A 144179-nucleotide genomic window follows, 5' to 3' on the forward strand; every position below is an offset into this window, starting at 1 on the left:
ACGTCAGTTGCAGCTTACTAAGACCAGGAGGCAACTTTTCAGGTCCAACGGTGGTGAGATTTTTGAAAGTAAAACGTTTGTCGTGAATGGACAAAACGGTAGTGTTAGCAAGGAAAAACCGGAATGGACTCGCCGACATACAAAAACACAAACCGGGAACAAGAAACGCAATAAATCAAAAACGAATAATCTAAGTAAGATTAGTCTTCGAATATAACATTAAAAAATAAAATATTAAAATATTTCGCACCTTTCTTAACATTATTATGTACCCCTAATTCAATAACGATCTTGTAAATGTAATAAAATTTTTCTTTGTACGTTTTCTTGTTTTACCAAAAATAATTATTACATTCGTTACTACTACTTCTATGACTTATTGCTGGTTTTACGCTGCATTAAATCTTATTTCCATTGTGATTTAAATTTTTCTCTATTCTACGCATTGACATTGAAGACAATTTTCCGCATTCTCGAATGATTCTGCTTATATGTTTAACCGCTTTAGAATTCTGCTCGAATAAAAATGATTATGTATTATTGGCAAACTTTCGATAACTTTGCTTTATTTTTCAAAAAAAATTATTTTTAACGTAATATTTTCCGCAATGTACTTAAAAACTTATATTTTATTTCAGAAAATTTCTAGTATCCTATCTCGAATGAAAAGGTACGTTGTGCAAAATAAATTTCTACCACGTGTAGTTTACTTACACAAAACAAACTTTGGCATATTAATTAAATTGATTGCGTCATTTAGAAGAAGTGTATATCACAGAAAATAATTAATCTTAGTAACAAGTGTTAAATTATATGCGCTTCAAACATGTTAAAATATATGCGCTTCAAACAATAATTATAAGTTTAACTTTAAATAAGATCGAATCAATTTACAAATAAATAATTCTTAGTAGACCGGATACACTACGTGACTTTGTGTCAATTAGATATGAAAGGGAATAAACCTCATAAGACAAAGGTCCGGGAAGCCCTTTTACTGTTCCAAAGATAAAACTAATATCGGGACTACCTCACTTGAAAAAAGTCGTCGTCGGGTACAGACGTGTCACATATTGAAACCTCCTTAAATACCGTTCTATATTTTTTTATGTTATTTTATTAAGTGTGTGTAAAAACCTAAATCAAATATAAACCAGTGTTTGTGAATTAAAGAGTTTTTATTACAAAAATTATTCACGCGCCCAAAATAATTTTTCATTGTAGCAGAGCGTGGTTTATAAATCAAAAGGGGTTTACCACAGTAAAAGTGAATGTAACTTGGCTTCGAAGTTGACTGGAACGATATTAAAAAAAATAACCAAAGGAACTATTACAAAAATAGTTAAAATTAAAAAGAACATTCAACAAAAATCAAACACTGAGTTCGGAATAAAAGAAGACGCAGAAATGGCTGAAGAGATTAAAATTCAACAGTTCAATGGACAAGATTACAATTTATGGAAGAAGCGGATACTACTTTATTTAAAATTGAAAAAATGTGATGAGGTGGCAATCAGACCAATGCTATCGTCTGACAATTCAACAACTTGGGCTGAAAGTAATCTTAAAGCCATGAATTACATTTATTGCGGCATATCCAATGAACAGCTCGAATTTGTGAGCAATGAAGAAACGGCTTACAATATTCTAAAAAAATTTGATGAAATGTATTCCAGAGAATCCACTGCGATACAAATATGTGTGCGAAATAGACTAGAAAAAATAAAGTTAATGGATTATGATGACTCAAGTGCATATTTTACAGACTTTGAAAAATTAATAAATGAGCTAAAATCATCAGGTGCCACAGTGACGGAAAAGGAAAAACTGAATTACATGCTACGTACGTTACCCGAGTCATTAAGTTATGTCGGAGACTTAATTGATGCTGTAAGAGAGCAAGACCAGACATGCGAATTCGTCAAAAACAAAATCAAGATGTGGGAAATACGTGATAGAACTGAACAAGGAAGGAATGTGACAAAATCAAGTGCCTTTAAAGGAGAAAGAAAGAATATAGAAAAAAGAACGTGTTATAAGTGTGGTAAACCCGGACATTTAAAAGCAAACTGTCGTGCAAATGGATCAAAAGGAAACTTTAAAACTCAAAATTCAACAGAACAAGTGTATCCACAAGAAGGGGACAGCTTTAACTATAGAGGAAATAATTTCAACACTCAAGGATATGTTCCGAGAGGAAGAAGAGGATATTCTAATACACGTCAAATAAACAACCCCAGAGGAAGAAGAATCATGCAAGCCATCAGAAGATATAATCAAAATAGAAACTTTAATAGAGACAGTAATTGCGAAACAAACACCAGCGAATCAAGCGTTTTCGAAACCGAAATTAACAAAGGTAAGAAAAATATAGAAATTATGAATACGGAAGTAAATTTTTGCAACAAAAAAGAAATTAATTGGGTGATAGATAGCGGCTGTACCGATCACATTATAAATAATGATGCATTTTTTGATAAATTTGTAACTTTGCAAAAACCGGTAGACGTTAAAATAGGCGACGGAAGATGTATTCAGGCAACAAAAATAGGAAATATTAAAACAATCTTTATAAATCATGAATCAAAAGTACCAATATTAATTACTAATGTATATTATGTAAAAGAAATGGACAAAAATTTATTAAGTGTAGCAAAGATAACAAATAATTTTACAGTAATAGCAGCTGGAAATACAACAAAAATTTATAATAAAAAAAACTAATTAATTGCCGTAGCATATAAAAACAATGGATTGTATAAATTGAAAAGTTTTTTAATAAATAATGAATCAAACATAACATCAAGAGTAAATAATGTTATTACACAAAAAGAAAGACTACATAGAATACTAGGACATGTCAATTTTAAATATTTAGAGGAAATGTGTAAAAATAAATATGTAAATGGAATACCGGAAAAATTAGAATCTGATCAATTTAAATGCGCTACCTGTATTAAAAATAAAATGCATAACCTTCCCTTTGAAAATCAACGAACAAACGCCAAAAATTTATTAGAAATCATACATTCTGATTTAAATGGTCCTCACCAGACAATAGGTATAAATGGAGAAAGATATTTTCTCACTTTTATCGATGACTTTAGTAAAGCAGCAAGAATATATACAATTAAATCTAAATCTCAAGTATATGATTGTTTTGTTGATTACGTAAATAATATTGAAAATTTAACTGGTAAAAAAATCAAAAAATTAAGATGTGATAATGGAAGAGAATACATTAATAAAGACATATAATTTTGCAAGAAATAAAGGATTCATAATAGAACCGTGTCTACCATATGTTCATCAATTAAATGGTACAGCTGAGCGTTATAATAGAACCATAATGGATATGGCAAGATGTTTGTTAACCGAATCAAATTTAAGTAAAAAATTTTGGCCTGAAATAGTTAGAACTGCATCATATTTGAAAAATAGAATCTTATCAAATACAGAAATTAAAAAGACACCTTATGAAATTTTAACGGGAATAAAACCAGACATTAAAAATTTACGTTTATATGGAAGTAAAGTCTTTGTAAGGGTACCGGAAGAAAAGCGTAGCTCAAAATGGGACCGTAAAGCCGATCTTGGTCTATTATTAGGATATGAAAATGTAGGATACAGAGTCTTAATAAATAATAAAATAACAATTGCTAGACACGTAGATATAATAGAAGATGAAAATTTAATTGGATTTAGTAATGATGAGAATAACGTTGCTTGCGAAGAAGAAGATAATAATTTTGGTAATGACACAATTATAATTAGTTCCGATAAAGAAATGGATTTAAATCAAAGCTTTAGAAGACAGAGTGAAGTTAGGAAATCATCAAGAAATAGGAAAAGACCAGATAGATATGGTGACAATATTGCGACAGATTTTGTATATGTAAATTATGTAAGTGCGGACAGTCTTCTTATAATTATAATGATGCAATAAACTCAAAGGAAGCAGACGGCTGGAAACAAGCCATGGATAAAGAAATAGAGTGTTTAAAGAAAAATAAAACATGGGATTTAGTTCCGTCACCAGCAAATAAAAAAATTTTAAGTGTAAAATGGATATATACAAAGAAACCAAATAATTTAAAAAAGGCTAGGCTAGTAGTTCGAGGATTTGAACAGGAAGAAAACTTAGAAGACATATATTCACCCGTTGCAAAGATACAAACATTAAAACTTCTATTAAGCTATTGTTGTCAAAATAAATTATCTATATTTCAGATGGATGTTGAAACAGCTTTCTTAAATGGTAATATCAAATCCGAAGTATATATTAAGTAGCCACAAGGTTATGAAGACGGAACAGAAAATGTATGCAAATTAAATAAGGCTTTGTATGGGTTAAAAGAAAGCCCAAGATTATGGTATGAGTGCTTGAATAATTACTTAAGTAAACTAGGATTTGAAAAAAGCAACAATGATTATTGTCTTTATATATTAAATTGTAATAGTGATAAGATATACTTAATAGCGTTTGTGGATGATTTACTAATTTGCGGAAAAAACTTAAATAAAATAAATCAAATTAAAGAAGAATTATCTAAAAAATTCATGTTAAAAGATCTTGGAAAAATAAAAATGTACTTAGGAATAAATATTATATATGATTTAAATAATAATAAAATGACTTTAGATCAATCTGATTATATAGAATCACTTGCAAAAAGATATAATATAGAAAACTCAAAAACATTCCAAACTCCAATGGAACAAAACTTAAAGTTAGAACCAGCATAATCAGTAAATACAAGTATTAAATATAGAAATATAATTGGAGCATTACTATATATAAGTACCGGAACAAGAGCTGATGTAAGCTATAGCGTTAATTATCTTAGTCGTTTTCAAAATTCATATACAGATACACACTTTAAATATGCTTTGAGAATTTTAAAATATTTATACCAAACAAAAAATCTGAAACTAACGTTTGAAAAGGGTATAACATATGAACCTCTTGAATGCTTTGTTGATGCTGATTGGGCTGGGGACATAGTGGATAGAAAATCCACAACAGAGTATGTGATTAAGTTTAATGGCAATACTATATATTGGAAATCCAGAAAACAGGGAAGTGTGACGAAATCATCCACAGCCGCCGAATATGTTGCGTTATCAGAAATTGTAAGCGAAATAAAAATTATAATAAACCTACTAAGAGATTTAGGAGAAATTATAGATAAACCAGTAAAAATATATGAAGATAACACAGGAGCAATTGCATTAGCAAAATATGGAAAATTAACTAAAAATTCTAAATATATAGAAGTACATTCACATTACATTTATGAAAATTATAGCCAAGGAATAATTGATATTATTAAAATAAATACGGATGATAACTTGGCAGATATATTCACTAAATCTCTTGGTAGAACTAAGTTTAAAAAATTCAGAAATTTGTTGAAAATTATATAATCATTTTTTTAAAGTATAAATTTAAGGAGGAGTGTTAAATTATATGCGCTTAAAATATGTTAAAATATATGCGCTTCAAACAATAATTATAAATTTAACTTTAAATAAGATCGAATCAATTTACAAATAAATAATTCTTAGTAGACCGGATACACTACGTGACTTTGTGTCAATTAGATAAGAAACAGAATAAACCTCCTAAAACAAAGGTCCGGGAAGCCCCTTTACTGTTCCAAAGATAAAACTAATATCGGGACTACCTCACTTAAAAAAAAGTCGTCGTCGGGTACAGACGTGTCATATTGAAACCTCCTTAAATACCGTTCTATATTCTTTTATGTTATTTTATTAAGTGTGTGTAAAAACCTAAATCAAATATAAACCAGTGTTTGTGAATTAAAAAGTTTTTATTACAAAAATTATCCACGCGCCCAAAATAATTTTTCAACAAGTATTCCAAAACTGGTTAACAGGAAGAAACAACCAATGAGAACACCAAAGAATTACAGATGCACTTATCGCGACCAATATGCAGTTATACAAGCAGCCAAAGGACACGACGAACAGTCGAACATACAGCCAATCGGAGCGCGTTATTTCTTAACCAATTACGGGAGGCTATTCCTATCGCACCACCTATATCAACCGAGGTCTGGAGTCTCTCTGGCATTCTTTCTCGACCAGTCACTCTGAGAGGTCAAACGCGATGGAAGCTTTCAGCTGGATTATGACATACGTCGACGGCATCGAAAATATGCTGGATATGATTAAACGTTTGCCCGTCGAAGTTGCTGGTATGATATTTGCATTGTTGGATAACAAAACTCTTGGGATTATTTCCAGGGTCAGCAAGACATGGAGGGCGAGATCCGAATACGAGCGAAAACGGAGACGTCAGTTGCAGCTTACTAAGACCAGGAGGCAACTTTTCAGGTCCAACGGTGGTGAGATTTTTGAAAGTAAAACGTTTGTCGTGAATGGACAAAACGGTAGTGTTAGCAAGGAAAAACCGGAATGGACTCGCCGACATACAAAAACACAAACCGGGAACAAGAAACGCAATAAATCAAAAACGAATAATCTAAGTAAGATTAGTCTTCGAATATAACATTAAAAAATAAAATATTAAAATATTTCGCACCTTTCTTAACATTATTATGTACCCCTAATTCAATAACGATCTTGTAAATGTAATAAAATTTTTCTTTGTACGTTTTCTTGTTTTACCAAAAATAATTATTACATTCGTTACTACTACTTCTATGACTTATTGCTGGTTTTACGCTGCATTAAATCTTATTTCCATTGTGATTTAAATTTTTCTCTATTCTACGCATTGACATTGAAGACAATTTTCCGCATTCTCGAATGATTCTGCTTATATGTTTAACCGCTTTAGAATTCTGCTCGAATAAAAATGATTATGTATTATTGGCAAACTTTCGATAACTTTGCTTTATTTTTCAAAAAAAATTATTTTTAACGTAATATTTTCCGCAATGTACTTAAAAACTTATATTTTATTTCAGAAAATTTCTAGTATCCTATCTCGAATGAAAAGGAACGTTGTGCAAAATAAATTTCTACCACGTGTAGTTAACTTACACAAAACAAACTTTGGCATATTAATTAAATTGATTGCGTCATTTAGAAGAAGTGTATATCACAGAAAATAATTAATCTTAGTAACAAGTGTTAAATTATATGCGCTTCAAACATGTTAAAATATATGCGCTTCAAACAATAATTATAAATTTAACTTTAAATAAGATCGAATCAATTTACAAATAAATAATTCTTAGTAGACCGGATACACTACGTGACTTTGTGTCAATTAGATATGAAAGGGAATAAACCTCTTAAGACAAAGGTCCGGGAAGCCCCTTTACTGTTCCAAAGATAAAACTAATATCGGGACTACCTCACTTGAAAAAAGTCGTCGTCGGGTACAGACGTGTCACATATTGAAACCTCCTTAAATACCGTTCTATATTTTTTTACGTTATTTTATTAAGTGTGTGTAAAAACCTAAATCAAATATAAACCAGTGTTTGTGAATTAAAGAGTTTTTATTACAAAAATTATCCACGCGCCCAAAATAATTTTTCATTGTAGCAGAGCGTGGTTTATAAATCAAAAGGGGTTTACCACAGTAAAAGTGAATGTAACTTGGCTTCGAAGTTGACTGGAACGATATTAAAAAAAATAACCAAAGGAACTATTACAAAAATAGTTAAAATTAAAAAGAACATTCAACAAAAATCAAACACTGAGTTCGGAATAAAAGAAGACGCAGAAATGGCTGAAGAGATTAAAATTCAACAGTTCAATGGACAAGATTACAATTTATGGAAGAAGCGGATACTACTTTATTTAAAATTGAAAAAATGTGATGAGGTGGCAATCAGACCAATGCTATCGTCTGACAATTCAACAACTTGGGCTGAAAGTAATCTTAAAGCCATGAATTACATTTATTGCGGCATATCCAATGAACAGCTCGAATTTGTGAGCAATGAAGAAACGGCTTACAATATTCTAAAAAAATTTGATGAAATGTATTCCAGAGAATCCACTGCGATACAAATATGTGTGCGAAATAGACTAGAAAAAATAAAGTTAATGGATTATGATGACTCAAGTGCATATTTTACAGACTTTGAAAAATTAATAAATGAGCTAAAATCATCAGGTGCCACAGTGACGGAAAAGGAAAAACTGAATTACATGCTACGTACGTTACCCGAGTCATTAAGTTATGTCGGAGACTTAATTGATGCTGTAAGAGAGCAAGACCAGACATGCGAATTCGTCAAAAACAAAATCAAGATGTGGGAAATACGTGATAGAACTGAACAAGGAAGGAATGTGACAAAATCAAGTGCCTTTAAAGGAAAAAGAAAGAATATAGAAAAAAGAACGTGTTATAAGTGTGGTAAACCCGGACATTTAAAAGCAAACTGTCGTGCAAATGGATCAAAAGGAAACTTTAAAACTCAAAATTCAACAGAACAAGTGTATCCACAAGAAGGGGACAGCTTTAACTATAGAGGAAATAATTTCAACACTCAAGGATATGTTCCGAGAGGAAGAAGAGGATATTCTAATACACGTCAAATAAACAACCCCAGAGGAAGAAGAATCATGCAAGCCATCAGAAGATATAATCAAAATAGAAACTTTAATAGAGACAGTAATTGCGAAACAAACACCAGCGAATCAAGCGTTTTCGAAACCGAAATTAACAAAGGTAAGAAAAATATAGAAATTATGAATACGGAAGTAAATTTTGCAACAAAAAAGAAATTAATTGGGTGATAGATAGCGGCTGTACCGATCACATTATAAATAATGATGCATTTTTTGATAAATTTGTAACTTTGCAAAAACCGGTAGACGTTAAAATAGGCGACGGAAGATGTATTCAGGCAACAAAAATAGGAAATATTAAAACAATCTTTATAAATCATGAATCAAAAGTACCAATATTAATTACTAATGTATATTATGTAAAAGAAATGGACAAAAATTTATTAAGTGTAGCAAAGATAACAAATAATTTTACAGTAATAGCAGCTGGAAATACAACAAAAATTTATAATAAAAAAAACTAATTAATTGCCGTAGCATATAAAGACAATGGATTGTATAAATTGAAAAGTTTTTTAATAAATAATGAATCAAACATAACATCAAGAGTAAATAATGTTATTACACAAAAAGAAAGACTACATAGAATACTAGGACATGTCAATTTTAAATATTTAGAGGAAATGTGTAAAAATAAATATGTAAATGGAATACCGGAAAAATTAGAATCTGATCAATTTAAATGCGCTACCTGTATTAAAAATAAAATGCATAACCTTCCCTTTGAAAATCAACGAACAAAAGCCAAAAATTTATTAGAAATCATACATTCTGATTTAAATGGTCCTCACCAGACAATAGGTATAAATGGAGAAAGATATTTTCTCACTTTTATCGATGACTTTAGTAAAGCAGCAAGAATATATACAATTAAATCTAAATCTCAAGTATATGATTGTTTTGTTGATTACGTAAATAATATTGAAAATTTAACTGGTAAAAAAATCAAAAAATTAAGATGTGATAATGGAAGAGAATATATTAATAAAGACATATAATTTTGCAAGAAATAAAGGATTCATAATAGAACCGTGTCTACCATATGTTCATCAATTAAATGGTACAGCTGAGCGTTATAATAGAACCATAATGGATATGGCAAGATGTTTGTTAACCGAATCAAATTTAAGTAAAAAATTTTGGCCTGAAATAGTTAGAACTGCATCATATTTGAAAAATAGAATCTTATCAAATACAGAAATTAAAAAGACACCTTATGAAATTTTAACGGGAATAAAACCAGACATTAAAAATTTACGTTTATATGGAAGTAAAGTCTTTGTAAGGGTACCGGAAGAAAAGCGTAGCTCAAAATGGGACCGTAAAGCCGATCTTGGTCTATTATTAGGATATGAAAATGTAGGATACAGAGTCTTAATAAATAATAAAATAACAATTGCTAGACACGTAGATATAATAGAAGATGAAAATTTAATTGGATTTAGTAATGATGAGAATAACGTTGCTTGCGAAGAAGAAGATAATAATTTTGGTAATGACACAATTATAATTAGTTCCGATAAAGAAATGGATTTAAATCAAAGCTTTAGAAGACAGAGTGAAGTTAGGAAATCATCAAGAAATAGGAAAAGACCAGATAGATATGGTGACAATATTGCGACAGATTTTGTATATGTAAATTATGTAAGTGCGGACAGTCTTCTTATAATTATAATGATGCAATAAACTCAAAGGAAGCAGACGGCTGGAAACAAGCCATGGATAAAGAAATAGAGTGTTTAAAGAAAAATAAAACATGGGATTTAGTTCCGTCACCAGCAAATAAAAAAATTTTAAGTGTAAAATGGATATATACAAAGAAACCAAATAATTTAAAAAAGGCTAGGCTAGTAGTTCGAGGATTTGAACAGGAAGAAAACTTAGAAGACATATATTCACCCGTTGCAAAGATACAAACATTAAAACTTCTATTAAGCTATTGTTGTCAAAATAAATTATCTATATTTCAGATGGATGTTGAAACAGCTTTCTTAAATGGTAATATCAAATCCGAAGTATATATTAAGTAGCCACAAGGTTATGAAGACGGAACAGAAAATGTATGCAAATTAAATAAGGCTTTGTATGGGTTAAAAGAAAGCCCAAGATTATGGTATGAGTGCTTGAATAATTACTTAAGTAAACTAGGATTTGAAAAAAGCAACAATGATTATTGTCTTTATATATTAAATTGTAATAGTGATAAGATATACTTAATAGCGTTTGTGGATGATTTACTAATTTGCGGAAAAAACTTAAATAAAATAAATCAAATTAAAGAAGAATTATCTAAAAAATTCATGTTAAAAGATCTTGGAAAAATAAAAATGTACTTAGGAATAAATATTATATATGATTTAAATAATAATAAAATGACTTTAGATCAATCTGATTATATAGAATCACTTGCAAAAAGATATAATATAGAAAACTCAAAAACATTCCAAACTCCAATGGAACAAAACTTAAAGTTAGAACCAGCATAATCAGTAAATACAAGTATTAAATATAGAAATATAATTGGAGCATTACTATATATAAGTACCGGAACAAGAGCTGATGTAAGCTATAGCGTTAATTATCTTAGTCGTTTTCAAAATTCATATACAGATACACACTTTAAATATGCTTTGAGAATTTTAAAATATTTATACCAAACAAAAAATCTGAAACTAACGTTTGAAAAGGGTATAACATATGAACCTCTTGAATGCTTTGTTGATGCTGATTGGGCTGGGGACATAGTGGATAGAAAATCCACAACAGAGTATGTGATTAAGTTTAATGGCAATACTATATATTGGAAATCCAGAAAACAGGGAAGTGTGACGAAATCATCCACAGCCGCCGAATATGTTGCGTTATCAGAAATTGTAAGCGAAATAAAAATTATAATAAACCTACTAAGAGATTTAGGAGAAATTATAGATAAACCAGTAAAAATATATGAAGATAACACAGGAGCAATTGCATTAGCAAAATATGGAAAATTAACTAAAAATTCTAAATATATAGAAGTACATTCACATTACATTTATGAAAATTATAGCCAAGGAATAATTGATATTATTAAAATAAATACGGATGATAACTTGGCAGATATATTCACTAAATCTCTTGGTAGAACTAAGTTTAAAAAATTCAGAAATTTGTTGAAAATTATATAATCATTTTTTTAAAGTATAAATTTAAGGAGGAGTGTTAAATTATATGCGCTTAAAATATGTTAAAATATATGCGCTTCAAACAATAATTATAAATTTAACTTTAAATAAGATCGAATCAATTTACAAATAAATAATTCTTAGTAGACCGGATACACTACGTGACTTTGTGTCAATTAGATAAGAAACAGAATAAACCTCCTAAAACAAAGGTCCGGGAAGCCCCTTTACTGTTCCAAAGATAAAACTAATATCGGGACTACCTCACTTAAAAAAAAGTCGTCGTCGGGTACAGACGTGTCATATTGAAACCTCCTTAAATACCGTTCTATATTCTTTTATGTTATTTTATTAAGTGTGTGTAAAAACCTAAATCAAATATAAACCAGTGTTTGTGAATTAAAAAGTTTTTATTACAAAAATTATCCACGCGCCCAAAATAATTTTTCAACAAGTATTCCAAAACTGGTTAACAGGAAGAAACAACCAATGAGAACACCAAAGAATTACAGATGCACTTATCGCGACCAATATGCAGTTATACAAGCAGCCAAAGGACACGACGAACAGTCGAACATACAGCCAATCGGAGCGCGTTATTTCTTAACCAATTACGGGAGGCTATTCCTATCGCACCACCTATATCAACCGAGGTCTGGAGTCTCTCTGGCATTCTTTCTCGACCAGTCACTCTGAGAGGTCAAACGCGATGGAAGCTTTCAGCTGGATTATGACATACGTCGACGGCATCGAAAATATGCTGGATATGATTAAACGTTTGCCCGTTGAAGTTGCTGGTATGATATTTGCATTGTTGGATAACAAAACTCTTGGGATTATTTCCAGGGTCAGCAAGACATGGAGGGCGAGATCCGAATACGAGCGAAAACGGAGACGTCAGTTGCAGCTTACTAAGACCAGGAGGCAACTTTACAGGTCCAACGGTGGTGAGGTTTTTGAAAGTAAAACGTTTGTCGTGAATGGAGAAAACGGTAGTATTAGCAGGGAAGAACCGAAATTGACTCGCCGACATACTAAAACACAAACCGCGAACAAGAAACGCAATAAATCAAAAACGAATAATCTAAGTAAGATTAGTCTTCGAATATAACATTAAAGAATAAAATATTAAAATATTTCGCACTTTTCTTAACATTATTATGTACTCCTAATTCAATAACGATTTTGTAAGTGTAATATAGTTTCTCTTTGTACGTTTTCTTGTTTTACCAAAAATAATTATTACATTCGTTACTACTACTTCTATGACTTATTGCTGTTTTTTACGCTGCATTAAATCTTATTTTTATTGTGATTTTCATTTTTCTTTATTTTACGCATTGACATTGAAGACAATTTTTCGCATTCTCGAATGATTCTGCTTATATGTTGTGACGTGGCGGCTTTAGCTGCTTCGGTGCAGCTCCCCGCGGCCGTCACAAAAGCGCAGTGGCGCTAAGGAAGTCGCGGGAGAAACAAGAGCGGGGAGGGGTCGCGGAAGCCTCCAGGGGTTTTCTTTTTGTTAGTGGCGAAACCGAGAGTAATTATCGCGATTTTTGGATCATGTTATTACCGTATGTTGCCGAGATTGCCGACTATCCTCGCCGGGAGGAGCGGGCCATAGGCGGGGGCGCCAACTTCCGGAAGAAGGGGTGACCGAATACGGGCCCAGGATGGGAGGCCACCTATTCCGAGAACCGTGGAGGAGGCTTGTCGCCTGCACATTTCCAAGCCAAAAACTACCTGCGGGAGAATTGTTGCGACAACGGACGATCCGAAACCCGCGCCAACCGGCTAGTGCCGATAAGGCTCTGTGAGGGCAGCGGCTTACGCGGGAAATCGGCAACGTAGCGCGGAAAAATCCGCGAAGCGCGAGAGTGGGGATACGCCGGGCCTCGTGCCGAAAATTCGCGCGGTCCTCGCTCTCTTCCGTGCGGACCGGCAACCAGGGCGGGCGATAGAAAAAGCGATAGTGAGGGCCATAGTGATAGGAGTGAGCGAGCGGAAGCGAGACCGAGATAGGGGAGACAAGAGGAGCGAGAGAGCGAGGACTACGCAAGAGCGTGGACGCACATTTCGGTGAGATCTTCCACCCGCACTGCGGAATTGTTATATTGTACGGCCCTCCGCCTCCCGGGGAGACCGACGCGGCTTTAGACGACACCCGGCCACATAGAACGGGCACGCGGGCCTGTTAATTTTCCTCGGTAGATCGTTGTCGTGAGGCTAGGACTTAACGTTAGAAAGTGGCAATCTACGGGCGTCTGAAGGCCGGTGGCGGGACCCCGCGGGAGACACCGACCCGATTTATTTGCGCTAACCATTGTAATAATTTGAGAGACTGTCGTATACCGCGTTCACACGGAGAGCCCTCGGCAGCGGCCGAAGTCGGGAACTGAAACCCAGCGAGCTCGCGGACGACAGGCGAGTTTTCGCGTAGAGTCTTTCGTGTCGCGGTGTCCCGTGGAGGCACGTCGCGTGCAGGGGAGACGCGTGGCCGGCACCACAACATCCAGGGCCGACGCGAGAAGATCTCACTCTCGTGCGCTTACTTTAATTTTTGTTAATTTTTTTTTTATATATTTGTTTGTTTCGTTGAACGCAATAAACGGATCTTCTGTTTATGGTCGTGTCCGCGTACGCCTTATTTTGTGTCGTCGTTCCCGTTTGTCCGAGAATTCCGCGCGCTATACCCCGCCCCTCTCCGTTCGAATGGGCTAGCCCCCGCGCGTGACGGCGATTCGAATTCGGTAGGAATTGTCGAGGACCGGATAACTAGTCCGAGATAAAAATCGGCACGGCGGAGCCCGTGTCTGGCGCCCAAAAATCGTGTTCATGCGAGATTCCGCCGTACCGCGCCGGAATACGGCCGAGGTACCGCGACCCCTCCTCCCTCCCTATCCTTCGTAGCACGTCGGTGCACGGATTTTTCGTCCGTGCACGGTCGTCCCTTTTTGCTCACGACTCTCTCCTCCGGGAGGAGAGAATAAAAATTATCGTGACAATGTATAACCGCTTTAGAATTCTGCTCGAATAAAAATGATTATGTATTATTGGCAAACTTTCGATAACTTTGCTTTATTTTTCAAAAAAAATTATTTTTAACGTAATATTTTCCGCAATGTACTTAAAAACTTATATTTTGTTTCAGAAAATTTCTAGTATTCTATCTCGAATGAAAAGGTACGTTGTGCAAAATAAATTTCTACCACGTGTAGTTAACTTACACAAAACAAACTTTGGCATATTAATTAAATTGATCGCGTCATTTAGAAGAAGGGTATATCACAGAAAATAATTAATCTTAGTAACAAGTATTCCAAAACTGGTCAACAGGAAGAAACAACCAATGAGAACACCAAAGAATTACAGATGCACTTATCGCGACCAATATGCAGTTATACAAGCAGCCAAAGGACACGACGAACAGTCGAACATACAGCCAATCGGAGCGCGTTATTTCTTAACCAATTACGGGAGGCTATTTCTATCGCACCACCTATATCAACCGAGGTCTGGAGTCTCTCTGGCATTCTTTCTCGACCAGTCACTCTGAGAGGTCAAACGCGATGGAAGCTTTCAGCTGGATTATGACATACGTCGACGGCATCGAAAATATGCTGGATATGATTAAACGTTTGCCCGTCGAAGTTGCTGGTGTGATATTTGCATTGTTGGATAATAAAACTCTTGGGATTATTTCCAGTGTCAGCAAGACATGGAGGGCGAGATCCGAATACGAGCGAAAACGGAGACGTCAGTTGCAGCTTACTAAGACCAGGAGGCAACTTTACAAGTCCATCGGTGGTGAGGTTTTTGAAAGTAAAACGTTTGTCGTGAATGGACAAAACGGTAGTGTTAGCAGGGAAAAACCGGAATGGACTCGCCGACATACAAAAACACAAACCGGGAACAAGAAACGCAATAAATCAAGAACAAATAATCTAAGTAAGATTAGTCTTCGAATATAACATTAAAGAATAAAATATTAAAATATTTCGCACTTTTTTTTATCATTATTATGTACACCTAATTCAATAACGATCGAGTTTGTGTTAAGATTTTGCACTTATATGGCAAACGCTCATTAGCTACTGATCGCGCTTTGTTCGTACGGATGACACCTTAAAACGCTTGAGTTTGCAATTTAACTTATCTTTCCTATCCTTATGCATTATCCTATTTCTGTATGTCCGTCTCATCCGTATGTTTTAACTTTATTAAAATAATTTGCTGTTGCTATCTCTCAGTTTGTATAATCATTTGTAACTAAAGCAGGAACTTTATTAAATTTATAATTTTCTTCATAATAAAAAATGGCAGACAGGAGGTCCGGCCTTTTTGCGGGGGGCCACACGATTGTTTAAACTAACCTAACCCACTCCATTGTAATTGATGTGTGAATCTTGATACGCTTGGACAGTTGTTAACCCATTCAAATTTAAAATGCAAATCTCAAATTATAATTTTGCTTTTTACGATGTGCTATGCATCAGATTTTTATAACCACACCGGATGTAATTAAAAATTTCAAATACATCTGACATTCCGCAGTCTGTAAAATTGGGACGGCAAAAAATTTGTTGCATTTCCCATTTTCAATATTTTTGTTATTATTATATTCTTATTTTTTTTCCATTTTTTTATTATGGACGTAAAAAATTTGTTGCATTTTTTAGTTTCAATATTTTTTATTAGAATTTTTTTTTAATTATTTTTTCTTTTACTTTTTTTATTCAATTTTTTTTTTTTACTTTTTTTTGATTTTAAAGATTTGGTTTCGTAACGCCAAGTTTTTTTTTTTTTTTTACATTACCATGTTATATCATATCATATCGGGGCAAACCTAGATCTACATTTGTACTGTTCCACATGGGTTTGCAATATTAACGTTTCATTATTGGGGCGATCCTAGGTCTACGTGTGTACGGTTCTACATAGGTTTGTAACGTTTAAAATTTTCTATCTTCTTTAGGTTCTTGGTGCTATTATTTGTTCTCATTAGTTTTATATAGAATATTTGATATTAAAGTACACATTTATGTTCAAGTTTGGGAGAGTATAAGTTTGGAGGAGTTTTTTTCCAGGCAGCTTTTTTGGTAGGGGGAGTTTTGGTTTTGCTTAAATATAATTTTCTAGTTTGTTTGGATTCGGATTTTTGGCGCAATTATTTGATCTCATTATTTTAATACAGAGTATTTGATATTGATTGATTTTGGGAAGTCTTTTTTTGGGGGAATTTTAGTTTTGCTTAAATATAATTTTCTAGTTTCTTTAGGTTCTTGGTGCAATTATTTGATCTCATTAGTTTTATAAAGAGTATTTTATATTAAAGTACACATTTTATGTTCTATTTTTGGAGAGTCTTTTTTCGGTGGAGTCTTGGTTTTGAGAGTCTTTTTTTGAGGAGTCTTGATTTTGCTTAAATATAATTTTCTATTTTCTTCAGGTTCTTGGCGCAATTATTTGATCTCATTATTTTTATAGAGAGTATTTGATATTAATGTACACATTTTATGTTCTATTTTAAAGGAGTCTTTTTTTTGTAGACTTTTTGTAGGAGTTTTTTTTGGGGATTATTTTTTTAGAGAAGTTTTTTTTTGGAGGAGTTTTGGTTTTAAGAGTTTGTTTAGGGGAGGGGGTTCTTTTTTTGGGGAATCTTTGTTTGAAGAAGTCTTGGTTTTGGAGGAGTCTTTTTATGGAAGAGTCTCGGTTTTGCTTAAAAAGTTTATCGAAAATGCTTTTTGCGCGCTTATACTTAGCGCTTTTTTATACTTTTTTTTTTTTAAATGTAATTTTGGGGAGATTTCATTCATTTTGTAGTTTATAATCAATCAATATTAATGTACATATTTTACGTTCTATTTTGGGGGAGTCTTTTTTTGCAGTCATTTTGTAGGAGTTTTTTTTGAGGATTTTTTTTGAGGGGAAATCTTTTTTTGGGGAAATCGTTTTTGGGGAGAGTTTTGTTTTTGGTTAAAATACACATTCTGTTATATTTTAGGGAGAGTAATGTTGGGAAGTTATATCAATCTAGAGACACGTTAGTACTTTGCGTTACATATAATATGCAGCAAAACTGACCATATTATTACACTTGTTAAAAGATTTCAATTTAGTAATTAATCATGTCACCGTCGCGGGGGCAGCACCTCGTGGCCGATCGCCGGCGACGAATCGATATCGATCTGTCGTTCGATAATTTGCCTCCGATTCTCGAAGGCGTTGCCAGCTCGAGACTTTTCATTGTTCGTTCAGCTGTGCCTAGTATCGCCTCGTGTGCAACGACGTGCAGTGTGCAACTTTCTTGGAAAATTACTCATCGTGCGACTCATCCGAAAACTCAAACTTTGTCTTCAGTGCAACTCAACCAGAGCATCCTCGCCGTGTGCAACACACAAAGGAACGTCTGGAAGACATCATCCTGCAGCACGAGACGTGTTGAACCTCGTGCTCAGTAACTCATCTGATCTTGCAGCGTGATCTCACGATTAATAGAATTGTGACTCTGTTAAACTCAGTGCGGGAATACAAAAACAATCAAAAGACTCTCGACTCAAGAAAGAACTCAGATAAACTCATTCTAGACTCAGAGCGCATTACTCAAGACGAACACGTGCTCACCGCGTGCTTCCGCGTGGCTCGCATACGAGGGACTTACACCCGTCTGTTCGCATAAATTCAAACCGGCCACGACCGCGTAACATCCCCACGGCGTTTTCGTAAATTCTCATTTGTAAAACTCAAAAATTTATACAGAACTACAAACGAAATAAAAGTTACTACAAACAACTACAAACAAAATGCTATCTATTTCTGTAAAAAAAAGTTAATTATATAAAAGTGGGGTGCTAAGTTTACACAGGTCGTTTTTTGGCCATATCTCGGCTTCTGGTGGGAATAAAAAACTCGGGATACGCTCAAATAAGTCCCCTTTAAACCTCGCACAATGCTACGTTGCCAAGTTTCCAAAATTTTTTTTTCGTTTTTTGGCTATATCTCGGCTTCTGGTAAGAGTAAAAAGCTCGGGAAAAGCTTAAATGAGTCCTCTTTGAGCCTCGCACAAGGCGACGTTGCTAAACTTCCAAATTTTTTTTTTGTTTTTTGGCCATATCTCGGCACCTGGTGGGAGTAGAAAGCTCGGGATAAACTCAAATAAATTTTTTTTGAGCCTCGCACAATGCGACATTGCTAAATATTCAAATTTCTTTTTCGTTTTTTGGCCATATCTCGGCTCCAAGTGAAAGTAGATGGCTCGCGAAAGCTCAAATAAATTTTCATTGAGCCCTGCAAAATGCTACATTGTCAAATTTCAAAAATTATTATTTTTTTGTTTTTCGTTAATATTTCAACTCCTGGTGAAAATAGAATGCTCGGGATAATCTTAAAAAAGTTCCTTTTGAGTTCTGCACAACGCGACGTTGCTAAATAAAAAAAATTTTTTTTTTGTTTTTCGGCCACATTTCGTCCTTTGGTGGGAATAAAAAGCTCAAGAAAAGCCCGTATGCATCTCCTGTAAGTTCCGCTCAAAACTACGTTGCCAAATACCAAAAACATTTTTCTTTGTTTTTTGGCCATATCTCGGCTTCTGGTAAAAGTAGAACGCTCGAAATAGGCCCATATGCATCTTCCTCAAGTTCCGCACAATACCACGTTGCCAGATTTCAAAAATATTTTTTTTTGTTTTTTGAAAATATTTCGGCTTCTGATGAAAATAGAAAGCTCGGAATTGGCACGTAGGCATCGTTTTTAAGTTCCGCACAATGCTACGTTAACAAATTTCAAAAATATTTGTTTTCGTTTTTTGGCCATATCTTAGCTACTGGTGACAGTAGAAAGCTCGGAATAGACCCGTATGCATTTTTTTCAAGTTCCGCACAATGCTACGTTGCCAATTGTCAAAAATATTTTTTTTCGTTTTTTGGCCATATCTCGGCTACTGGTGAAAGTAGAAAGCTGGAAATAGGCCCGTATGCATTTTCTTCAAGTTCCGCACAATGCTACGTTGCCTGATGTCAAAAATATTTTTTATCGTTTTTTGGTCATATCTCGGCTACTGGTGCAGGTAGAAAGCTCGGAATAGGCCCGTATGCATTTTTTTCAAGTTCCGCACAATGCTACGTTGCCAGATGTCAATAATATTTTTTTTCGTTTTTTGGCCATATCTCGGCTACTGGTGAAAGTAGAAAGCTCGGAATAGGCCCGTATGCATTTTCTGCAAGTTCCGCACAATGCTACGTTGCCAGATTTTAAAAATATTTTTTATTGTTTTTTGGCCATATTTCGGCTACCGATGAAAATAGAAAGCTTGAAATAGGCCCGTACAGTGCTCGCAGATTTGGTACGACGGCAACAGACGCACACAATTGTAGCTTCGTGTCCGTGTGTTCGCTCGAGCTCGAGCTGTAGAAGAGAGCAGAAATATATTCCCGACTCTCTCGTCTTTCAGCTATAATCGGTGTCGCACAGTCGCGCCCGTCGCGGTAGCTTTGGTTACTTCGATGCTCTCAATGTAAAATATTTGTCGCTAACTCGTATCGTTGTACTGGTAATAGACATGATGACGCGAGAAATTACCATGTCTGCTGGAAAACATTAATAAATAAATATTAACATATATATTACGTTGTTTTAATAAAAATACACTTATTTAATCCTTTCTTCATCCCTTCCAGCAATTAATGCAAATTTGATATTTTTTTTGCAACAATTAACGCATTTCGCGATGTTAAAATTTATAATGTTTAATACGAATAAATGCATGCACATGAAATTTAATTTTGTTGACTACTAATGTTAAATGTACATCGAAACGTAGTTTTTAAGATAACATTTTTTTATGTTTTAATAGTATTTGAACAATTTATGTTCAAATTTTTAACATTTCGCAGCTGTACTTACTTAACAAATTTATATTTTTAACGAAAACGTTTGTTGTCACGTAATTGTTGTTGCTATGGACTTTAAGTTTCCGATATTGCGTTTTAACATGGAAAAAAAGTCATTTTAATTGTTTAAACAATCTTTTTTGCAAAAAAGTCACTCATCGGAATTGGACGTAGAACAACCTTGCAATGTTAACAAATAAAAGATTTTTTTAATCGGACACTCGGTTTTCGAAATATCCATTTGTTAACTAAGGAAAATGACCATTTCGAGCTAAGAATTGTACGGTGTCACTCGCAGCACCGTCCGACAGCTGAATCCGATGAGTGACTTTTTTGCATAATTAACTGTTTGTATAAATTTTTAAATATTTATTTATATTATTTTTTTTTAATGCTACGTTAAAAACACTTCTAAAACCAATGTTTTTAAAAAAAAACTATTAAAATCGCTTACTTTCTTTTTAAACTATCCATTTGTTAACTAAGCGAAATGTTTACAGGAACGAAAAAATTGTACTGTTTAAATCCAGTTAATCACATCGTCGTTCGACGATCATTTTGCTATTATAAATTTTTTATGTTATACATTATTTATAAAATGCTAAGCAGAGTTTGAAAATTAATTATTAAATTTTATTAAGAAATTTAGTTGTATATTTGTTTTATATTTAGTTGTATATTAATTTTGTTGAATATTTGTAATTAATTTTTAATTAATGTATTTTATTTAAAATATACTAATTAAACATTATTATTTTAACGTAATATTAAGTGTTTGGGATTATTTTGGTTCCACACCTACATAACTGTTACAATTTACTCCGTTTTTTGCCTTGCTTATATTCAGCATGCGACCGTACGAAAGTAAACAAACATTACTTCACTTTACCCATCCCATTTTCCTGCAACGCGTGGGTCAAGTGGCTTCGGAGTCGTCTAAGTCTCCTACAAACACGGGAGTACGTACACATACAATGAAGCGTTACGTATGTGTGCACGTCACACAAATATGCACCTGTTTTTTAGCTGTCACTGAGCGTCTTGACGTCCCAGCGAATAACACGATTTTAGGAGCGCTTCGATTTCTTGTTTCTTCCGACGGTGCATGGTACTTTATTTCTTTTTCCTTATTTCCGTTTTCTATTATTAACTTCATATCTTATTATTTTATTTCTATTTTTATTACTATTATTTTATTCTTTACTGCTGTTCTATTTTTCGTATTTTTTCATTCTTTTCTCTACTGTCTTCATTACTTTTTTACTTTTATTTATTTATTTATTGTGTATTAAAATGGAGACATACAATGAACCTAAAGTCAAGCGAAAATTTTGCAAAACTTCGCTTACAAATGACAAATTTAAAGATTTCATTCGCGAGGTTTCATCGAATAATACTTTGTTTTTTTGCACTGTATGCAATAAGGAGTACTCTTGTTCATCGTATGTTTCCAAACATGTGGATTCTGCGTGTCACAAAAAAATGTTATAAAAATACTTCGGAAAATATAGATAATAAAAAGGACGTTAGATCTATTAGGCCTCAATGGTTAGATAATTCTGATTTTGCCTCGTGGTTGCGCAAAGTACCCAATAATCGTGATAAAAAATATTGCAATATTTGCAATGTCGAATTGAGTGGCGGATTTAATCACGTTGCAAGACACGCAGAATCCACAAAACATAAGACAAATTGTAGAAAAAGCGCTACAGAAAGAAACAATGCGAACAATGATATAAATACGCAAAACGAAGAATCTCTTTTGACGTTTGAAGAACGAAAGAAATCTGCAGAAATTAGATTTGCCGCATTAATAACAGAAAAAAACATAGCGCAAACAATGGCAAAAGAGATTTTTAATCTTTTTCAAGACATTGGGCAGGATCCTAATGTCTTGAAAAGCATGACAATGGGACCAACAAAATATAGAAATATTATTAATAACGTTTTATGTCCCGTTGAAACTGAAAATATTGTTGAAAATATTAAAAACACTTCATTTTCTATTTTTCTTGACGAAACTTCGGACATTACAAACAATAAATGGATGACATTTTTAGTTAGATACGTTGATAGAGAATCGTTAAATGTTAGAACTCAATTATTATAATTATTAAATATTGATGCAAGAGATTGTTGCGTTAAAAAAATTGTTTGATGCCTTTAAATTTGAGATATACAAGTTACAGATTCCTTTCAAAAAAATTATTGCTCTGTCGTGCGACAATGCGTTTGTCATGACAGGAAAAAATTTATCATTTAAAACCAAATTAGAATCTAAATGTAAAAACTTGATAACATTATCATGTCCCTGTCACTCCGCTGCACTTGTTGCAAACGCTGCATGCAGCCAAATTCCCGACATTTGTGAGGAATTTTTAAAGAAAATCGCGAGTTTTATTAACAGCAGTCTAAAATGCTGTGCTATTTTCAAAGAATTTAACGAATGTTTTCAAGAGAAAAATAAAAAAATTTTGAGACTGTGTGACACTCGATGGCTTTCGCATTATTATTGTATAGATAGAATCTTAGAATCTTGGGACACAATAAAATATTTTTTAAATAACATGGCAATAAATAAAAAATCAAATTCAGGGGAGTATTCATTATCAATTATGTCTCAAGTAAAGACTAAAGCTTATTTCTTGTTTTTAAAATATATATTAAATTTATTTAATTCTTTTAATGCATTTTTCCAAGCCATCGAGACTAGAATTCATTTGTTACAATCAAAAAACGTACATTTTTTGTTATAAAATTGTATAAACTTTCTAAAAAAAGAAGTATTAGGTCATATCGTAATAAACGATCCTTATAATAACCCAAGTAATTACAAACCTATTGAGAACATTACATTAGGAGATGATTGCGAAGAATATCTAAATAATTTAAAAGAAACAAGACATGCAGATGTTACCACGATTGTTCGACAGAACTGCTTAAAATTCTATGTGACCGCTGCAAACGAAATAAAATATAGATTACCAGTAAATGACGCATTTTTATATAGATTACAATAGATTTTCTGCTCTTTGGAGCAAAAAAAACTTTATTTAACGACAACAGAGAGACATTATTTAAAAATATTTTATTTATTGCAAAACGTTTAGGTCGTTATGACGAAAACGGTTTAAAAAATGAATGGTTAGCCTTGCATCCGGACTTCGTATTACTAAACTAACAATCTCTTGCGCAAATTAATTACGATAAAACATATGTACAAAAAATGAAGAACATTATGAAAGTCATAAAAAATAAAGTTAATAATATTTCAATTACTGCTACACGCGTGTCTTTTAATGTGTGTATGTAATAATATCAAGGAATGATATGTTTTATGGTCCACTGTTACAGCTTTTGTCATAGTTTAATTTTGAAAAACGTTACAAATAAAACATGACTTTCTCGATCTGTATAATTAACAAAAACAAAAATGCAACATAAATTAAGAACTCCTTAGGTTCTATGAAAGTAAATAAACTGTTAAAAATGAGCAAAAAATATTACAGTTATTTAATTACAAAATTGTAACAATTAATGGACCATAAAACTTAATATGCCTAAAAATTATTAAAATAATATATTATCATATTACGTGAATTGCAATGTTGACAGACTGTACATATGAAGAAGGAAAAGAGAAAAAAAAAGAACAGATAAGAGAAACGATAGTCGGAAATAAACCGCGATGGAGGGAGAGAGAGAGAGAGAGAGAGAGAGAGAGAGAGAGAGAGAGAGAGAGAGAGAGTTAAACATTACATTTACGTTATATGATAATAATAATAACGTATAATTAGAGAAATTTACACTATAATTAATTTACAACACATATAGAATAATAAAATATTAATACTAATAATAATGACATTTAATAACAAGAACAATACAAAAAATATAAAATAAAAATATAATTTGAAAAAAAAATTGTAGCAAATAAAGATTTTAACATAAACCATTAAAATATTAAAAAATAAAACCTACTTTAACATATTATCTGTTATACGTTAATTATTTTATTCTAATTATGTTATACGTTTATTATTTTTTTCTAACACAATACCTTGTTATATTGTTTTTCACTTTGTACGATATGTTTCAATTACTGTTTGTTGTGGTTGTATGATCGTGTATGCACGCAGCCAGGCTCTTTTTCAAAAACACACACGCGCTCAAAAACACACACAAAGACATACACGCACTCAGAGAGGGTTTGGAGTCGTTAAATACTGTGGGAGTGACGAACCACGGAGTCCTTATCTCTGGTGCAACACTTTTTGATTTTTGTATGCCTACATTATTATTAAAATATAAAATGTTCAATGTGTTTTCTTCGTCTACATTTCTTGGATTATTATTTCATTCCATAACTGAAATAACATGAATAAGTAATTGTAAAATGAAAAAATAATATATATGTATAACACAAACGTTGTTTAAATAAAAATTTAAATATTTCCATGATAAAATCATTAACATATAATTATAGTAATGTGTAATATTATTTTTAGTTAACGACAATATCATGAATATCACTTAAAATACAATTGTACTTGTTATCAGTGAAATAATATTCCAAGAAATGTAGATGTCATGTTAAATTTAATATAATATTTATGTATATATTTTATTACATGCATACACTTTATTGTTAACAATATACATATCGCAATACCGAAATAGAAAGTGTTTTGTTGCACCCGAGCGGTGCACGGGGTCCGTCCTCCGAATATTACACTTTTCAGTGTAGTCGGTGTACGGTGAAGTAAATAAATATATACTGAGTTGTACAAAGTATAGTAATGGATTTATTTCTCCTTAATGTTTCGGTGATGGAGTTACGAGTCGCTACCTCGAACTCCCGAACTGACTTGCACGAGCTTCGGAGCTCGTGCATTATATATTATTATTTTTGGTCTTGTCAGCGAAATGGCAGAAGGAAGTGGCCGCGTGCCCTACTGCCTTCTGCTGATAGCGCGTGATGTCGAAAGGCTGACAAGACGGATTTTTGAGCTCAGCAGATTCCAACAGTTTGGTAATCTGCTGAGTTGTGTTTAAAAATGTGTCGCGCTTGGTGGTCAATGACCAGCGTGCGCTGTCGGGTTACAACAGTTTGACTATTTTAATATTGTGTTACAAAGTTTAACATGTTGTAATGAAGTAAAGTAAATGAGTATAACATTCCAACTACATATAAAGAAAAGTTAAATTACTAACAATTTTTAATATTAAAAATTGCATTTTTTAATACATGCTATATATGTATTCTTACTTAAAAAATAAAAAGAAATTGTTTTGCTTTTTTTATCAGTAATTGTAAAACGCTTTAAAAATATTTCTTTATTACAAACAATAGAATTGTTGAACAATTTGTATGTACACTACCAAAATGTTATCTGTAAAAATTCGTATATTGTTATAATTAAAATTTGTACCAAATACAATTTTAAGTTAAGTAACACATGTTATAGAAGCAAAAAGTACAACTGTGTTTAACATTGTAATGTGCACAAGGAAAATTGATCTTGCAGAATTTTTTTTGTTCATTTTTATTAAGTAAAGATTACAAATTAAATAAAAAGCCAGAATGTTACAAAAGTTTTTTTTAAAGTTAATTATCCATACATCAATTATAAAGAGTATTTAGCGGGTAGAATGTTTTAACCCCAGGTTGATAAAGTTGAAGAAGCATTACAAAAAAATAATTCAAGACAACACTTGAAGAGGATCCAGAAGTGTCTACAGCGTTTGCTGCAACACAAGAAAAATTCAGACAACACTTGAAGAGGATCCAGAAGTGTCTACAGCGTTTGCTGCAACACAAGAAAAATTCAGACAACACTTGAAGAGGATCCAGAAGTGTCTACAGCGTTTGCTGCATTAAAAAGAAAATTCAAGACAACACTTGAAAAGAATTTAAAAATTTATATATATTTTTGAAAGAAATATGGATACTTAGTTCATTCTGACTCCAAAAAGTAGTAATTAATTTTTCATAGTGCACATTGCATGATATTAGGCACAGTAGTACTTGTTTCTCATGAAAGTGAAAAATATAGAAATAATAAAAAAAAATATAAGAAAAAATTGACATAAAAAAAGTAAAGAAAGAAATAAAATTTAAAAAAAAACAAAAAAATTGAGGAATCAACAAACCAAAAAAATATAAAAAAAAAGAAAACGATACAAAAAATGAAAACCAAATAGCCAAAAAAAAATAAAAAAAAAATAAAAAGGGATAAATAGAATAAAACAATAGTAACATAAAATATTAAGTTAACTTAAAAACAGTTTTTACAGTACATTACATTTTGCCAACAAAAATTGTATTTTATTACAACACATTTATTTTCATAATAAAAAAAATTTATTTTAATATCTTTGATAATAGAAAATAATACATACAACAACGACAATACAAAATAATAAGACAATAGAAAGAAAAGCAAAACAATTTCTTTTCAGACAACTATTAGTAAAATTATAAGAATATAAAAATAATATTTGTTGTAAATAAAAAATGTCTTAAAATATTAAAAAGTGTTAGTAATACTAATAATATTAAAAAATAAAATATTTCGCAAAATAACTTTTTTAACAATATAGACAAACATTTTCTATTTAAAACTTCCATTATGCTAGACATTTTAATGTTATTACAATTCTTAACGTATCATTTTATGCATATATTTTGTGTTCTCTCCATTACTAGTACATTTTAAAGATTACAGTTTTTTTGTCGGTAACTGTTACGTGCACGCGTGTGTGTATGTATGATAATGAAATATTACATTGTATTATACATATTTTTCGTGATTCTACTACATGGCAATTAGTTACGCAAAAATTTTGCATTCAATATTAATAAGAAATCAATTTTTTTTTATGTATACATTTGTTAGAGGACACTTCACGTCCAATTAAATTGTAAAATTGTCATTGCATGTTACACATGTTTCGTAAATAAAAAATATTTTTAAAATTTAATCTGTTAGGGTGTAAACAACATTAGCCTAATGAGAACGTGAAACGATCGTAATTCTTGGCCGCGAATGTCGGGCCGGCCGGAGTGCCCGGATGTGCTCACCGGGCGGACAGGATTTGCGAGAGAATAAGTAGGTCCGAAAATACACGAGACGTGGTTTAACGATTAATTGATGGTTTATTCAATTAATAAGAACACTTTACAATAGAGCCAATTGTGACGAACGCGTGGTTGAGACGTCGCCGGACAGAACACGAATATAATAAAACGCTTACGGTAACGCGGTAATTGGCGCGTGTATGCGCCGGATCGGTACGGCGGTGATCGATACGCGGATCTATGACGGGCGGGCCGTTACAAGTTTTCGGCAACCGCCTAGATAACGCCCTAACGGATCGCGGGGCTAGCGGCGCGAATATTCCCCAGTGTCGCGGGCCTGGGCGGGGCCTGATCGATGCACGCGACGCGGGACGCGGTGGTCGCACTAATTCGTATATCGCGACGCGAATGCGGGTTTTCGGATGTCGTGGAGGACGGAGCACCTGTTCGGTGTTGCAGTAGCCGAGAGTACTCGGCCGAGGCGGAGAGCTCTCCACCCCGGGTTTGTGCAACAGTGCGAAAGGATATTTCGCCTTGGCAAACCGACTGTAGATCCGGGATCGAGATCACTCAAAGAAGGCAAAGTGCGCTTCACCCCACGAGCCGGTCTTACGAATCGAGAATTGCTTTCGGCTGCTAGGAAGATTCCTATGCGGGCAAGCGTCAGGAGTGCCTGACCGAGGCGGAGTTCGCTCCACCCCGTTGTTCTGCTTGCTCCAGGAGTCGGTCGGTCCGGATGTTCGCTGTGAGGCGAACGAAACGAGAACGGTGCGCGACTTTTCCGAATTCGCCTTTTTATCTAGAAAAGGCGACGTCCGGGGGTATCCTGGTACGTGGCGCCGGCCGCGGTATTCCGCGGCAGTGATGTTAGATGGGACGGGTTTTTACGCGCATGCGCGGCCAATAAGGCCTCAGTTCTGTACACGTTACAATAAAACTTGGTTTTTTAAGTACCCATACACATTTTATTAAAAATAATTATTTTGTGTATAATATTAAATATATTATGTAAATAAGGAAAGGGAGACATTAATAATTAATAAAACAGAATATATGTTTAAAATAAAATATTTTATTTGGCGGAATCTTGTACAGAATACCAACATTTGTTGCTAGGGTAAGGAAAACCGCCGAAAACCTTACCAGTATTCATAAAAAAACGTCTATAATAATTATAACATAAAATAAATTTAATTTTAATCTTTTAAAACACAAAAAACAAAATAATAAACTATTATTAATAAATAAAAAATATACATTTTAATATATTATATAAATAATTTCTTTAAAATAAAGTTACTCTGAAACATACTAAAAAATATTATTGCACAAATAATTACAACGTGATGACTAAATTGACTAGAAAAATTGTGGCTAGGTATAGTATTTTACGCAAAAAATAGAAAAAAAATTGAAGTAAAATTATTCAGCCTCATCAGATGTGCTATCGAATAAATTATGTGAATTATGCAGGTCTAGATGTCTACGCTCAATTTCAAAATTAGTACAATTAATACCGTCCGCTTGAAAACTTGACCGAACTACACAAAGAGCAGAAACATTATCATTAGTTAACCGATTTCGTTTTTTACATTTAATATCCGTTACCATTGAAAAAATTCGTTCGGCCTCGGCATTTGAGTGAGGAAAAGAAAGAACGATTTCTACTAAGAATTTTAAATTTTGAAAAGTCTTTTCCTCGTTAAAATTTGTATGATTTAATATCTTGTTTCACATAATATCTATTTCTAAAATTTCTAATTCTTTTTTTTGTTCGTTATCAAAAATTGAAGGTAGAATTCGCCATTTATAAGCTAATTTACAAATATCTATATCTTTTACTAATATCGCGGCAATATTTGTTAAATCTTTAAATTTTGTTCTACCTTTATTATATAAAGCAATTTTTGGATCTAGAAACATTAACGATTGAAAAATAGAATTATTATACGGTAAACGTTTAAGCATTTCTAGAACTGCAATTTTATAAAAATTTAGACAAACTAATTTAAAATCTACTCTACATTCATGTGATAATAATTCTAAAAACTTTTCACATTCCGGTCCTACATATACATTTTCTAAATTTAAAATTTGTTTATCATTATTAATATTAATATTTTCAATATTATTTAATGCTTCTACGGTCATAAAATTCTGAGCCAATTGATGAATCAATTGTCGGCTACTTACATATAATTTATGTATTAAAATTTTTCGTGATTGAAACAATCCATTAAAATTATTAAAAAAATTTAACACGTATTTTAGAAATAAAAAATAGGCTTTAATTTTATTATTATTTAATGAACTTAAAATAACGTCTGCCGATTGTAATTTATCTTCTACTACTGCTAATATAAAATAATTTTTTAAAACGTCCCAATTTTCTAAAATTCTTAAAACGCATTGATGTAATACGAGCCATCTAGTTCCCGATAATTTTAATAACTTGTTTCTTTCCACTTCGAAGAAATCTTGGAAGTCTTGTAAAATTGCCGTTCTTTTGGCACTCCCGGAAATATAAGAATATATATTGCGAATTAAATTTTCACACAATGACGGGATCTGTTGACAAGCTTTACTAGCTACTAAAGCGGAAGAATGACAAATACAATTTAAAACAATTAAATTAGGAACTTCTAATTTTAGATTTTGCGCGAAAGAATTATTACATCCCGTCATTACCGATGCGTTATCACAAGCTAACCCGACAATATTTGAAATAGGAATTTTTTTTTTGCTTAAAAGATCTTTGAAAGTTTTAAAAAGTTTATTAGCCGAACAATCTCTTGCGTCTAAACTTACTAATTCTAATAATTGAGTAATAACTTGGCCATTGCCAGGCGAAACGTATTTTGCAAGAACACACATTAATTTTGAGTCGGATATATCGGTGCTTTCGTCAATTAAAATTGAAAATTTGCAAAACTGCAGATTGTTAATTAATTTTTCTACTTCGCGTTTGGCTATAATGTGTTTAACAATTTTATTACATTTATTCCGACCGAGTTTGAGATCTTGAATAACTTTCGATTCCAAGCAAATATCCTTCAAAAGTGGAATTAAGTGATCGGCAGTACTAAAAGCAGTATTATGTTCCGCAAAAAAAGCAGCTAATTTAATTTCGGCTCGTTTAACTTTATCTTTATGATTTAACTCTACTTTATCATTGGGACTTTCATTATAAATTTTGTTATTTAAATTAATATTAGTTACATGTTTGACCGTTTGTGAATGTTGTACTAAATCAGATTTATTACATCTGATGAGCTTGTTACATGCAGTACATAATGCTTTATTTTCTTGATGGTAAGGAGCCAACCATCCTTTAAAAATATTTTCATCTAGCCACGAATATTGAAATTCTCTAACTCTACGTTTCTTAATTGCTCCTTTTTCGTTCAAAGCCTAATTAAAAATAAATAATTTATTTATTCTTACCTTAACCAAAATTACGTTGTCTGTCACTCATTACTGCATTTACCGCCAACAGTGCTTAGCAAGCTCGACAATTGGCGAGCTAGCAGGCTCGGCGATTGGCGAGCTCGATATTTGTCTGCTCGTTGATTGGAAGAATCAGTGTTTGGCGGGATTACATTTAGTGACATGTGTAAGGACTTGAAGTTAATATAAATATTCATCTATTTTTGATATAATTTCAATGTAGAATTACGGAATTTTAATTTACATTGGCTCCTTATTATTAAAAAAATATAAAAATGTGCATTGCCTATAACATACTCATCAGATGTTGTAAGATCAAATATTAGATGGGTATATAATATTTATTATTATATTTTTTAAATAATTTGACTATTTTATTTATAAATAATATTGTTTTTATTTATATATTTATCAATTATGTATAATTAAATATATATACAAATATATACGCGTGCCCTTTTTTAAGGATCTTCTACATTTAGTAAGGTATACAGAACTGAGGCCTTATTGGCCGCGCATGCGCGTAAAAACCCGTCCCATCTAACATTACTGTTCCGCGGTACCGTGCGCGTCGCGCTCGTTCGGACGAGCTTGGGGCCGCTCGTGTAAGTCTGTTCCGCGGGACTTTGCGCGTTACTCGACACTTGTACAATTATCGCGCCGATGATCGGATTCTTCAGGAGCCCCCGCGCTCCCCTTCCTGTCCGAGAAGATGGTCGTCTCGGCCTCCGGTGGTTCTTCTCCGGGAACGATGCTTTTCCCGGGGGCATCGTTACAAACGTACTACAAAATCATAGAACATCACGAAGAATTAAATTAAGCATGTAAGCGCTTTTTGCAATTGTACATACACTATCTTCTTTAATAACTTTTTTATACTTTATCTGTTCTTTTTATCTATTGCTTTTATCTATTCTTTTTGTCTATTCTTTTGATCTATTCTTTAATTCTTTTGCTTTTATCTATTCTTTTTGTCTATTCTTTTAATCTATTCTTTAATTCTTTTGCTTTTATCTATTTCATTAATTTATTTTCTATTTTTAGGAAATGTAAAAAATTGTTTTTATTTTCTAATTTTTATTTTTTTTCTTATGTATTAATTTCATTTTCTCTGTAGTTATAAAAAACAAATTTTTATATTTCCTTCTGACGGAAGAGACCACCACCTTCTCGCGGTTTCCGTCGAGCAACAAGGTGTACGTATATCAAAACAGAAAAAAGTTGTTAATAGTACGTTTAATTATTCTTTTTAAAAATATTTTTGCACTTTTATTATGTATATTTTATTCTCCTGTTAATTATAAATTAACGTTTATATTATCTGTTTATAATTATTTATTAAAAAACAATACGTACACATTGGCCAAGAGTGGATTTTCTATTTTAAATTACTTTTATTAATTCTGTATATATTAAGTCAATATTTATTCCGTATTTATTCTTTATTGTATATTTTTCTGCGGTTTAAAATATATTGTTACTTAAGATGTATACATAAACATAAATACATATAAACACATGTATATTAAATGTGATTGATTGGATTTAAACAGTACAATTTTTTTGTCCCTGTAAACATTTCGCTTAGTTAACAAATGGATAGCTTAAAGAGGAAGTAAGCGATTTTAATAGTTTTTTTTTAAAAACATTGGTTTTAGAAGTGTTTTTAACGTAGCATTAAAGAAAAATAATATAAATAAATATTTAAAAATTTATGCAAACAGTTAATTATGCAAAAAAGTCACTTATCGGATTCAGCTGTCGGACGGTGCTGCGAGTGACACCGTACAATTTTTAGCTCGAAATGGTCATTTTCCTTAGTTAACAAATGGATATTTCGAAAACCGAGTGTCCGATTAAAAAAATCTTTTATTTGTTAACATTACAGGGTTGTTCTACGTCCAATTCCGATGAGTGACTTTTTTGCAAAAAAGATTGTTTAAACAATTAAAATGACTTTTTTTCCATGTTAAAACGCAATATCGGAAACTTAAAGTCCATAGCAACAACAATTACGTGACAACGAACGTTTTCGTTAAAAATATAAATTTGTTAAGTAAGTACAGCTGCGAAATGTTGTGGCCCTAGGCCACTAAAACGACATTCAGACCCCGCGCCGCGACTAACACCGATCGCCCGGAATTATCGCGCGGACACCGGCCATATTAATTATTAATTACGCGGGCCGACCAGCCGCCCGCGGCGTGTAGCGCGGATCACCGGACCGCGTGACATGGGCCGCCCAACCGCCCACACCGCGCACCGTCACCGACCGCTCGGGAGTGGGAGGTCCCCCACTCTCGGGCCCACAGGTATATAAACTGCCTCGTACGCAGACGAGGCACCTTTTCCTCGCTGGAGAGCACTCCAGCATCCGACCCTCCAGGTCTTGGGCGCTCCCAAGACTTCCCCGACCGGGCTCACCCGGCCTTCGACACCGCTACCTCCAGGACTCGGGCGCTCCCGAGCCTGTCCTCGACCGGGCTCACCCGGCCTTCGATACCTCTGCCTCCAGGACTCGGGCGCTCCCGAGCCTGTCCTCGACCGGGCTCACCCGGCCTTCGATACCACTGCCTCCAGGACTCGGGCGCTCCCGAGCCTGTCCTCGACCGGGCTCACCCGGCCTTCGATACCGTCACCTCCAGGACTCGGGCGCTCCCGAGCCTGTCCTCGACCGGGCTCACCCGGCCTTCGATACCGCTGCCTCCAGGACTCGGGCGCTCCCGAGCCTGTCCTCGACCGGGCTCACCCGGCCTTCATTACCGTTATCTTTCCCCAGGACATAGGCACCTTCGAGCCTTCTTCCGTCCGAACGCTCGCGGATCTCCCTCGCCACAGTCCGAACGGTCTCCCCGGATTTTGCGCTGCAAACTCACGCGCCGCGGAAATCGTACCACCGCCACGGCCCGAATGGCCTACTATGTGACCGGCGCCGCCGACTCGCGACCGCGAAACCTGTCCGACCGTCTTGGCCTGAACGGCCCATCTTGTACAACGTGCCGCCGACTCGCGACCGCGAGGCCTGTCCGACCGTCTTGGCCTGAACGGCCTATCTTGTACAGCGTGCCGCCGACTCGCGACCGCGGAACCTGTCCGACCGTCTCGGCCTGAACGGCCTAACTTGTACAGCGTGCCGTCGACTCGCGACCGCGGAACCTGTCCGACCGTCCCGGCCTGAACGGCCTATCTTGTACATCGCGCCGTCGACTCGCGACCGCGTGCCTCCGACCGAACGACACGACTCGGGGCGTTTGTTGCGCACCACGTCGCCGACCCGCAAGCACGTCGCTCCGTTCGAAACGATACCGCTCAGAGGGCTTGCATCACCCGTCGCGCCGCCGCCTCTCGACCGCGTGTTTCCCCCCTCCCCCCAGACGCGGGGCCCACCCTGGACCAGCGCCAAGACGGCTCGCGGCCGTATGCCACCACCCTCAAAGCGTAACACCGATCAATCCGGTAATATAAGGCTGGCCGTGGACCGTTCCACCGAGCAGCTAGGATATTTCTGTTTACTCTCTGCGTTACTCTAGCTTTAGTTTTCTCTGTATTATAGCTTTCTCTTTATGTTGCCATTAACCTTATAGTTTTATAATAAAGTATCATTTATGTTTTCCACGTTCTAATCACGTCTCACTTCTTACTCGTACCTTGGTTCCCGGCGAGCTTCCCGCCGATAAAGTTACCGCGTTACATGGCGCCCGAACAGGGACCTGACCGAACTGAGACGTGATTAAAACTAAATGAAGAGCTGGATCTATAAATTATCCAAAAGAGACTTGTCCGAGGAATTGACCCGCCTGCAAATCGATAACGACGGCCCCTGCGATCAATTACGATACCGCCTGCGAAGATTTGTGGAGTCTAACCCCAGTTACGAACCTCCGATGGCAGTAAATAGAACGGTGCCGCCAAAGCCGGAAAATCAGTCGCAATCCGGCGGCCTCCGAGAAGAAACCAGCGCCGAGCTAAATACCTCGGCCCAAATAGAGATCTTTGCGGCCGGCACTCCGCGGCATCATCCGCTCCCGGCATTTAGTCACTTGGAAGAGCTGCTGCCACTACAAGCACCCGCCCCCGGAATCGGCATGGAGGAAACCACCCCCGACCGGGCAGAACCACTGCCACTACGAAATGAGGAACTCCTCGGCACAATCGACCATGCAAAAACTGTCAACCAGATCCGGAAGTGGGGCGTGCATTTTGACGGACGGGATCCGTTTTCATTTCTTGAGCGGATCCAGGAACTCCAACGCGCCTACGGGTATCCCGGGGATCTCCTGCTACTTGGACTGCCGGAAATGTTGAAGGGCGACGCACTGCTGTGGTTTCGCAACAACCAGGCACGATGGAGGTGCTGGGCGGACTTTCAAGACAGTTTCCGCAATTTTTATCTGCCGCACCGATACCGTGCTCAGTTAACCCGGGAGATGCATGGCCGCACACAGCGGGCTGGCGAACCGTTTAAACAATACGCTACCGCTTTACTGACCATGGCACGCCGCGCTGAGAAACTGTCGGCCGACGAGATTCTCGACCAGGTCTACGAGAATATGAGGCCCGAATATAAGCTGTACATCAGAATCGGGGATATAAACAACCTAGAGGACCTCACCCGACGGGCCGCAGAGTTCGAAGACATCAAGCGCCGAGAGCAATCCGAGAAACAACAAGCCAGCCATCCCCCGGCCGTAGCAGCCGCCTCTTACAACCGAGAGGAGTGCTGCTGGCGCTGTAAACAGCGGGGCCACACTCGAGCCGAATGCCGCCGTCCCGCCGTCAAATTCTGTTCCCGTTGCGGCAAAGACGGCGTACTTACGCGGGAGTGTCATCCGTTTACGGGAAACGCCCAACGGGCCGGAGGTACCGACAGCACCGACCGGCCCACTGCCAGCCAGAATTAAGGTTCCGGCCCCGACCACATCTTCCGATCCGGCTCGGAAATACAGAGATAGAGGCTCTCTTGGATTCCGGCTCGGAGCTCTCGTGTGTAAATGCCGAGGTGGTAAACTTAGCCGAAAAACTAGGCTATCACCGCCAAACGGACCGACAGCAAATCAGGCTGGCGGACGGGGAGACAACAGAGACCGCCGGCAGCCTGCTATTACCCATTAGATACAAAGGAGATATCTTTCGGCATCAATTTACGATTATGCCGCACGCTCGGAGCCCCATGATCATAGGGGTAGATTTGTGGGAGCAGATTGGATTAACGCTGCGAATCCCACCGGGCAGCTCACACCAGAAGCAGCTAAACGGTCTCGACAAAATCGGACTCGCGGTCCAATCACCGGAAGAAGAGGAACGCCTGAAACACTTCCTCAAGCGTGAACTGGGAAAATTCCAGAACATCAGGGGACCTACCGACAAAATTACACACCGTTTACGACTAAAGACCGACCAGCCAATCAAGCAAAGATACCGTCTCCGTAATCCGGCCATGCAGGCTGTGATAAACCAGGAAATCGAGCGCATGGAGCAAGACGGGATCATTGAGCCTTCCCACGGGGCCTGGAGCTCTCCAATTGTACTTGTGAAGAAGAAGGACGGCCGCTATCGTTTTTGCATTGACTATCGAAAAGTCAATGAAGTCACTGAGAAGGATGCGTATCCGTTACCTCAGGTCAACGCTACGCTTGATAAATTGCGAGGGGCACGTTACCTCACGACACTAGACTTGAAAGACGGTTACTGGCAAGTGCCGTTGGATCCGGAGAGCCGGCCAATCACCGCCTTCACCGTTCCGGGACGGGGCCTGATGCAATTCAGAGTAATGCCGTTCGGACTTCATTCGGCCCCGGCCACGTTCCAGCGACTTCTGGACACGGTGCTCGGCCCGGAGCTCGAACCCTGCGCACTGGTCTACCTCGACGACATCATTATTCTAAGCCGTACCTTCGACGAGCACCTAACCCACCTAAGGATGGTGTTCCAACGCCTGCGGGACGCTAAATTACGCCTGAACCCCGAGAAATGCCACTTTTGCAGGCCACAACTAAGATATCTCGGTCATATTATCGACCGCGAGGGTATCCGTACAGATCCGGAGAAGACGTCGGCCGTAACCGCTTGGCCGCCACCAACGACTCTTCGCCAGGTACGACAATTCCTGGGAATGGCGTCGTGGTATCGAAGATTTGTCAACAACTTCTCCAGCTTAGCCGCCCCGCTTTCACGCCTAACCAGAAAGAACGCCCGGTGGAATTGGGGCTCCGACGAAGAAAAAGCTTTTACCGAGCTCAAAACCGCCCTGACTACCGCCCCAGTTCTGGCCTGCCCGGATTTCTCCCGTCGTTTCATCTTGCAGACCGACGCTAGCACGAACGGCCTAGGAGTGGTCCTGACGCAGCACCTAGCGGAAGGCGAGCGTGTCATCGCGTACGCAAGCCGTACGCTTACTAAAGCCGAGAAAAACTACAGCGCCACCGAGCTAGAGTGCCTGGCCGTTATCTGGGGCATACGGAAAATGAGAGGATATCTCGAGGGCTACTCATTTACGGTAATCACCGATCACCAAGCGTTAAAGTGGTTACAACGTTTGGACGAACCTACCGGACGGCTGGGCCGCTGGCTCTTTGAGCTGCAACAGTACCACTTCGAAGTCCGTTACCGCCGGGGGGCAGCCAATCAAGTGGCCGATGCGCTCTCCCGCCAACCGGCCATAGCCAGCACCGAGGCACCGCCCCCGGATAATTGGTACCACCGCATTCTCACCGGGGTCCGAACTCACCCTACCGACTTTCCAGATTACAAGGAACAACAAGGACGCTTATTCCGCCTCATACTGCACGAGGTAGATTTTAAAGAGATTGATCCAGCTATGCAGTGGAAGCAATGCGTACCGAAACCAGAACGACAGCAAACCATCGCCCGACATCATGCGGACGTTAGCGCCGGCCATTTTGGAACGGCCAAAACTATTGCCCGTATGGCTCGGCTCTTCTACTGGCCGGGCATGTTCCGCGACATCACCCGATTCGTGAGGAAATGCCGAACCTGCCTCGCCTATAAAGCATCGCCTACCAAACCAGCTGGGAAGTTACACACAGCACCAGTGGCGGCGCCCTGGCAACAAGTCACCATGGATTTGGTGGGGCCCCTACCGCGCTCTCGCAAAGGTCATACATGGCTCCTAGTCATGCAAGATCGCTTTTCAAAATGGTTGGAGCTGCACCCACTGCGAAAGGCCACAGCAACGGCGGTGGTAACTGCTATAGTCGAGAAAATTTTGTATCGACACGGTTGCCCGGACCAAGTTATTTCCGATAACGGCACTCAATTCAAGTCTCGCCTACTGAGAAACCTACTGCGCGCCTGGCACATTCAACACCGTACGACACCGATTTATACCCCACAGTGTAATCCGGTCGAGCGGACCAATCGAACAATAAAAACCATGATTGCGCAATTCACACAGAAGAATCACAGACGATGGGACGAACATCTCGGGCCGCTTCAGTTCGCATTTAATACAGCGCAACACGACGCCACCGGATTCACGCCGGCATTTCTCAACCACGGCCGAGAATTAGCCCTGTCACATCCCGAGGATCGCCGCCACGCCACGCCAACAACACCGCATAAAACACAGCGCTCGCTCCAAGAGGCCTTCCAGCTAGTACGAATAAACCTCGCCCGCGCCTTCCAGCGCCAAGAAACCACATACAATTTACGACGACGGGATTGGCAACCTCGGAACGGTGATTTAGTCTGGAAAAAGAAACATCCATTGTCACGGAAAACTGACGGATTCAATGCAAAACTGGCGCCAAAATATTCGGGCCCGTTTACAGTAATGAAGTTCCATTCGCCGGTCATCGTGGATCTTCGTGACGGCCGAGGGCGCTGGCATCGACATATTCACGTGCAAGACTTAAAGCCGGACCCCCCACCTGAAGAAAGCGACCAATCCACAACCGAGAAACCCCCGCAATCAGGATATATAAAGCGTGCCAAATCGACCCAGATATCAGTCAAGCAGTTATCGTCCGCGATGAGCAAGCGAGACAAATTAAGAGAACTCTTCGGGAGTCTTAGCGAAGACAGTGACTCGCCGGCCAGTCCACCGCCGGGAGCCTGGCCGCCGCCCATTGATCCAGGGCGTCGTTACCAAGTCCCAAAGATCGGGACGAGCATCCAGCGCGGAGACGGCGGCCGAGATCGGCATACCCGCTGGATGGAGGAACCGCCACCGGCCACACCGAGGACGACGCAGAAAAAGCGAGGCCAAAACGCCGCCACCGCCACACGAAGCGATCCGTCGGGAAAAAAGGCCGCAGGGACCACCGCCGCGACCAAGATGGCGGCGCCCGGCAGCTCAGACACCACGAGACCGGCCACACGTGACCCGGGGAAAATGGCGCGCAACCAAGCTACGCAGGACGAGCCTCTCGCGACCGCTAGCACCAGCGGCCAAAAACATCCGGTCGAAACAACCCGCCAGGCAACAACCACCGACGCAGGGAGATCGGCGCCCACCAGCCTGACGGAATCCGGCACCGGGACACGCGGCCGAGATCCGGCCAGGGGACAACGAACAAAGGCCCCCCCGCCAATGCCGCCAGGATTAAGACGCGGCTCGACAACACGCCGCGGGCCAACCATCCGTGCGGTGAAGATTGTGCAGCCGCCGGGCGCAGAAATTAAAACAGTGGCCAGCATCCTGGCGGCCAGAAAGCCTATCGTAGCAGCCACACCATCCGGGATCCGGCGGACCGATGCCCGGGCGATCGCGTCATCAGACGCAGACAAAACCACCGTCGTCACAACACCCGGAGGACGAGAGAACGTGACAGCCGGGCCATCCAGCACTCCAGCAGCAGCAGCACCGCCATCCCTGGCCACCGTCAGCCCACCAGGCACCGTACCGTTGATTCTGCCTGCACCAGCCCCTCCCGCCTACGTACGGAGAGAAGGTTGGATCTCGAGGCCTGGGATACCTTTAGCGGTACCAATTCAGTTACCGGATGGCACGTGCATCTCCGTGCCAATGTCGGCCATCCGGCACAATAGGAAGTGGCGAGCCCGGACCCCCACAGGGAGGTGGATCCTCCGGTTCGCCACGGACGGCCGCCTGACAATGTGCCGCAAGGTGACGGAGGTCACGCTGGAGTGAAAGGAGGGGGTGATGTGGCCCTAGGCCACTAAAACGACATTCAGACCCCGCGCCGCGACTAACACCGATCGCCCGGAATTATCGCGCGGACACCGGCCATATTAATTATTAATTACGCGGGCCGACCAGCCGCCCGCGGCGTGTAGCGCGGATCACCGGACCGCGTGACATGGGCCGCCCAACCGCCCACACCGCGCACCGCCACCGACCGCTCGGGAGTGGGAGGTCCCCCACTCTCGGGCCCACGGGTATATAAACTGCCTCGTACGCAGACGAGGCACCTTTTCCTCGCTGGAGAGCACTCCAGCATCCGACCCTCCAGGTCTTGGGCGCTCCCAAGACTTCCTCGACCGGGGTCACCCGGCCTCGATACCGCTGCCTTCAGGACTCGGGCGCTCCCGAGCCTGTCCCCGACCGGGCTCACCCGGCCTTCGACACCGCTACCTCCAGGACTCGGGCGCTCCCGAGCCTGTCCTCGACCGGGCTCACCCGGCCTTCGATACCTCTGCCTCCAGGACTCGGGCGCTCCCGAGCCTGTCCTCGACCGGGCTCACCCGGCCTTCGATACCACTGCCTCCAGGACTCGGGCGCTCCCGAGCCTGTCCTCGACCGGGCTCACCCGGCCTTCGATACCGTCACCTCCAGGACTCGGGCGCTCCCGAGCCTGTCCTCGACCGGGCTCACCCGGCCTTCGATACCGCTGCCTCCAGGACTCGGGCGCTCCCGAGCCTGTCCTCGACCGGGCTCACCCGGCCTTCATTACCGTTATCTTTCCCCAGGACATAGGCACCTTCGAGCCTTCTTCCGTCCGAACGCTCGCGGATCTCCCTCGCCACAGTCCGAACGGTCTCCCCGGATTTTGCGCCGCAAACTCACGCGCCGCGGAAATCGTACCACCGCCACGGCCCGAATGGCCTACTATGTGACCGGCGCCGCCGACTCGCGACCGCGAAACCTGTCCGACCGTCTTGGCCTGAACGGCCCATCTTGTACAACGTGCCGCCGACTCGCGACCGCGAGGCCTGTCCGACCGTCTTGGCCTGAACGGCCTATCTTGTACAGCGTGCCGCCGACTCGCGACCGCGGAACCTGTCCGACCGTCTCGGCCTGAACGGCCTAACTTGTACAGCGTGCCGTCGACTCGCGACCGCGGAACCTGTCCGACCGTCCCGGCCTGAACGGCCTATCTTGTACATCGCGCCGTCGACTCGCGACCGCGTGCCTCCGACCGAACGACACGACTCGGGGCGTTTGTTGCGCACCACGTCGCCGACCCGCAAGCACGTCGCTCCGTTCGAAACGATACCGCTCAGAGGGCTTGCATCACCCGTCGCGCCGCCGCCTCTCGACCGCGTGTTTCCCCCAGACGCGGGGCCCACCCTGGACCAGCGCCAAGACGGCTCGCGGCCGTATGCCACCACCCTCAAAGCGTAACACCGATCAATCCGGTAATATAAGGCTGGCCGTGGACCGTTCCACCGAGCAGCTAGGATATTTCTGTTTACTCTCTGCGTTACTCTAGCTTTAGTTTTCTCTGTATTATAGCTTTCTCTTTATGTTGCCATTAACCTTATAGTTTTATAATAAAGAATCATTTATGTTTTCCACGTTCTAATCACGTCTCACTTCTTACTCGTACCTTGGTTCCCGGCGAGCTTCCCGCCGATAAAGTTACCGCGTTACAATGTTAAAAATATAAACATAAATTGTTCAAATACTATTAAAACATAAAAAAATGTTATCTTAAAAACTACGTTTCGATGTACATTTAACATTAGTAGTCAACAAAATTAAATTTCATGTGCATGCATTTATTCGTATTAAACATTATAAATTTTAACATCGCGAAATGCGTTAATTGTTGCAAAAAAATATCAATTTTGCATTAATTGCTGGAAGGGATGAAGAAAGGATTAAATAAGTGTGTATTTTTATTAAAACAACGTAATATATAGGGTGTCCCAAAGTCATGTAGACAAACTTTGGAACTAGGTAGATCTCGTTATTTTAAGACGAAAAGTCCTTTACCATTTTTTATTCTGAGTAATATTAAGCGAGATAAAAATAATTGAAAATTAGGTTTTTTGGGCGGATCTTACTGCTTCTCACATTGCGCGGAGACGCTCTATCCGTCGGTAGTCCTCAATCCATGCTTTCTTGATCATCAATAATTTTCTTTGTATTGTTACGCGTCGTCGCTTTTCTTTGATTCTTGGTTTAGACCAGTTTATCTAGGCGGGCCGATCGTAACCGCCTGTCTTGCCCCGCGCGCCTTCATTTTTCTTATCAATGATCGAGAACGCAAGGATTGGGGACTACCGACGGATAGAGCGTCTCCGCGCAATGTGAGAAGCAGTAAGATCCGCCCAAAAAACCTAATTTTCAATCATTTTTATCTCGCTTAATATTACTCAGAATAAAGAATGGTAAAGGACTTTTCGTCTTAAAATAACGAGATCTATCTAGTTCCAAAGTTTGTCTACATGACTTTGGGACACCCTGTATATGTAAATATTTATTTATTAATGTTTTCCAGCAGACATGGTAATTTCTCGCGTCATCATGTCTATTACCAGTACAGAGATACGAGTTAGCGACAAATATTTTACATCGAGAGCATTAAAGTAACCGAGGCTACCGCGACGGGCGCGACTGTGCGACACCGATTATTGCTGAAAGATGAGAGAGTCGGGAATATATTTCTGCTCTCTTCTACAGCTCGAGCTCGAGCGAACACACGGACACGAAGCTACAGTTGTGTGCGTCTGTTGCCGTCGTACCAAATCTGCGAGCACTGGGCCCGTATGCAATTTTCTCAAGTTCCGCACAATGCTATGTTGCTAGATTACTAAAATATTTTTGTTTTTTGGCCATATCTCGGTTACTGGTGAATATAGAAAGCTCGGAATAGGCCCGAATGCATCTTCTTTAAGAGCCGCACAATGCTACGTTGCTAAATTTAAAAAATTATTTTTTTTGTTTTTTAGCTATATCTCGGCTACTGGTGCAAATAAAAGGCTCGAAATAGGCCCGTATGCATTTTTTTTTAATTCCGCACAATGTTATTTTGTCAAAATTAAAAAATATTCTATTTTGTTTTATGACTATATCTCGGTTACTGGTGAATATAGAAAGCTCGAAATAGGCCCGTATGCATCTTTTTTAAGTGTTGTACATTGCTTTGTTGCCAGATTTTAAAATAATTATTTTTTGTTTTTTGGCCATACCTCGGCTACTGGTGAAGGTAGAAGGCTCGGAATAGGCTCGTATGCATCTTCTTTAAGTGCCGCACAATGCTATGTTGCCAAAATTCAAAAACACTTTATTTCGTTTTATGAACATATCTCGGCTACTGGTGAATTCAGAATGCTCGAAATAGGCCCGTATGCATCATTTTTTAATTGCGCACAATGCTACGTTGCCAAACTTTAAAAATATTTCTTTTTGCATTTTGGTTATATTTCGGCTACTGGTGAAAATGAAAAGCTCGGAATATGCCCGTATGCATCCTTTTTAAATGCCGCACAATGCTGTTGCCAAATTTCAAAAATATTTTTTTTTGGTTTTTTGGCCATTTTTCGGCTACTGGTGAAAATTGAAGGTTCGGAATATGCCCGTATGCATCTTCTTTAAATGCCGCACAATGCTATGATGCCAAATTTAAAAAATATTTCTTTTCGTTTTTTGGCCATATCTCGGCTGTTGGTGAAAATAGAGAGCTCGGAATAAGCCCGCATGCATCTCCTTTAAATGCTGCACAATGCTATGTTGCCAAATTTCAAAAATATTTTTTTTTGTTTTTTGGCCATATCTCGGCTACTGGTGAATTCAAATAACTCGGAATAGGTCCGTATTCATTTTTTTCAAGTTGCGCACAATGCTACGTTGCAAAATTTCAAAAATATTTTTTTTCGTTTTTTGGCCAAATCTCGGCTGCTGGTGAAAATACAAGGCTCGGAATAAGCCCGTATGCATCTTCCTTAAATGCCGCACAATGCTATGTTGCCAAATTTCAAAAATATTTTTTTTTGTTTTTTGGCCATATCTCGGTTACTGGTAAATTTAGATAGCTCAAAATAAACCCGTATGCATCTTTTTTAATTTGCGCACAATGCTACGTTGCCAAATTTCAAAAATATTTTTTTTTGTTTTTTGGCCATATCTCAACTACTGGTGAATTCAGATAGTTCAGAATAGGCACGAATGTATCTTTTTTAATTTGCGCACGATGCTACGTTGCCAGATATTAAAAAATTTTTTTTTTGTTTTTTGTTAGTATCTCAGCCTCTCGTTAAATAAAACGTTGAAAATAATCACTTGTGCATCTGCTGACGTCACCGCACGATGCTACGTTGCCAGATTTTCAAAAATTTTCTTTTTGTTTTTTGTCAATATCTCTGTTTCTGGTGAAGGTAGAACGCTGAAAACAGTCACGTGGGCATCTGCTGACGTCACCGCACGATGATTCGTTGTCAAATTAAAAAAATTTTTTTTTCGTTTTTTGTCAATATCTCTGCTTCTGGTGAAGGTGGAACGCTGAAAATAGTCACGTGAGCATCTGCTGACGTCACCGCACGATGATTCGTTGCCAGATTTTCAAAAATTTTTTTTTTGTTTTTTGTCAATATCTCTGCCTCTGGTGGAGGTAGAACGCTGAAAATTGTTACGTGGGCATCTGCTGACGTCACCGCACAATGATTCGTTACCAGATTTTCAAAAATTTTTTTTTCGTTTTTTGTCAATATCTCTGCCTCTGGTGGAGGTAGAACGCTGAAAATTGTTACGTGGGTATCTGCTGACGTCACCGCACGATGATTTGTTGCCAGATTTTCAAAAATTTTTTTTTTTTTTTTTGTCAATATCTTTGTCTCTGCTGAAGATAAAACGCTGAAAATGGTCAAGTGGGCATCTGCTGACGTCACCGCACGATGATTTGTTACCAGATTTTCAAAAATTTTTTTTTTCGTTTTTTGTCAATATCTCTGCTTCTGGTGAAGGTGGAACGCTGAAAATAGTCACGTGAGCATATGCTGACGTCACCGCACGATGATTTGTTGCCAGATTTTCAAAAAATTTTTTTTTGTTTTTTGTCAATATCTCTGCCTCTGGTAGAGGTAGAACGCTGAAAATTGTTACGTGGGCATCTGTTGACGTCACCGCACGATGATTCGTTGCCAAATTTAAAAAAATTTTTTTTTTGTTTTTTGTCAATATCTTTGCTTCTGGCGAAGGTAGAACTCTGAAAATTGTCACGTGGGCGTTTGCTGACGTCACCGCACAATGATACGTTGCCAGATTTAAAAAAATTTTTATTATGTTTTTTGTCAATATCTCTGCTTCTGGTGGAGGCAGAACGCTGAAAATTGTTATGTGGGCATCTGCTGACGTCACCGCACGATGATTTGTTGCCAGATTTTCAATAATTTTTTTTTTGTTCTTTGTCAATATCTCTGTTTCTGGTGAGGGTAGAACGCTGAAAATGGTATCGTGGGCTTTTGCTGACGTCACAGCACGATGATTCGTTGCCAGATTTTCAAAAATTTTTTTTTGTTTTTTGTCAATATTTTTGCCTTTGGTGAAGGTAGAACGCTGAAAATAATTACGTGGGCATTTGCTGACGTCACCGCTCGATGCTACGTTGCCAGATAAAAAAAAATTTTTTTTTTGTTTTTTGTTAATATCTTCGCCTTTGGTGGAAGTTTAACGCTGAAAATTGTCACGTGAGCATTTGCTGACGTCACCGCTCGATGCTACGTTGCCAGATTTCTAATTTTTTTTTTTGTTTTTGTCAATATTTTTGTTTCTGGTGAAGGTAGAACGCTGAAAATTGTTACGTGGGCGTTTGCTGACGTCACCGCACGATGATTCGTTGCCAGATTTTCAAAACTTTTCTTTTCGTTTTTGTCAATATCTCTGCCTCTGGTAATGGTAGAACGCTGACAATGGTCACGTGGGCATCTGCTGACGTCACCGCACGATGATTTGTTGCCAGATTTTCAAAAATTTTTTTTTTGTTTTTTGTCAATATCTCTGCTTCTGGTGAAGGTGGAACGCTGAAAATGGTCACGTGGGCGTTTGCTGACGTCACCGCACAACGATACGTTGCCAGATTCTGAAAAATTTTTTTATCGTTTTCTGTTAATATCTCTGCTTCTGGTAAAGGTAGAACGCTGAAAATTGTTACGTGGGCATCTGCTGACGTCACCGCACGATGATTCGTTGCCAGATTTTAAAATATTTTTTTTTGTTTTTTGTCAATATCTCTGCTTGTGGCAAAAGTAAAACTCTGAAAATTGTCACGTGGGCGTTTGCTGACGTAACCGCAAGATGATACGTTGCCAGATTTTCAAAGAACTTTTTTTTGTTTTTTGTCAATATGTCTGCTTCTGGTGAAAGTAAAACGCTGAAAATGGTTACGTGGGCATTTGCTGACGTCACCTCACAATGATACGTTGCCAGATTTTGAAATATTTTTTTATTGTTTTTTGTCAATATCTCTGCCTCTGGTGAGGGTAGAACGCTGAAAATGGTCACGTGGGTTTCTGCTGACGTTACCGCACGATGATTCGTTGCCAGATTTTCAAAAATTTCTTTTTTGTTTTTTGTCAATATCTTTGTCTCTGGTGAAGGTAAAACGCTGAAAATGGTCAAGTGGGCATCTGCTGACGTCACTGCACGATGATTCGTTGTCAAATTTTCAAAAATTTTTTTTTTGTTTTTTTGTCAATATCTCTGCTTCTGGTGAAGGTGGAACGCTGAAAATAGTCACGTGAGCATCTGCTGACGTCACCGCACAATGATTCGTTGCCAGATTTTCAAAAAATTTTTTTTTGCTTTTTGTCAATATCTCTGCCTTTGGTGGAGGTAGAACACTGAAAATTGTTACGTGGGCATTTGCTGACGTCACCGCACAATGATACGTTGCCAGATTAAAAAAAATTTTTATTTTTTTTTTTGTCAATATCTCTGCTTTTGGTGGAAACAGAACGTTGAAAATTGTTATGTGGGCATCTGCTGACGTCACCGCACAAAGATTTGTTGTTAGATTTTCAAAAATTTTTTTTTTGTTTTTTGTCAATATCTTTGCTTCTGGTGAAGGTAAAACGCTGAAAATGGTCAAGTGGGCATCTGCTGACGTCACCGCACGATGATTTGTTGTCAGATTTTAAAATATTTTTTTTTGTTTTTTGTCAATATTTCTGCTTCTGGCCAAAGTAGAACTCTGAAAATTTTCACGTGGGCGTTTGCTGACGTCACCGCAAGATGATACGTTGCCAGATTTTCAAAAAACTTTTTTTGTTTTTTGTCAATATCTCTGCTTCTGGTGAAAGTAGAACGCTGAAAATGGTCACGTGGGCATTTGCTGACGTCACCGCACAATGATACGTTGCCAGAGTTTGAAATATTTTTTTATTGTTTTTTGTCAATATCTCTGCCTCTGGTGAGGGTAAAACGCTGAAAATGGTCACGTTGGCCTCTGCTGACGTCACCGCACGATGATTCGTTGCCAGATTTTCATATTATTTTTTTTTGTTTTTTGTCAATATCTCTGCTTTTGGCAAAAGTAGAACTCTGAAAATTGTCACGTGGGCGTTTGCTGACGTCACCGCAAGATGATACGTTGCCAGATTTTCAAAAAATTTTGTTTTGTTTTTTGTCAATATCTTTGCTTCTGGTGAAAGTAGAACGCTGAAAATGGTTACGTGGGCATTTGCTGACGTCACCGCACAATGATACGTTGCCAGATTTTGAAAAATTTTTTTATTTTTTTTTTTTCAATATCTCTGCCTCTGGTGAGAGTAGAACGCTGAAAATGGTCACGTGGGCCTCTGCTGACGTCACCGCACGATGATTCGTTGCCAGATTTTCAAAAATTTTTTTTTCGTTTTTTGTCAATATCTCTGTTTCTTGTAAAGGTAAAACGCTGAAAATGGTCGAGTGGGCATTTGCTGACGTCACCGCACAATGCTACTTTGCCAGATTTTCAATAATTTTTTTTTTGTTCTTTGTCAATATCTCTGTTTCTGGTGAGGGTAGAACGCTGAAAATGGTATCGTGGGCTTTTGCTGACGTCACAGCACGATGATTCGTTGCCAGATTTTCAAAAATTTTTTTTTGTTTTTTGTCAATATTTTTGCCTTTGGTGAAGGTAGAACGCTGAAAATAATCACGTGGGCATTTGCTGACGTCACCGCTCGATGCTACGTTGCCAGATAAAAAAAATTTTTTTGTTTTTTGTCAATATCTTCGCCTTTGGTGGAAGTTTAACGCTGAAAATTGTCACGTGAGCATTTGCTGACGTCACCGCTCGATGCTACGTTGCCAGATTTCTAATTTTTTTTTTTGTTTTTGTCAATATTTTTGTTTCTGGTGAAGGTAGAACGCTGAAAATTGTTACGTGGGCATTTGCTGACGTCACCGCACGATGATTCGTTGCCAGATTTTCAAAACTTTTTTTTCGTTTTTGTCAATATCTCTGCCTCTGGTAATGGTAGAACGCTGACAATGGTCACGTGGGCATCTGCTGACGTCACCGCACGATGATTTGTTGCCAGATTTTCAAAAATTTTTTTGTTTTTTGTCAATATCTCTGCTTCTGGTGAAGGTAGAACGCTGAAAATGGTCACGTGGGCATTTGCTGACGTCACCGCACAATGATACGTTGCCAGATTCTGAAAAATTTTTTATCGTTTTTTGTCAATATCTCTGCTTCTGGTAAAGGTAGAACGCTGAAAATTGTTACGTGGGCATCTGCTGACGTCACCGCACGATGATTCGTTGCCAGATTTTAAAATATTTTTTTGTTTTTTGTCAATATCTCTGCTTGTGGCAAAAACTCTGAAAATTGTCACGTGGGCGTTTGCTGACGTAACCGCAAGATGATACGTTGCCAGATTTTCAAGAACTTTTTTTTGTTTTTTGTCAATATGTCTGCTTCTGGTGAAAGTAAAACGCTGAAAATGGTTACGTGGGCATTTGCTGACGTCACCTCACAATGATACGTTGCCAGATTTTGAAATATTTTTTTATTGTTTTTTGTCAATATCTCTGCCTCTGGTGAGGGTAGAACGCTGAAAATGGTCACGTGGGTTTCTGCTGACGTCACCGCACGATGATTCGTTGCCAGATTTTCAAAAAATTTTTTTTTGTTTTTTGTCAATATCTCTGCCTCTGGTGGAGGTAGAACGCTAAAAATAGTCACGTGGGCATCTGCTGACGTCACCGCACGATGATTCGTTGTCAAATTTTGAAAAATTTTTTTATTGTTTTTTGTCAATATCTCTGCCTCTGATGAAGGTAGAACGCTGAAAATGATCACGAAGGCATTTGCTGACGTCACCGCACAATGCTACGTTGCCAGATTTTCAAATTTTATTGTTTTGTTTTTTGTCAATATTTTCGCTTTTGATGAAAGTAAACCGCTAAAAATAGTTACGTGAGCATCTACTGACGTCACCGCACGATGCTATGTTGCCAGATATTCATATTATTTTTTTTTGTTTTTTGTCAATATCTTTGCTTCTGGCAAAAGTAGAACTCTGAAAATTGTCACGTGGGCATTTGCTGACGTCACCGCACAATGATACGTTGCCAGATTTTGAAAAATTTTTTTTTTTTTTTTCAATATCTCTGCTTCTTGTGAAAGTAGAACGCTGAAAATGGTCACGTGAACCTCTGCTGACGTCACCGCACGATGATTCGTTGCCAGATTTTCAGAAATTTTTTTTTCGTTTTTTGTCAATATCTCTGTCTCTTGTAAAGGTAAAACGCTGAAAATGGTCAAGTGGGCATCTGCTGACGTCACCGCTCGATGCTACGTTGTCAGATTTTCAAATTTTATTGTTTTGTTTTTTGTCAATATTTTCGCTTTTGATGAAAGTAAAACGTCGAAAATAGTCACGTGAGCATCTACTGACGTCACCGCACGATGCTACGTTGCCAGATTTTCATTTTTTTTTTGTTTTTTGTCAATATCTCTGCTTCTGGCAAAAGTAGAACTCTGAAAATTGTCACGTGGGCGTTTGCTGACGTCACCGCACAATGATACGTTGCCAAATTTTGAAAAATTTTTTTATTGTTTTTTGTCAATATCTCTGCCTCTGGTGAGGGTAGAACGCTGAAAATGGTCACGAAGGCATTTGCTGACGTTACCGCACAATGCTACGTTGCCAGATTTTCAAAAATTATATTTTCGTTTTTGTCAATATTTTTGCTTCTGGTGGAAGTACAACGCTGAATATAGTCACGTGGGCATCTGCTGACGGCACCGCAGAATAATACGTTGTTAAACTACAAAAATTTTTGTTTTTTGTCAATATCTCTGCTTTTGGTAAAAGTAGAACGCTGAAAATTGTTACGTGGACATCTGCTGACGTCACCGCACGATGATTCGTTGCCAGATTTTCAAAAAATTTTTTTTTGTTTTTTGTCAATATCTCTGCCTCTGGTGGAGGTAGAACGCTGAAAATAGTCACGTGGGCATCTGCTGACGTCACCGCACGATGATTCGTTGTCAAATTTTCAAAATTTTTTTTTTGTTTTTTGTCAATATCTCTGCTTCTGGTGAAGGTGGAACGCTGAAAATAGTCACGTTAGCATCTGCTGACGTCACCGCTCGATGCTACGTTGTAAGATTTTCAAATTTTATTGTTTTGTTTTTTGTCAATATTTTCGCTTTTGATGAAAGTAAACCGCTAAAAATAGTTACGTGAGCATCTACTGACGTCACCGCACGATGCTACGTTGCCAGATATTCATATTATTTTTTTGTTTTTGTCAATATCTTTGCTTCTGGCAAAAGTAGAACTCTGAAAATTGTCACGTGGGCATTTGCTGACGTCACCGCACAATGATACGTTGCCAGATTTTGAAAAATTTTTTTTTTTTTTTTCAATATCTCTGCTTCTTGTGAAAGTAGAACGCTGAAAATGGTCACGTGAACCTCTGCTGACGTCACCGCACGATGATTCGTTGCCAGATTTTCAAAATTTTTTTTTCGTTTTTGTCAATATCTCTGTCTCTTGTAAAGGTAAAACGCTGAAAATGGTCAAGTGGGCATCTGCTGACGTCACCGCTCGATGCTACGTTGTCAGATTTTCAAATTTTATTGTTTTGTTTTTTGTCAATATTTTCGCTTTTGATGAAAGTAAAACGTCGAAAATAGTCACGTGAGCATCTACTGACGTCACCGCACGATGCTACGTTGCCAGATTTTCATATTATTTTTTTGTTTTTGTCAATATCTCTGCTTCTGGCAAAAGTAGAACTCTGAAAATTGTCACGTGGGCGTTTGCTGACGTCACCGCAAGATGATACGTTGCCAAATTTTCAAAATCTTTTTTTTGTTTTTTGTCAATATCTCTGCTTCTGGTGAAAGTCGAACGCTGAAAATGGTTACGTGGGCATTTGCTGACGTCACCGCACAATGATACGTTGCCAAATTTGAAAAATTTTTTATTGTTTTTTGTCAATATCTCTGCCTCTGGTGAGGGTAGAACGCTGAAAATGGTCACGAAGGCATTTGCTGACGTTACCGCACAATGCTACGTTGCCAGATTTTCAAAAATTATATTTTCGTTTTTTGTCAATATTTTTGCTTCTGGTAGAAGTACAATGCTGAATATAGTCACGTGGGCATCTGCTGACGGCACCGCAGAATAATACGTTGTTAAAACTACAAAAATTTTTTTTTGTTTTTTGTCAATATCTCTGCTTTTGGTAAAAGTAGAACGCTGAAAATTGTTACGTGGACATCTGCTGACGTCACCGCACGATGATTCGTTGCCAGATTTTCAAAAAATTTTTTTTTGTTTTTTGTCAATATCTCTGCCTCTGGTGGAGGTAGAACGCTGAAAATAGTCACGTGGGCATCTGCTGACGTCACCGCACGATGATTCGTTGTCAAATTTTGAAAAATTTTTTTATTGTTTTTTGTCAATATCTCTGCCTCTGATGAAGGTAGAACGCTGAAAATGATCACGAAGGCATTTGCTGACGTCACCGCACAATGCTACGTTGCCAGATTTTCAAATTTTATTGTTTTGTTTTTTGTCAATATTTTCGCTTTTGATGAAAGTAAACCGCTAAAAATAGTTACGTGAGCATCTACTGACGTCACCGCACGATGCTATGTTGCCAGATATTCATATTATTTTTTTTTGTTTTTTGTCAATATCTTTGCTTCTGGCAAAAGTAGAACTCTGAAAATTGTCACGTGGGCATTTGCTGACGTCACCGCACAATGATACGTTGCCAGATTTTGAAAATTTTTTTTTTTTTTTCAATATCTCTGCTTCTTGTGAAAGTAGAACGCTGAAAATGGTCACGTGAACCTCTGCTGACGTCACCGCACGATGATTCGTTGCCAGATTTTCAGAAATTTTTTTTTCGTTTTTTGTCAATATCTCTGTCTCTTGTAAAGGTAAAACGCTGAAAATGGTCAAGTGGGCATCTGCTGACGTCACCGCTCGATGCTACGTTGTCAGATTTTCAAATTTTATTGTTTTGTTTTTTGTCAATATTTTCGCTTTTGATGAAAGTAAAACGTCGAAAATAGTCACGTGAGCATCTACTGACGTCACCGCACGATGCTACGTTGCCAGATTTTCATATTATTTTTTTTTGTTTTTTGTCAATATCTCTGCTTCTGGCAAAAGTAGAACTCTGAAAATTGTCACGTGGGCGTTTGCTGACGTCACCGCAAGATGATACGTTGCCAAATTTTCAAAATCTTTTTTTTGTTTTTTGTCAATATCTCTGCTTCTGGTGAAAGTCGAACGCTGAAAATGGTTACGTGGGCATTTGCTGACGTCACCGCACAATGATACGTTGCCAAATTTTGAAAAATTTTTTTATTGTTTTTTGTCAATATCTCTGCCTCTGGTGAGGGTAGAACGCTGAAAATGGTCACGAAGGCATTTGCTGACGTTACCGCACAATGCTACGTTGCCAGATTTTCAAAAATTATATTTTCGTTTTTTGTCAATATTTTTGCTTCTGGTAGAAGTACAATGCTGAATATAGTCACGTGGGCATCTGCTGACGGCACCGCAGAATAATACGTTGTTAAAACTACAAAAATTTTTTTTTGTTTTTTGTCAATATCTCTGCTTTTGGTAAAAGTAGAACGCTGAAAATTGTTACGTGGACATCTGCTGACGTCACCGCACGATGATTCGTTGTCAAATTTTGAAAAATTTTTTTATTGTTTTTTGTCAATATCTCTGCCTCTGGTGGAGGTAGAACGCTGAAAATAGTCACGTGGGCATCTGCTGACGTCACCGCACGATGATTCGTTGTCAAATTTTGAAAAATTTTTTTATTGTTTTTTGTCAATATCTCTGCCTCTGATGAAGGTAGAACGCTGAAAATGATCACGAAGGCATTTGCTGACGTCACCGCACAATGCTACGTTGCCAGATTTTCAAATTTTATTGTTTTGTTTTTTGTCAATATTTTCGCTTTTGATGAAAGTAAACCGCTAAAAATAGTTACGTGAGCATCTACTGACGTCACCGCACGATGCTATGTTGCCAGATATTCATATTATTTTTTTTTGTTTTTTGTCAATATCTTTGCTTCTGGCAAAAGTAGAACTCTGAAAATTGTCACGTGGGCATTTGCTGACGTCACCGCACAATGATACGTTGCCAGATTTTGAAAAATTTTTTTATTTTTTTTTTTCAATATCTCTGCTTCTTGTGAAAGTAGAACGCTGAAAATGGTCACGTGAACCTCTGCTGACGTCACCGCACGATGATTCGTTGCCAGATTTTCAAAAATTTTTTTTTCGTTTTTTGTCAATATCTCTGTCTCTTGTAAAGGTAAAACGCTGAAAATGGTCAAGTGGGCATCTGCTGACGTCACCGCTCGATGCTACGTTGTCAGATTTTCAAATTTTATTGTTTTGTTTTTTGTCAATATTTTCGCTTTTGATGAAAGTAAAACGTCGAAAATAGTCACGTGAGCATCTACTGACGTCACCGCACGATGCTACGTTGCCAGATTTTCATATTATTTTTTTTTGTTTTTTGTCAATATCTCTGCTTCTGGCAAAAGTAGAACGCTGAAAATTGTTACGTGGACATCTGCTGACGTCACCGCACGATGCTACTTTGCCAGATTTTCAAAATCTTTTTTCTTGTTTTTTTTCAATATCTCTGCTTCTGGTGAAAGTGGAACGTTGAAAATGGTTACGTGGGCATCTGCTGACGTCACCGCACAATGCTACTTTGCCACATTTTCAAAATTTCTTTTTTGTTTTTTGTCAATATCTCTGCTTCTGGCCAAAGTAGAACTCTGAAAATTTTCACGTGGGCGTTTGCTGACGTCACCGCAAGATGATACGTTGCCAGATTTTCAAAAAACTTTTTTTGTTTTTTGTCAATATCTCTGCCTCTGGTGGAGGTAGAACGCTGAAAATTGTTACGTGGGCATCTGCTGACGGCACCGCAGAATAATACGTTGCCAAATTTTCAAAAATTTTTTTGTTTTTTGTCAATATCTCTGCTTTTGGTAAAAGTAGAACGCTGAAAATTGTTACGTGGACATCTGCAGACGTCACCGCACGATGATTCGTTGCCAGATTTTCAAAAAATTTTTTTTTGTTTTTTGTCAATATCTCTGCCTCTGGTGGAGGTAGAACGCTGAAAATAGTCACGTGGGCATCTGCTGACGTCACCGCACGATGATTCGTTGTCAAATTTTCAAAATTTTTTTTTTTGTTTTTTGTCAATATCTCTGCTTCTGGTGAAGGTGGAACGCTGAAAATAGTCACGTTAGCATCTGCTGACGTCACCGCACGATGATTCGTTGTCAGATTTTCAAAAATTTTTTTTTCGTTTTTTGTCAATATCTTTGCTTCTGGCAAAAGTAGAACTCTGAAAATTGTCACGTGGGCGTTTGCTGACGTCACCGCAAGATAATACGTTGCCAGATTTTCAAAAAACTTTGTTTTGTTTTTTGTCAATATCTCTGCTTCTGGTGAAAGTAGAACGCTGAAAATGGTTACGTGGGCATTTGCTGACGTCACCGCACAATGATACGTTGCCAATTTTGAAAAATTTTTTTTTTTTTTTTCAATATCTCTGCCTCTGGTGAGGGTAGAACGCTGAAAATGGTCACGTGGGCCTCTGCTGACGTCACCGCACGATGATTCGTTGCCAGATTTTCAAAAATTTTTTTTTCGTTTTTTGTCAATATCTCTGTCTTTTGTAAAGGTAAAACGCTAAAAATGGTCAAGTGGGCATCTGCTGACGTCACCGCTCGATGCTACGTTGTAAGATTTTCAAATTTTATTGTTTTGTTTTTTGTCAATATTTTCGCTTTTGATGAAAGTAAACCGCTAAAAATAGTTACGTGAGCATCTACTGACGTCACCGCACGATGCTACGTTGCCAGATATTCATATTAATTTTTTTTGTTTTTTGTCAATATCTTTGCTTCTGGCAAAAGTAGAACTCTGAAAATTGTCACGTGGGCATTTGCTGACGTCACCGCACAATAATACGTTGCCAGATTTTGAAAAATTTTTTTATTTTTTTTTTTCAATATCTTTGCTTCTGGTGAAAGTAGAACGCTGAAAATGGTCACGTGAACCTCTGCTGACGTCACCGCACGATGATTCGTTGCCAGATTTTCAAAAATTTTTTTTTCGTTTTTTGTCAATATCTCTGTCTCTTGTAAAGGTAAAACGCTGAAAATGGTCAAGTGGGCATCTGCTGACGTCACCGCTCGATGCTACGTTGTCAGATTTTCAAATTTTATTGTTTTGTTTTTTGTCAATATTTTCGCTTTTGATGAAAGTAAAACGTCGAAAATAGTCACGTGAGCATCTACTGACGTCACCGCACGATGCTACGTTGCCAGATTTTCATATTATTTTTTTTTGTTTTTTGTCAATATCTCTGCTTCTGGCAAAAGTAGAACTCTGAAAATTGTCACGGGGGCGTTTGCTGACGTCACCGCAAGATGATACGTTGCCAAATTTTGAAAAATTTTTTTATTGTTTTTTGTCAATATCTCTGCCTCTGGTGAGGGTAGAACGCTGAAAATGGTCACGAAGGCATTTGCTGACGTTACCGCACAATGCTACGTTGCCAGATTTTCAAAAATTATATTTTCGTTTTTTGTCAATATTTTTGCTTCTGGTGGAAGTACAATGCTGAATATAGTCACGTGGGCATCTGCTGACGGCACCGCAGAATAATACGTTGTTAAAACTACAAAAATTTTTTTTTGTTTTTTGTCAATATCTCTGCTTTTGGTAAAAGTAGAACGCTGAAAATTGTTACGTGGACATCTGCAGACGTCACCGCACGATGATTCGTTGCCAGATTTTCAAAAAATTTTTTTTTGTTTTTTGTCAATATCTCTGCCTCTGGTGGAGGTAGAACGCTGAAAATAGTCACGTGGGCATCTGCTGACGTCACCGCACGATGATTTGTTGTCAAATTTTCAAAATTTTTTTTTTGTTTTTTGTCAATATCTCTGCTTCTGGTGAAGGTGGAACGCTGAAAATAGTCACGTTAGCATCTGCTGACGTCACCGCTCGATGCTACGTTGTAAGATTTTCAAATTTTATTGTTTTGTTTTTTGTCAATATTTTCGCTTTTGATGAAAGTAAACCGCTAAAAATAGTTACGTGAGCATCTACTGACGTCACCGCACGATGCTACGTTGCCAGATATTCATATTATTTTTTTTTGTTTTTTGTCAATATCTTTGCTTCTGGCAAAAGTAGAACTCTGAAAATTGTCACGTGGGCATTTGCTGACGTCACCGCACAATGATACGTTGCCAGATTTTGAAAAATTTTTTTATTTTTTTTTTTCAATATCTCTGCTTCTTGTGAAAGTAGAACGCTGAAAATGGTCACGTGAACCTCTGCTGACGTCACCGCACGATGATTCGTTGCCAGATTTTCAGAAATTTTTTTTTCGTTTTTTGTCAATATCTCTGTCTCTTGTAAAGGTAAAACGCTGAAAATGGTCAAGTGGGCATCTGCTGACGTCACCGCTCGATGCTACGTTGTCAGATTTTCAAATTTTATTGTTTTGTTTTTTGTCAATATTTTCGCTTTTGATGAAAGTAAAACGTCGAAAATAGTCACGTGAGCATCTACTGACGTCACCGCACGATGCTACGTTGCCAGATTTTCATATTATTTTTTTTTGTTTTTTGTCAATATCTCTGCTTCTGGCAAAAGTAGAACTCTGAAAATTGTCACGTGGGCGTTTGCTGACGTCACCGCAAGATGATACGTTGCCAAATTTTCAAAATCTTTTTTTTGTTTTTTGTCAATATCTCTGCTTCTGGTGAAAGTCGAACGCTGAAAATGGTTACGTGGGCATTTGCTGACGTCACCGCACAATGATACGTTGCCAAATTTTGAAAAATTTTTTTATTGTTTTTTGTCAATATCTCTGCCTCTGGTGAGGGTAGAACGCTGAAAATGGTCACGAAGGCATTTGCTGACGTTACCGCACAATGCTACGTTGCCAGATTTTCAAAAATTATATTTTCGTTTTTTGTCAATATTTTTGCTTCTGGTAGAAGTACAATGCTGAATATAGTCACGTGGGCATCTGCTGACGGCACCGCAGAATAATACGTTGTTAAAACTACAAAAATTTTTTTTTGTTTTTTGTCAATATCTCTGCTTTTGGTAAAAGTAGAACGCTGAAAATTGTTACGTGGACATCTGCTGACGTCACCGCACGATGATTCGTTGCCAGATTTTCAAAAATTTTTTTTTTGTTTTTTGTCAATATCTCTGCTTCTGGTGGAGGTAGAACGCTAAAAATAGTCACGTGGGCATCTGCTGACGTCACCGCACGATGATTCGTTGTCAAATTTTGAAAAATTTTTTTATTGTTTTTTGTCAATATCTCTGCCTCTGATGAAGGTAGAACGCTGAAAATGATCACGAAGGCATTTGCTGACGTCACCGCACAATGCTACGTTGCCAGATTTTCAAATTTTATTGTTTTGTTTTTTGTCAATATTTTCGCTTTTGATGAAAGTAAACCGCTAAAAATAGTTACGTGAGCATCTACTGACGTCACCGCACGATGCTATGTTGCCAGATATTATATTTTTTTTTGTTTTTTGTCAATATCTTTGCTTCTGGCAAAAGTAGAACTCTGAAAATTGTCACGTGGGCATTTGCTGACGTCACCGCACAATGATACGTTGCCAGATTTTGAAAAATTTTTTTATTTTTTTTTTTCAATATCTCTGCTTCTTGTGAAAGTAGAACGCTGAAAATGGTCACGTGAACCTCTGCTGACGTCACCGCACGATGATTCGTTGCCAGATTTTCAGAAATTTTTTTTTCGTTTTTTGTCAATATCTCTGTCTCTTGTAAAGGTAAAACGCTGAAAATGGTCAAGTGGGCATCTGCTGACGTCACCGCTCGATGCTACGTTGTCAGATTTTCAAATTTTATTGTTTTGTTTTTTGTCAATATTTTCGCTTTTGATGAAAGTAAAACGTCGAAAATAGTCACGTGAGCATCTACTGACGTCACCGCACGATGCTACGTTGCCAGATTTTCATATTATTTTTTTTTGTTTTTTGTCAATATCTCTGCTTCTGGCAAAAGTAGAACTCTGAAAATTGTCACGTGGGCGTTTGCTGACGTCACCGCAAGATGATACGTTGCCAAATTTTCAAAATCTTTTTTTTGTTTTTTGTCAATATCTCTGCCTCTGGTGAGGGTAGAACGCTGAAAATGGTCACGAAGGCATTTGCTGACGTTACCGCACAATGCTACGTTGCCAGATTTTCAAAAATTATATTTTCGTTTTTTGTCAATATTTTTGCTTCTGGTGGAAGTACAATGCTGAATATAGTCACGTGGGCATCTGCTGACGGCACCGCAGAATAATACGTTGTTAAAACTACAAAATTTTTTTTTTTTTTGTCAATATCTCTGCTTTTGGTAAAAGTAGAACGCTGAAAATTGTTACGTGGACATCTGCAGACGTCACCGCACGATGATTCGTTGCCAGATTTTCAAAAAATTTTTTTTTGTTTTTTGTCAATATCTCTGCCTCTGGTGGAGGTAGAACGCTGAAAATAGTCACGTGGGCATCTGCTGACGTCACCGCACGATGATTTGTTGTCAAATTTTCAAAATTTTTTTTTTGTTTTTTGTCAATATCTCTGCTTCTGGTGAAGGTGGAACGCTGAAAATAGTCACGTTAGCATCTGCTGACGTCACCGCTCGATGCTACGTTGTAAGATTTTCAAATTTTATTGTTTTGTTTTTTGTCAATATTTTCGCTTTTGATGAAAGTAAACCGCTAAAAATAGTTACGTGAGCATCTACTGACGTCACCGCACGATGCTACGTTGCCAGATATTCATATTATTTTTTTTTGTTTTTTGTCAATATCTTTGCTTCTGGCAAAAGTAGAACTCTGAAAATTGTCACGTGGGCATTTGCTGACGTCACCGCACAATGATACGTTGCCAGATTTTGAAAAATTTTTTTATTTTTTTTTTTCAATATCTCTGCTTCTTGTGAAAGTAGAACGCTGAAAATGGTCACGTGAACCTCTGCTGACGTCACCGCACGATGATTCGTTGCCAGATTTTCAGAAATTTTTTTTTCGTTTTTTGTCAATATCTCTGTCTCTTGTAAAGGTAAAACGCTGAAAATGGTCAAGTGGGCATCTGCTGACGTCACCGCTCGATGCTACGTTGTCAGATTTTCAAATTTTATTGTTTTGTTTTTTGTCAATATTTTCGCTTTTGATGAAAGTAAAACGTCGAAAATAGTCACGTGAGCATCTACTGACGTCACCGCACGATGCTACGTTGCCAGATTTTCATATTATTTTTTTTTGTTTTTTGTCAATATCTCTGCTTCTGGCAAAAGTAGAACTCTGAAAATTGTCACGTGGGCGTTTGCTGACGTCACCGCAAGATGATACGTTGCCAAATTTTCAAAATCTTTTTTTTGTTTTTTGTCAATATCTCTGCTTCTGGTGAAAGTAGAACGCTGAAAATGGTGACGTGGGCATTTGCTGACGTCACCGCACAATGATACGTTGCAAAATTTTGAAAAATTTTTTATTGTTTTTTGTCAATATCTCTGCCTCTGGTGAGGTAGAACGCTGAAAATGGTCACGAAGGCATTTGCTGACGTTACCGCACAATGCTACGTTGCCAGATTTTCAAAAATTATATTTTCGTTTTTTGTCAATATTTTTGCTTCTGGTAGAAGTACAATGCTGAATATAGTCACGTGGGCATCTGCTGACGGCACCGCAGAATAATACGTTGTTAAAACTACAAAAATTTTTTTTTGTTTTTTGTCAATATCTCTGCTTTTGGTAAAAGTAGAACGCTGAAAATTGTTACGTGGACATCTGCTGACGTCACCGCACGATGATTCGTTGCCAGATTTTCAAAAAATTTTTTTTTGTTTTTTGTCAATATCTCTGCCTCTGGTGGAGGTAGAACGCTAAAAATAGTCACGTGGGCATCTGCTGACGTCACCGCACGATGATTCGTTGTCAAATTTTGAAAAATTTTTTTATTGTTTTTTGTCAATATCTCTGCCTCTGATGAAGGTAGAACGCTGAAAATGATCACGAAGGCATTTGCTGACGTCACCGCACAATGCTACGTTGCCAGATTTTCAAATTTTATTGTTTTGTTTTTTGTCAATATTTTCGCTTTTGATGAAAGTAAACCGCTAAAAATAGTTACGTGAGCATCTACTGACGTCACCGCACGATGCTATGTTGCCAGATATTCATATTATTTTTTTTTGTTTTTTGTCAATATCTTTGCTTCTGGCAAAAGTAGAACTCTGAAAATTGTCACGTGGGCATTTGCTGACGTCACCGCACAATGATACGTTGCCAGATTTTGAAAAATTTTTTTATTTTTTTTTTCAATATCTCTGCTTCTTGTGAAAGTAGAACGCTGAAAATGGTCACGTGAACCTCTGCTGACGTCACCGCACGATGATTCGTTGCCAGATTTTCAGAAATTTTTTTTTCGTTTTTTGTCAATATCTCTGTCTCTTGTAAAGGTAAAACGCTGAAAATGGTCAAGTGGGCATCTGCTGACGTCACCGCTCGATGCTACGTTGTCAGATTTTCAAATTTTATTGTTTTGTTTTTTGTCAATATTTTCGCTTTTGATGAAAGTAAAACGTCGAAAATAGTCACGTGAGCATCTACTGACGTCACCGCACGATGCTACGTTGCCAGATTTTCATATTATTTTTTTTTGTTTTTTGTCAATATCTTTGCTTCTGGCAAAAGTAGAACTCTGAAAATTGTCACGTGGGCATTTGCTGACGTCACCGCAAGATGATACGTTGCCAAATTTTCAAAATTTTGTTTTTTGTCAATATCTCTGCCTCTGGTGAGGGTAGAACGCTGAAAATGGTCACGAAGGCATTTGCTGACGTTACCGCACAATGCTACGTTGCCAGATTTTCAAAAATTATATTTTCGTTTTTTGTCAATATTTTTGCTTCTGGTGGAGAACGCTGAATATAGTCACGTGGGCATCTGCTGACGGCACCGCAGAATAATACGTTGTTAAAACTACAAAAATTTTTTTTTGTTTTTTGTCAATATCTCTGCTTTTGGTAAAAGTAGAACGCTGAAAATTGTTACGTGGACATCTGCTGACGTCACCGCACGATGATTCGTTGCCAGATTTTCAAAAATTTTTTTTTTGTTTTTTGTCAATATCTCTGCCTCTGGTGGAGGTAGAACGCTGAAAATAGTCACGTGGGCATCTGCTGACGTCACCGCACGATGATTTGTTGTCAAATTTTCAAAATTTTTTTTTTGTTTTTTGTCAATATCTCTGCTTCTGGTGAAGGTGGAACGCTGAAAATAGTCACGTTAGCATCTGCTGACGTCACCGCACGATGCTACGTTGTAAGATTTTCAAATTTTATTTTTTTGTTTTTTGTCAATATTTTCGCTTTTGATGAAAGTAAACGCTGAAAATAGTTACGTGAGCATCTACTGACGTCACCGCACGATGCTACGTTGCCAGATATTCAATTATTTTTTTTGTTTTTTGTCAATATCTTTGCTTCTGGCAAAAGTAGAACGCTGAAAATTGTCACGTGGGCATTTGCTGACGTCACCGCACAATGATACGTTGCCAGATTTTGAAAAATTTTTTTATTTTTTTTTTTCAATATCTCTGCTTCTTGTGAAAGTAGAACGCTGAAAATGGTCACGTGAACCTCTGCTGACGTCACCGCACGATGATTCGTTGCCAGATTTTCAGAAATTTTTTTTTCGTTTTTTGTCAATATCTCTGTCTCTTGTAAAGGTAAAACGCTGAAAATGGTCAAGTGGGCATCTGCTGACGTCACCGCTCGATGCTACGTTGTCAGATTTTCAAATTTTATTGTTTTGTTTTTTGTCAATATTTTCGCTTTTGATGAAAGTAAAACGTCGAAAATAGTCACGTGAGCATCTACTGACGTCACCGCAAGATGATACGTTGCCAAATTTTTAAAATCTTTTTTTTGTTTTTTGTCAATATCTCTGCTTCTGGTGAAAGTCGAACGCTGAAAATGGTTACGTGGGCATTTGCTGACGTCACCGCACAATGATACGTTGCCAAATTTTGAAAAATTTTTTTATTGTTTTTTGTCAATATCTCTGCCTCTGGTGAGGGTAGAACGCTGAAAATGGTCACGAAGGCATTTGCTGACGTCACCGCACAATGCTACGTTGCCAGATTTTCAAAAATTATATTTTCGTTTTTTGTCAATATTTTTGCTTCTGGTAGAAGTACAACGCTGATATAGTCACGTGGGCATCTGCTGACGTCACCGCAGAATAATACGTTGTTAAACTTCAAAAATTTTTTTGTTTTTTGTCAATATCTCTGCTTTTGGTAAAAGTAGAACGCTGAAAATTGTTACGTGGACATCTGCTGACGTCACCGCACGATGATTCGTTGCCAGATTTTCAAAAAATTTTTTTTTGTTTTTTGTCAATATCTCTGCCTCTGGTGGAGGTAGAACGCTGAAAATAGTCACGTGGGCATCTGCTGACGTCACCGCACGATGATTCGTTGTCAAATTTTGAAAAATTTTTTTATTGTTTTTTGTCAATATCTCTGCCTCTGATGAAGGTAGAACGCTGAAAATGATCACGAAGGCATTTGCTGACGTCACCGCACAATGCTACGTTGCCAGATTTTCAAATTTTATTGTTTTGTTTTTTGTCAATATTTTCGCTTTTGATGAAAGTAAAACGTCGAAAATAGTCACGTGAGCATCTACTGACGTCACCGCACGATGCTACGTTGCCAGATTTTCATATTATTTTTTTGTTTTTTGTCAATATCTCTGCTTCTGGCAAAAGTAGAACGCTGAAAATTGTCACGTGGGCATTTGCTGACGTCACCGCAAGATGATACGTTGCCAAATTTTCAAAATCTTTTTTTTGTTTTTTGTCAATATCTCTGCTTCTGGTGAAAGTAGAACGCTGAAAATGGTTACGTGGGCATTTGCTGACGTCACCGCACAATGATACGTTGCCAATTTTGAAAATTTTTATTGTTTTTTGTCAATATCTCTGCTTCTGGTGAAAGTCGAACGCTGAAAATGGTTACGTGGGCATTTGCTGACGTCACCGCACAATGCTACGTTGCCAGATTTTCAAAAATTATATTTTCGTTTTTTGTCAATATTTTTGCTTCTGGTGAAGTAGAACGCTGAAAATTGTTACGTGGGCATCTGCTGACGGCACCGCAGAATAATACGTTGTTAAAACTACAAAAATTCTTTTTTGTTTTTTGTCAATATCTCTGCTTTTGGTAAAAGTAGAACGCTGAAAATTGTTACGTGGACATCTGCTGACGTCACCGCACGATGATTCGTTGCCAGATTTTCAAAAAATTTTTTTTTGTTTTTTGTCAATATCTCTGCCTCTGGTGGAGGTAGAACGCTGAAAATAGTCACGTGGGCATCTGCTGACGTCACCGCACGATGATTCGTTGTCAAATTTTCATATTATTTTTTTTTGTTTTTTGTCAATATCTCTGCTTCTGGCAAAAGTAGAACTCTGAAAATTGTCACGGGGGCGTTTGCTGACGTCACCGCAAGATGATACGTTGCCAAATTTTGAAAAATTTTTTTATTGTTTTTTGTCAATATCTCTGCCTCTGGTGAGGGTAGAACGCTGAAAATGGTCACGAAGGCATTTGCTGACGTCACCGCACGATGATTCGTTGCCAGATTTTAAAAAATTTTTTTTTTGTTTTTTGTCAATATCTCTGTCTCTTGTAAAACGCTGAAAATGGTCACGTGGGCATCTGCTGACGTCACCGCTCGATGCTACGTTGTCAGATTTTCAAATTTTATTGTTTTGTTTTTTGTCAATATTTTCGCTTTTGATGAAAGTAAAACGTCGAAAATAGTCACGTGGGCATCTGCTGACGTCACCGCACGATGCTACGTTGCCAGATTTTCATTATTTTTTTGTTTTTTGTCAATATCTCTGCTTCTGGCAAAAGTAGAACGCTGAAAATTGTCACGTGGGCTTGCTGACGTCACCGCACGATGATACGTTGCCAAATTTTCAAAATTTTTTTTGTTTTTTGTCAATATCTCTGCTTTTGGTGAAAGTAGAACGCTGAAAATGGTCACGTGGGCATTTGCTGACGTCACCGCACAATGATACGATGCCAGATTTTGAAAAATTTTTTTATTGTTTTTTGTCAATATCTCTGCCTCTGGTGAGAGTAGAACGCTGAAAATGGTCACGTGGGCATTTGCTGACGTCACCGCACAATGCTACGTTGCCAGATTTTCAAAATTATTTTTTGTTTTTTGTCAATATTTTGCTTCTGGTGGAAGTAAACGCTGAATATAGTCACGTGGGCATCTGCTGACGGCACCGCAGAATAATACGTTGTTAAAACTACAGAAATTTTTTTTTGTTTTTTGTCAATATCTCTGCTTTTGGTAAAAGTAGAACGCTAAAAATTGTTACGTGGACATCTGCTGACGTCACCGCACGATGCTACTTTGCCAGATTTTCAAAATTTCTTTTTTGTTTTTTGTCAATATCTCTGCTTTTGGTAGACGTAAAACGCTGAAAATTGTTACGTGGGCATCTGCTGAATCCACCGCACAATGCTATGTTGCCAAAATTTCAAAAATTTTTTTTTTGTTTTTTGTCAATATTTTTGTTTCTGGTGAAAGTAAAACGATGAAAATGGTCAAGTGGTCGTGTGCTGACGTCACCGCACGATGATTTGTTGCCAAATTTTCAAAAATTTTTGTTTCGTTTTTTGTCAATATTTTTGTTTTTGGTGAAGGTAGAACGCTGAAAATGGTCAAATGGGCATCTGCTGACGTCACCGCACGATGATTCGTTGCCAGATTTTCAAAAAATTATTTTTTGTTTTTTTTCAATATCTCTGTCTCTGGTGAAGGTAAAACGCTGAAAATAGTCAAGTGGTCATCTGCTGACGTCACCGCACGATGATTCGTTACCAGATTTTCAAAAATTTTTTTTTCGTTTTTTGTCAATATCTCTGCCTCTGGTGGAGGTAGAACGCTGAAAATTGTTACGTGGGCATCTGCTGACGTCACCGCACGATGATTTGTTGCCAGATTTTCAAAAATTTTTTTTTCGTTTTTTGTCAATATTTCTGCTTCTGGTGAAGGTGGAACGCTGAAAATAGTCACGTGAGCATCTGCTGACGTCATCGCACGATGATTCGTTGCCAGATTTTCAAAAAATTTTTTTTTGTTTTTTGTCAATATCTCTGTTTCTGGTGGAGGTAGAACGCTGAAAATAGTCACGTGGGCATTTGCTGACGTCACCGCACGATGATTCGTTGTCAAATTTTCAAAAATTTTTTTTTCGTTTTTTGTCAATATCTCTGTTTCTGGTGAAAATGGAACGCTGAAAATAGTCACGTGGGCAATGCTGACGTCACCGCACGATGATTCGTTGCCAGATTTTCAAAAAATTTTTTTTTGTTTTTTGTCAATATCTTTGCCTCTGGTGAAGGTAGAACGCTGAAAATTGTTACGTGGGCATCTGCTGACGTCACCGCACGATGATTCGTTGCCAAATTTTCAAAAATTTTTTTTTTGTTTTTTGTCAATATCTTTGCTTCTGGCGAAGGTAGAACTCTGAAAATTGTCACGTGGGCATTTGCTGACGTCACCGCACAATGATACGTTGCCAGATTAAAAAAATTTTTATTTTGTTTTTTGTCAATATTTCTGTTTCTGGTGGAGGCAGAACGCTGAAAATTGTTATGTGGGCATCTGCTGTCGTCACCGCACAATGATTTGTTGCCAGATTTTCAAAAATTTTTTTTTTGTTTTTTGTCAATATCTCTGTTTCTGGTGGAGGCAGAACGCTGAAAATTGTTATGTGGGCATCTGCTGACGTCACCGCACAATGATTTGTTGCCAGATTTTCAAAAATTTTTTTTTTGTTTTTTGTCAATATCTTTGCTTCTGGTGAAGGTAGAACGCTGAAAATGGTCACGAAGGCATTTGCTGACGTTACCGCACAATGCTACGTTGCCAGATTTTCAAAAATTATATTTTTGTTTTTTGTCAATATTTTTGTTTCTGGTGGAAGTACAATGCTGAATATAGTCACGTGGGCATCTGCTGACGTCACCGCACGAATATACGTTGTTAAATTTTCAAAAATTTTTTTGTTTTTTGTCAATATCTCTGCTTTTGGTAAAAGTAGAACGCTGAAAATTGTTACGTGGACATCTGCTGACGTCACCGCACGATGCTACTTTGCCAGATTTTCAAAATTTCTTTTTTGTTTTTTGTCAATATCTCTGCTTTTGGTAGACGTAGAACGCTGAAAATTGTTACGTGGGCATCTGCTGAATCCACCGCACATTGCTATGTTGCCAAAATTTCAAAAATTTTTTTTTTGTTTTTTGTCAATATCTTTGTTTCTGGTGAAAGTAAAACGATGAAAATGGTCAAGTGGTCGTGTGCTGACGTCATTGCACGATGATTTGTTGCCAAATTTTCAAAATTTTTTTTCGTTTTTTGTCAATATTTTTGTTTTGGTGAAGGTAGAACGCTGAAAATGGTGGGCATCTGCTGACGTCACCGCACGATGATTCGTTGCCAGATTTTCAAAAAATTATTTTTTGTTTTTTTTTAATATCTCTGTCTCTGGTGAAGGTAAAACGCTGAAAATAGTCAAGTGGTCATCTGCTGACGTCACCGCACGATGATTCGTTACCAGATTTTCAAAAATTTTTTTTTCGTTTTTTGTCAATATCTCTGCCTCTGGTGGAGGTAGAACGCTGAAAATTGTTACGTGGGCATCTGCTGACGTCACCGCACGATGATTTGTTGCCAGATTTTCAAAAATTTTTTTTTCGTTTTTTGTCAATATCTCTGCTTCTGGTGAAGGTGGAACGCTGAAAATAGTCACGTGAGCATCTGCTGACGTCACCGCACGATGCTTTGTTGCCAGATTTTCAAAAAATTTTTTTTTGTTTTTTGTCAATATCTCTGTTTCTGGTGGAGGTAGAACGCTGAAAATAGTCACGTGGGCATTTGCTGACGTCACCGCACGATGATTCGTTGTCAAATTTTCAAAAATTTTTTTTTCGTTTTTTGTCAATATCTCTGTTTCTGGTGAAAATGGAACGCTGAAAATAGTCACGTGAGCAAATGCTGACGTCACCGCACGATGATTTGTTGCCAGATTTTCAAAAAATTTTTTTTTGTTTTTTGTCAATATCTTTGCCTCTGGTGAAGGTAGAACGCTGAAAATTGTTACGTGGGCATCTGCTGACGTCACCGCACGATGATTCGTTGCCAAATTTTCAAAAATTTTTTTTTTGTTTTTTGTCAATATCTTTGCTTCTGGCGAAGGTAGAACTCTGAAAATTGTCACGTGGGCGTTTGCTGACGTCACCGCACAATGATACGTTGCCAGATTAAAAAAATTTTTATTTTGTTTTTTGTCAATATTTCTGTTTCTGGTGAAAGTACAATGCTGAATATAGTCACGTGGGCATCTGCTGACGGCACCGCAGAATAATACGTTGTTAAAACTACAAAAATTTTTTTTTGTTTTTTGTCAATATCTCTGCTTTTGGTAAAAGTAGAACGCTGAAAATTGTTACGTGGACATCTGCTGACGTCATCGCACGATGCTACTTTGCCAGATTTTCAAAATTTTTTTTCTTGTTTTTTGTCAATATCTCTGTTTCTGATGAAGGTGGAACGTTGAAAATGGTTACGTGGGCATCTGCTGACGTCACCGCACAATGCTACTTTGCCAAATTTTCAAAATTTCTTTTTTGTTTTTTGTCAATATCTTTGCTTTTGGTAGACGTAGAACGCTGAAAATTGTTACGTGGGCATCTGCTGAATCCACCGCACAATGCTATGTTGCCAAAATTTCAAAAATTTTTTTTTTGTTTTTTGTCAATATCTTTGTTTCTGGTGAAAGTAAAACGATGAAAATGGTCAAGTGGGCGTGTGCTGACGTCACCGCACGATGATTTGTTGCCAGATTTTCAAAAATTTTTTTTTGTTTTTTGTCAATATCTTTGTCTTTGGTGAAGGTAGAACGCTGAAAATGGTCAAATGAGCATCTGCTGACGTCACCGCACGATGATTCGTTGCCAAATTTTCAAAAATTTTTATTTTGTTTTTTGTCAATATCTCTGCATTTGGTGGGGGCAGAACGCTGAAAATTGTTATGTGGGCATCTGCTGACGTCACTGCACAAACATTTGTTGCCAGATTTTCAAAAATTTTTTTTTTTGTTTTTTGTCAATATTTTTGCTTCTGGTGAAGGTAAAACGCTGAAAATGGTCAAGTGGGCATCTGCTGTCGTCACCGCACAATGCTACTTTGCCAAATTTTCAAAATTTCTTTTTTGTTTTTTGTCAATATCTCTGCTTCTGGCCAAAGTAGAACTCTGAAAATTTTCACGTGGGCGTTTGCTGACGTCACCGCATAATGATACGTTGCCAGATTTTCAAAATCTTTTCTTTGTTTTTTGTCAATATCTCTGCTTCTGGTGAAAGTAGAACGCTGAAAATAGTTACGTGGGCATTTGCTGACGTCACCGCACAATGATACGTTGCCAAATTTTGGAAATTTTTTTTATTGTTTTTTGTCAATATCTCTGCCTCTGGTGAAGGTGGAACGCTGAAAATAGTCACGTGAGCATCTGCTGACGTCACCGCACGATGATTCGTTGCCAGATTTTCAAAAAATTTTTTTTTGTCTTTTGTCAATATTTCTGCCTTTGGTGGAAATAGAACGCTGAAAATTGTTACGTGGGCATCTGCTGACGTCACCGCACGATGATTCGTTGCCAAATTTTCAAAAATTTTTTTTTTGTTTTTTGTCAATATCTTTGCTTCTGGCGAAGGTAGAACTCTGAAAATTGTCACGTGGGCGATTGCTGACGTCACCGCACAATGATACGTTGCCAGATTAAAAAAAATTTTTATTTTGTTTTTTGTCAATATCTCTGTTTCTGGTGGAGGCAGAACGCTGAAAATTGTTATGTGGGCATCTGCTGACGTCACCGCACAATGATTTGTTGCCAGATTTTCAAAAATTTTTTTTTTGTTGTTTGTCAATATCTTTGCTTCTGGTGAAAGTAAAACGCTGAAAATGGTCAAGTGGGCATCTGCTGACGTCACCGCACGATGATTCGTTGTCAGATTTTAAAATATTTTATTTTGTTTTTTGTCAGTATCTCTGCTTCTGGCCAAAGTAGAACTCTGAAAATTTTCACGTGGGCGTGTGCTGACGTCACCGCACGATGATTTGTTGCCAGATTTTCAAAAATTTTTTTTTTGTTTTTTGTCAATATCTTTGTCTCTGGTGAAAGTAGAACGCTGAAAATGGTCAAATTGGCATCTGCTGACGTCAACGCACGATGATTCGTTGCCAGATTTTCAAAAAATTTTTTTTTGTTTTTTTTCAATATCTCTGTCTCTGGTGAAGGTAAAACGCTGAAAATGGTCAAGTGGGCATCTGCTGACGTCACCGCACAATGCTACTTTGCAAAATTTTCAAAATTTCGTTTTCGTTTTTTGTCAATATCTCTGCTTTTGGTAGACGTAGAACGCTGAAAATTGTTACGTGGGCATCTGCTGAATCCACCGCACAATGCTATGTTGCCAAAATTTCAAAAATTTTTTTTTTGTTTTTTGTCAATATCTTTGTTTCTGGTGAAAGTAAAACGCTGAAAATTGTCACGTGGGCATCTGCTGACGTCACCGCACGATGATTTGTTGCCAGATTTTCAAAAATTTTTTTTCGTTTTTGTCAATATCTTTGTCTTTGGTGAAGGTAGAACGCTGAAAATGGTCAAATGAGCATCTGCTGACGTCACCGCACGATGATTCGTTGCCAAATTTTCAAAAATTTTTTTTTTGTTTTTTGTCAATATCTTTGCTTCTGGCGAAAGTAGAACTCTGAAAATTGTCACGTGGGCGTTTGCTGACGTCACCGCACAATGATACGTTGCCAGATTTAATAAAATTTTTATTTTGTTTTTTGTCAATATTTCTGCTTTTGGTAAAAGTAGAACGCTGAAAATTGTTACGTGGACATCTGCTGACGTCACCGCACGATGCTACTTTGCCAAATTTTCAAAATTTCGATTTTGTTTTTTGTCAATATCTCCGCTTTTGGTAGACGTAGAACGCTGAAAATTGTTACGTGGGCATCTGCTGAATCCACCGCACAATGCTATGTTGCCAAAATTTCAAAAATTTTTTTTTTGTTTTTTGTCAATATTTTTGTTTCTGGTGAAAGTAAAACGATGAAAATGGTCAAGTGGTCGTGTGCTGACGTCACCGCACGATGATTTGTTGCCAAATTTTCAAAAATTTTTTTTTCGTTTTTTGTCAATATCTCTGCTTCTGGTGAAGGTGGAACGCTGAAAATAATCACGTGAGCATCTGCTGACGTCACCGCACGATGATTCGTCGCCAGATTTTCAAAAAATTTTTTTTTGTTTTTTGTCAATATCTCTGCCTCTGGTGGAGGTAGAACGCTGAAAATAGTCACGTGGGCATCTGCTGACGTCATTGCACGATGATTCGTTGTCAAATTTTCAAAAATTTTTTTTTCGTTTTTTGTCAATATCTCTGCTTTAGGTGAAGGTGAAACGCTGAAAATAGTCACGTGAGCATTTGCTGACGTCACCGCACGATGATTCGTTGCCAGATTTTCAAAAAATTTTTATTTGTTTTTTGTCAATATCTCTGCCTTTTGTGGAAGTAGAACGCTGAAAATTGTTACGTGGGCATCTGCTGACGTCACCGCACGATGATTCGTTGCCAAATTTTCAAAAATTTTTTTTTTGTTTTTTGTCAATATCTTTGCTTCTGGTGAAGGTAGAACTATGAAAATTGTCACGTGGGCGTTTGCTGACGTCACCGCACAATGATTTTTTGCCAGATTTAAAAAAATTTTTTTTTGTTTTTTGTTAATATCTTTGCTTCTGGTGAAGGTAAAACGCTGAAAATGGTCAAGTGGGCATCTGCTGACGTCACCGCACGATGATTCGTTGTCAGATTTTAAAATATTATATTTTGTTTTTTGTCAATATCTCTGCTTCTGGCCAAAGTAGAACTCTGAAAATTTTCACGTGGGCGTTTGCTGACGTCACCGCACAATGCTATGTTGCCAAAATTTCAAAATCTTTTTTTTTGTTTCTTGTTAATATTTTTGTTTCTGGTGAAAGTAAAACGATGAAAATGGTTAAGTGGGCGTGTGCTGACGTCACCGCACGATGATTTGTTGCCAGATTTTCAAAAATTTTTTTTTGTTTTTTGTCAATATTTTTGTCTCTGGTGAAGGTAGAACGCTGAAAATGGTCAAATTGGCATTTGCTGACGTCACCGCACGATGATTCGTTACCAGATTTTCAAAAATTTTTTTTTCGTTTTTTGTCAATATCTCTGCCTCTGGTGGAGGTAGAACGCTGAAAATTGTTACGTGGGCATCTGCTGACGTCACCGCACGATGATTCGTTGCCAGATTTTTAAAAAATTTTTTTTTGTTTTTTGTCAATATCTCTGTTTCTGGTGAAGGTAAAACGCTGAAAATGGTCAAGTGGGCATCTGCTGACGTCACCGCACGATGATTCGTTGCCAAATTTTCAAAAATTTTTTTTTTGTTTTTTGTCAATATTTTTGCTTCTGGCGAAGGTAGAACTCTGAAAATTGTCACGTGGGCGTTTGCTGACGTCACCGCACAATGATACGTTGCCAGATTAAAAATTTTTTTTTGTTTTTTGTCAATATCTCTGTTTCTGGTGGAGGCAGAACGCTGAAAATTGTTATGTGGGCATCTGCTGACGTCACCGCACAATGATTTGTTGCCAGATTTTCAAAAATTTTTTTTTTGTTTTTTGTTAATATCTTTGCTTTTGGTGAAGGTAAAACGCTGAAAATGGTCAAGTGGGCATCTTCTGACGTCACCGCACGATGATTCGTTGTCAGATTTTAAAATATTTTATTTTTTTTTTTGTCAATATCTCTGCTTCTGGCCAAAGTAGAACTCTGAAAATTTTCACGTGGGCGTTTGCTGACGTCACCGCACAATGCTATGTTGCCAAAATTAAAAAAATTTTTTTTTTGTTTCTTGTCAATATCTTTGTTTCTGGTGAAAGTAAAACGATGAAAATGGTCAAGTGGGCGTGTGCTGACGTCACCGCACGATGATTTGTTGCCAGATTTTCAAAAATTTTTTTTTAGTTTTTTGTCAATATCTTTGTCTCTGGTGAAGGTAGAACGCTGAAAATTGTTACGTTGGCATCTGCTGACGTCACCGCACGATGATTCGTTGCCAGATTTTCAAAAATTTTTTTTTTGTTTTGTGTCAATATCTCTGCTTCTGGTGAAGATAGAACGCTGAAAATTGTTACATGGGCATCTGCTGACGTCACCGCACGATGATTCGTTGCCAGTATTTCAAAAATTTTTTTTTTGTTCTTTGTCAATATCTCTGCTTCTGGTGAAGATAGAACGCTGAAAATTGTTACATGGGCATCTGCTGACGTCACCGCACAATGATTCGTTGCCAGATTTTCAAAAATTTTTTTTTTGTTTTGTGTCAATATCTCTGCCTCTGGTGAGGGTAGAACGTTGAAAATTGTCACGAAGGCATTTGCTAACGTCACCGCACAATGCTACGTTGCCAGATTTTCAAAAACTTTTTTTTCGTTTTTTGTCAATATCTCTGTCTCTGGTGAAGGTAAAACGCTGAAAATGGTTATGTGGGCATCTGCTGACGTCACCGCACGATGATTCGTTACCAGATTTTCAAAAATTTTTTTTTCGTTTTTTGTCAATATCTTTGCTTTTGGTGAAGGTAGAACGCTGAAAATAGTCACGTGAGCGTGTGCTGACGTCACCGCACGATGATTTGTTGCCAGATTTTCAAAGAATTTTTTTTGGTTTTTTGTCAATATCTTTGTCTCTGGTGAAGGTAGAACGCTGAAAATTGTTACGTTGGCATCTGCTGACGTCACCGCACGATGATTCGTTGCCGAATTTTCAAAAATTTTTTTTTTGTATTTTGTGAATATCTCTGTTTCTGGTGAAAATAAAACGTTGAAAATTGTTTCGTGGGCATCTGCTGACGTCACCGCACGATGATTCGTTGCCAGATTTTCAAAAATTTTTTTTTTGTTCTTTGTCAATATCTCTGCTTCTGGTGAAGATAGAACGCTGAAAATTGTTACATGGGCATCTGCTGACGTCACCGCACAATGATTCGTTGCCAGAATTTCAAAAATTTTTTTTTTGTTTTGTGTCAATATCTCTGCTTCTGGCTAAAGTAGAACTCTGAAAATTGTCACGTGGGCGTTTGCTGACGTCACCGCAATATGATACGTTGCCAGATTTTCAAAAAACTTTGTTTTGTTTTTTGTCAATATCTCTGCCTCTGGTGAGGGTAGAACGTTGAAAATTGTCACGAAGGCATTTGCTAACGTCACCGCACAATGCTACGTTGCCAGATTTTCAAAAACTTTTTTCGTTTTTTGTCAATATCTCTGTCTCTGGTGAAGGTAGAACGCTGAAAATGGTTACGTGGGCATCTGCTGACGTCACCGCACGATGATTCGTTGCCAGATTTTCAAAAATTTTTTTCGTTTTTTGTCAATATCTCTGCTTCTGGTGAAGGTAGAACGCTGAAAATAGTCACGTGAGCCTCTGCTGACGTCACCGCACGATGCTACGTTGCCAGATTTTCAAATTTTATTTTTTTTTTTGTCAATATTTTCGCTTCTGATGAGGTTAAAACGCTGAAAATAATCACGTGAGCATCTACTGACGTCACCGCACGATGCTACGTTGCCAGATTTTCATATTATTTTTTTTTGTTTTTTGTCAATATCTCTGCTTCTGGCAAAAGTAGAACGCTGAAAATGGTTACGTGGGCATTTGCTGACGTTACCGCACAATGATACGTTGCAAGATTTTGAAAAATTTTTTTTTTTTTTCAATATCTCTGTTTCTGGTGAAAGTAGAACGCTGAAAATGGTCACGTGGGCCTCTGCTGACGTCACCGCACGATGATTCGTTGCCAGATTTTCAAAAAATTTTTTTTTGTTTTTTGTCAATATCTCTGTCTCTGGTGAAGGTAAAACGCTGAAAATGGTCACGTGGGCATCTGCTGACGTCACCGCACAATGATACGTTGCCAAATTTTCAAAAATTTTTTTTGTTTTTTGTCAATATCTTTTTTCTGGTGGAAGTAGAACGCTGAAAATGGTCACGTGGGCATCTGCTGACGTCACCGCACAATGATACGTTGCCAAATTTTCAAAATTTCTTTTTTGTTTTTTGTCAATATCTCTGCTTTTGGTAGACGTAGAACGCTGAAAATTGTTACGTGGGCATCTGCTGAATCCACCGCACAATGCTATGTTGCCAAAATTTCAAAAATAATTTTTTAGTTTTTTGTCAATATCTTTGTCTCTGGTGAAAGTAAAACGATGAAAATGGTCAAGTTGGCGTGTGCTGACGTCACCGCACGATGATTTGTTGCCAGATTTTCAAAAATTCTTTTTTCGTTTTTTGTTAATATCTTCGTCTCTGGTGAAGGTAGAACGCTGAAAATTGTTACGTTGGCATCTGCTGACGTCACCGCACGATGATTCGTTGCCGAATTTTCAAAAATTTTTTTTTTGTATTTTGTGAATATCTCTGTTTCTGGTGAAAATAAAACGTTGAAAATTGTTTCGTGGGCATCTGCTGACGTCACCGCACGATGATTCGTTGCCAGATTTTCAAAAATTTTTTTTTTGTTCTTTGTCAATATCTCTGCTTCTGGTGAAGATAGAACGCTGAAAATTGTTACATGGGCATCTGCTGACGTCACCGCACAATGATTCGTTGCCAGATTTTCAAAAATTTTTTTTTTGCTTTTTGTCAATATCTTTGCTTCTGGCAAAAGTAGAACTCTGAAAATTGTCACGTGGGCGTTTGCTTACGTAACCGCAAGATGATACGTTGCCAGATTTTCAAAAAACTTTGTTTTGTTTTTTGTCAATATCTCTGCCTCTGGTGAGGGTAGAACGTTGAAAATTGTCACGAAAGCATTTGCTGACGTCACCGCACGATGATTCGTTGCCAAATTTTCAAAAATTTTTTGTTTTTTGTCAATATCTGCTTCTGGTGAAAATAGAACGCTGAAAATTGTCACGTGGGCATTTGCTGACGTCACCGCACAATGATACGTTGCCAGATTAAATTTTTTTTTGTTTTTGTCAATATCTCTGCTTTTGGTGAAGGTAGAACGCTGAAAATTCACGTGGGCATCTGCTGACGTCACCGCACAAACATTTGTTGCCAGATTTTCAAAAATTTTTTTGTTTTTTGTCAATATTTTTGTTTGAAGATAAAACGCTGAAAATTGTCAGTGGGCATCTGCTGACGTCACCGCACGATGATTTGTTGTCAGATTTTAAAATATTTTTTTTTGTTTTTTGTCAATATTTCTGCTTCTGGCCAAAGTAGAACTCTGAAAATTTTCACGTGGGCGTTTGCTGACGTCACCGCAAGATGATACGTTGCCAGATTTTCAAAAAACTTTTTTTGTTTTTTGTCAATATCTTTGTTTCTGGTGGAGGTAGAACGCTGAAAATTGTTACGTGGGCATCTGCTGACGTCACCGCACGATGATTTGTTGCCAGATTTTCAAAAATTTTTTTTTCGTTTTTTGTCAATATCTCTGCTTCTGGTGAAGGTGGAACGCTGAAAATAGTCACGTAAGCATCTGCTGACGTCACCGCACGATGATTTGTTGCCAGATTTTCAAAAAATTTTTTTTTGTTTTTTGTCAATATCTCTGCCTCTGGTGGAGGTAGAACGCTGAAAATAGTCACGTGGGCATCTGCTGACGTCACCGCACGATGATTCGTTGCCAGATTTTGAAGAAATTTTTATTTGCTTTTTGTCAATATCTTTGCCTTTGGTGGAGGTAGAACGCTGAAAATTGTTACGTGGGCATTTGCTGACGTCACCGCACGATGATTCGTTGCCAAAGTTTCAAAAATTTTTTTTTTGTTTTTTGTCAATATCTTTGCTTCTGGCGAAGGTAGAACTCTGAAAATTGTCACGTGGGCGTTTGCTGACGTCACCGCACAATGATACGTTGCCAGATTAAAAAAATTTTTATTTTGTTTTTTGTCAATATCTCTGCTTTTGGTGAAAGTAGAACGCTGAAAATGGTCACGTGGGCATTTGCTGACGTCACCGCACAATGATACGATGCCAGATTTTGAAAAATTTTTTTATTGTTTTTTGTCAATATCTCTGCCTCTGGTGAGAGTAGAACGCTGAAAATGGTCACGTGGGCATTTGCTGACGTCACCGCACAATGATACAATGCCAGATTTTAAAAATTTTTTTATTGTTTTTTGTCAATATCTCTGCTTTTGGTGAAAGTAGAACGCTGAAAATGGTCACGTGGGCATTTGCTGACGTCACCGCACAATGATACGATGCCAGATTTTGAAAAATTTTTTTATTGTTTATTGTCAATATCTCTGCCTCTGGTGAGAGTAGAACGCTGAATATGGTTATGTGGGCATCTGCTGACGTCACCGCACGATGATTCGTTATTAGATTTTCAAAAATTTTTTTTTCGTTTTTTGTCAATATTTTTGCTTCTGGTGAAAGTAGAACGCTGAAAATAATCACGTGAGCTTCTGCTGACGTCACCGCTTGATGCTACGTTGTCAAATTTTCAAATTTTATTGTTTTTTTTTGTCAATATTTTCGCTTCTGATGAAGGTAAAACGCTGAAAATAATCACGTGAGCATCTACTGACGTCACCGCACGATGCTACGTTGCCAGATTTTCATATTATTTTTTTTTGTTTTTTGTCAATATCTCTGCTTCTGGCAAAAGTAGAACTCTGAAAATTGTCACGTGGGCGTTTGCTGACGTCACCGCAAGATGATACGTTGCCAGATTTTCAAAAAACTTTGTTTTGTTTTTTGTCAATATCTCTGCTTCTGGTGAAAGTAGAACGCTGAAAATGGTTACGTGGGCATTTGCTGACGTCACCGCACAATGATACGTTGCCAGATTAAGAAAAATTTTTTTATTGTTTTTTGTCAATATCTCTGCCTCTGGTGAAGGTAAAACGCTGAAAATGGTTATGTGGGCATCTGCTGACGTCACCGCACGATGATTCGTTACCAGATTTTCAAAAATTTTTTTTTCGTTTTTTGTCAATATCTTTGCTTCTGGTGAAGGTAGAACGCTGAAAATAGTCACGTGAGCCTCTGCTGACGTCACCGCTCGATGCTACGTTGTCAAATTTTCAAATTTTATTGTTTTTTTTTTGTCAATATTTTCGCTTCTGATGAGAGTAAAACGCTGAAAATAATCACGTGAGCATCTACTGACGTCACCGCACGATGCTACGTTGCCAGATTTTCATATTATTTTTTTTTGTTTTTTGTCAATATCTCTGCTTCTGGCAAAGTAGAACGCTGAAAATTGTCACGTGGGCATTTGCTGACGTCACCGCAAGATGATACGTTGCCAGATTTTCAAAACTTTTTTGTTTTTTGTCAATATCTCTGCTTCTGGTGAAAGTAGAACGCTGAAAATGGTGACGTGGGCATTTGCTGACGTCACCGCACAATGATACGTTGCAAAATTTTGAAAAATTTTTTTATTTTTTTTTCAATATCTCTGTTTTTGGTAGAACGCTGAAAATGGTCACGTGGGCTTCTGCTGACGTCACCGCACGATGATTCGTTGCCAGATTTTCAAAAATTTTTTTTTTGTTTTTTGTCAATATCTCTGCTTCTGGTGAAGGTAGAACGCTGAAAATGGTCACGTGGGCATCTGCTGACGTCACCGCACAATGATACGTTGCCAAATTTTCAAAATTTTTTTGTTTTTTGTCAATATCTCTTTTGGTAGACGTAGAACGCTGAAAATTGTTACGTGGGCATCTGCTGACGTCACCGCACATGCTACGTTGCCAGATTTCAAAAATTTTTTTAGTTTTTTGTCAATATCTTTGTCTCTGGTGAAAACGCTGAAAATGGTCATTGGCATCTGCTGACGTCACCGCACGATGATTTGTTGCCAGATTTTCAAAATTTTTCGTTTTTTGTTTATCTTCGTCTCGGTGAAGGTAGAACGCTGAAAATTGTTACGTGGGCATCTGCTGACGTCACCGCACGATGATTCGTTGCCGATTTTCAAAAATTTTTTTTTTGTTTTTGTCAATATCTCTGTTTCTGAAAATAAACGCTGAAAATGTGGGCATCTGCTGACGTCACCGCACGATGATTCGTTGCCAGATTTTCAAAAATTTTTTTGTTTTTGTCAATATCTCTGCTTCTGGTGAAGATAGAACGCTGAAAATTGTTACATGGGCATCTGCTGACGTCACCGCACAATGATTCGTTGCCAGATTTTCAAAAATTTTGCTTTTTGTCAATATCTTTGCTTCTGGCAAAAGTAGAACTCTGAAAATTGTCACGTGGGCGTTTGCTTACGTAACCGCAAGATGATACGTTGCCAGATTTTCAAAAAACTTTGTTTTGTTTTTTGTCAATATCTCTGCTTCTGGTGAGGGTAGAACGTTGAAAATTGTCACGAAAGCATTTGCTGACGTCACCGCACGATGATTCGTTGCCAAATTTTCAAAAATTTTTTTTTTGTTTTTTGTCAATATCTTTGCTTCTGGCGAAAATAGAACTCTGAAAATTGTCACGTGGGCGTTTGCTGACGTCACCGCACAATGATACGTTGCCAGATTAAAAAAAATTTTTATTTTGTTTTTTGTCAATATCTCTGCTTTTGGTGAAGGTAGAACGCTGAAAATTGTTTCGTGGGCATCTGCTGACGTCACCGCACAAACATTTGTTGCCAGATTTTCAAAAATTTTTTTTTTGTTTTTTGTCAATATTTTTGCTTCTGGTGAAGATAAAACGCTGAAAATGGTCAAGTGGGCATCTACTGACGTCACCGCACGATGATTTGTTGTCAGATTTTAAAATATTTTTTTTTGTTTTTTGTCAATATTTCTGCTTCTGGCCAAAGTAGAACGCTGAAAATTTTCACGTGGGCATTTGCTGACGTCACCGCAAGATGATACGTTGCCAGATTTTCAAAATTTGTTTTTGTCAATATCTTTGCTTCTGGTGGAGGTAGAACGCTGAAAATGGTCACGGGCATCTGCTGACGTCACCGCACGATGATTCGTTGCCAGATTTTCAAAAAATTTTTGTTTTTTGTCAATATCTCTGTCTGGTGAAGGTAAACGCTGAAAATGGTCACGTGGGCATCTGCTGACGTCACCGCACATGTTACTTTGCCAAATTTTCAAAATTTTTTTGTTTTTGTCAATATCTCTGCTTCTGGTAGAAGTAGAACGCTGAAAATTGTCACGTGGGCATCTGCTGACGTCACCGCACATGATTAGTTGCCAAATTTCAAAATAATTTTTTAGTTTTTTGTCAATATCTTTGTCTCTGGTGAAAGTAAAACGATGAAAATGGTCAAGTTGGCGTGTGCTGCGTCACCGCACATGATCTGCCAGAGTTTTCAAAATTTTTTTCGTTTTTTGTTAATATCTTCGTCTCTGGTGAAGGTAGAACGCTGAAAATTGTTACGTTGGCATCTGCTGACGTCACCGCACGATGATTCGTTGCCGAATTTTCAAAAATTTTTTTGTTTTTGTCAATATCTCTGTTTCTGGTGGAAATAAAACGCTGAAAATTGTTACGTGGGCATCTGCTGACGTCACCGCACGATGATTCGTTGCCAGATTTTCAAAAACTTTTATTTTGTTATTTGTCAATATCTCTGCTTCTGGTGAAGATAGAACGCTGAAAATTGTTACGTGGGCATCTGCTGACGTCACCGCACAATGATTCGTTGCCAGATTTTCAAAATTTTTTTTTTGTTTTTTGTCAATATCTGCTTCTGGCAAAAGTAGAACGCTGAAAATTGTCACGTGGGCATTTGCTGACGTCACCGCAAGATGATACGTTGCCAGATTTTCAAAATTTTTTTTGTTTTTGTCAATATCTCTGCCTCTGAGGGTAGAACGCTGAAAATTGTCACGTGGGCATTTGCTGACGTCACCGCACGATGATTCGTTGCCATTTTCAAAAATTTTTGTTTTTTGTCAATATCTTTGCTTCTGGCGAAAATAGAACTCTGAAAATTGTCACGTGGGCGTTTGCTGACGTCACCGCACAATAATACGTTGCCAGATTAAAAAAAATTTTTATTTTGTTTTTTGTCAATATCTCTGCTTTTGGTGAAGGTAGAACGCTGAAAATTGTTACGTGGGCATCTGCTGACGTCACCGCACAAACATTTGTTGCCAGATTTTCAAAAATTTTTTTTTTTTTTTCAATCAATATTTTTGTGGTGAAGATAAAACGCTGAAAATTGTCAAGTGGGCATCTACTGACGTCACCGCACGATGATTTGTTGTCAGATTTTAAAATATTTTTTTTTGTTTTTTGTCAATATTCTGCTTCTGGTAAGTAGAACGCTGAAAATTTTCACGTGGGCATTTGCTGACGTCACCGCAAGATGATACGTTGCCAGATTTTCAAAAAACTTTTGTTTTTTGTCAATATCTTGTTCTGGTGGAGGTAGAACGCTGAAAATTGTCACGTGGGCATCTGCTGACGTCACCGCACGATGATTTGTTGCCAGATTTTCAAAAATTTTTTTTTCGTTTTTTGTCAATATCTCTGCTTCTGGTGAAGGTGGAACGCTGAAAATAGTCACGTAAGCATCTGCTGACGTCACCGCACGATGATTTGTTGCCAGATTTTCAAAAAATTTTTTGTTTTTGTCAATATCTCTGCCTCTGGTGGAGGTAGAACGCTGAAAATAGTCACGTGGGCATCTGCTGACGTCACCGCACGATGATTCGTTGCCAGATTTTGAAGAAATTTTTATTTGCTTTTTGTCAATATCTTTGCCTTTGGTGGAGGTAGAACGCTGAAAATTGTTACGTGGGCATTTGCGTCACGTCACACGATGATCGTTGCCAAATTTTCAAAAATTTTTTTTTGTTTTTTGTCAATATCTTGCTTCTGGCGAAGGTAGAACGCTGAAAATTGTCACGTGGGCATTTGCTGACGTCACCGCACACGATGATACGTTGCCAGATTAAAAAAATTTTTTTTTGTTTTTGTCAATATCTCTGCTTTGGTGAAAGTAGAACGCTGAAAATGATCACGTGGGCATCTGCTGACGTCACCGCACAATGATACGATGCCAGATTTTCAAAAATTTTTTTTTCGTTTTTTGTCAATATCTCTGCTTCTGGTGGAAGTAGAACGCTGAAAATGGTCACGTGGGCATTTGCTGACGTCACCGCACAATGATACGTTGCCAGATTTTGAAAAATTTTTTTATTGTTTTTTGTCAATATCTCTGCTTTTGGTGAAAGTAGAACGCTGAAAATGGTCACGTGGGCATTTGCTGACGTCACCGCACAATGATACGATGCCAGATTTTGAAAAATTTTTTTATTGTTTTTTGTCAATATCTCTGCCTCTGGTGAGAGTAGAACGCTGAAAATGGTTATGTGGGCATCTGCTGACGTCACCGCACGATGATTCGTTACCAGATTTTCAAAAATTTTTTTTTCGTTTTTTGTCAATATCTTTGCTTCTGGTGAAAGTAGAACGCTGAAAATAATCACGTGAGCTTCTGCTGACGTCACCGCACGATGCTACGTTGCCAATTTTCAAATTTTATTGTTTTTTTTTTGTCAATATTTTCGCTTCTGATGAAGGTAAAACGCTGAAAATAATCACGTGAGCATCTACTGACGTCACCGCACGATGCTACGTTGCCAGATTTTCATATTATTTTTTTTTGTTTTTTGTCAATATCTCTGCTTCTGGCAAAAGTAGAACGCTGAAAATTGTCACGTATCTTGCTGACGTCACCGCAAGATAATACGTTGCCAGATTTTCAAAAATCTTTGTTTTGTTTTTTGTCAATATCTCTGCTTCTGGTGAAAGTAGAACGCTGAAAATGGTTACGTGGGCATTTTCTGACGTCACCGCACAATGATACGTTGCCAGATTAAGAAAAATTTTTTTATTGTTTTTTGTCAATATCTCTGCCTCTGGTGAAGGTAAACGCTGAAAATGGTTATGTGGGCATCTGCTGACGTCACCGCACGATGATTCGTTACCAGATTTTCAAAAATTTTTTCGTTTTTGTCAATATCTTTGCTTCTGGTGAAGGTAGAACGCTGAAAATAGTCACGTGGGCATCTGCTGACGTCACCGCACGATGCTACGTTGTCAGATTTTCAAATTTTATTTTTTTTTTTTGTCAATATTTTCGCTTCTGGTGAGAGTAAACGCTGAAAATAATCACGTGGGCATCTGCTGACGTCACCGCACGATGCTACGTTGCCAGATTTTCAAAATTATTTTTTTGTTTTTTGTCAATATCTCTGCTTCTGGCAAAAGTAGAACGCTGAAAATTGTCACGTGGGCGTTTGCTGACGTCACCGCAAGATGATACGTTGCCAGATTTTCAAAAAACTTTGTTTTGTTTTTTGTCAATATCTCTGCTTCTGGTGAAAGTAGAACGCTGAAAATGGTGACGTGGGCATTTGCTGACGTCACCGCACAATGATACGTTGCAAAATTTTGAAAAATTTTTTTATTTTTTTTTTTTCAATATCTCTGTTTCTGGTGAAAGTAGAACGCTGAAAATGGTCACGTGGGCTTCTGCTGACGTCACCGCACGATGATTCGTTGCCAGATTTTCAAAAATTTTTGTTTTTTGTCAATATCTCTGTTTCTGGTGAAGGTAGAACGCTGAAAATGGTCACGTGGGCATCTGCTGACGTCACCGCACGATGATTACGTTGCCAGATTTTCAAAATTTTTTTGTTTTTTGTCAATATCTCTGCTTTTGGTAGAGATAAAACGCTGAAAATGGTCAAGTGGGCATCTGCTGACGTCACCGCACAATGCTATGTTGCCAAAATTTCAAAAATAATTTTTTAGTTTTTTGTCAATATCTTTGTTTCTGGTGAAAGTAAAACGATGAAAATGGTCAAGTTGGCGTGTGCTGACGTCACCGCACGATGATTTGTTGCCAGATTTTCAAAAATTTTTTTTTCGTTTTTTGTTAATATCTTCGTCTCTGGTGAAGGTAGAACGCTGAAAATTGTTACGTGGGCATCTGCTGACGTCACCGCACACGATGATCGTTGCCGATTTTCAAAAATTTTTTTTTGTTTTTGTCAATATCTCTGTTTCTGGTGAAAATAGAACGCTGAAAATTGTTACGTGGGCATCTGCTGACGTCACCGCACGATGATTCGTTGCCAGATTTTCAAAAATTTTTTTTTGTTTTTTGTCAATATCTCTGCTTCTGGTGAAGATAGAACGCTGAAAATTGTTACGTGGGCATCTGCTGACGTCACCGCACAATGATTCGTTGCCAGATTTTCAAAAATTTTTTTGTTTTTGTCAATATCTTGCTTCTGGCAAAAGTAGAACGCTGAAAATTGTCACGTGGGCATTTGCTGACGTCACCGCACGATGATACGTTGCCAGATTTTCAAAAATTTTTTTTGTTTTTTGTCAATATCTCTGCTTCTGGTGAGGTAGAACGCTGAAAATTGTCACGTGGGCATCTGCTGACGTCACCGCACGATGATCGTTGCCAGATTTTCAAAAATTTTTTTTTGTTTTTTGTCAATATCTTTGCTTCTGGTGAAAATAGAACGCTGAAAATTGTCACGTGGGCATTGCTGACGTCACCGCACAATGATACGTTGCCAGATTAAAAAAATTTTTATTTTTTTGTCAATATCTCTGCTTTGGTGAAGGTAGAACGCTGAAAATTGTTCGTGGGCATCTGCTGACGTCACCGCACAAACATTCGTTGCCAGATTTTCAAAATTTTTGTTTTTTGTCAATATCTTTGCTTCTGGTGAAGATAAACGCTGAAAATGGTCACGTGGGCATCTGCTGACGTCACCGCACGATGATTTGTTGTCAGATTTTAAAAATTTTTTTTGTTTTTTGTCAATATTTCTGCTTCTGGTGAAAGTAGAACGCTGAAAATGGTCACGTGGGCATCTGCTGACGTCACCGCACGATGATATTTGTTGCCAGATTTTCAAAATTTTTGTTTTTGTCAATATCTTTGCTTCTGGTGGAGGTAGAACGCTGAAAATTGTTACGTGGGCATCTGCTGACGTCACCGCACAATGATACGTTGCCAGATTTTCAAAAAATTTTTTTTCGTTTTTTGTCAATATCTCTGCTTCTGGTGAAGGTAGAACGCTGAAAATAGTCACGTGGGCATCTGCTGACGTCACCGCACGATGATTTGTTGCCAGATTTTCAAAAAATTTTTTTTTGTTTTTTGTCAATATCTCTGCTTCTGGTGGAGGTAGAACGCTGAAAATAGTCACGTGGGCATCTGCTGACGTCACCGCACGATGATTCGTTGCCAGATTTTCAAAAATTTTTTTTTGTCAATATCTTTGCCTTTGGTGGAGGTAGAACGCTGAAAATTGTTACGTGGGCATTTGCTGACGTCACCGCACGATGATTCGTTGCCAGATTATCAAAAAATTTTTTTTTGTTTTTTGTCAATATCTTTGCTTCTGGTGAAGGTAGAACGCTGAAAATTGTCACGTGGGCATTGCTGACGTCACCGCACAATGATACGTTGCCAGATTAAAAAATTTTTTTTTGTTTTTTGTCAATATCTCTGCTTTTGGTGAGTAGAACGCTGAAAATGGTCACGTGGGCATCTGCTGACGTCACCGCACAATGATACGTTGCCAGATTTTCAAAAATTTTTTTTTGTTTTTTGTCAATATCTCTGCCTCTGGTGAGTAGAACGCTGAAAATGGTCACGTGGGCATCTGCTGACGTCACCGCACAATGATACGTTCAGATTTAAAAAATTTTTTTTTGTTTTTTGTCAATATCTCTGCTTTTGGGAAAGTAGAACGCTGAAAATGGTCACGTGGGCATCTGCTGACGTCACCGCACATGATACGTTGCCAGATTTTGAAAAAATTTTTTATTGTTTTTTGTCAATATTCTCTGGTGAGAGTAGAACGCTGAAAATGGTTACGTGGGCATCTGCTGACGTCACCGCACGATGATTCGTTGCCAGATTTTCAAAAATTTTTTTTTGTTTTTTGTCAATATCTCTGCTTCTGGTGAAAGTAGAACGCTGAAAATTGTCACGTGGGCATCTGCTGACGTCACCGCACGATGATACGTTGTCAGATTTTCAAAATTTTTTTGTTTTTTTGTCAATATTTTCGCTTCTGAAGGAAAAACGCTGAAAATGTCACGTGGGCATCTGCTGACGTCACCGCGATGATACGTTGCCAGATTTTCAAAATTTTTTTTTGTTTTTTGTCAATATCTCTGCTTCTGGTGAAAGTAGAACGCTGAAAATTGTCACGTGGGCATTTGCTGACGTCACCGCACGATAATACGTTGCCAGATTTTCAAAACTTTTTTTGTTTTTTGTCAATATCTCTGCTTCTGGTGAAAGTAGAACGCTGAAAATGGTCACGTGGGCATTTGCTGACGTCACCGCACAATGATTCGTTGCCAGATTTTCAAAAAATTTTTTTTGTTTTGTCAATATCTCTGCTTCTGGAAGTAGAACGCTGAAAATTGTCACGTGGGCATCTGCTGACGTCACCGCACGATGATTACGTTGCCAGATTTTCAAAAATTTTTTTGTTTTTTGTCAATATCTCTGCCTCTGGTGAAGAACGCTGAAAATTGTCACGTGGGCATTGCTGACGTCACCGCACAATGATACGTTGCCAGATTTCAAAATTTTTTTGTTTTTTGTCAATATTCTGTTCTGGTGAAAATAGAACGCTGAAAATGGTCACGTGGGCATCTGCTGACGTCACCGCACGATGATTCGTTGCCAGATTTTCAAAATTTTTTTTTCGTTTTTGTCAATATCTTTGCTTCTGGTGAAGGTAGAACGCTGAAAATAGTCACGTGGGCATCTGCTGACGTCACCGCACGATGATACGTTGCCAGATTTTTAAAATTTTATTGTTTTTTGTCAATATTTTCGCTTGGTGAAGATAGAACGCTGAAAATGGTCACGTGGGCATCTGCTGACGTCACCGCACGATGTTGCCAGCCAGATTTTCAAAATTTTTGTTTTTTGTCAATATCTCTGCTTTGAAATAGAACGCTGAAAATGGTCACGTGGGCATCTGCTGACGTCACCGCACGATGATACGTTGCCAGATTTTCAAAATTTTTTTTGTTTTTGTCAATATCTTGCTTCTGGTAGAAGTAGAACGCTGAAAATTGTCACGTGGGCATCTGCTGACGTCACCGCACAATGATACGTTGCCAAATTTTCAAAAAATTTTTTTTTTTGTCAATATCTTTGCTTCTGGTGAAAGTAAACGCTGAAAATGGTCGTGGGCATCTGCTGACGTCACCGCACGATGATTTGTTGCCAGATTTTCAAAAATTTTTTCGTTTTTTGTCAATATTCCTGTTTCTGATGAAGGTAGAACGCTGAAAATGGTCACGTGGGCATCTGCTGACGTCACCGCACGATGATTCTTTGTCAGATTTTCAAAAATTTTTTTTTTCTTTTTTGTCAATATCTCTGCTTCTGGTGGAAGTAGAACGCTGAAAATTGTCACGTGGGCATCTGCTGACGTCACCGCACGATGATTCTTTGTCAGATTTTCAAAATTTCTTTTTTGGTTTTTTGTCAATATTTCTGCTTCTGAAGGTAGAACGCTGAAAATGTCACGTGGGCATCTGCTGACGTCACCGCACGATGATTCGTTGCCAGATTTTCAAAAATTTTTTTGTTTTTGTCAATATCTCTGCTTCTGGTGAAAGTAGAACGCTGAAAATGGTCACGTGGGCATCTGCTGACGTCACCGCACAATGATACGTTGCCAGATTTTGAAAAATTTTCTTTTTGTCAATATCTTGCTTCTGGTGGAAATAGAACGCTGAAAATGGTCACGTGGGCATTTGCTGACGTCACCGCACGATGATACGTTGCCAGATTTTCAAAAAATTTTTTTTGTTTGTCAATATCTCTGCTTCTGGTGAAAGTAGAACGCTGAAAATAGTTCACGTGGGCATCTGCTGACGTCACCGCACGATGATACGTTGCCAGATTTTGAAATTTTTTTATTTTTTTTCAATATCTCTGCTTCTGGTGAAGGTAGAACGCTGAAAATGGTCACGTGGGCATTTGCTGACGTCACCGCACGATGATCGTTGCCAGATTTTCAAAAATTTTTTTCGTTTTTTGTCAATATCTCTGTCTCTTGAAAGGTAGAACGCTGAAAATGGTCACGTGGGCATCTGCTGACGTCACCGCACGATGATTCGTTGCCAGATTTTCAAAATTTTTTTTGTTTTTGTCAATATTTTCGCTTTTGGTGAAAGTGGTAAACGCTGAAAATGGTCACGTGGGCATCTGCTGACGTCACCGCACGATGATACGTTGCCAGATTTTCAAAAATTTTTTTTTGTTTTTTGTCAATATCTCTGCTTCTGGTGAAAGTAGAACGCTGAAAATGGTCACGTGGGCATCTGCTGACGTCACCGCACGATGATACGTTGCCAGATTTTCAAAAATTTTTTTGTTTTTTGTCAATATCTCTGCTTCTGGTGGAAGTAGAACGCTGAAAATGGTCACGTGGGCATCTGCTGACGTCACCGCACAATGATTCGTTGCCAGATTTTCAAAAAATTTTTTTCGTTTTTGTCAATATCTCTGCTTCTGGTGAAAGTAGAACGCTGAAAATGGTCACGTGGGCATCTGCTGACGTCACCGCAAAGATGTTGCCAGATTTTCAAAAAATTTTTTTGTTTTTTGTCAATATCTCTGCTTCTGGTGAAGTAGAACGCTGAAAATGGTCACGTGGGCATGACGTCACCGCACAATGATACGTTGCCAGATTTTCAAAAATTTTTTTTCGTTTTTTGTCAATATCTCTGTTCTGGTGAAGGTAGAACGCTGAAAATGGTCACGTGGGCATCTGCTGACGTCACCGCACGATGATTCGTTGCCAGATTTTCAAAAATTTTTTTTTGTTTTTTGTCAATATCTCTGCTTCTGGTGAAGGTAGAACGCTGAAAATTGTCACGTGGGCATCTGCTGACGTCACCGCACAATGATACGTTGCCAGATTTTAAAAATTTTTTTTCGTTTTTTGTCAATATCTCTGTTTCTGGTGAAGGTAGAACGCTGAAAATGGTCACGTGGGCATCTGCTGACGTCACCGCACGATGATTTGTTGCCAGATTTTCAAAAATTTTTTTTCGTTTTTTGTCAATATCTCTGCTTCTGGTGAAGGTAGAACGCTGAAAATTGTTACGTGGGCATCTGCTGACGTCACCGCACGATGATTCGTTGCCGATTTTCAAAAATTTTGTTTTTTGTCAATATCTCTGTTTCTGGTGAAAATAGAACGCTGAAAATTGTCACGTGGGCATCTGCTGACGTCACCGCACGATGATTCGTTGCCAGATTTTCAAAATTTTTGTTTTTGTCAATATCTCTGCTTCTGGTGGATAGAACGCTGAAAATGGTTACGTGGGCATCTGCTGACGTCACCGCAATGATTCGTTGCCAGATTTTCAAAAATTTTTTTTTGTTTTTGTCAATATCTTTGCTTCTGGAAAAGTAGAACGCTGAAAATTGTCACGTGGGCATCTGCTGACGTCACCGCACGATGATTCGTTGCCAGATTTTCAAAAATTTTTTTTTGTTTTTTGTCAATATCTCTGCTTCTGGTGAAGGTAGAACGCTGAAAATTGTCACGTGGGCATTTGCTGACGTCACCGCATGATTCGTTGCCAATTTTCAAAAATTTTTTTTTTTGTTTTTGTCAATATCTTTGCTTCTGGTGAAAGTAGAACGCTGAAAATGGTCACGTGGGCATCTGCTGACGTCACCGCACAATGATACGTTGCCAGATTTAAAAAATTTTTTTTTGTTTTTTGTCAATATCTCTGCTTCTGGTGAAGGTAGAACGCTGAAAATGGTCACGTGGGTATCTGCTGACGTCACCGCACAAAGATTCGTTGCCAGATTTTCAAAAATTTTTTTTGTTTTTTGTCAATATCTCTGCTTCTGGTGAAGATAAACGCTGAAAATGGTCATGGGCATCTGCTGACGTCACCGCACGATGATTTTTGCCAGATTTTCAAAATTTTTTTTGTTTTTTGTCAATATCTCTGCTTCTGGTGAAAGTAGAACGCTGAAAATGGTCACGTGGGCATCTGCTGACGTCACCGCACGATGATACGTTGCCAGATTTTCAAAAATTTGTTTTTTGTCAATATCTTTGCTTCTGGTGAAGGTAGAACGCTGAAAATGGTCACGTGGGCATCTGCTGACGTCACCGCACGATGATACGTTGCCAGATTTTCAAAAATTTTTTTTCGTTTTTTGTCAATATCTCTGCTTCTGGTGAAGGTAGAACGCTGAAAATGGTCACGTGGGCATCTGCTGACGTCACCGCACAATGATACGTTGCCAGATTTTCAAAAAATTTTTTTGTTTTTTGTCAATATCTCTGCTTCTGGTGAAGGTAGAACGCTGAAAATGGTCACGTCATCTGCTGACGTCACCGCACGATGATTCGTTGCCAGATTTTCAAAAATTTTTTTTGTTTTTGTCAATATCTTTGCTTCTGGTGAAGGTAGAACGCTGAAAATGGTCACGTGGGCATCTGCTGACGTCACCGCACGATGATTCGTTGCCAAATTTTCAAAAATTTTTTTTTGTTTTTTGTCAATATCTTTGCTTCTGGTGAAGGTAGAACGCTGAAAATGGTCACGTGGGCATCTGCTGACGTCACCGCACAATGATACGTTGCCAGATTTTCAAAAATTTTTTTTTGTTTTTTGTCAATATCTCTGCTTCTGGTGAAAGTAGAACGCTGAAAATGGTCACGTGGGCATCTGCTGACGTCACCGCACGATGATTCGTTGCCAGATTTTCAAAAATTTTTTTTTGTTTTTTGTCAATATCTCTGCTTCTGGTGAAGGTAGAACGCTGAAAATGGTCACGTGGGCATCTGCTGACGTCACCGCACAAAGATTTGTTGCCAGATTTTCAAAAATTTTTTTTTTGTTTTTTGTCAATATCTCTGCTTTTGGTGAAAGTAGAACGCTGAAAATGGTCACGTGGGCATCTGCTGACGTCACCGCACAATGATACGTTGCCAGATTTTCAAAATTTTTTTTGTTTTTTTGTCAATATCTCTGCTTCTGGTGAAAGTAGAACGCTGAAAATGGTCACGTGGGCATCTGCTGACGTCACCGCACGAAGATTCGTTGCCAGATTTTCAAAAATTTTTTTTTTTTTTGTCAATATCTTTGCTTCTGGTGAAGAAGTAGAACGCTGAAAATAGTCACGTGGGCATTGCTGACGTCACCGCACGATGATACGTTGCCAGATTTTCAAAAATTTTTTTTTTTTTTGTCAATATTTTTCGCTTGGTGAATAGAACGCTGAAAATGGTCACGTGGGCATCTGCTGACGTCACCGCACGATGATACGTTGCCAGATTTTCAAAAATTTTTTTTTGTTTTTTGTCAATATCTTTGCTTCTGGTGAAGGTAGAACGCTGAAAATTGTCACGTGGGCATCTGCTGACGTCACCGCACGAAGATTCGTTGCCAGATTTTCAAAAAATTATTTTTTGTTTTTTGTCAATATCTCTGCTTCTGGTGAAAGTAGAACGCTGAAAATGGTCACGTGGGCATCTGCTGACGTCACCGCACAATGATGTTGCCAGATTTTCAAAATTTTTTTTGTTTTTTGTCAATATCTCTGCTTTGGTGAAGGTAGAACGCTGAAAATGGACGTGGGCATCTGCTGACGTCACCGCACGATGATTCGTGCCAGATTTTCAAAATTTTTTTTTCGTTTTTTGTCAATATCTTTGCTTCTGGTGAAGGTAGAACGCTGAAAATGGTCACGTGGGCATCTGCTGACGTCACCGCACGATGATACGTTGCCAGATTTTCAAAATTTTTTTATTTTTTGTCAATATTTTCGCTTCGGTGAAGGTAGAACGCTGAAAATGGTCACGTGGGCATCTGCTGACGTCACCGCACGATGATACGTTGCCAGATTTTCAAATTTTTTTTTTGTTTTTTGTCAATATCTCTGCTTCTGGAAAAGTAGAACGCTGAAAATGGTCACGTGGGCATCTGCTGACGTCACCGCACGATGATACGTTGATTTTCAAAAATTTTTTTGTTTTTTGTCAATATCTCTGCTTCTGGTGAAGGTAGAACGCTGAAAATGATCACGTGGGCATCTGCTGACGTCACCGCACAATGATAAATTGCAAAATTTTCAAAAATTTTTTTTTTTTTTTGTCAATATCTCTGCTTCTGGTGAAGGTAGAACGCTGAAAATGATCACGTGGGCATCTGCTGACGTCACCGCACGAAGATTCGTTGCCAGATTTTCAGAATTTTTTTTTTGTTTTTTGTCAATATCTCTGCTTCTGGTGAAGTAGAACGCTGAAAATGGTCACGTGGGCATTTGCTGACGTCACCGCACAATGATTTGTTGCCAGATTTTCAAAAATTTTTTTTTGTTTTTGTCAATATCTCTGCTTCTGGTATAAATAGAACGCTGAAAATGGTCACGTGGGCATCTGCTGACGTCACCGCACAATGATACGTTGCCACATTTTCAAAAACTTTTTTTCGTTTTTTGTCAATATCTCTGCCTTTGGTGAGGGTAGAACGCTGAAAATGGTCACGTGGGCATCTGCTGACGTCACCGCACGATGATTCGTTGCCAGATTTCAAAATTTTTTTGTTTTTGTCAATATCTTTGCTTCTGGTGAAATAGAACGCTGAAAATATCACGTGGGCATCTGCTGACGTCACCGCACAATGATTCTTGCCAGATTTCAAAAATTTTTTTTTGTTTTTTGTCAATATCTCTGCTTCTGGTGAAGGTAGAACGCTGAAAATAGTCACGTGGGCATCTGCTGACGTCACCGCACAAAGATTCGTTGCCAGATTTTCAAAAATTTTTTTTTTGTTTTTTGTCAATATCTCTGCTTCTGGTGAAGGTAGAACGCTGAAAATGGTCACGTGGGCATCTGCTGACGTCACCGCACGAAGATTCGTTGCCAGATTTTCAAAATTTTTTTTTTGTTTTTTGTCAATATTTCTGCTTCTGGTGAAAGTAAACGCTGAAAATAGTCACGTGGGCATTTGCTGACGTCACCGCACGATGATTCGTTGCCAGATTTTCAAAAATTTTTTGTTTTTTGTCAATATCTCTGCTTCTGGTGAGGTAGAACGCTGAAAATTGTTACGGGCATCTGCTGACGTCACCGCACGATGATTTGTTGCCAGATTTTCAAAATTTTTTTTCGTTTTTTGTCAATATCTCTGCTTCTGGTGGAGGTAGAACGCTGAAAATAGTCACGTGGGCATCTGCTGACGTCACCGCACGATGATTCGTTGCCAGATTTTCAAAAAATTTTTTTGTTTTTTGTCAATATCTCTGCTTCTGGTAAAGGGTAAACGCTGAAAATGGTCACGTGGGCATCTGCTGACGTCACCGCACGATGATTCGTTGCCAGATTTTTCAAAATTTTTTTGTTTTTTGTCAATATCTTTGCTTTGGTGAAGGTAGAACGCTGAAATGGTCACGTGGGCATCTGCTGACGTCACCGCACGATGATACGTTGCCAAATTTTCAAAATTTTTTTTTTTTTTTGTCAATATTTCGCTTCTGGTGAGCAAAAACAAAGATATTGACAAAAAACAAAAAAATTTTGAAAATTTGACCACGTGACGTCGTGCGGTGACGTCAGCAGATGCCCACGTGACCATTTTTTAGCGTCCTACCTCCTCCAGGGGCGAAGATATTGACAAAAACGAAAGAAAAATTTTGAAAATCTGACCACGTGACGTCGTGCGGTGACGTCAGCAGATGCCCACGTGATCATTTTCAGCGTCCTACTTTTTCCAGGGGCAAACATATTGACGAAAAACAAAAAAAAAATTTTTGAAAATTTGACCACGTGACGTCGTGCAGTGACGTCAGCAGATGCCCACGTGATCATTTTTAGCGTCCAACTTTCTCCAGGGGCGAAGATATTGACGAAAAACGAAAAAGAAATTTTTGAAAATCTGATCACGTGACGTCGTGCGGTGACGTCAGCAGATGCCCACGTGACCATTTTTAGCGTCCTACCCTTTCCAGGGGCGAAGATATTGACGAAAAACTAAAAAAAAATTTTTGAAAATCTGACCACGTGACGTCGTGCGGTGACGTCAGCAGATGCCCACGTGACCATTTTTAGCGTCTTACCTTTTCCAGGGGCAGAGATGTTGACAAAAAACGAAAAAGAAATTTTTGAAAATCTGACCACGTGACGTCGTGCGGTGACGTCAGCAAATGCCCACGTGATTATTTTTAGCGTCCTACCCTCTCCAGTGGCAGAGATATTAACGAAAAACAAAAAAAAAGTTTTTGAAAATTTGACCACGTGACGTCGTGCGGTGACGTCAGCAGATGCCCACGTGACCATTTTTAGCGTCCTATCTTCTCCAAAAGCGAAAATATTGACAAAAATAAAAAAAAAAAATTTTTTTAAATTTGACCACGTGACGTCGTGCGGTGACGTCAGCAGATGCCCACGTGACCATTTTTAACGTCCTATCTTTTCTAGAAGTAAAGATATTGTCAAAAAACAAAAAAAAAATTTTTGAAAATCTGATTACGTGACGTCGTGCGGTGACGTCAGCAGATGCCCACGTGACCATTTTTAGCGTTCTACTCCTTCCAGAGGCGAAGATATTGACAAAAAACGAAAAAAAAATTTTTGAGAATCTGATCACGTGATGTCGTGCGGTGACGTCAGCAGATGCCCACGTAATTATTTTCAGCGTCCTACCCCCTCCAGAAGCGGAGATATTGACAAAAAACGATAAAGAAATTTTTAAAAATCTGACCACGTGACGTCGTGCGGTGACGTCAGCAGATGCCCACGTGATCATTTTTAGCGTCCTACTTTTTCCAGGGGCAAACATATTGACGAAAAACAAAAAAGAAATTCTTGAAAATCTGACCACGTGACGTCGTGCGGTGACGTCAGCAAATGCCCACGTGACCATTTTCAGCGTCCCACCTTTTCCAGAAACGATGATATTGACAAAAAACGAAAAAAAAAATTTTTTTAATCTGACCACGTGACGTCGTGCGGTGACGTCAGCAGATGCCCACGTGACCATTTTTAGCGTCCTATTTTCTTCAAAGGCGAAGATATTGACGAAAAACGAAAAAAAATTTTTGAAAATCTGACCACGTGACGTCGTGCGGTGACGTCAGCAGATGCCCACGTAACCATTTTTAAAGTCCTACCTCTTCCAGGGGCGAAGATATTGACGAAAAACTAAAAAAAAAATTTTCGAAAATCTGATCACGTGACGTCGTGCGGTGACGTCAGCAGATGCCCACGTGACCATTTTTAGCGTCCTACCTCCTCCAGGGGCGATGATATTGACAAAAAACAAAAAAAAAATTTTTGAAAATCTGACCACGTGACGTCGTGCGGTGACGTCAGCAGATGCCCACGTGATCATTTTTAGCGTCCTACTTTTTCCAGGGGCGCAGATGTTAACAAAAAACAAAAAAAAAAATTTTTGAAAATCTGACCACGTGACGTCGTGCGGTGACGTCAGCAGATGCCCACGTGACCATTTTTAGCGTCCTACCTCTTCCAAAGGCGAAGATATTGACGAAAAACAAAAATGAAATTTTTGAAAATCTGACCACGTGACGTCGTGCGGTGACGTCAGCAGATGCCCACGTGACCATTTTTAGCGTCTTACCTCCTCCAGGGGCGAAGATATTGACAAAAAACGAAAGAGAAATTTTTGAAAATCTGACCACGTGACGTCGTGCGGTGACGTCAGCAGATGCCCACGTGATCATTTTTAGCGTCCTACTTTTTCCAGGGGCGCAGATGTTGACAAAAAACAAAAAAAAAAATTTTTGAAAATCTGACCACGTGACGTCGTGCGGTGACGTCAGCAGATGCCCACGTGACCATTTTTAGCGTCCTACCTTCCAAAGGCGAAGATATTGACGAAAAACAAAAATGAAATTTTTGAAAATCTGACCACGTGACGTCGTGCGGTGACGTCAGCAGATGCCCACGTGACCATTTTTAGCGTCTTACCTCCTCCAGGGGCGAAGATATTGACAAAAAACGAAAGAGAAATTTTTGAAAATCTGACCACGTGACGTCGTGCGGTGACGTCAGCAGATGCCCACGTGATCATTTTTAGCGTCCTACTTTTTCCAGGGGCAAACATATTGACGAAAAACAAAAAAAAAATTTTTGAAAATCTGACCACGTGACGTCGTGCAGTGACGTCAGCAGATGCCCACGTAACCATTTTTATAGTCCTATTTTTTCCAGGGGCAAAAATATTGACGTAAAAAAAAAAAAAATTTTTGAAAATTTGACCACGTGACGTCGTGCGGTGACGTCAGCAGATGCCCACGTGACCATTTTTAGCGTCCTACCTCTTCCAGGGGCGAAGATTTTGACGAAAAACAAAAAAAAAATTTTTGAAAATCTAACCAGGTGACGTCGTGCGGTGACGTCAACAGATGCTCACGTGACCATTTTTAGCGTCCTACCTTTTCCAGGGGCGAAGATATTGACAAAAAACGAAAGAGAAATTTTTGAAAATCTGACCACGTGACGTCGTACGGTGACGTCAGCAGATGCCCACGTGATCATTTTTAGCGTCCTACTTTTTCCAGGGGCAAACATATTGACGAAAAACAAAAAAAAAATTTTTGAAAATCTGACCACGTGACGTCGTGCAGTGACGTCAGCAAATGCCCACGTGACCATTTTTAGCGTCCAACTTTCTCCAGGGGCGAAGATATTGACGAAAAACTAAAAAAAAATTTTTGAAAATCTGACTACGTGACGTCGTGCGGTGACGTCAGCAGATGCCCACGTGACAATTTTAAGCGTCCTACCCTTTCCAGGAGCGGAGATGTTGACAAAAAACGAAAAAAAAATTTTTAAAAATCTGACCACGTGACGTCGTGCGGTGACGTCAGCAAATGCCCACGTGATTATTTTTAGCGTCTTACCCTCTCCAGTGGCAGAGATAACGAAAAACAAAAAAGTTTTGAAAATTTGACCACGTGACGTCGTGCGGTGACGTCAGCAGATGCCCACGTGACCATTTTTAGCGTCCTATTTTCTCCAAAAGCGAAAATATTGACAAAAATAAAAAAAAAAATTTTTTTAAATTTGACCACGTGACGTTGTGCGGTGACGTCAGCAGATGCCCACGTGACCATTTCTAACGTCCTATCTTCTCCAGAAGCAAAGATATTGACAAAAAACAAAAAGAAAATTTTTGAAAATCTGATTACGTGACGTCGTGCGGTGACGTCAGCAGATGCCCACGTGACCATTTCTAACGTCCTATCTTCTCCAGAAGCAAAGATATTGACAAAAAACAAAAAGAAAATTTTTGAAAATCTGACCACGTGACGTCGTGCGGTGACGTCAGCAGATGCCCACGTGACCATTTTTAGCGTCCTACCTCTTCCAGGGGCGAAGATTTTGACGAAAAACAAAAAAAAAATTTTTGAAAATCTAACCAGGTGACGTCGTGCGGTGACGTCAACAGATGCTCACGTGACCATTTTTAGCGTCCTACCTTCTCCAGGGGCGAAGATATTGACAAAAACGAAAGAGAATTTTTGAAAATCTGACCACGTGACGTCGTACGGTGACGTCAGCAGATGCCCACGTGATCATTTTAGCGTCCTACTTTTTCCAGGGGCAAACATATTGACGAAAAACAAAAAAAAATTTTTGAAAATCTGACCACGTGACGTCGTGCAGTGACGTCAGCAAATGCCCACGTGACCATTTTTAGCGTCCAACTTTCTCCAGGGGCGAAGATATTGACGAAAAACTAAAAAAAAATTTTTGAAAATCTGACTACGTGACGTCGTGCGGTGACGTCAGCAGATGCCCACGTGACAATTTTAAGCGTCCTACCCTTTTCAGGAGCGGAGATGTTGACAAAAAACGAAAAAAAAATTTTTGAAAATCTGACCACGTGACGTCGTGCGGTGACGTCAGCAAATGCCCACGTGATAATTTTTAGCGTCTTACCCTCTCCAGTGGCAGAGATATTAACGAAAAACAAAAAAAAAGTTTTTGAAAATTTGACCACGTGACGTCGTGCGGTGACGTCAGCAGATGCCCACGTGACCATTTTTAGCGTCCTATCCTCTCCAAAAGCGAAAATATTGACAAAAATAAAAAAAAAATTTTTTTTAAATTTGACCACGTGACGTTGTGCGGTGACGTCAGCAGATGCCCACGTGACCATTTCTAACGTCCTATCTTCTCCAGAAGCAAAGATATTGACAAAAAACAAAAAGAAAATTTTTGAAAATCTGATTACGTGACGTCGTGCGGTGACGTCAGCAGATGCCCACGTGACCATTTTTAGCGTTCTACTACTTCCAGAGGCGAAGATATTGACAAAAAACAAAAAAGAAATTTTTGAGAATCTGATCACGTGATGTCGTGCGGTGACGTCAGCAGATGCCAACGTAATAATTTTCAGCGTCCTACCTCCTCCAGAAGCGGAGATATTGACAAAAAACGAAAAAGAAATTTTTAAAAATCTGACCACGTGACGTCCTGCGGTGACGTCAGCAGATGCTCACGTAACCATTTTTAGCGTCCTACCCCCTCCAGGGGCGCAGATGTTGACAAAAAACAAAAAAAAAATTTTTGAAAATCTGACCACGTGACGTCGTGCGGTGACGTCAGCAAATGCCCACGTAACCATTTTTATAGTCTTATTTTCTTCAGGGTCAAAAATATTGACGAAAAACGAGAAAAAAATTTTTGAAAATTTGACCACGTGACGTTGTGCGGTGACGTCAGCAGATGCTCACGTAACCATTTTTAACGTCCTACCTTCTCCAAAGGCGAAGATATTGACAAAAAACAAAAAAAAAATTTTTGAAAATTTTACCACTTGACGTCGTGCGGTGACGTCAGCAGATGCCCACGTGACCATTTTTAGCGTTTTACTTTTTCCAGGGGCAAACATATTGACGAAAAACAAAAAAAAAGTTTTTGAAAATCTGACCACGTGACGTCGTGCAGTGACGTCAGCAGATGCCCACGTGACCATTTTCAGCGTCCCACCTCTTCCAGAAGCGATGATATTGACAAAAAACGAAAGAAAAATTTTTGAAAATCTGACCACGTGACGTCGTGCGGTGACGTCAGCAGATGCCCACGTGACCATTTTTAGCGTCCTACTTTTTCCAGGGGCGAAGATATTGACGAAAAACGAAAAAGAAAGTTTTGAGAATCTGACCACGTGACGTCGTGCAGTGACGTCAGCAGATGCTCACGTGACCATTTTCAGCGTCCCACCTCTTCCAGAAGCGGTGATATTGACAAAAAACGAAAGAAAAATTTTTGAAAATCTGACCACGTGACGTCGTGCGGTGACGTCAGCAGATGCCCACGTGACCATTTTTAGCGTCCTACTTTCTCCAGGGGCGAAGATATTGACGAAAAACGAAAAAGAAATTTTTGAAAATCTGATCACGTGACGTCGTGCGGTGACGTCAGCAGAAGCCCACGTGACCATTTTTAGCGTCCTACCCTTTCCAGGGGCGAAGATATTGTCGAAAAACTAAAAAAAAATTTTTGAAAATTTGACCACGTGACGTCGTGCGGTAACGTCAGCAGATGCCCACGTGACCATTTTTAGCGTCTTACCTCCTCCAGGGGCGAAGATATTGACAAAAAACGAAAGAGAAATTTTTGAAAATCTGACCACGTGACGTCGTGCGGTGACGTCAGCAGATGCCCACGTGATCATTTTTAGCGTCCTATTTTTTCCAGGAACAAACATATTGACGAAAAACAAAAAAAAAATTTTTGAAAATCTGACCACGTGACGTCGTGCAGTGACGTCAGCAGATGCCCACGTAACCATTTTTATAGTCCTATTTTTTCCAGGGGCGATAATATTGACGTAAAAAAAAAAAAATTTTTGAAAATTTGACCACGTGACGTTGTGCGGTGACGTCTGCAGATGCCCACGTGACCATTTTTAGCGTCCTACCTCTTCCAGGGGCGAAGATATTGACGAAAAACAAAAAAAAAATTTTTGAAAATCTAACCAGGTGACGTCGTGCGGTGACGTCAGCAGATGCCAACGTAATAATTTTCAGCGTCCTACCCCCTCCAGAGGCGAAGATATTGACAAAAAACGAAAAAGAAATTTTTGAGAATTTGATCACGTGATGTCGTGCGGTGACGTCAGCAAATGCCAACGTAATAATTTTCAGCGTCCTACTTCCTCCAGAAGCGGAGATATTGACAAAAAACGAAAAAAAATTTTTTTAAAATCTGACCACGTGACGTTGTGCGGTGACGTCAGCAGATGCCCACGTGACCATTTTTAGCGTCCTACCTTTTCCAGGGGCGAAAATATTGACGAAAAACGAAAAAGAAATTTTTGAAAATTTGACCACGTGACGTCGTGCGGTGACGTCAGCAGATGCCCACGTGACCATTTTTAGCGTCCTATCTTCTCCAAAAGCGAAAATATTGACAAAAATAAAAAAAAAAAATTTTTTTAAATTTGACCACGTGACGTCGTGCGGTGACGTCAGCAGATGCCCACGTGACCATTTTTAACGTCCTATCTTCTCCAGAAGCAGAGATATTGACAAAAAACGAAAAAGAAATTTTTGAGAATCTGATCACGTGATGTCGTGCGGTGACGTCAACAGATGCCCACGTAATTATTTTCAGCGTCCTACCCCTTCCAGAAGCGGAGATATTGACAAAAAACGATAAAGAAATTTTTAAAAATCTGACCACGTGACGTCGTGCGGTGACGTCAGCAGATGCTCACGTAACCATTTTTAGCGTCCTACCCCCTTCAGGGGCGCAGATGTTGACAAAAAACAAAAAAGAAATTTTTGAAAATCTGACCACGTGACGTCGTGCGGTGACGTCAGCAAATGCCCACGAAACCATTTTTATAGTCTTATTTTCTCCAGGGTCAAAAATATTGACGAAAAACGAGAAAGAAATTTTTGAAAATTTGACCACGTGACGTTGTGCGGTGACGTCAGCAGATGCCCACGTGACCATTTTTAGCGTCCTACTATTTCCAGAACGAAGATATTGACGAAAAACGAAAAAGAAATTTTTGAAAATCTGACCACGTGACGTCGTGCGGTGACGTCAGCAAATGCCCACGTAATTATTTTCAGCGTCTTATCCCCTCCAGAAGCGGAGATATTGACAAAAAACGATAAAGAAATTTTTGTAAATCTGACCACGTGACGTCGTGCGGTGACGTCAGCAAATGCCCACGTGATTATTTTTAGCGTCCTACTTTCTCCAGTGGCAGAGATATTAACAAAAAACAAAAAAAAAGTTTTTGAAAATTTGACCACGTGACGTCGTGCGGTGACGTCAGCAGATGCCCACGTGACCATTTTTAGCGTCCTATCTTCTCCAAAAGCGAAAATATTGACAAAAATAAATAAAAAAAATTTTTTTAAATTTGACCACGTGACGTCGTGCGGTGACGTCAGCAGATGCCCACGTAATTATTTTCAGCGTATTACTTCCACCAGAAGCAGAGATATTGACAAAAAACAAAAAAAAAATTTTTGAAAATTTGGCAACGTAACATTGTGCGGTGACGTCAGCAGATGTTTACGTAACAATTTTCAGCGTTCAATTTCCACCAGAAAAAAAAATATTGACAAAAAACAAATAAAAAATTTTTGAAAATCTGGCAAAGAATCATCGTGCGGTGACGTCAGCAGATGCCCACGTAACAATTTTCAACGTTCTACCTCCACCAGAAGCAAAGATATTGACAAAAAACAAAAAAAAAATTTTTTTTAATCTGGAAACGAATCATCGTGCGGTGACGTCAGCACATGCCCACGTGACCATTGTCAGCGTTCTACCATTACCAGAGGCAGAGATATTGACAAAAACGAAAAAAAAATTTTTGTAAATATGGCAAAGAATCATCGTGCTGTGACGTCAGCAGATGCCGACGTAACTATTTTTAGCGTCCTACTCACTCCAGGGGCAGAGATATTGACGAAAAACAAAAATAAAATTTTTGAAAATCTGACCACGTGACGTCGTGCGGTGACGTCAGCAGATGCCCACGTATCATTTTCAACGTCCAACCCCCTCCAAAGACAAAGATATTGACAAAAAACAAAAAAAAATTTTTGAAAATTTGATCACGTGACGTCGTGCGGTGACGTCAGCAAATGCCCACGTAACAATATTCAGCGTTCAACTTCCACCAGAAAAAAAAATATTGACAAAAAACAAATAATAAATTTTTGAAAATTTGGCAACGTATCATTGTGCAGTGACGTCAGCAGATGCCCACTTGACCATTTTCAGCGTTTCATTTTCACCAGAGACAGAGATATTGACAAAAAACGAAAAAAAAATTTTTGAAAATTTGGCAACGAATCATCGTGCGGTGACGTCAGCAGAGACCCACGTTACCATTTTCAGCGTTTTACTCTCACCAGAGGCAGAAATATTGACAAAAAACAAAAAAATAATTTTTGAAAATCTGGCAAAGAATCATCGTGCGGTGACGTCAGCAGATGCCCACGTAACAATTTTCAGCGTTCTACCTCTACCAGAAGCAGAAATATTGACAAAAAACAATAAATAATTTTTCAAAATCTGGCAACGTATCATTGTGCGGTGACGTCAACAGATGTTTACGTAACCATTTTCAGCGTTCTACTTCCACAAAAAAAAAAAATATTGACAAAAAACAAATAATAAATTTTTGAAAATTTGGCAACGTATCATTGTGCAGTGACGTCAGCAGATGCCCACGTGACCATTTTTAACGTTTTACTTTCTCCAAGGGCAAAGATATTGACGAAAAACAAAAAAAAAATTTTTGAAAATCTGATTACGTGACGTCGTGCGGTGACGTCAGCAGATGCCCACGTGACCATTTTTAGCGTCCTACCTTTTCCAAAAGCAAAGATATTGACGAAAAAAAAAAAAATTTTGAAAATCTGACCACGTGACGTCGTGCGGTGACGTCAGCAGATGCTCACGTGACTATTTTTAGCGTCCTACTTTTTCCAGGGGCGGAGATATTAACGAAAAACAAAGAAAAAGTTTATGAAAATTTGACCACGTGACGTCGTGCGGTGACGTCAGCAGATGCCCACGTAACCATTTTTAGCGTCCTACCCTCTCCCGGAGCGAAGATATTGACAAAAAACGCAAAAGAAATTTTTGAAAATCTGACCACGTGACGTCGTGCGGTGACGTCAGCAGATGCTCACGTGACTATTTTTAGCGTCCTACTTTTTCCAGGGGCGGAGATATTAACGAAAAACAAAAAAAAAGTTTATGAAAATTTGACCACGTGACGTCGTGCGGTGACGTCAGCAGATGCCCACGTAACCATTTTTAGCGTCCTACCCTCTCCCGGAGCGAAGATATTGACAAAAAACGCAAAAGAAATTTTTGAAAATCTGACCACGTGACGTTGTGCGGTGACGTCAGCAGATGCTCACGTGACTATTTTTAGCGTCCTACTTTTTCCAGGGGCGGAGATATTAACAAAAAACAAAAAAGTTTTGAAAATTTGACAACGTGACGTCGTGCGGTGACGTCAGCAGATGCCCACGTGACCATTTATAAGGTCCTACTCCCTCCAAAGGCGGAGATATTGACAAAAAACGAAAAAAAAATTTTTGAAAATCTGACCACGTGACGTCGTGCGGTGACGTCAGCAGATGCCCACGTAACCATTTTTAGCGTCCTACCCTCTCCAGGGGCAAACATATTGACGAAAAACAAAAAAAAATTTTTTGAAAATTTGACCACGTGACGTGCGGTGAGGTCAGCAGATGCCCACGTGACTATTTTCAGCGTTCTACCTCCGGGGCGTAGATATTGACGAAAAAACAAAAAAATTTTTGAAAATCTGACCACGTGACGTCGTGCGGTGACGTCAGCAGATGCCCACGTGACCATTTTTAGCGTCCTACCTCCTCCAGGGGCGGAGATGTTGACAAAAAACACAAAAAAAATTTTTGAAAATCTGACCACGTGACGTCGTGCGGTGACGTCAGCAGATGCCCACGTAACCATTTTTATAGTCCTATATTCTCCAGGGGCAAAAATATTGACGAAAAACGAAAAAGGAATTTTTGAAAATCTGACCACGTGACGTCGTGCGGTGACGTCAGCAAATGCCCACGTGATTATTTTTAGCGTTCTACTCTTTTCAGGGGCAGAGATATTAACGAGAAACAAAAAAGAAGTTTTTAAAAATTTTAACACGTGACATCGTGCGGTGACGTCAGCAGATGCCCACGTGACCATTTTTAGCGTCCTACCCTCTCCAAAAGCGGAGATATTGACAAAAATCAAACAAAAAAAATTTTTTTAAATTTGACCACGTGACGTTGTGCGGTGACGTCAGCAGATGCCCACGTGATTATTTTTAACGTTTTATCCTCTCCAGAAGCAAAGATATTGACGAAAAACAAAAAAAAAATTTTTGAAAATCTGATTACGTGACGTCGTGCGTTGACGTCAGCAGATGCCCACGTGACCATTTTCAGCGTTTTACTTTCTCCAGAAGCAAAGATATTGACAAAAAACGAAAAAGAAATTTTTGAGAATTTGATCACGTGATGTCGTGCGGTGACGTCAGCAGATGCACACGTGATTATTTTCAGCGTCCTACCCCCTCCAGGAGCGGAAATATTGACAAAAAACGAAAAAGAAATTTTTAAAAATCTGACCACGTGACGTCGTGCGGTGACGTCAGCAGATGCTCACGTGACCATTTTCAGCGTCCTATTTCCTTTAAAGGCGGAGATATTGACAAAAAACAAAAAAGAAATAAATGAAAATCTGTTGCACCGGGGCCGGTGCACGGGGTCCGTCCTTCGGGATCCGCGAGAGATGAGGGCGAATAATTAATATATTGTAATAAAAGATTAGATTTTTATTTAGTTACACTGTTTCTATTTTATCTTCCTATGTTTTCCTTTTGTCGGTTCGGCACACGTCCTCGCGTTGTCACGCGTTCTCGTCTCCGCGAGGTTTCTTATTACTAGGCACGCGACCGAACTTTCGTTATCACCGCTCTCAGTTTACGGTACGGACTATAATGCGACTGCCCGTCCGTGACGGGCCGCGGTTATTTAATAGTGACGCAGGGCCTTGGCCTCCTCGGGTTGCAATGCCGAACTTCGGTAGTTCGGCGAATGCAACCTCAGCGATTTCGGCAATAAGTTCTCGCACGTGTTTCTTTTATTATTTAATTTCTTAAGGAGGTTGCTGATCTTGCATCCTCCGAAGTTATTTAATTACGAAAGACTTATTCCGAAATGCCCTGCGTCATGTATCGTGTTGTAACGGGGTTTGGGTTACAACAAATCTGACTACGTGACGTCGTGCGGTGACGTCAACAGATGCCCACGTGACCATTTTTAACGTTTTACTTTCTCCAAGGGCAAAGATATTGACGAAAAACAAAAAAAAAATTTTTGAGAATCTGATTACGTGACGTCGTGCGGTGACGTCAGCAGATGCCCACGTGACCATTTTTAGCGTCCTACCTTCTCCAAAAGCAAAGATATTGACAAAAAAAAAAAAAAAATTTTTGAAAATCTGACCACGTGACGTCGTGCGGTGACGTCAGCAGATGCCCACGTGACCATTTTTAGCGTCTTACCCTCTCCCGGAGCGAAGATATTGACGAAAAACGCAAAAGAAATTTTTGAAAATCTGACCACGTGACGTCGTGCGGTGACGTCAGCAGATGCTCACGTGACTATTTTTAGCGTTTTTTTTTTTCCAGGATCGGAGATATTAACGAAAAACAAAAAAAAAGTTTTTGAAAATTTGACCACGTGACGTCGTGCGGTGACGTCAACAGATGCCCACGTGATTATTTATAAAGTCCTACTTCCTCCAGGGGCGGAAATATTGACAAAAAACGAAAAAAAAATTTTTGAAAATCTGACCACGTGACGTCGTGCGGTGACGTCAGCAGATGCCCACGTAACAATTTTTAGCGTTTTACCCTCTCTAGGGGCAAACATATTGACGAAAAACAAAAAAAAATTTTTTGAAAATCTGACCACGTGACGTGCGGTGAGGTCAGCAGATGCCCACGTAACTATTTTCAGCGTTCTACTCCCTCCGGGGGCGATAATATTGACGAAAAAAAAAAAAAAAATTTTGAAAATCTGACCACGTGACATCGAGCGGTGACGTCAGCAGATGATCACGTGACCATATTTAGCGTCCTACCCCCTCCAGGGGCGGAAATGTTGACAAAAAACAAAAAAGAAATTTTTGAAAATCTGACCACGTGACGTCGTGCGGTGACGTCAGCAGATGCCCACGTAACCATTTTTATAGTCCTATTATCTTCAGGGGCGAAAATATTGACGAAAAACAAAAAAAAAATTTTTGAAAATCTGACCACGTGACGTCGTGCGGTGACGTCAGCAAATGCCCACGTGACCATTTATAGCGTCCTACCTTTTCCAGGGGCAGAGATATTAACGAAAAACCATAAAAAAGTTTTTGAAAATTTTACCACGTGACGTCGTGCGGTGACGTCAGCAGATGCCCACGTGACCATTTTTAGCGTCCTACCCTCTCCAAAAGCGGAGATATTGACAAAAATGAAACAAAAAAAATTTTTTTTAATTTGACCACGTGACGTTGTGCGGTGACGTCAGCAAATGCCCACGTGACCATTTTCAGCGTTTTACCCCTTTTAGGGGCAAAGATATTAACGAGAAACAAAAAAGAAATTTTTGAAAATCTGACCACGTGACGTCGTGCGGTGACGTCAGCAGATGTCCACGTGATTATTTAAAGCGTCCTACTTTTACCAAAGGCGAAAACATTGACAAAGAACAAAAAAAAATTTTTTGAAATTTTGACCACGTGACGTTGTGCGGTGACGTCAGCAGATGCTCACGTGACCATTTTCAACGTCCTACTTCTTCCAAAAACAATGATATTGACAAAAACGAAAAAAAAATTTTTGAAAATCTGACCACGTGACGTCGTGCGGTGACGTCAACAGATGCCCACGTGACCATTTTTAGCGTTCTTTTCACTCCAGAAGCAAAGATATTGACGAAAAAAAAAAAGAAATTTTTGAAAATCTGACCACGTGACGTCGTGCGGTGACGTCAGCAGATGCCCACATGACCATATTTAACGTCCTATCTTCTCCAGGGGCAAAGATATTGACGAAAAACGAAAAAAAAATTTTTGAAAATCTGATTACGTGACGTTGTGCGGTGACGTCAGCAGATGCCCACGTGACCATTTTCAGCGTCCTACCTCCACCACAAGCAGAGATATTGACAAAAAACAATAAAGAATTTTTCAAAATCTGGCAACGTATCATTGTGCGGTGACGTCAGCAGATGCCCACGTAATTATTTTCAGCGTATTACTTCCACCAGAAGCAGAGATATTGACAAAGATCAAAAAAAAAATTTTTGAAAATTTGGCAACGTAACATCGTGCGGTGACGTCAGCAGAAGCCCACGTATCAATTTTCAGCGTTCTACCTCCACCACAAGCAGAGATATTGACAAAAAACAATAAAGAATTTTTCAAAATCTGGCAACGTATCATTGTGCGGTGACGTCAGCAGATGCCCACGTAATTATTTTCAGCGTATTACTTCCACCAGAAGCAGAGATATTGACAAAGATCAAAAAAAAAATTTTTGAAAATTCGGCAACGAATCGTCGTGCGGTGACGTCAGCAGATGCCCACGTAACCATTTTTATAGTCCTATTTTCTTCAGGGGCAAAAATATTGACGAAAAACAAAAAAAAAATTTTTGAAAATCTGACCACGTGACGTCGTGCGGTGACGTCAGCAAATGCCCACGTGACCATTTTTAGCGTCCTACCTTTCCAGGGCAGAGATATTAACGAAAACCATAAAAAGTTTTTGAAAATTTTACCACGTGACGTCGTGCGGTGACGTCAGCAGATGCCCACGTGACCATTTTTAGCGTCCTACCCTCTCCAAAAGCGGAGATATTGACAAAAATGAAACAAAAAAAATTTTTTTTAATTTGACCACGTGACGTTGTGCGGTGACGTCAGCAAATGCCCACGTGACCATTTTTAACGTTCTATTTTCTCCAGAAGCAAAGATATTGACAAAAAACGAAAAAAATTTTTGAAATCTGATCACGTGATGTCGTGCGGTGACGTCAGCAGATGCCCACGTAATTATTTTCAGCGTTCTACTTCCACCAGATAAATAGATATTGACAAAAACGAAAAAATATTCTTGAAAATTTGGCAACGTATTATTGTGCAGTAACGTCAGCAAATGTTTACGTGACAATTTTTAGCGTTTTACTTTCTCCAGAGGCAGAGATATTGACAAAAACAAAAAAAAAAATTTTGAAAATCTAACAACGAATCTTTGTGCGGTGACGTCAGCAGATGCCCACGTGACTATTTTCAGCGTTCTATCTTCACCAGAGGCAGAGATATTGACAAAAAACAAAAAAAAAATTTTTGAAAATCTGATCACGTGACGTCGTGCGGTGACGTCAGCAGATGCCCACGTGTCTATTTTCAACGTCCAACCCTTTTCAAAAGCAAAGATATTGACAAAAAACGAAAAAAAATTTTTGAAAATCTAATTACGTGACGTCGTGCGGTGACGTCAGCAGATGCCCACGTGACTATTTTTAGCGTTTTATTCATTCCAGGGTCAAAGATATTGACGAAAAACAAAAAAAAAATTTTTGAAAATCTGATTACGTGACGTCGTACGGTGACGTCAGCAAATGCCAACGTGATCATTTTTAGCGTTCTATCCATTCCAAAGGCAAAGATATTAACAAAAAACAAAAAAGAAGTTTTTGAAAATCTTACCACGTGACGTCGTGCGGTTACGTCAGCAGATGCCCACGTGATTATTTTTAGCGTTCTACTTTCTCCAGGGGCGAAAATATTGACGAAAAACAATAAAAAATTTTTGAAAATCTGACCACGTGACGTCGTGCTGTGACGTCAGCAGATGCCCACGTGACCATTTTCAACGTTCTACCCTTTCCAAAAGCAAAAATATTGACAAAAACGAAAAAAAATTATTGAAAATCTGACCACGTGACGTCGTGCGGTGACGTCAGCAGATGTCCACGTGACCATTTTTAGCGTCTAACCCTTTCCAGGAGCGGAAATATTGATAAAAAACAAACAATAATCTTTGAAAATCTGACCACGTGACGTCGTGCGGGGACGTCAGCAAATGCCCACGTGACCATTTTCAGCGTTTTACCCCTTCCAGGGGCAAAGATATTAACGAGAAACGAAAAAAAAATTTTTGAAAATCTGACCACGTGACGTCGTGCGGTGACGTCAGCAGATGTCCACGTGATTATTTAAAGCGTCCTACTTTTACCAAAGGCGAAAACATTGACAAAGAACAAAAAAAAATTTTTTGAAATTTTGACCACGTGACGTTGTGCGGTGACGTCAGCAGATGCTCACGTGACCATTTTCAACGTCCTACTTTTTCCAAAAACAATGATATTGACAAAAACGAAAAAAAAATTTTTGAAAATCTGACCACGTGACGTCGTGCGGTGACGTCAACAGATGCCCACGTGACCATTTTTAGCGTTCTTTTTACTCCAGAAGCAAAGATATTGACGAAAAAAAAAATTTTTGAAAATCTGACCACGTGACGTCGTGCGGTGACGTCAGCAGATGCCCACATGACCATATTTAACGTCCTATCCTCTCCAGGGGCAAAGATATTGACGAAAAACGAAAAAAAAATTTTTGAAAATCTGATTACGTGACGTTGTGCGGTGACGTCAGCAGATGCCCACGTGACCATTTTCAGCGTCCTACCTCCACCACAAGCAGAGATATTGACAAAAAACAATAAAGAATTTTTCAAAATCTGGCAACGTATCATTGTGCGGTGACGTCAGCAGATGCCCACGTAATTATTTTCAGCGTATTACTTCCACCAGAAGCAGAGATATTGACAAAGATCAAAAAAAAAATTTTTGAAAATTTGGCAACGTAACATCGTGCGGTGACGTCAGCAGAAGCCCACGTATCAATTTTCAGCGTTCTACCTCCACCAGAAGCAGAGATATTGACAAAAAACGAAAAAAAAATTTTTGAAATTTTGGCAACGTATCATTGTGCAGTAACGTCAGCAAATGTTTACGTGACTATTTTCAGCGTTCCACTTTCTCCAAAGACAGAGATATTGACAAAAACAAAAAAAAAAATTTTGAAAATCTAACAACAAATTTTTCGTGCGGTGACGTCAGCAAATGCCCACGTGACCATTTTTAACGTTCTATTTTCTCCAGAAGCAAAGATATTGACAAAAACAAAAAAAATTTTTGAAAATTTGATTACGTGACGTCGTGCGGTGACGTCAGCAAATGCCCACGTGACCATTTTTAGCGTTCTACTTTCTCCAGAAGCGAAGATATTGACAAAAAACGAAAAAAAAATTTTTGAGAATCTGATCACGTGATGTCGTGCGGTGACGTCAGCAGATGCCCACGTAATTATTTTCAGCGTTCTACTTCCACCAGAAAAATAGATATTGACAAAAAACGAAAAAAATATTCTTGAAAATTTGGCAACGTATTATTGTGCAGTAACGTCAGCAAATGTTTACGTGACAATTTTTAGCGTTTTACTTTCTCCAGAGGCAGAGATATTGACAAAAACAAAAAAAAAAATTTTGAAAATCTAACAACGAATCTTTGTGCGGTGACGTCAGCAGATGCCCACGTGACTATTTTCAGCGTTCTATCTTCACCAGAGGCAGAGATATTGACAAAAAACAAAAAAAAAATTTTTGAAAATCTGATCACGTGACGTCGTGCGGTGACGTCAGCAGATGCCCACGTGTCTATTTTCAACGTCAACCCTTTTCAAAGCAAAGATATTGACAAAAAACGAAAAAAATTTTGAAAATCTAATTACGTGACGTCGTGCGGTGACGTCAGCAGATGCCCACGTGACTATTTTTAGCGTTTTATTCATTCCAGGGTCAAAGATATTGACGAAAAACAAAAAAAAAATTTTTGAAAATCTGATTACGTGACGTCGTACGGTGACGTCAGCAGATGCCAACGTGATCATTTTTAGCGTTCTATCCATTCCAAAGGCAAAGATATTAACAAAAAACAAAAAAGAAGTTTTTGAAAATCTTACCACGTGACGTCGTGCGGTTACGTCAGCAGATGCCCACGTGATTATTTTTAGCGTTCTACTTTCTCCAGGGGCGAAAATATTGACGAAAAACAATAAAAAATTTTTGAAAATCTGACCACGTGACGTCGTGCTGTGACGTCAGCAGATGCCCACGTGACCATTTTCAACGTTCTACCCTTTCCAAAAGCAAAAATATTGACAAAAAACGAAAAAAAAATTATTGAAAATCTGACCACGTGACGTCGTGCGGTGACGTCAGCAGATGTCCACGTGACCATTTTTAGCGTCTAACCCTTTCCAGGAGCGGAAATATTGATAAAAAACAAACAATAATCTTTGAAAATCTGACCACGTGACGTCGTGCGGGGACGTCAGCAAATGCCCACGTGACCATTTTCAGCGTTTTACCCCTTCCAGGGGCAAAGATATTAACGAGAAACGAAAAAAAAATTTTTGAAAATCTGACCACGTGACGTCGTGCGGTGACGTCAGCAGATGTCCACGTGATTATTTAAAGCGTCCTACTTTTACCAAAGGCGAAAACATTGACAAAGAACAAAAAAAAATTTTTTGAAATTTTGACCACGTGACGTTGTGCGGTGACGTCAGCAGATGCTCACGTGACCATTTTCAACGTCCTACTTTTTCCAAAAACAATGATATTGACAAAAACGAAAAAAAAATTTTTGAAAATCTGACCACGTGACGTCGTGCGGTGACGTCAACAGATGCCCACGTGACCATTTTTAGCGTTCTTTTTACTCCAGAAGCAAAGATATTGACGAAAAAAAAAAAGAAATTTTTGAAAATCTGACCACGTGACGTCGTGCGGTGACGTCAGCAGATGCCCACATGACCATATTTAACGTCCTATCCTCTCCAGGGGCAAAGATATTGACGAAAAACGAAAAAAAAATTTTTGAAAATCTGATTACGTGACGTTGTGCGGTGACGTCAGCAGATGCCCACGTGACCATTTTCAGCGTCCTACCTCCACCACAAGCAGAGATATTGACAAAAAACAATAAAGAATTTTTCAAAATCTGGCAACGTATCATTGTGCGGTGACGTCAGCAGATGCCCACGTAATTATTTTCAGCGTATTACTTCCACCAGAAGCAGAGATATTGACAAAGATCAAAAAAAAATTTTGAAAATTTGGCAACGTAACATCGTGCGGTGACGTCAGCAGAAGCCCACGTATCAATTTTCAGCGTTCTACCTCCACCAGAAGCAGAGATATTGACAAAAAACGAAAAAAAAATTTTTGAAATTTTGGCAACGTATCATTGTGCAGTAACGTCAGCAAATGTTTACGTGACTATTTTCAGCGTTCCACTTTCTCCAAAGACAGAGATATTGACAAAAACAAAAAAAAAAATTTTGAAAATCTAACAACAAATTTTTCGTGCGGTGACGTCAGCAGATGCCCACGTAACTATTTTCATCGTTCCACCTTCACCAGAAACAGACATATTGACAAAAAACGAAAACAAAATTTTTGAAAATTTTACAACGAATCATCGTGCGGTGACGTCAGCAGATGCCCATGTGACTATTTTCAGCGTTCTACCTTCACCAGAGACAGAGATATTGACAAAAAACAAAAAAAAATATTTGAAAATCTGGCAACAAATCATCGTGCGGTGACGTCAGCAGATGCCCACTTGACCATTTTCAGCGTTTTATTTTCACCAGAGACAGAGATATTGACGAAAAACGAAAACAAAATTTTTGAAAATTTTACAACGAATCATCGTGCGGTGACGTCAGCAGATGCCCATGTGACTATTTTCAGCGTTCTACCTTCACCAGAGACAGAGATATTGACAAAAAACAAAAAAAAATATTTGAAAATCTGGCAACAAATCATCGTGCGGTGACGTCAGCAGATGCCCACTTGACCATTTTCAGCGTTTTATTTTCACCAGAGACAGAGATATTGACAAAAAACGAAAAAAAAATTTTTGAAAATTTAGCAACGAATCATCGTGCGATGACGTCAGCAGAGGCCCACGTTACCATTTTCAGCGTTTTACTCTCACCAGAGGCAGAAATATTGACAAAAAACAATAAAAAAATTTTTTTTAATCTGGCAACGAATCATCGTGCGGTGACGTCAGCACATGCTCACGTGACAATTTTCAGCGTTCCACCTTCACCAGAAGCAGAGATATTGACAAAAAACGAAAAAAAAATTTTTGAAAATCTTGCAACGAATCATTGTGCGATGACGTCAGCAGATGCATACGTAACAATTTTCAACGTTTTATTTTTACCAGAAGCAGAGATATTAACAAAAAACAAAAAAAAAATTTTTGAAAATTTGGCAACGAATTATCGTGCGGTGACGTCAGCAGATGCCCACGTGATTATTTTCAACGTTCTACTTCCACCAAAAACAATAATATTAACAAAAAACAAAAAAAAAATTATTGAAGTTTTAACAACGTAGCATCGTGGGGTGACGTCAGCAGATAAGCACCTGATTATTTTCAGCGTTCTACTTTCACCAAAAACAAAAATATTGACAAAAAAAAAAAAAATTTGAAAGTCTGGCAACGTAGCATCGAGCGGTAACGTCAGCAGATGCTCACGTGACAATTTTCAGCGTTCTACTTTTACCAAAAGCAGAGATATTGACAAAAAACGAAAATAACATTTTTTTAAATCTGGCAACAAATCATCGTGCGGTGACGTCAGCACACGCCCACTTGATCATTTTTAGCGTTTTACCTTCACCAGAAGCAAAGATATTGACAAATCACGAAAAAAAAATTTTTGAAAATCTGGTAACGAATCATCGTGCGGTGACGTCAGTAGATGCCCACTTGACCATTTTCAGCGTTTTACCTTTACAAGAGACAGAGATATTGACAAAAAACGAAAAAAAAATTTTTGAAAATCTGGCAACGAATCATTGTGCGGTGACGTCAGCAGAAGCCCACGTGACCATATTTAACGTCCTATCCTCTCCAGGGGCAAAGATATTGACGAAAAACGAAAAAAAAATTTTTGAAAATCTGATTACGTGACGTTGTGCGGTGACGTCAGCAGATGCCCACGTGACCATTTTCAGCGTCCTACCTCCACCACAAGCAGAAATATTGACAAAAAACAATAAAGAATTTTTCAAAATCTGGCAACGTATCATTGTGCGGTGACGTCAGCAGATGCCCACGTAATTATTTTCAGCGTATTACTTCCACCAGAAGCAGAGATATTGACAAAGATCAAAAAAAAAAATTTTTGAAAATTTGGCAACGTAACATCGTGCGGTGACGTCAGCAGAAGCCCACGTATCAATTTTCAGCGTTCTACCTCCACCAGAAGCAGAGATATTGACAAAAAACGAAAAAAAAATTTTTGAAATTTTGGCAACGTATCATTGTGCAGTAACGTCAGCAAATGTTTACGTGACTATTTTCAGCGTTCCACTTTCTCCAAAGACAGAGATATTGACAAAAACAAAAAAAAAAATTTTGAAAATCTAACAACAAATTTTTCGTGCGGTGACGTCAGCAAATGCCCACGTGACCATTTTTAACGTTCTATTTTCTCCAGAAGCAAAGATATTGACAAAAAACAAAAAAACAATTTTTGAAAATCTGATTACGTGACGTCGTGCGGTGACGTCAGCAAATGCCCACGTGACCATTTTTAGCGTTCTACTTTCTCCAGAAGCGAAGATATTGACAAAAAACGAAAAAAAAATTTTTGAGAATCTGATCACGTGATGTCGTGCGGTGACGTCAGCAGATGCCCACGTAATTATTTTCAGCGTTCTACTTCCACCAGAAAAATAGATATTGACAAAAAACGAAAAAAATATTCTTGAAAATTTGGCAACGTATTATTGTGCAGTAACGTCAGCAAATGTTTACGTGACAATTTTTAGCGTTTTACTTTCTCCAGAGGCAGAGATATTGACAAAAACAAAAAAAAAAATTTTGAAAATCTAACAACGAATCTTTGTGCGGTGACGTCAGCAGATGCCCACGTGACTATTTTCAGCGTTCTATCTTCACCAGAGGCAGAGATATTGACAAAAAACAAAAAAAAAATTTTTGAAAATCTGATCACGTGACGTCGTGCGGTGACGTCAGCAGATGCCCACATGACCATATTTAACGTCCTATCCTCTCCAGGGGCAAAGATATTGACGAAAAACGAAAAAAAAATTTTTGAAAATCTGATTACGTGACGTTGTGCGGTGACGTCAGCAGATGCCCACGTGACCATTTTCAGCGTCCTACCTCCACCACAAGCAGAGATATTGACAAAAAACAATAAAGAATTTTTCAAAATCTGGCAACGTATCATTGTGCGGTGACGTCAGCAGATGCCCACGTAATTATTTTCAGCGTATTACTTCCACCAGAAGCAGAGATATTGACAAAGATCAAAAAAAAAATTTTTGAAAATTTGGCAACGTAACATCGTGCGGTGACGTCAGCAGAAGCCCACGTATCAATTTTCAGCGTTCTACCTCCACCAGAAGCAGAGATATTGACAAAAAACGAAAAAAAAATTTTTGAAATTTTGGCAACGTATCATTGTGCAGTAACGTCAGCAAATGTTTACGTGACTATTTTCAGCGTTCCACTTTCTCCAAAGACAGAGATATTGACAAAAACAAAAAAAAAAATTTTGAAAATTTAACAACAAATTTTTCGTGCGGTGACGTCAGCAAATGCCCACGTGACCATTTTCAGCGTTCTATTTCCATCAGAAGCAGAGATATTGACAAAAAACGAAAATGAAATTTTTGAAAATCTGGCAAAGAATCATCGTGCGGTGACGTCAGCAGATGCCCACGTAACTATTTTCATCGTTTCACCTTTACCAGAAACAGACATATTGACAAAAAACGAAAACAAAATTTTTAAAAATCTGGCAACGAATCATCGTGCGGTGACGTCAGCAGATGCCCATGTGACTATTTTCAGCGTTCTACCTTCACCAGAGACAGAGATATTGACAAAAAACAAAAAAAAATATTTGAAAATCTGGCAACGAATCATTGTGCGGTGACGTCAGCAGAAGCCCACGTGACCATTTTCAGCGTTCTACTTTCACCAGAAACAAAGATATTGAAAAAAAACAATAAAAAAATTTTTCAAAATTTGGCAACGTATTATGTGCGGTGACGTTAGCAAATGCCCACGTGACCATTTTTAGCGTCCTACCCTCTCCAGGGGCAAACATATTGACGAAAAACAAAAAAAAATTTTTTGAAATTTTGACCACGTGACGTTGTGCGGTGACGTCAGCAGATGCTCACGTGACCATTTTCAACGTCCTACTTCTTCCAAAAACAATGATATTGACAAAAACGAAAAAAAAATTTTTGAAAATCTGACCACGTGACGTCGTGCGGTGACGTCAACAGATGCCCACGTGACCATTTTTAGCGTTCTTTTCACTCCAGAAGCAAAGATATTGACGAAAAAAAAAAGAAATTTTTGAAAATCTGACCACGTGACGTCGTGCGGTGACGTCAGCAGATGCCCACGTGACCATATTTAACGTCCTATCTTCTCCAGGGGCAAAGATATTGACGAAAAACAAAAAAATTTTTGAAAATCTGATTACGTGACGTTGTGCGGTGACGTCAGCAGATGCCCACGTGACCATTTTCAGCGTCCTACCTCCACCACAAGCAGAGATATTGACAAAAAACAATAAAGAATTTTTCAAAATCTGGCAACGTATCATTGTGCGGTGACGTCAGCAGATGCCCACGTAATTATTTTCAGCGTATTACTTCCACCAGAAGCAGAGATATTGACAAAGATCAAAAAAAAAATTTTTGAAAATTTGGCAACGTAACATCGTGCGGTGACGTCAGCAGAAGCCCACGTATCAATTTTCAGCGTTCTACCTCCACCACAAGCAGAGATATTGACAAAAAACAATAAAGAATTTTTCAAAATCTGGCAACGTATCATTGTGCGGTGACGTCAGCAGATGCCCACGTAATTATTTTCAGCGTATTACTTCCACCAGAAGCAGAGATATTGACAAAGATCAAAAAAAAAATTTTTGAAAATTCGGCAACGAATCATCGTGCGGTGACGTCAGCAGATGCCCACGTAACCATTTTTATAGTCCTATTTTCTTCAGGGGCGAAAATATTGACGAAAAACAAAAAAAAAATTTTTGAAAATCTGACCACGTGACGTCGTGCGGTGACGTCAGCAAATGCCCACGTGACCATTTATAGCGTCCTACCTTTTCCAGGGGCAGAGATATTAACGAAAAACCATAAAAAAGTTTTTGAAAATTTTACCACGTGACGTCGTGCGGTGACGTCAGCAAATGCCCACGTGACCATTCTTAGCGTTCTACTTTCTCCAGAAGCGAAGATATTGACAAAAAACGAAAAAAAAATTTTTGAGAATCTGATCACGTGATGTCGTGCGGTGACGTCAGCAGATGCCCACGTAATTATTTTCAGCGTTCTACTTCCACCAGAAAAATAGATATTGACAAAAAACGAAAAAATATTTTGAAAATTTGGCAACGTATTATTGTGCAGTAACGTCAGCAAATGTTTACGTGACAATTTTTAGCGTTTTACTTTCTCCAGAGGCAGAGATATTGACAAAAACAAAAAAAAAAATTTTGAAAATCTAACAACGAATCTTTGTGCGGTGACGTCAGCAAATGCCCACGTGACTATTTTCAGCGTTCTAAGTTCTTCAGAAGCAGAGATATTGACAAAAAATGAAAAACAAAATTTTAAAAATTTGGCAACGAATCTTCGTGCGGTGACGTCAGCAGATGCCCACGTGACTATTTTCAGCGTTCTATCTTCACCAGAGGCAGAGATATTGACAAAAAACAAAAAAAAAATTTTTGAAAATCTGATCACGTGACGTCGTGCGGTGACGTCAGCAGATGCCCACGTGTCTATTTTCAACGTCCAACCCTTTTCAAAAGCAAAGATATTGACAAAAAACAAAGAAAAATTTTTGAAAATCTAATTACGTGACGTCGTGCGGTGACGTCAGCAGATGCCCACGTGACTATTTTTAGCGTTTTATTCATTCCAGGGTCAAAGATATTGACGAAAAACAAAAAAAAAATTTTTGAAAATCTGATTACGTGACGTCGTACGGTGACGTCAGCAGATGCCAACGTGATCATTTTTAGCGTTCTATCCATTCCAAAGGCAAAGATATTAACAAAAAACAAAAAAGAAGTTTTTGAAAATCTTACCACGTGACGTCGTGCGGTTACGTCAGCAGATGCCCACGTGATTATTTTTAGCGTTCTACTTTCTCCAGGGGCGAAAATATTGACGAAAAACAATAAAAAATTTTTGAAAATCTGACCACGTGACGTCGTGCTGTGACGTCAGCAGATGCCCACGTGACCATTTTCAACGTTCTACCCTTTCCAAAAGCAAAAATATTGACAAAAAACGAAAAAAAAATTATTGAAAATCTGACCACGTGACGTTGTGCAGTGACGTCAGCAAATGCCCAAATGACTATTTTAAACATCCTACCTTTTCCAAAAGCAAAAATATTGACAAAAAACAAAAAAAAAAAAATTTTTTAAATCTGATTACGTGACGTCGTGCGGTGACGTCAGCAGATGTCCACGTGACCATTTTTAGCGTCTAACCCTTTCCAGGAGCGGAAATATTGATAAAAAACAAACAATAATCTTTGAAAATCTGACCACGTGACGTCGTGCGGTGACGTCAGCAGATGTCCACGTGATTATTTAAAGCGTCCTACTTTTACCAAAGGCGAAAACATTGACAAAGAACAAAAAAAAATTTTTTGAAATTTTGACCACGTGACGTTGTGCGGTGACGTCAGCAGATGCTCACGTGACCATTTTCAACGTCCTACTTCTTCCAAAAACAATGATATTGACAAAAACGAAAAAAAAATTTTTGAAAATCTGACCACGTGACGTCGTGCGGTGACGTCAACAGATGCCCACGTGACCATTTTTAGCGTTCTTTTCACTCCAGAAGCAAAGATATTGACGAAAAAAAAAAGAAATTTTTGAAAATCTGACCACGTGACGTCGTGCGGTGACGTCAGCAGATGCCCACATGACCATATTTAACGTCCTATCCTCTCCAGGGGCAAAGATATTGACGAAAAACGAAAAAAAAATTTTTGAAAATCTGATTACGTGACGTTGTGCGGTGACGTCAGCAGATGCCCACGTGACCATTTTCAGCGTCCTACCTCCACCACAAGCAGAAATATTGACAAAAAACAATAAAGAATTTTTCAAAATCTGGCAACGTATCATTGTGCGGTGACGTCAGCAGATGCCCACGTAATTATTTTCAGCGTATTACTTCCACCAGAAGCAGAGATATTGACAAAGATCAAAAAAAAATTTTGAAAATTTGGCAACGTAACATCGTGCGGTGACGTCAGCAGAAGCCCACGTATCAATTTTCAGCGTTCTACTTCCACCAGAAGCAGAGATATTGACAAAAAACGAAAAAAAAATTTTTGAAATTTTGGCAACGTATCATTGTGCAGTAACGTCAGCAAATGTTTACGTGACTATTTTCAGCGTTCTACTTTCTCCAAAGACAGAGATATTGACAAAAACAAAAAAAAAAATTTTAAAAATCTAACAACGAATTTTTCGTGCGGTGACGTCAGCAAATGCCCACGTGACCATTTTCAGCGTTCTATTTCCATCAGAAGCAGAGATATTGACAAAAAACGAAAATGAAATTTTTGAAAATCTGGCAAAGAATCATCGTGCGGTGACGTCAGCAGATGCCCACGTAACTATTTTTATCGTTTCACCTTCACCAGAAACAGACATATTGACAAAAAACGAAAACAAAATTTTTAAAAATCTGGCAACGAATCATCGTGCGGTGACGTCAGCAGATGCCCACTTGACCATTTTCAGCGTTCTACCTTCACCAGAGGCAGAGATATTGACAAAAAACGAAAAAAATATTTTTGAAAATTTGGCGACAAATCATCGTGCGGTGACGTCAGCAGAGGCCAACGTGACCATTTTCAGCGTTCTACTCTCACCAGAGGCAGAGATATTGACAAAAAACAATTAAAATATTATTTAAAATCTGGCAACGTAGCATTGTGCGGTGACGTCAGCAAATGCCTTCGTGACCATTTTCAGCGTTCTACCCTCACCAGAGGCAAAAATATTGAAAAGAAAGAATAAAAAAATTTTTCAAATTTTGGCAACGTATCATTGTGCGGTGACGTCAGCAAATGCCCACGTGACCATTTTCAGCGTTCTACTTTCACCAGAAGCAGAAATTTTGCCAAAAAACAAAAAAAAGTTCTTTGAAAATCTGGCAACGAATCATCGTGCGGTAACGTCAGCAGATGCCCACGTAACAATTTTTTTCGTTCTACCTTTACCAGAAACAAAGATATTAACAGAAAACGATAAAAAAATTATTCAAAATCTGGCAACGTATCGTTGTGCGGTGACGTCAGCAGATGCCCACGTGACAATTTTCAACGTTCCACTTTTACCAGAAACAGAGATATTGACAAAAAACAATAAAAAAATTTTTTGAAAATCTGGCAAAGAATCATCGTGTGGTGACGTCAGCAGATGCTCACGTGACTATTATCAGCGTTTTACCATTACCAGAAACAGAGATATTTACAAAAAAACAAAAAAAAAATTTTTCAAAATCTGGCAACGTATCATTGTGCCGTGACGTCAGCACAAGCCCACGTGACAGTTTTCAGCGTTCCACCTTTACCAGAGGCAAAGATATTGACAAAAAACGAAAAAAAAATTTTAGAAAATTTGGCAACGAATCATTGTGCGGTGACGTCAGAAAATGCCCACGTAAAAATTTTCTACGTTTTATTTTTACCAAAAGCAGAAATATTAACAAAAAACAATAAAAAAATTTTGAAAATTTGGCAACGAATCATCGTGCGGTGACGTCAGCAATTGCCCACTTGACCATTTTCAACGTTTTACCTTCACCAGAGACAGAGATATTAACAAAAAACGAAAAAAATATTTTTGAAAATTTGGCGACAAATCATCGTGCGGTGACGTCAGCAGATACCCACGTGACAATTTTCAGCGTTCTACCTTCACCAAAAGCAAAGATATTGACAAAAAACGAAAAAAAAATTTTTGAAAATCTAATAACGAATCATCGTGCGGTGACGTCAGCAATTGCCCACTTGACCATTTTCAACGTTTTACCTTCACCAGAGACAGAGATATTAACAAAAAACGAAAAAAATATTTTTGAAAATTTGGCGACAAATCATCGTGCGGTGACGTCAGCAGAGGCCAACGTGACCATTTTCAGCGTTCTACTCTCACCAGAGGCAGAGATATTGACAAAAAACAATTAAAATATTATTTAAAATCTGGCAACGTAGCATTGTGCGGTGACGTCAGCAAATGCCTTTGTGACCATTTTCAGCGTTCTACTCTCACCAGAAGCAAAAATATTGAAAAAAATCAATAAAAAAATTTTTCAAATTTTGGCAACGTATTATTGTGCTGTGACGTCAGCAAATGCCCACGTGACCATTTTCAGCGTTCTACTTTCACCAGAAGCAGAAATTTTGCCAAAAAACAAAAAAAAGTTTTTTGAAAATCTGGCAACAAATCATCGTGCGGTGACGTCAGCAGATGCCCACGTAACAATTTTCAGCGTTCTACCTTCACCAGAGACAGAGATATTGACAAAAAACGAAAAAAAAATTTTTTTTAATCTGGCAACAAATTATCGTGCGGTGACGTCAGCACACGCCCACTTAACAATTTTCAGCGTTTTATTTTCACCAGAAGCAAAGATATTGACAAAAAACGAAAAAAAAATTTTTGAAAAACTGGTAACGAATCATCGTGCGGTGACGTCAGCAGATGCCCACGTGACAATTTTCAGCGTTCTATCTTCACCAAAAGCAAAGATATTGACAAAAAACGAAAAAAAAATTTTTGAAAATCTAATAACAAATCATCGTGCGGTGACGTCAGCAAATGCCCACTTGACCATTTTCAACGTTTTACCTTCACCAGAGACAGAGATATTAACAAAAAACGAAAAAAAAATTTTTTTAAATTTGGCGACAAATCATCGTGCGGTGACGTCAGCAGATGCCCACGTAACAATTTTCAGCGTTCTACTTTTACCAAAAGCAGAGATATTTACAAAAAACAAAAAAATTTTTCAAAATCTGGCAACGTATCATTGTGCGGTGACGTCAGCACAAGCCAACGTGACAATTTTTAGCGTTCCACCTTCACCAGAGGCAGAGATATTGACAAAAAACAAAAAAAGAATTTTAGAAAATCTGGCAACGAATCATCGTGCGGTGACGTCAGCAGATGCCCACGTAACAATTTTCAGCGTTCTACTTTTACCAAAAGCAGAGATATTGACAAAAAACGAAAAAAAAATTTTTGAAAATTTGACAACGAATCATCGTGCGATGACGTCAGCAGAGGCCCACGTTATTATTTTCAGCGTTTTACTCTCACCAGAGGCAGAAATATTGACAAAAAACAATAAAAAAATTTTTTTTAATCTGGCAACGAATCATCGTGCGGTGACGTCAGCACATGCTCACGTGACAATTTTCAGCGTTCCACCTTCACCAGAAGCAGAGATATTGACAAAAAACGAAAAAAAAATTTTTGAAAATCTAGCAACGAATCATTGTGCGATGACGTCAGCAGATGCTTACGTAACAATTTTCAACGTTTTATTTTTACCAGAAGCAGAGATATTGACAAAAAACAAAAAAAAAATTTTTGAAAATTTGGCAACGAATCATTGTGCGGTGACGTCAGCAGAAGCCCACGTGACCATTTTCAGCGTTCTACTTTCACCAGAAACAAAGATATTGAAAAAAAACAATAAAAAAATTTTTCAAAATTTGGCAACGTATTATGTGCGGTGACGTTAGCAAATGCCCACGTGACCATTTTCAGCGTTTTACCTTTACCAGAAACAAAGATATTGACAAAAAACGAAAAAAAAATTTTTGAAAATCTGGCAACAAATCATTGTGCGGTGACGTCAGCAGAGGCCCACGTGTCCATTCTCAGCGTTCTACTCTCACCAGAGGCAGAGATATTGACAAAAAACAATTAAAAAATTATTTAAAATCTGGCAACGTAGCATTGTGCGGTGACGTCAGCAAATGCCTTCGTGACCATTTTCAGCGTTCTACTTTCACCAGAGGCAGAGATATTGAAAAAAAACAATGAAAAAATTTTTCAAAATCTGGCAACGTATCATTGTGCGGTGACGTCAGCAGATGCCCACGTGACCATTTTTAACGTTTTACTTTCTCCAAGGGCAAAGATATTGACGAAAAACAAAAAAAAAATTTTTGAAAATCTGATTACGTGACGTCGTGCGGTGACGTCAGCAGATGCCCACGTGACCATTTTTAGCGTCCTACCTTCTCCAAAAGCAAAGATATTGACGAAAAAAAAAAAAAAATTTTTGAAAATCTGACCACGTGACGTCGTGCGGTGACGTCAGCAGATGCTCACGTGACTATTTTTAGCGTCCTACTTTTTCCAGGGGCGGTGATATTAACGAAAAACAAAAAAAAAATTTATGAAAATTTGACCACGTGACGTCGTGCGGTGACGTCAGCAGATGCTCACGTGACTATTTTTAGCGTCCTACTTTTTCCAGGGGCGGAGATATTAACGAAAAACAAAAAAAAAGTTTTTGAAAATTTGACAACGTGACGTCGTGCGGTGACGTCAGCAGATGCCCACGTAACCATTTTTAGCGTCCTACCCTCTCCCGGAGCGAAGATATTGACAAAAAACGCAAAAGAAATTTTTGAAAATCTGACCACGTGACGTCGTGCGGTGACGTCAGCAGATGCTCACGTGACTATTTTTAGCGTCCTACTTTTTCCAGGGGCGGAGATATTAACGAAAAACAAAAAAAAAGTTTTTGAAAATTTGACAACGTGACGTCGTGCGGTGACGTCAGCAGATGCCCACGTGACCATTTATAAGGTCCTACTTCCTCCAAAGGCGGAGATATTGACAAAAAACGAAAAAAAAATTTTTGAAAATCTGACCACGTGACGTCGTGCGGTGACGTCAGCAAATGCCCACGTAACCATTTTTAGCGTCCTACCCTCTCCAGGGGCAAACATATTGACGAAAAACAAAAAAAAATTTTTTGAAAATTTGACCACGTGACGTGCGGTGAGGTCAGCAGATGCCCACGTGACTATTTTCAGCGTTCTACTTCCTCCGGGGGCGTAGATATTGACGAAAAAACAAAAAAAAATTTTTGAAAATCTGACCACGTGACGTCGAGCGGTGACGTCAGCAGATGATCACGTGACCATTTTTAGCGTCCTACCCTCTCCAGGGGCGGAGATGTTGACAAAAAACAAAAAGAAATTTTGAAAATCTGACCACGTGACGTCGTGCGGTGACGTCAGCAGATGCCCACGTAACCATTTTTATAGTCCTATTTTTTCAGGGCGAAAATATTGACGAAAAACAAAAAAATTTTGAAAATCTGACCACGTGACGTCGTGCGGTGACGTCAGCAAATGCCCACGTGACCATTTATAGCGTCCTACCTTTTCCAGGGGCAGAGATATTAACGAAAAACCATAAAAAAGTTTTTGAAAATTTTACCACGTGACGTCGTGCGGTGACGTCAGCAGATGCCCACGTGACCATTTTTAGCGTCCTACCCTCTCCAAAAGCGGAGATATTGACAAAAATTTTTAATTTGACCACGTGACGTTGTGCGGTGACGTCAGCAAATGCCCACGTGACCATTTTTAACGTTCTATTTTCTCCAGAAGCAAAGATATTGACAAAAAACAAAAAAACAATTTTTGAAAATCTGATTACGTGACGTCGTGCGGTGACGTCAGCAAATGCCCACGTGACCATTTTTAGCGTTCTACTTTCTCCAGAAGCGAAGATATTGACAAAAACGAAAAAAATTTTGAGAATCTGATCACGTGATGTCGTGCGGTGACGTCAGCAGATGCCCACGTAATTATTTTCAGCGTTCTACTTCCACCAGAAAAATAGATATTGACAAAAAACGAAAAAAATATTCTTGAAAATTTGGCAACGTATTATTGTGCTGTGACGTCAGCAAATGCCCACGTGACCATTTTCAGCGTTCTACTTTCACCAGAAGCAGAAATTTTGCCAAAAAACAAAAAAAAGTTTTTTGAAAATCTGGCAACGAATTATTGTGCGGTGACGTCAGCAGATGCCCATGTAACAATTTTCAGCGTTCTATCTTCACCAGAAGCAGAGATATTTACAAAAAACAAAAAAAAAATTTTTGAAAATTTGGCAACGAATCATCGTGCGGTGACGTCAGCAGAAGCCCACGTGACCATTTTCAGCGTTCTACTTTCACCAGAAACAAAGATATTGAAAAAAAACAATAAAAAAATTTTTCAAAATCTGGCAACGTATTATGTGCGGTGACGTCAGCAAATGACCACGTGACCATTTTCAGCGTTTTACCTTTACCAGAAACAAAGATATTGACAAAAAACGAAAAAAAAATTTTTGAAAATCTGGCAACGAATCATTGTGCGGTGACGTCAGCAGAAGCCCACGTGTCCATTCTCAGCGTTCTACTCTCACCAGAGGCAGAGATATTGACAAAAAACAATTAAAAAATTATTTAAAATCTGGCAACGTAGCATTGTGCGGTGACGTCAGCAAATGCCTTCGTGACCATTTTCAGCGTTCTACTTTCACCAGAGGCAGAGATATTGAAAAAAAACAATGAAAAAATTTTTCAAAATCTGGCAACGTATCATTGTGCGGTGACGTCAGCAGATGCCCACGTGACCATTTTTAACGTTTTACTTTCTCCAAGGGCAAAGATATTGACGAAAAACAAAAAAAAAATTTTTGAAAATCTGATTACGTGACGTCGTGCGGTGACGTCAGCAGATGCCCACGTGACCATTTTTAGCGTCCTACCTTCTCCAAAAGCAAAGATATTGACGAAAAAAAAAAAAAAATTTTTGAAAATCTGACCACGTGACGTCGTGCGGTGACGTCAGCAGATGCTCACGTGACTATTTTTAGCGTCCTACTTTTTCCAGGGGCGGAGATATTAACGAAAAACAAAAAAAAAATTTATGAAAATTTGACCACGTGACGTCGTGCGGTGACGTCAGCAGATGCCCACGTAACCATTTTTAGCGTCCTACCCTCTCCCGGAGCGAAGATATTGACAAAAAACGCAAAAAAAATTTTGAAAATCTGACCACGTGACGTCGTGCGGTGACGTCAGCAGATGCTCACGTGACTATTTTTAGCGTCCTACTTTTTCCAGGGGCGGAGATATTAACGAAAAACAAAAAAAAGTTTTGAAAATTTGACAACGTGACGTCGTGCGGTGACGTCAGCAGATGCCCACGTGACCATTTATAAGGTCCTACTCCCTCCAAAGGCGGAGATATTGACAAAAAACGAAAAAAAAATTTTTAAAAATCTGACCACGTGACGTCGTGCGGTGACGTCAGCAAATGCCCACGTAACCATTTTTATAGTCCTATCTTTTCCAGGGGCGAAAATATTGACGAAAAACGAAAAAAAAATTTTTGGAAATCTGACCACGTGACGTCGTGCGGTGACGTCAGCAGATGCCCACGTGACCATTTTTAGCGTCCTACCCTCTCCAAAAGCGGAGATATTGACAAAAATGAAACAAAAAAAATTTTTTTTAATTTGACCACGTGACGTTGTGCGGTGACGTCAGCAAATGCCCACGTGACCATTTTTAACGTTCTATTTTCTCCAGAAGCAAAGATATTGACAAAAAACAAAAAAACAATTTTTGAAAATCTGATTACGTGACGTCGTGCGGTGACGTCAGCAAATGCCCACGTGACCATTTTTAGCGTTCTACTTTCTCCAGAAGCGAAGATATTGACAAAAAACGAAAAAAAAATTTTTGAGAATCTGATCACGTGATGTCGTGCGGTGACGTCAGCAGATGCCCACGTAATTATTTTCAGCGTTCTACTTCCACCAGAAAAATAGATATTGACAAAAACGAAAAAATATTCTTGAAAATTTGGCAACGTATTATTGTGCTGTGACGTCAGCAAATGCCCACGTGACCATTTTCAGCGTTCTACTTTCACCAGAAGCAGAAATTTTGACAAAAACAAAAAATTTTGAAAATCTGGCAACGAATTATTGTGCGGTGACGTCAGCAGATGCCCATGTAACAATTTTCAGCGTTCTATCTTCACCAGAAGCAGAGATATTTACAAAAACAAAAAAAAATTTTTGAAAATTTGGCAACGAATCATCGTGCGGTGACGTCAGCAAATGCCCACGTAACAATTTTCAGCGTTTTAATTCTACCATAAACAAAGATATTTACAAAAAACAAAAAAATTTTTCAAAATCTGGCAACGTATCGTTGTGCGGTGACGTCAGCACAAGCCCACGTGACAATTTTTAGCGTTCCACCTTCACCAGAGGCAGAGATATTGACAAAAAAAAAAAATTTTAGAAAATCTGGCAACGAATCATCGTGCGGTGACGTCAGCAGATGCCCACGTAACAATTTTCAGCGTTCTACTTTTACCAAAAGCAGAGATATTGACAAAAAACGAAAAAAAAATTTTTGAAAATTTGACAACGAATCATCGTGCGATGACGTCAGCAGAGGCCCACGTTACCATTTTCAGCGTTTTACTCTCACCAGAGGCAGAAATATTGACAAAAACAATAAAAAATTTTTTTAATCTGGCAACGAATCATCGTGCGGTGACGTCAGCAGATGCCCACGTGACAATTTTCAGCGTTCCACCTTCACCAGAAGCAGAGATATTGACAAAAAACGAAAAAAAAATTTTTGAAAATCTAGCAACGAATCATTGTGCGATGACGTCAGCAGATGCTTACGTAACAATTTTCAACGTTTTATTTTTACCAGAAGCAGAGATATTGACAAAAAACAAAAAAAAAATTTTTGAAAATTTGGCAACGAATCATTGTGCGGTGACGTCAGCAGAAGCCCACGTGACCATTTTCAGCGTTCTACTTTCACCAGAAACAAAGATATTGAAAAAAAACAATAAAAAAATTTTTCAAAATTTGGCAACGTATTATGTGCGGTGACGTTAGCAAATGCCCACGTGACCATTTTCAGCGTTTTACCTTTACCAGAAACAAAGATATTGACAAAAAACGAAAAAAAAATTTTTGAAAATCTGGCAACAAATCATTGTGCGGTGACGTCAGCAGAAGCCCACGTGTCCATTCTCAGCGTTCTACTCTCACCAGAGGCAGAGATATTGACAAAAAACAATTAAAAAATTATTTAAAATCTGGCAACGTAGCATTGTGCGGTGACGTCAGCAAATGCCTTCGTGACCATTTTCAGCGTTCTACTTTCACCAGAGGCAGAGATATTGAAAAAAAACAATGAAAAAATTTTTCAAAATCTGGCAACGTATCATTGTGCGGTGACGTCAGCAGATGCCCACGTGACCATTTTTAACGTTTTACTTTCTCCAAGGGCAAAGATATTGACGAAAAACAAAAAAAAAATTTTTGAAAATCTGATTACGTGACGTCGTGCGGTGACGTCAGCAGATGCCCACGTGACCATTTTTAGCGTCCTACCTTCTCCAAAAGCAAAGATATTGACGAAAAAAAAAAAAAAAATTTTTGAAAATCTGACCACGTGACGTCGTGCGGTGACGTCAGCAGATGCTCACGTGACTATTTTTAGCGTCCTACTTTTTCCAGGGGCGGAGATATTAACGAAAAACAAAAAAAAAATTTATGAAAATTTGACCACGTGACGTCGTGCGGTGACGTCAGCAGATGCTCACGTGACTATTTTTAGCGTCCTACTTTTTCCAGGGGCGGAGATATTAACAAAAAACAAAAAAAAGTTTTGAAAATTTGACAACGTGACGTCGTGCGGTGACGTCAGCAGATGCCCACGTAACCATTTTTAGCGTCCTACCCTCTCCCGGAGCGAAGATATTGACAAAAAACGCAAAAGAAATTTTTGAAAATCTGACCACGTGACGTCGTGCGGTGACGTCAGCAGATGCTCACGTGACTATTTTTAGCGTCCTACTTTTTCCAGGGGCGGAGATATTAACGAAAAACAAAAAAAAGTTTTGAAAATTTGACAACGTGACGTCGTGCGGTGACGTCAGCAGATGCCCACGTGACCATTTATAAGGTCCTACTTTCTCCAAAGGCGGAGATATTGACAAAAAACGAAAAAAAAATTTTTGAAAATCTGACCACGTGACGTCGTGCGGTGACGTCAGCAAATGCCCACGTAACCATTTTTAGCGTCCTACCCTCTCCAGGGGCAAACATATTGACGAAAAACAAAAAAAAATTTTTTGAAAATTTGACCACGTGACGTGCGGTGAGGTCAGCAGATGCCCACGTGACTATTTTCAGCGTTCTACCCCTCCGGGGCGTAGATATTGACGAAAAACAAAAAAAAATTTTTGAAAATCTGACCACGTGACGTCGAGCGGTGACGTCAGCAGATGATCACGTGACCATTTTTAGCGTCCTACCCTCTCCAGGGGCGGAGATGTTGACAAAAAACAAAAAAGAAATTTTTGAAAATCTGACCACGTGACGTCGTGCGGTGACGTCAGCAGATGCCCACGTAACCATTTTTATAGTCCTATTTTTTTCAGGGGCGAAAATATTGACGAAAAACAAAAAAAAAATTTTTGAAAATCTGACCACGTGACGTCGTGCGGTGACGTCAGCAAATGCCCACGTGACCATTTATAGCGTCCTACCTTTTCCAGGGGCAGAGATATTAACGAAAAACCATAAAAGTTTTTGAAAATTTTACCACGTGACGTCGTGCGGTGACGTCAGCAGATGCCCACGTGACCATTTTTAGCGTCCTACCCTCTCCAAAAGCGGAGATATTGACAAAAATGAAACAAAAAAAATTTTTTTTAATTTGACCACGTGACGTTGTGCGGTGACGTCAGCAAATGCCCACGTGACCATTTTTAACGTTCTATTTTCTCCAGAAGCAAAGATATTGACAAAAAACAAAAAAACAATTTTTGAAAATCTGATTACGTGACGTCGTGCGGTGACGTCAGCAAATGCCCACGTGACCATTTTTAGCGTTCTACTTTCTCCAGAAGCGAAGATATTGACAAAAAACGAAAAAAAAATTTTTGAGAATCTGATCACGTGATGTCGTGCGGTGACGTCAGCAGATGCCCACGTAATTATTTTCAGCGTTCTACTTCCACCAGAAAAATAGATATTGACAAAAACGAAAAAATATTCTTGAAAATTTGGCAACGTATTATTGTGCTGTGACGTCAGCAAATGCCCACGTGACCATTTTCAGCGTTCTACTTTCACCAGAAGCAGAAATTTTGCCAAAAAACAAAAAAAAGTTTTTTGAAAATCTGGCAACGAATTATTGTGCGGTGACGTCAGCAGATGCCCATGTAACAATTTTCAGCGTTCTATCTTCACCAGAAGCAGAGATATTTACAAAAAACAAAAAAAAAATTTTTGAAAATTTGGCAACGAATCATCGTGCGGTGACGTCAGCAGATGCCCACGTAACAATTTTCAGCGTTCTACTTTTACCAAAAGCAGAGATATTTACAAAAACAAAAAAATTTTTCAAAATCTGGCAACGTATCATTGTGCGGTGACGTCAGCACAAGCCAACGTGACAATTTTTAGCGTTCCACCTTCACCAGAGGCAGAGATATTGACAAAAAACAAAAAAAAAATTTTAGAAAATCTGGCAACGAATCATCGTGCGGTGACGTCAGCAGATGCCCACGTAACAATTTTCAGCGTTCTACTTTTACCAAAAGCAGAGATATTGACAAAAAACGAAAAAAAAATTTTTGAAAATTTGGCAACGAATCATCGTGCGGTGACGTCAGCAGATGCCCACGTGACCATTTTCAGCGTTTTACTCTCACCAGAGGCAGAAATATTGACAAAAAACAATAAAAAATTTTTTTAATCTGGCAACGAATCATCGTGCGGTGACGTCAGCACATGCCCACGTGACCATTTTCAGCGTTCCACCTTCACCAGAAGCAGAGATATTGACAAAAAACGAAAAAAAAATTTTTGAAAATCTAGCAACGAATCATTGTGCGGTGACGTCAGCAGATGCCTACGTAACAATTTTCAACGTTTTATTTTTACCAGAAGCAGAAATATTGAAAAAAAACGAAAAAAAAATTTTTGAAAATCTGGCAACGAATCATTGTGCGGTGACGTCAGCAGAAGCCCACGTGACCATTTTCAGCGTTCTACTTTCACCAGAAACAAAGATATTGAAAAAAACAATAAAAAATTTTTCAAAATTGGCAACGTATTATGTGCGGTGACGTCAGCAAATGCCCACGTGACCATTTTCAGCGTTTTACCTTTACCAGAAACAAAGATATTGACAAAAAACGAAAAAAAATTTTTGAAAATCTGGCAACAAATCATTGTGCGGTGACGTCAGCAGATGCCCACGTGACCATTTTCAGCGTTCTACTTTCACCAGAGACAGAGATATTGACAAAAAACAAAAAAAATTTTTAAAATCTGGCAACGTAGCATTGTGCGGTGACGTCAGCAAATGCCCACGTGATCATTTTCAGCGTTCTACTTTCACCAGAGGCAGAGATATTGAAAAAAACAATGAAAAAATTTTTCAAAATCTGGCAACGTATCATTGTGCGGTGACGTCAGCAGATGCCCACGTGACCATTTTTAACGTTTTACTTTCTCCAAGGGCAAAGATATTGACGAAAAACAAAAAAACAATTTTTGAAAATCTGATTACGTGACGTCGTGCGGTGACGTCAGCAAATGCCCACGTGACCATTTTTAGCGTTCTACTTTCTCCAGAAGCGAAGATATTGACAAAAACGAAAAAAATTTTTGAGAATCTGATCACGTGATGTCGTGCGGTGACGTCAGCAGATGCCCACGTAATTATTTTCAGCGTTCTACTTCCACCAGAAAAATAGATATTGACAAAAAACGAAAAAAATATTCTTGAAAATTTGGCAACGTATTCGTGCGGTGACGTCAGCAAATGCCCACGTGACCATTTTCAGCGTTCTACTTTCACCAGAAGCAGAAATATTGACAAAAAACAAAAAAGTTTTTTGAAAATCTGGCAACGAATTATTGTGCGGTGACGTCAGCAGATGCCCACGTAACAATTTTCAGCGTTCTATCTTCACCAGAAGCAGAGATATTGACAAAAAACAAAAAAAAAATTTTTGAAAATTTGGCAACGAATCATCGTGCGGTGACGTCAGCAGATGCCCACGTAACAATTTTCAGCGTTCTACTTTTACCAAAAGCAGAGATATTTACAAAAAAACAAAAAAAAAATTTTTCAAAATCTGGCAACGTATCATTGTGCGGTGACGTCAGCACAAGCCAACGTGACAATTTTTAGCGTTCCACCTTCACCAGAGGCAGAGATATTGACAAAAAACAAAAAAAGAATTTTAGAAAATCTGGCAACGAATCATCGTGCGGTGACGTCAGCAGATGCCCACGTAACAATTTTCAGCGTTCTACTTTTACCAAAAGCAGAGATATTGACAAAAAACGAAAAAAAATTTTTGAAAATTTGACAACGAATCATCGTGCGGTGACGTCAGCAGAGGCCCACGTTATTATTTTCAGCGTTTTACTCTCACCAGAGGCAGAAATATTGACAAAAAACAAAAAAAATTTTTAATCTGGCAACGAATCATCGTGCGGTGACGTCAGCACATGCTCACGTGACAATTTTCAGCGTTCCACCTTCACCAGAAGCAGAGATATTGACAAAAAACGAAAAAAATTTTTTGAAAATCTAGCAACGAATCATTGTGCGATGACGTCAGCAGATGCTTACGTAACAATTTTCAACGTTTTATTTTTACCAGAAGCAGAGATATTGACAAAAACAAAAAAAAATTTTTGAAAATTTGGCAACGAATCATTGTGCGGTGACGTCAGCAGAAGCCCACGTGACCATTTTCAGCGTTCTACTTTCACCCGAAACAAAGATATTGAAAAAAACAATAAAAATTTTTCAAAATCTGGCAACGTATTATGTGCGGTGACGTTAGCAAATGCCCACGTGACCATTTTCAGCGTTTTACCTTTACCAGAAACAAAGATATTGACAAAAAACGAAAAAAAATTTTTGAAAATCTGGCAACAAATCATTGTGCGGTGACGTCAGCAGAGGCCCACGTGTTTATTCTCAGCGTTCTACTCTCACCAGAGGCAGAGATATTGACAAAAAACAATTAAAAAATTATTTAAAATCTGGCAACGTAGCATTGTGCGGTGACGTCAGCAAATGCCTTCGTGACCATTTTCAGCGTTCTACTTTCACCAGAGGCAGAGATATTGAAAAAAAACAATGAAAAAATTTTTCAAAATCTGGCAACGTATCATTGTGCGGTGACGTCAGCAGATGCCCACGTGACCATTTTTAACGTTTTACTTTCTCCAAGGGCAAAGATATTGACGAAAAACAAAAAAAAAATTTTTGAAAATCTGATTACGTGACGTCGTGCGGTGACGTCAGCAGATGCCCACGTGACCATTTTTAGCGTCCTACCTTCTCCAAAAGCAAAGATATTGACGAAAAAAAAAAAAAAATTTTTGAAAATCTGACCACGTGACGTCGTGCGGTGACGTCAGCAGATGCTCACGTGACTATTTTTAGCGTCCTACTTTTTCCAGGGGCGGAGATATTAACGAAAAACAAAAAAAAAATTTATGAAAATTTGACCACGTGACGTCGTGCGGTGACGTCAGCAGATGCCCACGTAACCATTTTTAGCGTCCTACCCTCTCCCGGAGCGAAGATATTGACAAAAAACGCAAAAGAAATTTTTGAAAATCTGACCACGTGACGTCGTGCGGTGACGTCAGCAGATGCTCACGTGACTATTTTTAGCGTCCTACTTTTTCCAGGGGCGGAGATATTAACGAAAAACAAAAAAAAGTTTTGAAAATTTGACAACGTGACGTCGTGCGGTGACGTCAGCAGATGCCCACGTGACCATTTATAAGGTCCTACTCCCTCCAAAGGCGGAGATATTGACAAAAAACGAAAAAAAAATTTTTGAAAATCTGACCACGTGACGTCGTGCGGTGACGTCAGCAAATGCCCACGTAACCATTTTTAGCGTTTTACCCTCTCCAGGGGCAAACATATTGACGAAAAACAAAAATTTTTGAAAATTTGACCACGTGACGTGCGGTGAGGTCAGCAGATGCCCACGTGACTATTTTCAGCGTTCTACCCCCTCCGGGGGCGTAGATATTGACGAAAAAACAAAAAAAAATTTTTGAAAATCTGACCACGTGACGTCGAGCGGTGACGTCAGCAGATGATCACGTGACCATTTTTAGCGTCCTACCCTCTCCAGGGGCGGAGATGTTGACAAAAAACAAAAAAGAAATTTTTGAAAATCTGACCACGTGACGTCGTGCGGTGACGTCAGCAGATGCCCACGTAACCATTTTTATAGTTTTATTTTTTTCAGGGGCGAAAATATTGACGAAAAACAAAAAAAAAATTTTTGAAAATCTGACCACGTGACGTCGTGCGGTGACGTCAGCAAATGCCCACGTGACCATTTATAGCGTCCTACCTTTTCCAGGGGCAGAGATATTAACGAAAAACCATAAAAAAGTTTTTGAAAATTTTACCACGTGACGTCGTGCGGTGACGTCAGCAGATGCCCACGTGACCATTTTTAGCGTCCTACCCTCTCCAAAAGCGGAGATATTGACAAAATGAAACAAAAAAATTTTTTTTGACCACGTGACGTTGTGCGGTGACGTCAGCAAATGCCCACGTGACCATTTTTAACGTTCTATTTTCTCCAGAAGCAAAGATATTGACAAAAAACAAAAAAACAATTTTTGAAAATCTGATTACGTGACGTCGTGCGGTGACGTCAGCAAATGCCCACGTGACCATTTTTAGCGTTCTACTTTCTCCAGAAGCGAAGATATTGACAAAAAACGAAAAAAAAATTTTTGAGAATCTGATCACGTGATGTCGTGCGGTGACGTCAGCAGATGCCCACGTAATTATTTTCAGCGTTCTACTTCCACCAGAAAAATAGATATTGACAAAAAACGAAAAAAATATTCTTGAAAATTTGGCAACGTATTATTGTGCTGTGACGTCAGCAAATGCCCACGTGACCATTTTCAGCGTTCTACTTTCACCAGAAGCAGAAATTTTGCCAAAAAACAAAAAAGTTTTGAAAATCTGGCAACGAATTATTGTGCGGTGACGTCAGCAGATGCCCATGTAACAATTTTCAGCGTTCTATCTTCACCAGAAGCAGAGATATTTACAAAAACAAAAAAAAATTTTTGAAAATTTGGCAACGAATCATCGTGCGGTGACGTCAGCAGATGCCCACGTAACAATTTTCAGCGTTCTACTTTTACCAAAAACAGAGATATTAACAGAAAACGATAAAAAATTTTTCAAAATCTGGCAACGTATCGTTGTGCGGTGACGTCAGCACAAGCCCACGTGACAATTTTTAGCGTTCCACCTTCACCAGAGGCAGAGATATTGACAAAAAACAAAAAAAAAATTTTAGAAAATCTGGCAACGAATTATTGTGCGGTGACGTTCAGCAGATGCCCACGTAAAAATTTTTAACGTTTTATTTTCATTAGAAACAGAGATATTGACAAAAACAAAAAAATTTTTGAAAATTTGGCAACGAATCATTGTGCGGTGACGTCAGCAGAAGCCCACGTGACCATTTTCAGCGTTCTACTTTCACCAGAAACAAAGATATTGAAAAAAAACAATAAAAAAATTTTTCAAAATTTGGCAACGTATCATTGTGCGGTGACGTCAGCAAATGCCCACGTGACCATTTTCAGCGTTCTACCTTTACCAGAAGCAGAAATATTGACAAAAAACGAAAAAAATTTTTTGAAAATCTAGCAACGAATCATTGTGCGATGACGTCAGCAGATGCCCACGTAAAACTTTTCAACGTTTTATTTTTACCAGAAGCAGAGATATTGACAAAAAACAAAAAATTTTTGAAAATTTGGCAACGAATCATTGTGCGGTGACGTCAGCAGAAGCCCACGTGACCATTTTCAGCGTTCTACTTTCACCAGAAACAAAGATATTGAAAAAACAATAAAAAATTTTTCAAAATTTGGCAACGTATTATGTGCGGTGACGTTAGCAAATGCCCACGTGACCATTTTCAGGGTTTACCTTTACCAGAAACAAAGATATTGACAAAAAACGAAAAAAAAATTTTTGAAAATCTGGCAACAAATCATTGTGCGGTGACGTCAGCAGAGGCCCACGTGTCCATTCTCAGCGTTCTACTCTCACCAGAGGCAGAGATATTGACAAAAAACAATTAAAAAATTATTTAAAATCTGGCAACGTAGCATTGTGCGGTGACGTCAGCAAATGCCTTCGTGACCATTTTCAGCGTTCTACTTTCACCAGAGGCAGAGATATTGAAAAAAACAATGAAAAAATTTTCAAAATCTGGCAACGTATCATTGTGCGGTGACGTCAGCAGATGCCCACGTGACCATTTTTAACGTTTTACTTTCTCCAAGGGCAAAGATATTGACGAAAAACAAAAAAAAATTTTTGAAAATCTGATTACGTGACGTCGTGCGGTGACGTCAGCAGATGCCCACGTGACCATTTTAGCGTCCTACCTTCTCCAAAAGCAAAGATATTGACGAAAAAAAAAAAAAATTTTTGAAAATCTGACCACGTGACGTCGTGCGGTGACGTCAGCAGATGCTCACGTGACTATTTTTAGCGTCCTACTTTTTCCAGGGGCGGAGATATTAACGAAAAACAAAAAAAAAATTTATGAAAATTTGACCACGTGACGTCGTGCGGTGACGTCAGCAGATGCCCACGTAACCATTTTTAGCGTCCTACCCTCTCCCGGAGCGAAGATATTGACAAAAAACGCAAAAGAAATTTTTGAAAATCTGACCACGTGACGTCGTGCGGTGACGTCAGCAGATGCTCACGTGACTATTTTTAGCGTCCTACTTTTTCCAGGGGCGGAGATATTAACGAAAAACAAAAAAAAAGTTTTTGAAAATTTGACAACGTGACGTCGTGCGGTGACGTCAGCAGATGCCCACGTGACCATTTATAAGGTCCTACTCCCTCCAAAGGCGGAGATATTGACAAAAAACGAAAAAAAAATTTTTGAAAATCTGACCACGTGACGTCGTGCGGTGACGTCAGCAAATGCCCACGTAACCATTTTTAGCGTTTTACCCTCTCCAGGGGCAAACATATTGACGAAAAACAAAAAAAAATTTTTTGAAAATTTGACCACGTGACGTGCGGTGAGGTCAGCAGATGCCCACGTGACTATTTTCAGCGTTCTACCTCCGGGGCGTAGATATTGACGAAAAACAAAAAAATTTTTGAAAATCTGACCACGTGACGTCGAGCGGTGACGTCAGCAGATGATCACGTGACCATTTTTAGCGTCCTACCCTCTCCAGGGGCGGAGATGTTGACAAAAAACAAAAAAGAAATTTTTGAAAATCTGACCACGTGACGTCGTGCGGTGACGTCAGCAGATGCCCACGTAACCATTTTTATAGTTTTATTTTTTTCAGGGGCGAAAATATTGACGAAAAACAAAAAAAAAATTTTTGAAAATCTGACCACGTGACGTCGTGCGGTGACGTCAGCAAATGCCCACGTGACCATTTATAGCGTCCTACCTTTTCCAGGGGCAGAGATATTAACGAAAAACCATAAAAAAGTTTTTGAAAATTTTACCACGTGACGTCGTGCGGTGACGTCAGCAGATGCCCACGTGACCATTTTCAGCGTCCTACCCTCTCCAAAAGCGGAGATATTGACAAAAAAAACAAAAAAATTTTTAATTTGACCACGTGACGTTGTGCGGTGACGTCAGCAAATGCCCACGTGACCATTTTTAACGTTCTATTTTCTCCAGAAGCAAAGATATTGACAAAAAACAAAAAAACAATTTTTGAAAATCTGATTACGTGACGTCGTGCGGTGACGTCAGCAAATGCCCACGTGACCATTTTTAGCGTTCTACTTTCTCCAGAAGCGAAGATATTGACAAAAAACGAAAAAAAAATTTTTGAGAATCTGATCACGTGATGTCGTGCGGTGACGTCAGCAGATGCCCACGTAATTATTTTCAGCGTTCTACTTCCACCAGAAAAATAGATATTGACAAAAAACGAAAAAAATATTCTTGAAAATTTGGCAACGTATTATTGTGCTGTGACGTCAGCAAATGCCCACGTGACCATTTTCAGCGTTCTACTTTCACCAGAAGCAGAAATATTGACAAAAAACAAAAAAGTTTTTGAAAATCTGGCAACGAATTATTGTGCGGTGACGTCAGCAGATGCCCATGTAACAATTTTCAGCGTTCTATCTTCACCAGAAGCAGAGATATTGACAAAAACAAAAAAATTTTTGAAAATTTGGCAACGAATCATCGTGCGGTGACGTCAGCAGATGCCCACGTAACAATTTTCAGCGTTCTACTTTTACCAAAAGCAGAGATATTGACAAAAAACGAAAAAAAAATTTTTGAAAATCTGGCAACGTATCATTGTGCGGTGACGTCAGCACAAGCCAACGTGACAATTTTAGCGTTCCACCTTCACCAGAGGCAGAGATATTGACAAAAAACAAAAAAAATTTTAGAAAATCTGGCAACGAATCATTGTGCGGTGACGTCAGCAGATGCCCACGTAACAATTTTCAGCGTTCTATTTTCACCAGAAGCAGAGATATTGACAAAAAACAAAAAAATTTTTGAAAATTTGGCAACGAATCATCGTGCGGTGACGTCAGCAGATGCCCACGTGACCATTTTCAGCGTTCTACTTTCACCAGAAACAAAGATATTGAAAAAAACAATAAAAAATTTTTCAAAATCTGGCAACGTATCATCGTGCGGTGACGTCAGCAGATGCCCACGTGACCATTTTCAGCGTTCTACTTTCACCAGAAGCAGAGATATTGAAAAAAACAAAAAAAATTTTTCAAAATCTGGCAACGTATCATTGTGCGGTGACGTCAGCAGATGCCCACGTGACCATTTTAACGTTTTACTTTCTCCAAGGGCAAAGATATTGACGAAAAACAAAAAAATTTTTGAAAATCTGATTACGTGACGTCGTGCGGTGACGTCAGCAGATGCCCACGTGACCATTTTTAGCGTCCTACCTTCTCCAAAAGCAAAGATATTGACGAAAAAAAAAAAAAAATTTTTGAAAATCTGACCACGTGACGTCGTGCGGTGACGTCAGCAGATGCCCACGTGACCATTTTAGCGTCCTACTTTTTCCAGGGGCGGAGATATTGACGAAAAACAAAAAAAATTTTTGAAAATCTGACCACGTGACGTCGTGCGGTGACGTCAGCAGATGCTCACGTGACTATTTTTAGCGTCCTACTTTTTCCAGGGGCGAAGATATTGACGAAAAACAAAAAAAAGTTTTTGAAAATTTGACAACGTGACGTCGTGCGGTGACGTCAGCAGATGCCCACGTGACCATTTATAAGCGTCCTACTCCCTCAAAGGCGGAGATATTGACAAAAAACGAAAAAAAATTTTGAAAATCTGACCACGTGACGTCGTGCGGTGACGTCAGCAAATGCCCACGTAACCATTTTTAGCGTCCTACCCTCTCCAGGGGCAAACATATTGACGAAAAACAAAAAAAAATTTTTTGAAAATTTGACCACGTGACGTGCGGTGAGGTCAGCAGATGCCCACGTGACTATTTTCAGCGTTCTACCCCCTCCGGGGGCGTAGATATTGACGAAAAAACAAAAAAAAATTTTTGAAAATCTGACCACGTGACGTCGTGCGGTGACGTCAGCAGATGCTCACGTGACCATTTTTAGCGTCCTACCCCCTCCAGGGGCGGAGATATTGACAAAAAACAAAAAGAAATTTTGAAAATCTGACCACGTGACGTCGTGCGGTGACGTCAGCAGATGCCCACGTAACCATTTTTATAGTCCTATTTTTTCCAGGGGCGAAAATATTGACGAAAAACAAAAAAATTTTGAAAATCTGACCACGTGACGTCGTGCGGTGACGTCAGCAAATGCCCACGTGACCATTTATAGCGTCCTACCTTTTCCAGGGGCAGAGATATTAACGAAAAACCATAAAAAAGTTTTTGAAAATTTTACCACGTGACGTCGTGCGGTGACGTCAGCAGATGCCCACGTGACCATTTTAGCGTCCTACCCTCTCCAAAGCGGAGATATTGACAAAAATGAAACAAAAAAATTTTTTTAATTTGACCACGTGACGTTGTGCGGTGACGTCAGCAAATGCCCACGTGACCATTTTTAACGTTCTATTTTCTCCAGAAGCAAAGATATTGACAAAAAACAAAAAAACAATTTTTGAAAATCTGATTACGTGACGTCGTGCGGTGACGTCAGCAAATGCCCACGTGACCATTTTTAGCGTTCTACTTTCTCCAGAAGCGAAGATATTGACAAAAAACGAAAAAAAAATTTTTGAGAATCTGATCACGTGATGTCGTGCGGTGACGTCAGCAGATGCCCACGTAATTATTTTCAGCGTTCTACTTCCACCAGAAAAATAGATATTGACAAAAACGAAAAAATATTCTTGAAAATTTGGCAACGTATTATTGTGCGGTGACGTCAGCAAATGCCCACGTGACCATTTTCAGCGTTTACTTTCACCAGAGGCAGAGATATTGACAAAAACAAAAAAAAATTTTGAAAATCTAACGAATTTTGTGCGGTGACGTCAGCAGATGCCCACGTGACCATTTTCAGCGTTCTATTCATCTTTTTAATTGCCGCACAATGCTACGTTGTAAAATTTCAAAATATTTTTTTTTGTTTTTGGCCATATCTCGGCTTCTGATGAAAATAAAGGCTCCAAATAGGCCCAATTCATCTTTTAATGCCGCACAATGCTACGTTGTAAATTTCAAAATATTTTTTCGTTTTTGGCCATATCTCGGCTTCTGATGAAAATAAAAGCTCGGAATAGGCCCATCATATTTTTTTAATTGCCGCACAATGCTACGTTGTAAAATTTCAAAATATTTTTTCGTTTTGGCCATATCTCGGCTGCTGATGAAAATAGAAAGCTCGAAATAGGCCCGAATGCATCTTTTTTAATGCCGCACAATGCTACGTTGTAAAATTTCAAAATATTTTCGTTTTTGGCCATATCTCGGCTTCTGATGAAAATAAAAGGCTCCAAATAGGCCCGAATTCATCTATTTTGAATGCCGCACAATGCTACGTTGTAAAATTTCAAAATATTTTTTTCGTTTTTGGCCATATCTCGGCTTCTGATGAAAATAAGACTCGAATAGGCCCAAATGCATCTATTTTGAATGCCGCACAATGCTACGTTGTTAAATTTCAAAAATATTTTTGTTTTTTGGCCATATCTCGGCTGCTGTGAAAATAAAACTGAAATAGGCCCGTAAATCTTTTTAATGCCGCACAATGCTACGTTGTAAAATTTCAAAATATTTTTTCGTTTTTGGCCATATCTCGGCTGATGAAAATAAAAAGGCTCAAATAGGCCCGAATTCATCTATTTTGAATGCCGCACAATGCTACGTTGTAAAATTTCAAAAATATTTTTTTTTGTTTTTTGGCCATATCTCGGCTTCTGATGAAAATAAAAAGTTCCGAATAGGCCCGTATGCATCTTTTTTAATGCCGCACAATGCTACGTTGTAAAATTTCAAAAATATTTTTTTGTTTTTGGCCATGGCTTCTGATGAAAATAAAAGCTGAATAGGCCCAATGCATCTTTTTAATGCCGCACAATGCTACGTTGTAAAATTTCAAAAATATTTTTTTTGTTTTTGGCCATATCTCGGCTTCTGATGAAAATAAAAGGCTCCAAATAGGCCCGAATTCATCTATTTTAATGCCACAATGCTACGTTGTAAAATTTCAAAAATATTTTTTTTCGTTTTTGGCCATATCTCTTCTGATGAAAATAAAAAGCTCCGAATAGGCTTGTTATGCATCTTTTTAATGCCGCACAATGCTACGTTGTAAAATTTCAAAATATTTTTTTTGTTTTTTGGCCATATCTCGGCTTCTGATGAAAATAGAAAGCTCGGAATAGGCCCAATGCATCTTTTTGAATGCCGCACAATGCTATGTTGTAAATTTCAAAAATATTTTTTTGTTTTTTGGCCATATCTCGGCTGGTGAAAATAAAAGTTCGGAATAGGCCCGTATGCATCTTTTTAATGCCGCACAATGCTACGTTGTAAAATTTCAAAATATTTTTCGTTTTTGGCCATATCTCGGCTTCTGATGAAAATAAAAGCTCCGAATAGGCCCAAATGCATCTATTTTTAATGCCGCACAATGCTATGTTGTTAAATTTCAAAAATATTTTTTTTTGTTTTTTGGCCATATCTCGGCTGCTGGTGAAAATAGAAGCTCGGAATAGGCCGTATGCATCTTTTTAATGCCGCACAATGCTACGTTGTAAAATTTCAAAAATATTTTTTTCGTTTTTGGCCATATCTCGGCTTCTGATGAAAATAAAGGCTCAAATAGGCCCGAATTCATCTATTTTGAATGCCGCACAATGCTATGTTGTTAAATTTCAAAAATATTTTTTTTGGTTTTTGGCCATATCTCGGCTGCTGGTGAAAATAGAAAGCTCGGAATAGGCCCGTATGCATCTTTTTTTAATTGCCGCACAATGCTACGTTGTAAAATTTCAAAATATTTTTTCGTTTTTGGCCATATCTCGGCTTCTGATGAAAATAAAAGGCTCAAATAGGCCCGAATTCATCTATTTTGAATGCCGCACAATGCTACGTTGTAAAATTTCAAAAATATTTTTTTTAGTTTTTGGCCATATCTCGGCTTGATGAAAATAAATGGCTCCAAATAGGCCCGAATTCATCTATTTTTAATGCCGCACAATGCTACGTTGTAAAATTTCAAAAATATTTTTTTTTGTTTTTTGGCCATATCTCGGCTTCTGATGAAAATAAAAAGCTCCGAATAGGCCCAAATGCATCTATTTTGAATGCCGCACAATGCTATGTTGTAAAATTTCAAAAATATTTTTTTGTTTTTGGCCATATCTCGGCTGCTGATGAAAATAGAAGGCTCGGAATAGGCCCGTATGCATCTTTTTAATTCCGCACAATGCTACGTTGTAAAATTTCAAAAATATTTTTTCGTTTTTTGCATATATCTCGGCTTCTGATGAAAATAAAAGACTCGAATAGGCCCAAATGCATCTATTTTGAATGCCGCACAATGCTATGTTGTTAAATTTCAAAAATATTTTTTTCGTTTTTGGCCATATCTCGGCTGCTGGTGAAAATAAAAGGCGGAATAGGCCCGTATGCATCTTTTAATTGCCGCACAATGCTACGTTGTAAAATTTCAAAAATATTTTTTTCGTTTTTGGCCATATCTCGGCTTCTGATGAAAATAAAAGGCTCCAAATAGGCCCAAATTCATCTATTTTGAATGCCGCACAATGCTACGTTGTAAAATTTCAAAATTATTTTTTTTCGTTTTTTGGCCATATCTCGGCTTCTGATGAAAATAAAAGCTCGAATAGGCCCAAATGCATCTATTTTGAATGCCGCACAATGCTATGTTGTTAAATTTCAAAAATATTTTTTTCGTTTTTGGCCATATCGGCTGCTGGTGAAAATAGAAGGCTCGGAATAGGCCCGTATGCATCTTTTTTAATTGCCGCACAATGCTACGTTGTAAAATTTCAAAATATTTTTTTCGTTTTTGGCCATATCTCGGCTTCTGATGAAAATAAAAATTCGGAATAGGCAATATGCATCTATTTTAATTGCCGCACAATGCTACGTTGTAAAATTTCAAAAATATTTTTTTGTTTTTGGCCATATCTCGGCTTCTGATGAAAATAAAAGGCTCGAATAGGCCCAA

Source organism: Cardiocondyla obscurior, linkage group LG01 (assembly GCF_019399895.1).
Source record: "Cardiocondyla obscurior isolate alpha-2009 linkage group LG01, Cobs3.1, whole genome shotgun sequence".
NCBI classification, from domain to species: Eukaryota; Metazoa; Arthropoda; class Insecta; order Hymenoptera; family Formicidae; genus Cardiocondyla; species Cardiocondyla obscurior.